Genomic DNA, 118,961 nt, shown 5'->3' on the forward strand with positions numbered 1-118,961 from the left:
ATGTTACAGCTACATACAGTAGCAACCATGCAATGACTAGTAGAACAATATCTGTTCAAAGTTGATCATGACCTTCAGCACAGAAAAATATTTACACGGTTTTAGTGGTTTCAATTAAAAAAGTATGTTTCCTAAAAGCTTGAAAGGAGACCGGTCTTTGAAAACATGTGGCTATTTTATACAAGCTGTAATTGTTTTGATCTGCATTTCACACATATAATGGGCACCTTTTATATACAATATATTATGACTTTGTTTTGTAGGAATGATACAGTCCATGGGAAAATCAAACCAAGCTAACTCAAGCACATTTGCAGCTATTTAAGTCATTAGTACAACAACGTTAAATCAGTTTTATATGTATAGCCCGATATCACAGATCTGACAGGCCCAGCCATTAGCCCTCAATTTAGACAAATGGAAAATGGAGATATCCTTAGGAAGAGAAACAGAGAAGGAAACCAAATTATTAAAGTAATCTTGGACACACTTTAAAAAACATTTTTTTGACCAATCGGGTTCTTTGGTTGGAATAAAAAAGAGCAGTGCGCCTCTCTTCCTGGCATCTCTCTGACCCCAGCTGTGCAGGTGTGATGGGGTCAAGTGAGGTCCAGCGTCTGGGCCAGGTGGTCCGAGACATGGATGGTCAGTTCGGCTCAGGTGTCTATTATAGAACAGGACAGAAGGAAGTGCTCATTTCCTGTCTTCCCTCCAGGGCACGATGGGAAAATAACACCAGCCCCCGGCAGTATCACCGGTCACCTGCTGGCAAACCTCGGCACACGCTGGACGGTTGAATCTACCAGGAGCTCTTGCTTGTTAAGAGAGCATCATTATTTCAAGCTTTTGGTACAAGAGATGGATGGTGAGGTAGCTTGGGAACGTCCATTAATGTGTCCACGTCTTAGGCATCTGTTGAAGTGTTCTCAAGCAAGACGCTGACTCCTGCTCAACTCCACGCGTGATGTTTTGAAACACTTACATAACACTTAAATCAATTTGATTTTACACTTACATGTAAAAGAAGGAAGAAATGCAAAGAAATAAAACAAAAACATCAACAAAGATTTAAAGCATGAGGGAAGGGAATATATAAGTTAAGGATGTTAAGCTTACATCCACAGAGGGTCAAGACAACGGACACAACGAAAAAAGTGACACGTTTGGGACACGGTTGTTAAGTCAGCAGCTAGATTCTTATTTATTTGACACTTTTATGTTTCAGTCTAGCTAAAAATGTAAAATGCTGTAATTTACAGATGTTTTAGAAGTTTGTAAATGTAACTTTCGGCCCACTCCTTTTTAAATAGGCGTGTAACCTAATTAACCCCTGCATGCCTTCAGTTTGGCCTTAAATTAGTGCTACAGCTCTCCTCCTGAAGGTCCCAAATAAAGTTAGCCACTTGATCATCAGTTGATTAGTCAAACCATCAACTGTTTTCAAAAGCTCATTAGTTTTAGCACTTTCCTGTATAATTAAATCTCCCTCTTTCATCTTTTTAACTGCACGTCCCTCCTTTCATCCAGTCCTCCTCCTCTCTGCAGTTTTCCTCTCTTTATCCCTCCGTGTTTACCTTTCTGATGCCATTAACTCTTTTCAGACCGTCTCATTCCCTCACACAGTCCTGCCCAGCCTCGTGTGACCAACCTTAGTTTGGGTTTGTGTGTATGTGTCTCGCAGGATGCATCGAGGTGTTTGTAGAAGTGCTTGCAAGGGTGAGAGGAGAGCCCTCTGTGGGTCACGGCCCCCCTGCTGCCCCCAGCCACAGTGATACAGTAACAAAAGGGGACCCCCCGATAGTCCTTTATACCCCCTCAGCAAGGTCAGACACAAAGACCTGGCCGGCCTGTTCTCAGCTCTCCGCTCCCACAGGAACATGTAGTTACTAAACCAGCAGCAAGATGGGCAGCAATTATATATAATTGTATTTCTGATTTGTTTGACTGATATATTGGAATCATTTGTTCGTCCGGCACACTGTACTTTGGTTTTTGAGCCTGTACTGGTACCCCAAAGAACATTTTTCTAATCTTCTATTTAGGGCTTGTACTGTTATTTGACACATTATTTTCATTTCATTGACTATTTTGATTATCCATTGACAATTCCAGTTGTTTTTTTCTGCACAAATGCCAGAAAAGTACTGGTTCCAGTTTCTCAAACCTGTGTCTTGCTTTTTTGACCATATCTTGATATTATCATTTAAGTAGACTAAGTATCTTTGGGTGTAGACTGTAAGTCGAATGATAGAGTATATTTGAATACACCTCAGGCTCCTGGAAATAACATTTGGCAATGTTTCACAGTTTCTGCTAAATATTTCTTATTACTTTTTAAGAATCTTAAAAATTGCAGATTTGTCTTTAGTGAAAAAAATAGTTGCTAACCTAATTCCAATTACTGATGCATACCTAAAATACTTAACTGCTTCTGTTATTGTCAAATGTTTGATGTTACTAATACATTTTGCGTAAAAATATCCAGATGTATTTTTCTTTTAGAACCATTACTTTATAATACAATTGCTCTAATTTCACACCTCACATTTAAATTGACTGTGTAATATCAGAGTTTATGCACCAAGTCTCTCCATAATTCCTGAGGTCATATCTCCTGTCAATACTCATCTTTAACAGCAGAGCTTCTCCTAAACGAGAGCTGTATCTGGTTTCTTGCTCAAGTGTAGTTGCTCTAAAAAAGAGGTCCATCTCATCCTCCTATGAATAATCATTTTGCTCCATTTAAACCCTCTCAGGCCTCCTGCCATAACCATTTATCTGAAAATGATCCATCACTCCCTCCCAGGCTGCATTACACAGTCACAGGTTTAATGGCAGCCAGCAGCGAACTGGCAGGGTTCATGTTTCGGCCATCGCCCCCGCTCCCGCTCTCAGTGGGCGCAGACTAGCGGACTAGTTTTTTGTGTGTATTCTGTGTCTCAATGTCAAAGCCATTGCACACGTTCATGGTGGTAAATGTAAAGTGTGTGTGTGTGTGTGGGAGTGTGTTCTGTAGGCGGAGAGACGGTACCTGGAATGTCCGTTGGGTCACAGTGAGTGGTGTTGCCGAGGTTCTCGTGTTTGTTCTATAAGGCGGTACGCTCCAATGAAGTGCTACATAAAAACACACAGCTCCCCCCAAAAAGGCGCCGGAAACAGGCCCGACCCTTGCCCCCTTCGATGTACACATATGTACATGTTACAAAGCAGACGACTAGAAGTGAATGAGGGGAGCGGCCATTGGAGTGTATCCACCATAACGGGACGGAGTAGAAATGGAAGTCAATCAGGTGGAAGAGTCGCGGTCACTTGAGGAATTATTTGCATCTGCGTGTTTGTTTTCAAGCTGTGAGTGTGTGAGAAACTTCGTTAAAGAGTCAAGGTTATGTTTGGTGACTTATAGGAAACAAGTCTCCTACAAGTCCTCAATCCAGTTTGCATTCTACTTCCTGTTACCTAAGCTAAGAAAAAGTAAGATTTTAACAGAGTTGGGGAATTATAGAATACAAACTGTGAGATGATTACACTTAGGTAGCTATCCCTTTAATATGTGTGGTTGTATGAGGCCACTGAGGGCACTACTGTAAATGAGAAAGTTGTTTTACGACAATATTGGATTTACAATATTTTTGCATAAATGTGATGAATAACTTTCATTTGTTTTTAATTCACTAGAGTCACCAAAAACGGGAGACCCTCTGATACTTCATCTATAAACTGTTTTCTTAATAGGATTCCCAGAACATGTGCTATATATATTGTAGATAAAACAGTATAAATGTACATATTTTGGGATAGAAGATTCTATCCATATTGCCGTCCCATAGACCTGATTACATCTTTGCTGTAAAGGCCGAGTCATTACTGAGGAAGGGCTTGGTCTGTGTTCATGTGTGCAGAGATATATAACACACGATGTAGGCAGGATAATTACTCGGTTTAAATGTGTGTCGTTGTCTTTTGTTGTGTGTTTTAGTGTGGTGAAGGTTCTGCTCGCAGCCGGTGCCGACCCAAACGCAGGAGATGATTTCAACAACGTTTACGACACCTCGAGGGAGAAAGGCATCCACTCACTGGAAGGTAAAAAAAAAAACACATTTCACCTCTGCGCATCCATCACGTGTGTGTGTGTGTGTGTGTGTGTGTGGTTGCTATATTACAGATATGAATCCCAAAGTGTTGAACTAGATATTATGAGACATTGTAATTTGCATACACATTTGCATATATGTACATGCTTCATTTCTTCTGTATTATTTATTTTTATATGTTCTGTGACAAGTAGCTGTGTGTTTTATTTGTTTTTCCTCCACACACAGGCGATAGCACACACACACTATACCCCCCCCAGTCTGTGTTGGGTTTCTGCAGACATATTTATATGGGATATGTATATTGCAGACATTTATATGGCTGTCAGGTTTGGGTCCACGTGGGGCCGGCGTAGCGTGGGGAAGCGTTTCCCAGACGCAGGCTGATGGATGGGCTAGGGGGGCCTGTGCGACGCTTTATTGGGTTAGCTATGATTATCCCGCCCTGTCTCTCTCTCTCACACACACACACACACACACACGCAGAGACACTGCAGAGAGAGACCGTCGTAGAGATGGAGAAAAAGAGTGGGATGGATGGAGGAAGGGAAAGACTGATGAAGGAAGGAAAAAAGAAAGGAGGGAAGGCAGGGGAAAGAGGGTGAGGGAAGATGGTAGGGAGCAGCTGGAGACAGATGGAGTGAGGGAGAGGTTGAAGGAAATGGGTGGCATGAAGAGGAAGGGAGAGGCGAGGAAGTCAGGAAATGGATGAGACAAAGTTATTGGGATAGAAGGAGTGGGGAGGGAGGAAGAGGGTGCGAGTGATGAAAGGAATTGATGAGGAAGATGGCGGAAAAAATAAGAATGGATGATGGAGTAGTGGCACGAGATGAGTGCTCTTATGAAAAAGAGAAGTAAGGAGAGAATGATAGACTATCTCTATTATTTGTAAGGAGCGCAGCAAACGAGACCCTAAAACACAACTCACATTATTCCTATCATGTCGGACAGCTGAGCTTAAATCTGTGAAAATGAACAACTCCTCCAAAGCTGGAAACAGGAAAGACAATTTTGTGTGCTGCGGTGTTATCACTGACACACTTTCTGGAGCATCACCAATCACCATTGACTGTGAATGGATTAAAGAAGGTTATTACAGATTTAAGGGCTAACACATTTCCAGTTAAGGTTGTTAGTAAATTCATCATACTAATCTCTCCAGCTTCACAAAGTTTCCTGGTTGCATCTCATATGGGAATTGTGCCTATTCTATTTCCGTCTTTGAGAAACTAGTGTTTATTCAAATGCATTTTGTAACCCAACGTGCTTGAAATGTAGTTAAAAAACAAACCTACAAATGTTCCTAGCAGGCTCTTTGTGTCTTTAATCGGTCCACCAGTGCTCGTTCTGCAGAACAACAAGCAGTCCTTACTTCTAATATTTCTCGTGTCTCCTTCATGTATCGTTCTCTGTCTCTCTCCACAGTGCTGGTGTCCAGAGAGGATGAGTTCAGCAGCAGGCTCAGCAGCAGGGCGGGTTTCCGTGGCTGCACAGCGCTTCACTACGCCACGCTGACAGATGACCCCCGCACCGTCCGCATGCTGCTGGAGTCTGGTACGTAAAACCTTACCGACCCATCACTCACCCAACTTTAGAGTCAATGGATGACCTCTGTGGGTTTGGATATATCTTAGGAACACATAATCTGCAGTTTTACCTCATGTTGGTATGAAGTGCTTCTCTAATATTGATCCTAAAATCCCCTCACAAAACCAAAATAGTGAAAATCTATAGCCGAGTTATAAAAGTGTTCTTGACTATGTCTCTGATTCATGTTACTCATTCAGTTGTATTCCTGTATTTTATCTAGTGTGCAAACATTTAAAACACGCATCTGTCCAGCACCTAGTATATATTGCCTAGATGTGTGTGCTTTTGTATAAAAACTAGTAAAACTATTTTTTTCCACTCCTCAGTCCTCATTAAGGCCTCTTGGTTTTCATATGGTTTTATTTAGATGTTGGCCTTTACACTGGTTTGTGTCTTCTTAACTGCTTTTAAGGGATAACATTGTTCCTGTATTGTGAATCAATGTCCAAGAATTACTTATTTTTCGGGGCAATTTATTAATTTAAGGAAACAAATGACTAATTCAAGGGCACCTGTTTTATCACGACACATGCCATACTCCTTACCTTGATCTTTTCTATACAAAGTAAATGGTTTTCATCTGCCCTTAAGAGCTGTAGGCAGTATCGTCTCCTTCAGCTTTAAGAAGCGTTCCATGTATCATCATCTTTAACGCTTCCACCCCCGAGTAATATAAACAGTATTACAAAGCTCATTTGAAATTGATCACTCGTTCATACCCCCTCTCCATTCACCCCCATTACACTCGCACCTGTCGTTGACTCAGCTCCACACACACACACACACACACACACACACACACACACACACACACACACACACACACACACACACACACACACACACACACACACACACACACACACTGTTACACCCTCAGGGCAGAGTATCCCCCTCAGTTTCCAGGCGAGCAGCTCTTAAACAAGCCAGGCCTAGTTGAACTGTGACCTGCGCTCAGAACATGCCCTTGGGGTAACTCCACAATCACAGGATGTGTGTGTGTCTTTGTGAGTGTGTATATGTCTTCAGTGAGTTCATATGTGTGCTTGTGCACTCAAGTGTCCATCTTATTTATTAAAATATTCATATATTCATGTATGCTTTTATCCTTTTGATATGTTTGATATGTTTTTGAATCACAAATTGGGGATACATTTGTAGTTTTAGGTTGTTAGGCTGATATCTTTTTAATCTAAAAGCATTTTTCCATTTCTTTTGGATCAAACATCCCAACCACCATTACTACGCACACAAACACACACACACACACACAGTATTAATGTCTTGTTTATGTTTATGATGGATGGTGCGTCCAAAGGCTCTGTCTGCCCGTCTCACCCCTGCGTCAGTAAGCACTCCGTACGCTTAAACAAATCACTTGGCCTAACTCGATCAAATGTTCTGCAGACGCATTTTTGAATTAAAAAGGTAAGAAATTTCACAAAGCAGAGGCATTTGTTTTAAGCCAATCTGATTAAAGACAGGGCGGGCTTTTGTTCGCCAGGCTGGGCTTTTTGCCTGTTTGGCGCCACCATCACGGGGAATAACAATCATGACATCACCAACGCATCGCTGTCCATGTGTGATTCTGTGGGATTGGGTGCATAATAATAGACTTTAATACAAGTTTTTAATGTATTGGACTATTCTTGACAAAACTGAATTTGTATGGTCTTTCATCTTAAATTCCCTCCTCTTTGAGGCCCCCTATCAATCTTGTTAAACATCATAACAAAAAATCGTGTAAACTGCCACAGCTCCAGGACATTATGTGGATTTAGGTGTGTCTCATTGTGGCTTCATGTATGTGCAAAATGTGTGTGTCTGTATGGAGTTGTGTGTATCCTTTATCTTGTTATTTCCCTTGTGCTTGCATGCGACCATGTTACTCCACCAGCCCTGGGTTTGCTCTTTTGGCCTTAGCCGGCCCTCGACTCACATCTCCATCCATCACAGTCTCCAGGTCCCCCCTCGGGCCCCTCCTCGCCCCACAGTCCCTCGCGCTACCTGCCGAGGGTCTCTAGACTCTCCCCAGGCCCCGCATCAGGCCCGTGGCCACAGGCACTCAGTAATGGACGGCTCTGTAGGTGGTAGGAGGCCAGAGGAGACACACAGGCTCACAGACACACACACTACCGATATAAAGACACACACACACACACACAAAGACCAGCAGGGGCTCTCTCCCACCAGCTGCAGTGAAAGAGAGGGAGGAGGAAATAGGAAAGAGGAGGGGACTCCTAATAGGCATAACTAAAGCACTCCTAATGAAGGGATCCTGTGTATGCGAGGGTTAGTGTGTGTGTGTGTGTGTGTCTGTGTGTGTGTGTGTTGGTGTGAATGTTCAGCTGGTGTGTGTGTCCGTTTGTGTGAGTGTCATTAGTGTTGATCCTGTTATAAAGTGCCATGGCCCAGAGGGGTGGCCTGATATTAAAGCCCTAAATGATGCTATTTATTATGTCCAGTGAGTGTGTGTGTGTGTGTGTATTTTATTGCTTTCCTCCCTCTTGTTTTTGTTGGGGGGTGGGGGGCTAGTGGTGTATTGTTGGCGGGATCGATAGCGTTGTGAGCAGGTAACACATTTTAGGCGTTTATCGATAATCATCACAGTGATTATCTTTGCGGTTGGTGCTCAGAACAACAGGAACAACTGGCATCTGCAATGATCACATACACTGTTACAGTTGACCTAAAAGTAGCTGTGGAACCCCAGGTGGCTCATCTGATTCTCAATGCACCATATAACAATCATTTCGTTTTCGGATGGGTCAGACTTTTGGACCAATTACAGGAAGTTATGGCCTGCTATTGTCAGAACAAGAAGATACAAAAAGAACGAAACAAAATTAGCCGCAGGAGCACACAGCAACCGGGGGATACCGAATGTTAAATTGACTTTCGGTCTGGCAACTTCACAAAACGCTCACGAAAATCACACACTTTCCAATATCCAACAATGCCTACAAACCAGTCAACTGCAACCACAACAAGCCAAATCAAATGTATACCATGTAAGACAAACTCAATCCACAGTAGGTGTTATTCTAAGGCCTCGCACTAGTTTCTTTGAGTGTGACTTTTAAAAAACATTGATAGCTGATGCTATTTTGGTTGCTACCAGAAAAGTATTAAAGTCACAGGATTGCAGATGGGTACGTGTGGGCTGTCAATAATCTACTGTCGACCGCCAATACACATTTGTATTAAGTTACAGTTGGTTACAAAAATACTGCTTTCCTAAAAAAAATCGTTTTCATTGTTATTGCATAGCTGATGCGATGGAAACAGTCACTTGTTCGTGTGTGTGTGTGTGTGTGTGTGTGTGTGTGTGTGTGTGTGTGTGTGTGTGTGTGTGTGTGTGTGTGTGTGTGTGTGTGTGTGTGTGTGTGTGTGTGTGTGTGTGTGTGTGTGTGTGTGTGTGTGTGTGTGTGTGTGTGTGTGTGTGTGTGTGTGTGTGTGTGTGTGTGTGTGTGTGTGTGTGTGTGTGTGTGTGTGTGTGTGTGTGTGTGTGTGTGTGTGTGTGTGTGTGTGTGTGTGTGTGTGTGTGTGTGTGTGTGTGTGTTGGGAGTGGTGGCACAGGTCAGGGCAGAAGGCACTGCTAACCACGCTCACTGACAAGTCCTGGCACACTTCACACGTGCCCCTGTGACATGGTTCTTCCTCATATATACTCCGACGCTTTAAAGATCCATTTAACACCATTTTGCACCGTTTGACCCCTCCTGCTGTGTAAAGTGTGTGTTGTGTGTGTGAGTGAGTCAATGGCCCCCCACCTGCAACAACCTGCAGTGTGTATAGATTGTATAACAACCCAATGGGTGGAGGTGTGCGGATGTAGGGGTCAAAGTGTGTGTTAAAGGCACGCGTTGCAGATATGAAGCCCCCTGCAGTGTCATTGCATCGCCCTCCCGCTTCACTGCAGTTAGTCTCAGTGACCCCTGAACCCATGTGACCTCTCACCCCTAACCTCACTCTCTCCATCGACGTTTTGACCCTCCTGCTGAGGTGATGTGTATAGTCTTATAGTACTAACAAAGTAAGGGCGTTATTTATTTATTTTTTCTTTAAAATGCCCTTCTGTTAGTTTGAACCTTTTTGATGAGTAGATATTAATAATTTGATTATTTGTTCTCATTTATGACCTGTGTGTGTTGTTTGCTTGCATACAGGTGCCAACCCCCTGCAGACCAATGGTTTGGGACACACAGCGCGGGCCTATGCCAAGGATGGAGAAGTGAGCACAGTACTGACGGAGTTTGAGGGGAAGGTATGACACACTCGTACGCACACACACTCTTCATTTTGTTCTTCCGTACAAGCTGTGCAGAATGAGCAAGCAATTAAAACAACATTAGTTTCCATGCACACCAATGTTTTGATACTGTACTTGTTTCCTGTCCCTGAATGACTCGGCACTATTCACCCAGAAGACATCTGGGTCATTTACTTGCCTTCATGCACACAGACACACACTCCTCAGGAGGTCTGTGTCACTGCGCTGACTGAGTGGCAGGTGCTATTGAGGATCACATTTGTGAAAGCTGGTAAAGGTTAACTGAGGTTAAAAACATAGACTAAGCAGTAAAGTGAGATTATAAATCAACTCTATATGTATTGATATATAACCTGTAGTTCAACGCACAAACAAGCTACATTTTATATATCTTCTAGTGTCTAAATTGGTCTCCAAAATAGTTATTGATCTCAAAATATCTGGTCATAAATATAGTAATAAAATAACCTGAGATGGATGGAGATCTGATTGCACATATTATCGCATTAACATCCTCAATGCTTTACCAATACACTTGAGAAAATTGTTTTAAAAAAAGCTCTTATGTATTATTTTTGGGGTGTTTTTCCGATAGTTAAATTGCGATTGAAATGTAATTGAGTGTGATCTTCAGGCTTTAGGTTTAAACTAAACTATGCTATAGAATCAGCTGACTGCAGGGACTCCTCTCAGCTCAGCTCTTAGTATTTTACAGGTGTATCGCAGCAGAGGTGGGGTCAGCTGTTTTTCTTAAATAAAACTGGAGTTACCCGAAGTTATCTAGCAGCGTGACAGCAGGCCAGAGCTAAGCAAGATGGAGCGAGAGAATAAACAGCCTGCCTCCACTGCAGGGTGCAAACCTGGAGTCTGAGGACACAAAGAGGAGAGGATGAATGAGTCAGGGGGCTGCAAGACAGAATACTGAGGGGGGAGTTTACAGGCAAATAAAGGGAAGATCTGAGCAGAGGAGGAGAGGCAGAAAGAGATCAAATCAGCAGAAAAGAGGGCATTTGTTTTAGAGAAATGAAGGCACTGTGATTAGGAAAAGGGAGAGACGGCTTAACTGTTGCATTAAGAAGGGTTTCTAAATGAGATGTTTTCAGTGATAGCTTTGCACCAAAGTCTAAGGGTGTGTTTTTCCATTCAGATGTTCTTGTTTATGTGTCCTTTGTAGTGGCAAAAAGGACAAGATGATGATAAACAGAGGGAAGAGTGAAGAGGGACATCCTCCAAAACACTTTAATGTCCTCGTGTTTTTTCCCTTTAGTGAATGTCCTTACATGTCTCCCTTTCCTTTTCTTCATTGAGTGTCTCATCTGTTTTCCCAATGTCCGTCTTCTTGTCTCCGTGCAGTTCCAGGAGGTGCAGGCTCGGCGGGAGGCGGCGGAGAGGCGGAGGTTCCCCCTGGAGAGGAGGCTGAAGGAGTACATCATCGGACAGGAGGGGGCCATCAATACTGTGGCCTCAGGTAAACTCTCACACTCGCACACACGCCTCAAAATATTATAAATACATGCTTTTAAGCCACAGCCGCGCTTCCACGCCTTTCTGTTTTCCTTTCTATCTTTTCTGTCTCCCATGTTTCTGTTTTGCACGCCCCTCGTTTTCCTCCCTCTCCCTTCCTTCCCACAGTAGGCGGGCTCAGACAGACCGGCGGAGGCTGTAATTGGTTAATTGTGATGAATGAGCTGTCTGTCAGGCATACACAGGTGCTGTGTGCATGTGTGTGTGTGTTTGTGCGTGTGACAGCTGAGGAGGCCAGGCTTGGAGCCGCCAGTTAACACGATTACAGAGAGAGGAGACATACTACAGACCCCCTCCTCCTCTCTTCTCTCCCTCTTTCTGCCCCCACTCTCCCCCTCTCCTCAGTTTCTCCCTCCATCTCTCTCTCATTACCCCCTAGATCTTCATCACACCCACTATTCCTCCTTCACCTTTCCGTCCTTTTCCTACTTCCACTTTCCATCATCGTTCGTCCATGCTGTGCCCGCCATTTCCCTTCCTCAAAACGCTCAGGGATGGAGAGGCGGAAGGCAATGAGATGGAGACAGGAAGTGGAAAACAGATGAGACCCAGGGTAAAACAAATGGAGGGAGACAAAAAAAAAATTGATGATGGGAGGAGGTAGCAGAGATGTGCCGAGAAGCACAAAGCATCGATGGAGAGACGAAGAGAGCGAGTGTAGAGAAGAGGAGGGAGGATGAGTTAGAGCACAATAACCCAGCAGACAGTAAAGAGCTGATATTACACCAGGCATCCACGGAGGCCATGTATTGATCTCTGTGTGTGTGTGTGTGTGTGTGTGTGTGTGTGTGTGTGTGTGTGTGTGTGTGTGTGTGTGTGTGTGTGTGTGTGTGTGTGTGTGTGTGTGTGTGTGTGTGGTGTGTGTGTGTGTGTGTGTGTGTGTGTGTGTGTGTGTGTGTGTGTGTGTGTGTGTGTGTGTGTGTGTGTGTGTGTGTGGTGTGTGTGTGTGTGTGTGTGTGTGTGTGTGTGTGTGTGTGTGTGTGTGTGTGTGTGTGTGTGTGTGTGTGTGTGTGTGTGTGTGTGTGTGTGTGTGTGTGTGTGTGTGTGTGTGTAGAAAGGGCTCTGCAGCAAAGTATGAGGCTGTGCGTTATTTTTATGATCCTTGGACAGATTTGTGAAAATAATCAACTCACTCCCAAAGCTACAAGCGGATATTATAATCTCTAAAAAAGATTCCGTGCGAGTAAATACTGCAGAGTTTATAGCCAACAGGAGAACAACTTGGATCTTATCCTCCAAAATGTGTATACATAACTACAATTATTAACATCCAAACTAAAGCTTCTGAAAATACAAACTATGATGCTATTTGAGCAATAGTTACGTTAGGTGCTTGGAAGAGGGAATCGTGGGAATTCTAGTCTTTGGCAAGGTGATGAATGATTGTTGTTATGGTGGCAAATTGTCTTGAAAGCCATAGAAGACGTCGCCGCAGTGATAAAGGAACAGCTTATTGATCTCTGGGAAGTATTACAGTGAATATATCTCTCTCACACACACACACACACACATTGAACGCAAGGAGAGGGATGCCTTAAAGAGGCCAGAAGCAGATGGAGAATTAATCTACAAATAATTTGTACATGTTGTGTTATGTGCTATTTTGTCAGTTTATGAAAGATGAGCCGAGCAGGAATGAGTCAGAGAGAGGAAGTAGAGATTTAGAGATGAGGAGATGGACCAGGATGAGCGGAAGGGATATACTGAGACAACAAATGAGAAAGAGATGCACAGATAACGAGAGCTGCACAGGACCAGAGTATGTCAATGAAGAAGCAACCTATACAACAATGTGTTTTATTATAAATATTGAATGATAAGAGTGATACAATTAGTGAAAAGCTCCTCTTATGCCACCCATCATTCTGTAAAAGTAACAAAAAAAAGATACCAATGAGAGGTTTTGAAATTGCAAATATTAAATTAACAATTATATAATTTAGTTTAAAAAAAAGAAGAAAATCACATATAATGGAAAAAACTATTAATTGTTAAAAGTTCTTGATGCTTTGATTTATGATGAACTATCGACCATGACTTATACACTAATTGTTTTTATATCTAAATTTATCCATTTAGCAAACCACGTTGGGAAGAAATTGTTTTTTTTTTCATATCTGGTATTTGGTGTGTTGTCATGGCTCCAAAACTGCTGTTTCCTCCTGAACTCCTCATGACGAACAGCTGGCCTGAAGCAAGATACACACACACTCACACACACACACTCACACACACACACACACACACACACAGGAAGGAGGTTAGATTGATCCAGGTTTAGCTCTCAGGGCTAAGAGTTATTGAGGAGAATCATCCCTCTGTAATCATGTTAGAGCCAACCAGACCTGCCCAACACACACGTGTGTGTGTGTGTGTGTGTGTGTGTGTGTGTGTGTGTGTGTGTGTGTGTGTGTGTGTGTGTGTGTGTGTGTGTGTGTGTGTGTGTGTGTGTGTGTGTGTGTGTGTGTGTGTGTGTGTGGTGTGTGTGGTGTGTGTGTGTGTGTGTGTGTGTGTGTGTGTGTGTGTGTGTGTGTGTGTGTGTGTGTGTGTGTGTGTGTGTGTGTGTGTGTGTGTGTGTGTGTGTGTGTGAGCGTGTGTGAGCGCAAGCGCAAGCTTTCATTTGTTTTTGTGTCTCCTTCCTTTCCTTGTTGTTGTCGTGAGGGTCCTCTGAGAAATGTCAATGTGCCCTTCTGTCAAAGTCGGTCTCAATCAGCTAAAATACACACATGCTCTCACACACACACACACACACACACACACACACACACACACACACACACACACAGAAGGTTATGCTGTCATTCACACAGTCATTGATAAAGCAGACGGAGCTTTGGAGCCCCTCTTGTCACTATTCATCTCTGTGTCCATCTCTGACACACTCGTTTGTTTCTCTGTCTCCTTATCTCCATCACTTCTCTCTCTTTCCTCTCTTTATCTCCTACATCCTTACTCCTCTCTCCTCTCCTTATCTTCGCTCCTCATGCTGCTCCCCTCTCTCCCATCGTCTTTCTACCTCCCTCTCCTTCTCCCCTCGTGCCAAGAATCTGCTCTTAATGATTATCAGCTATTAGAAGCTACTTTAACACTCACAACTGGTGTCTGTCGTGAAGTATTTGAGCTTCACTGCATCACACACGGCCTCTTGGATTTCAAAATGTGAGCAGGAAAGTTCTCATCGTCTTGGAAAAGATGCTCTTTGACAGGACATAATACTGTGGCTGTTGAAGTGTCATTCAAGTTGTGGTTCCTCTGTTCTCTTTAGCAACTTGGCCACAGCGTTCTCCTGCCACTTATGTTCTGGCTGCACTCGATAACTTGCCAAGAAATCGACACCTCTCAGATGCAATATTCGAGCTTGTTATCTTCAACTGAGATGCTAACTGTACGATATTTATGTTGAGAACAGATGCCAGTAGTTGTTAAGGCAACAACAAGTTAGGAAGAATGCATGATGGGTGTATGAAGACTTGTCGAAGGGCAGACAAATAAGGACAAATGTTGAATAATTTGACCAGGCAGTTAAATCTCCACCAGTGTTTTTGGGTTAAGACTTGAACAAGATTGTGTTGTCACTTGTTAGATTCAAACAGATCAGGATTCGAGATGGAAAGACTTGTAGGACCTTTTTTTTTAAATGCTAACATTTATAATCAGAGGTAAAACTGTTATATTAAAAACCATACTATATCTGTACTGTACTTTTAGATCATTTGGCTTTTTTAATGAACACAGGTTTGATGGATAGGGCTGGGGGTTCATGTACAGCATTGATATAGTTTTATATATTTTTTTTAAATATTATAAATGTCTAAAGCCAAACAAAGTTTGCACTATGGAGGGGTTTTAAAGACTGGAAAAGCGCTATGAACGCAGTCCATTTACCGTTTGAACTCCATTTGATGTACCTTGAGCCTTTTGAGTTCAATTTAATTTCAGTTTAAATGTATTGGTACACGAAATATAAAAGGTTCTCTGGACTATAAGAATAATCATAGACCACCATCAAGTGCTAAATAAAGTAAATACCAGCTCTGCAGCAGCAGTTGTACTCAGAGGTGTTTAGGTGGATTCACAGATCATACTGTGGACATTTTAACTTACCCAGTGGCACAATCAGGACACATCCAACAATATTTTGTATCCCTGCTCATCAGTTTGGGGGTTAAAGCGCCCTGAACAGATGGAGAGTCTCTTTCAAGGCAAACACAGTCAGACGTCCATACCTATGAGCAATTTAGAGTTTCCAATGATGTGTGTTTGGACTGTGCGAGGCCTCAGCCTGCCAGAGGATTCAAACCTTGAGCCTTTTAGCTCAACGCCACCAATAAACTACGGACCTGCTATCATCCAAACCCTGCCCGTATACGGCTCTGCTTTTGGCCCGGACCTCTCAACAGCTTCAGGTTTGGATGAGTTTCTGCTTGTGTCTGCTTCTCCGTGGAGAGGCTGAAACAACGGGCCAAATACACTCTTTACTCGCCTCGGATCCACCTCATCATCTCGTCTTTGTGCATGTGTGTGAGTGTGGTTGCTGGGGTGATGGCAGGGTTGGGTAGGCACTCCTCTTTAAGCAAGCGTGTGTGTCTGTGTGTGTGTGAGGCTGCGATCCATGCTAAACTGATTTCACCATGGCCGCGCCAGGGAGGCTAACACAATTACTGCTGGCTAATGGCCCCACTGACTGAGGGGGGAAGAGAGGCAGCGTGGGTAGCTTTCTGGAGGTCTCTCATCTTGCTCTCCTGCTCTGTTTTCTCTCTTCTGTCTCCCTTTTTTTGTCTCTCGCTCAAATGTCTTGACCCTTTTCTCATCCCTGCTCTCTCACTCTTTTATCATAGTTTCTGGGATACCCGTCGCCCTCGGGTCAACTCGGTTCAGTCTGGAGAAACTCAGAATGCTGAGTGCAAAAGCAAAGGCAAATAAATGAGATAATAGTGTTCTGCCTCTCTGTGTTTCTGCAGCCATCAGGAGGAAGGAGAATGGTTGGTACGACGAAGAGCATCCTCTCGTATTCCTCTTCCTCGGCTCATCAGGAATCGGTAAATCACTCTCATCTTTCACACCAAGCACTTCCTCTCTGTCGTTTTATCTCATGAAAAAAAAGCACTCTCTTGAAAGTAGCTGCCAAAATAAACAGAACACTCGAGCAAGTTGAGTTTCTGAAGTTTGTTGAATGCTCGCGGAGTGTATTTTCCTCCTGACAGACTACTGATTTCAATAGAAACAGAATACACAAGACTACAAAAGCACATGTGGCACACTGTGCAATGTTAACACAAATTAGAGAAACTGTCAAGCGTTCAGTGAAGAGGGTTGTTTTCGAAGAATCCTATTTACTCAGTGAAACAAAATAAGAATTTTAAGCAACATTTTTGACTGTTTATTAAATATTCATTTTTAATGAATGAATTGCAAATATCTTCATGTTTCGAAAAAGAAGGGCCTCATTTGAGTTAACTAAAACAATACATTTTTCAAAGATCGTTCCTTCTCGATCTATGTGCTGAACTATTCCTATAGTCAACACACTAAGAGGTTTTATTACATTCAACAGGCCATTTATGCGTTCAACAGTTTGGATAGGAAAGTAATGACATCATGAATAAGTTAAATGTATTCTATTGTTAGATGTCATCTACATTAGCAGTTGGTAACAAAAGCGACTATACACTGGCAGTGTCACCTGATTTAGTCCCGCCCACACGTCTGTGATTGGCTCCCTTGTTTCTCAACCAATTTCCCTTAAGGGGTAATAAAGCTGATCATCAATCAATTTCCAACTGCAGAAACTACAGAGCATCTTGAATCACTGAAAAACATTGATGGGCAGCAATTCTGAGGTCATGAACCTGGCTTTATCTGGTGCTCAGTAAGCAGAGCTGCTGCTAATGTGCATATTACTACACACACAACACCCAATCTACAAAGATTGACATAGCTTAGCAGTGGAACAGAAGTCAATATAGTAAAAAGAAAAGCATTAAATAAAGCAGTTGCTTGTGAATAATTGTTTACATGTGTGTATGATTTTGACTGATCAACGCATTTTCTGATTGATCAGTATTGGCTTTATAAAATGCCATCCTTTTCTAATATTGAGTTTATTGCAGCCCATTGAGCTCTAGGTGTCATAAACAGCTGATTGCACTTTAAAACACTGCCAGACTCTTTTTCTGATGCGCAGAGAGAGAACAAATCTCAGAGCAACTCTACAGCCGTTTCAATTAAAGAAATCCACTGGGATGGGGGGGATGAATTGAGACTGTCCAAACTCTGTGTTGACCTTTCTGCTACAACAGATTCACACCACACTCCTCTGTCCATGCATCTGTTTCTCACACTGTCAGAAATAAGACAACAATGCCTCAAAAAGAATTAAAAAAGAAAAGAGAACCATTAAAGGTAGGGTAGGTAAGTTTGAGAAACCGGCTCGAGATCGCTAGAATTTGAAAATACACAACAGGAGAAAATCTGCCACTTCCTTACAGAGCCCCTCCTCCAACACACACGAACGCGCACATGACCAATGAGGGCACGAGATAAGTTTGTGCACGAGATGGAAGGCTGACAGGCAGGTAGGCCATCCAGTTATTTTAGCCGGGCCGGCTAAATTGATTGGTCGTGCTTTTTACAGTACTACGGCTTCCAGAGATTACATTTTTTTATGGATTTTTTGTCAAAGCACTTAAGATATTCATTGCTATCGGGATGTTAAGAGCATTCCATGGAATATAACAAAAAGTGTATCTCAAGCCGGTTTCTCAAACTTACCTACCCCACCTTTAATGGAGGGCTGTCCAAAATACCAGTGTTAGCTTTAAAGCTGTGTGTACTATGGAGAAGTGTAAAGGGCTAGGTATATGAAAGAAAATACAAATATCACAATATAGATACTGCAGAGATATTGTGGGTTACAGAATAAAGGTTTTGATAAATTATGATTAGTTTTGTGGATATAATCGTTAAGTGGCTAAAGGCAAATAATAAAACGGATAGAAAAGTCTGGTATATTCATAAAATGACATAATGTTACTGTAATGCAGCCTTTCAAGACCAGAAAAAGACAACACTTTTTCAATATAACGATATTGAAACATTCACACCCTGTCTAGTCTCATATCAAAATATCAATATAGTGCCGAGTCCTAATTGTGTAGGAAAACAAGTTTTGGATTAATTCTGTCATTAGATTTTCAGTAGTAAAGGACAAAACTTGACATGTCTAGTACAGAGAAAAGTTTAAATGTTCTCACACAGCAGCAGGATGAAGAAGTGTGTGTGTGTTTGGGAGAGGGAGAGAGGAAGACGGAGGGATATTAAGGGCCAGATAGATGGCTAAAAAAGACAGAGATGGTGAGATGACAGGCCAGAGAGATAGATGAAGGAGAGGCGGTGTTCATATTCTCTGTTGCCTTCAGCGACAAACTGTGGCCATAAGACATCAATATTAAACACAGCAACAAGACACACAGCTTTCACACACACACACACACACACACACACACACACACACACACACACACACACACACAATCATCATCCCCATACCAAACACAAGACATCAATATCATATATGAGCATTTATATGCAGAATATTTTAGCGACAAACATAATGTGTGCTTCTGGAGAGCGGCAGATGATTGAAAGCTTAGTCGTCGGAGGCACTGGGATTTAGGCCAGCACTTAGAGAAGGAGAGACATCGTCTTTCTGTCGGAAATGAGTAAGCTTGTTTTCCTGAAATCTCTGCATACTGATGTATTCAAAAAAAAATAAGAAGGGGTTGTGTTTTTTATATTAAAAACAAAATTATGAAATGGAGGGTGCGGGTTGTTCCTTTATTGAGGATTAATAATTAAACAACGTCTCTGATCTGTCTGATGTCACAGGAAAGACAGAGTTGGCCAAACAGGTGGCTCGCTACATGCACAAGGACCTCAAAAAGGTATGTGCACACACACACACACACACACACACACACACACACACACACACACACAGTATACACAGCGGTGATGTAACATTCAGTCAATAGGTTGAAAAGAAATGTTCTCATAGATAAAAAACACAGACATTTAATTTAGCGACCTATTCCCGCTGTGAAGAAATGACAGAGAATTCAATTTGTTTTGGTTTCCATGGTAACTATTAGTACTAGATGTTCAACAAGATGATAGACACTGATACAGCAGAGCATGGAGGTTAACCCATCGTGTGATTGCAGGGGTTCATCCGTATGGACATGTCCGAGTTCCAGGAAAAACACGAGGTAAGACCCTTGATTACTTCTGTATGTACTCATAATGGATGCATAAACAAAAATGTCATATTTGTTCCTTGTTTGTGAAGCTTTGTTGATACATTTAATCAGTAAATCTGAGTATTTTGTTTTGACATTCAAGTACCAAATCTCATCATTTCACACCAGAATTGTTTTGTGGTTTTCGGCATTATATGTCAAGTGTGATTATTACAATTTACTTTGTGTGTTACATAGTTTAAAACGTGCCTCTGTTCCTCGTCTCCCAGGTGGCGAAGTTCATTGGCTCCCCGCCGGGGTACGTGGGACACGAGGAAGGCGGTCAGCTGACCAAGCTGTTGAAGGCGTGTCCCAACGCTGTGGTCCTGTTCGATGAAGTAGACAAGGCCCACCCTGATGTCCTCACCATCATGCTGCAGCTCTTTGATGAGGTATGTACACACACACACACACACACACACACACACACACACACACACACACACACACACACACACACACACACACACACACACACACACACACACACACACACACACACACACAACAAAAGAGCACAGAAATATCTGTTAGTCACATTTATAAGACATTTGCAAACTGTAACGAGTCCCTTTTGCTCTCTCAGGGTCGCCTCACAGACGGTAAGGGGAAAACCATTGAATGTAAAGACGCCATCTTCATCATGACCTCTAACATTGCAAGTGATGAAATTGCCCAGCATGCACTGCAGCTTCGTCAGGAAGCAGAAGAGGCCAGCCGCAGGAAGCTGGCGGACAAACTCGGTGAGAGACACAAAGCTAAATACAAATGCATACACGAGGATGACTTGCATCACACTGACTTGCATTTGTTTCGTAACATTTGTCATCTTACTACAGCGTCAAAATTATTTGTACGTTGTGATTTTATTTGTTCCTACATCGAGAACGCTTATAATCCCATTCTGACATTACTTTTTCATTTGTTGCTGTGATATAATAATGTGAAGTATGGTCAAATAGTTTCCCTACAAAATCATTGTATAAATGTTTAAGAAAAATGAACACATTCACTCCAACTATAGTGATTTTGAGTGACACGGTAAAGACATACAGAGCCCTCAGATAAACAAAATCAGAATTGAAATGGATGTTGTGCTTTTCCCCAGAGGACGTACAGAAAGGGGATGACGTCAAAATCTCCCGACAGTTTAAAGAAAGTGTGATTCGACCGATCCTAAAGGTAAGTAGGGAAAAAGAAAAATGCAGCAGTGTCCTGTATTTGGCCTGAGAGACATCGGTAGTCACTTCTTTGGTTCCTCCACAGGCTCATTACCGGAGAGACGAGTTTCTGGGTCGGATCAATGAGATCGTATACTTCCTGCCGTTCTGTCACTCAGAGCTGCTGCAGCTGGTCACCAAAGAGCTCAACTTCTGGGCCAAGAAGGTACGCAACACCGTGATATCACAGCACCCGACATTTATAACCTGGGTGTCCTGCAGTGGGGCTGTAGGCCCCGCCCACTTCTTCCTGCAGCCGCTGAGCTGTGCAGGAACACACCAGATCAATATGATGTGCCACTACTACTCACTATAATGTGATTAGAGTGTTTAACATGTGGAGCCTTCATCAATATTTAATTATTAATATTACAGCGGGTCTCCTGAGAGCCAGCAGGACCCTGCAGGCAGCTGATAGGACCCTGACTCATGACTCACTCACACTGTGTGTGTGTGTGTGCTTCTTTTTGTTATTTAATGTTTTAGGTGTCTCGTAATAACTAGCTTCTGTCTGCATGTGGCTGCGAACATGCAGCATAAATCTCATTATGACAGCATCCTCAGGAGACATTTGTTTGTCACTCACTTATATTAAATCAATTAAATGTTCAGTGCTATCATAATTTGCCTTTAATACGGTATTTAAATGTTGTGATATTAGTGTTTGCATCTCTGGAGTAAAACATGGCGTAGGACGTATTGAATGGAGTGTTAACATGAGAAGCTAAATGAGCAGCTCTGCTTGCTGCTATTGACTGATGTTTGATTAAAACGCATTAAGGGCCTGTTGATTAGCGCTGGCAGACATGCTGCGTGACACTATCTGCTCTCTGTGTCCGTCTCCTGCATCCACCATCAGCTCCGTCTGATCTGACTGTGTATGGTACTGTGTTATACTTAAGGCCTCACAATTTTAAGCTCACCCATTTAACACTTTTTTCTTTAAGGATTAAGGAGGAACTCTTTTTTTGTCATATGCACTAAAGCCACAGTGTAGTTGTTGGTAATTGGTTCTTAATCGGAGACAACAGTGCAACATACGATAAGCTAGAGACATAAAGAAATATGAAATGAAATAGTGCAATTAGAAATAGTGCTAGTGATACAATAGTGCAAGTAAAATGCAGGAATAAGTAAGCTGTGTTCAGGTACAATAGATTAAGATAAAACAGAATGTGAAATTAAATTCTGCACAGTAGAATAAATACTGTATACTGTGATGGTATATACATCTGTGGATATTTGGAACAAACAGATGTACAGACGAACAGTGTTTTATAGACATATGTGTGTGGGGACCTCAGCAGCCTTATTCTCTTCTCTCTCCGTCATTAGGCCAAGCAGCGCCATGACATCACTCTTCAGTGGGAGCGCCCGGTTCTGGACCTGTTGGCAGGGGGGTACAACATGCACTATGGAGCACGCTCCATCAAACATGAGGTATGAGCTGCAACTGGGTTAGGATAGTTCGATTAAACTCTGGTTATGTGTGTGATTTGCACGTGATGTGTAACTTGTATGAGTGTTGGCAATAAGCTTGTGCTTGGAGAAAGAAGGGTTTTTAGGGGTTTTTCTAATATGTTATAGCCCTAACAATTAGTCAAATAACCAAAGGGTCTCCTTTCAGCAGAGAAAAATGACAGATTTTCAGAAGTTAAAGGTTAAATACAATAATATTAAATGACTGCAATTTATTTTTATTTCATGAATTATGAGACTGTGGTTTTTTTCTAGATTAATGTCTGGTCTATAAAATCTCAGAAAATAATATGATATAAAACAGAAAAGCGAGATATTTAGGATGCTGAAAAAAGTGCATTTTTGTAGGATACAATAATTTGTTATTAATTGATGATCAGAGTAGTTGGTACAGGCGGTGGTGGTGAAGTCGATAGGGACTTGGCTTGGCAACTGGAAGGTCACCAGTTCGAGTACCGGCAAGACCAAGTGCTACCGAGATGTCCCTGAGCAAGGCACCGTTCCCTACACTGCTCCCCGGGCGCCGTCCACGGCAGCACACTGCTCCTAACACTAGGATGGGTCAAATGCAGAGGAGCAATTTCGTTACATAGTACCTGTACTGTGAAATGACAATAAGAGCAATTTATTTATTTACATATTTTTCTGTCTATTCATAGCTTCTATAAACAATGCAGTTATGGTTAGTTAATCCTTGACTGTTATATAAATAAACATAAGTAATACAATATTCTAATTGCAAATAAGGAAATGGGAATAATCTGATGCTATGGGCCAAACAACCTGCACAACTCATTAGACAACACAGCCTGTATACCACTTTAAATATAATTTTCTGATCTCTTCTTCCCCACCAACCCGGCGGCTGATCCCTCAGGTTGAGCGGCGGGTCGTCAACCAGTTAGCCGCGGCGTACGAGCAGGAGCTGCTGCCCAAAGGCTGCACGCTGCGTATCACCGTCCAATCAGAGGACCAGGAGGATCCGAGCACGCCCAGCCTGCGCCTGGAGGTGGTCGGAGAGGACAGCACATCGAGAACGCTGGACATCCGTCCGCCACTCAGCCCTGAACACTAACACAGAGAGTATATCCAGATATTTATGCACACATGTACACTTTCCACACTCACAGCCTCATCATAGTGTCAGGAGCATGGATAGTTCTTGATGGATGTTACCAATAAAAGTACCTCTGATAAACACATCACTGCCTCTCTGTTTCAGTAATCACATGCCAACTTTTCGCAATATTGCAGTATAATATCTGCCAACTATGTGTGCTGTAAGCAGTATATAAAGTCATCCTACGTGACCATTAAAGTGTATCATATAACAGACTTTCATATCAGCTGGGTGCTGATATCCAGAGCTGTGCACACAGTTGTTAGATATCAAATCTTAAGTGCAGGGGGAGTAAATGTTGCAGGTTGTAAACGAAGCAAAGAGGCTTCAGTGCCTGTGCATCTTCATGAACATCAAACATCCCATCGGTGGATGGAAGCCATCATATAAGCTAAACTAAACTTCATATCATTACGTATGTAGTAGCCTATTGTTAATGAACCTAGTTGTGACGTAGTGATGAAGTTAATGTCCACTTTATAGTGTAGAGCACTGAAAACAGCCAAATTATTGAATATTTATTCAAAGCTATATTTAAGTTAATGGCAATGAACAGTGGCATATCCCACATTAAAAGGCTGAGTGGTAGATTTGTTGTTGCATGATTTAGCAGAGAAAAATATCGTCAAATGGGAAAAATCCTAACAGATTTGTTGACAAATAGCAACACTTACATTCCTTTAATACGTACAAAATTATCTGATTTAAAAATGATTATGTGTGGATGAATAACATCTACGAGTTGTCTGTGTACGTTTGCTTTGAAGGAAGGGGACATTTGAATGACCAAAGAGAGTTTGGCATTGCCTCAGATTGTTGCCTGTGTGTTCACTTTGATGCTCACTTCATTTAGAAAATCCTCACCAGCAGAGCTTCACTGATAAATGTTTGCAAACACAACTTGATAATTCATTTCATTTCAGTGTTTAATATGTTAGTGGAGAAATACCAAGCAGAAATGTATAGCAGCCCGTTTGAATGATGGGTAATAAAACTGCCTTGTGAATTGTTTCTGTTGATGCATGCGAGTGTAAAGAAGTCTCTTCTGTCACAACGATGTGCTCCATGCTGTACACTGACATTAAGAGAAATTTAGAGACATAAAGAAATAATATTCAAAGTGTTGTTTCATAAATGTTTTAACAGCATCTCGACAAGGCGCCAAATATAATGGAGCGACATTTTTCATTCTTGTATCCCAACCTCCACCGTGTAAATAAAGTCATCACAACAAAAAGGGGATTCCTCTTTTTTTTGTTCTGTTTGTGTAGCACTGACACTCCTGATGGATGGGTGTGTGTGTGTGTGTGTGTGTGTGTGTGTGTATATAAGTGAGACCCAGTGCCTGGGTGGGAATTCTGCAACAATAACGCTTGTCCACCTTGTAAAATAACATGACAGAGGAATTTCCCTGGAATTCTGCTCTGTGTGGGGGTCTGTGTTTGACGCTGGGAGGGAATGCAGCGCGCCAAATGTCACAGAAACATAGAAGACCTCTCACACACACACACACCCTGCAGGAATGTCTCCCCTATAGGGACAAATTAGCATGCAGGAAAAGGACACATTCACTCTTACTGTGCTCCGCCTGGACCCCCCAACAACACACACACATTCAGCCTGTTTTACAGCCTGAGTCACAGTGGTCATTCCCTGTTGATATGGGAAAGTCAAAAACTATAATCATATTCTTTAGCGTTAAAATAATTGGTAGTCAATTTGTCATCATGAAATAAATTGCTATCAATCAATTACATTATATAGAAGAAATGCCATGAATTAATTTGTCCAGCATCTTTACACCGTCTTCTATTAAATTAAATGAATTGTTTGTATGTTCTCAGATACACCTTTTTTGAAGATTTTATTCTGGTAACCTACGAATCGCGGTTTTTCAATATTTTCTGACATTTAAGTATCCAAACGATTTATCAAAAAATAACAGATAAATCAATAATGAAAATAACAACATAAGCAGTTTCCTCCAACAAGATTTTTAAGGCAATTCTACACTGTCTAAAAACTAAAAAATGATTGAAAACTGAAAGTTGTATCCATTTATTCTCCATCTCCTCCATGATTAGTATAGTTTTAGTAATGGATATTGAAAAACGACTGTCGCTTTTATCAAGACCCTCCTCATCAGCGTACCTCAGCAGAATAATACATTTTATTTTGTGCATTCATAACGACTACTGTTTGCTCCCTTTCAATGTTTCCTGGTGATTCGTTGTACGGTAACTGAAACGATGGTAAGTACAGATTTTAAAAGGTTTCTGACAACTACTCTTGAACCTAACCCTACACTGTGGCTAAATTACTAGTAGTCTGCACTGTAAACTAATTGTATTTATTTATAAAATGTTATCTGCATGTTGTGAAGTGGATCAAATGAGCCACAGACCTGCATGCATTTTCAAAAGTGGGACTCTTGAAGTAGCTGCATCTGGTCAGTAGATCAGGTTTTGCTATGATACCTCAAGGCTTTTTTCCAATCTCTTATAACCCTCAAACACATCTACACGTTATGGTTTTAGGAAGTCAAGCTGGCGTGCGTGTGCGTGTGTGTGTGTGTGTGTGTGTGTGTGTGTGTGTGTGTGTATCCATTTACCCTCCCCAAGGATGAAGACAAGAATAAGAGGAGGAGGGGAGAGAGAAGAGGCTCTTAGTCTGTCCGTCAGGCTATTTCTGACTGCTGCCATTTCTCTGATTAGATTATGGAGAAACAGAAACCTGGCCCTCCATCGTCCTAACCTCCCTCTCACTCTATCTCCATACATTTTGCTCTCTCCATCCCCCCATCTTCCCTCCGCCTCATGCTCAGCTTCTGCCTCTCATCCACCTTTTTCGCCTTCCCTCCTGTACTGCTGTCCATCTGTCTGTCTTTCTGTCTCTCTCTCTGTGTCTCCTCCACGTTCAGCTGGGGGTACAGATGGAGGAGAGTTTAAGGTGCAAGAGAGAAGCAAAACAGAGAAGTAAAGGTAAAACGTCAAATATGACAGAAGGATGGGAGAAATAAAACATGTATCAAAAGCAAAACAATCTCTATTAGTTAAGACATTCCTTTTGGTATTGTTTTCCTTGATCAAAGACCAGGACTCAAGCTGCACACAGAGCCACTAGAGTCAGTAATAATGCATGGCCTTAGTTTATATTGGTGTACATTATATAAACAAGCTCTAATCAACTCAATTACAGATAACATTTGGGGTAACCTCTTGTGTTCGAGGTGCTAAACATCCCTGGTTCCTTGTTCTCTGTTGCTGTCCTTCCCCATCTCTCCCCTCTCATTTCCTCTCACTTCTGTCCTTTAATTCTTACAATAATCAATAAAAACATTTCACATAAAACACTCCTTTTAGTCAGGAGCAGAGTGGCCCATTGTGTCCAGTCAGTTACAAGAGGGTTTATTGAGTAAAAAAAGCACTAGATTTGAGATGGTACTTGTGTGTGTCTAACTGTTGTGAACATGCACAATGCTGATGAATATGTGAGATCTGGCTCATGACCTCTACTGCTTATGATTACTAATGTCTGTTTTGATAAGAAAAAGATAGCTGAAGAAGTGTGGGTGTGTTTGATTTCAGAGCAGTTTCTGTGCAGCAGCAGCAGCAGCAGCAGCAGCAGGTGGAGGTGGTGAATGATGAACGACTATAGGCTCTCCCATTATCATATCTGTCGCTGCTCTTAACGGGGGATTTTCATCCGTGTCCCTCCGCACTCCTCTCCTCTCTCCCTCCCCTCTTTATTGTGCTCCCCCAGGAAAGCGATCGATTCCACCTCCATTACCTCAGTCCTCTCAGCTCTAGAGATGCTCCTCATCCATGCAGCTGTGAAGCCGCGGTTATCTCAGCCTCTGTACATGTTGGACTCTTGAGTTAACGTCGGGCTTTCAGTGGCTTTGTTGTGGCTCGGGCCGGACCGACGGACAGGGGTTGCACACACCGGATGCCGTCCGGTTACCGCAAGGCAATCACGTGACAGTCCCCTGGGAGAATTAGCATAAAAGACAAATAAAGGACCCCACCAAAAACACACCAGTCTGCCCTCCTTTCTTTTAAAGAAAAGGAAAGAATCCATTCCGCCTAATTCGAACCTTGCTCAGGGACAGCTCGCGTGGCAGATTGCAGCCTAATTAGTTTAGAGGGAATTTAATTCAATTAACTTTCCACAGCTCCGCGCGCCCCGCCGCTGGGCTGCTTTCAGAGCGCGGGGCCAGAGCTGGAGATCTAATTAGCGTGTTTGGAGAAGCTCTCCTGCGCGCGGCCATCCCTCGCTGCTCCAGCTGTGGTGTGTGTGTGTGTGTGTGTGTGTGTGTGTGTGTGTGTGTGTGTGTGTGTGTGTGTGTGTGTGTGTGTGTGTGTGTGTGTGTGTGTGTGTGTGTGTGTGTGTGTGTGTGTGTGTGTGTGTCTCTCCCGGGACCTGTTTTTTTTATCCTAAAAAGCTTCTTTTTTAAGTAACATGCCGTTATCCATTAGGATAATACAGATCTGGTGCCGCAGTGGAGAGATGTACGCAGCATGTGAATAACCGCAGCTGCTCTGCGTCATATTCCGGCTGATGAATGCATGTTGAATTGATGTAAGAGTGGACTTAAATTAGTGTGAGTGTAATTTGATGGGTTAAAATGTATGACCACATTTGTGGAAATTGACAAAACTTCAGCCTGTGAGCCTTTGTGCTGTACAATGATTTTATTCTCATTAAACTGTAATTCACTTCAAGTTTTCCATTCCAATCTTATTATAATTTCGGGATTGTTTACAATATGTACGTTTAGTCAAGCATATACAAGCAACTGATGCTCTTCACTGCAACCAGTGGCTGTTTAAATGTCCCAATTATGATATTTCTAACATTTGAATTTGATGCAATAAGATCATATTTTACATGAAGCATAAAAGAGACATTTGATTCAAGACATTTAGTCTGAATGTTCTTGTGATAAGGTGATTTGCCTTTTTGCTCTTTGACCAGGCTTTTTTTTACGAGTATCATTCATGTCTTTATAAACTTCCCTTAAGTGATGCACCTTGGCCCAGATTAAAGCATTGACCTTCATAAAGGGCACAATATTGCAAAAGAAAAATCTGATTAACGGTATTAAATAAAATAAACAGTATGATATCCTATTTGTATCAGTATTTTATTTTCCTCTTGAGGGGTAGGCTAGGACCCACGCTGATTTTGATCACGTGTATCAACACTACCTGAGTGGAGAGTGCAGGTGCTGCTGTAACCCGGTTAGACTCGCGCAGTCGTCTCGAGCCGGAGCGTCACGGCACATTCCGGTAATTGGGGATTGAAATGCGGGGACAGGAGCACCGACGGGACCCCCCGGCCCCTGGCCAAACACCCCCTCCCTCCTGCACCGTCTCTCATCCATCACCGGGCAAATCAAATGCACCGCCAGCCTCTGCTGCTGTAAAGACGCAGGCTCATGTTAACGGCAGGTTCTGTGATTTTGTATTTATTTTATGTGCGATCAAATGCACCTCTGAGGGAAGGGGAGCTTAAGAGAGGCGATGACACGACACATTTTAGTGACACTGCAGGTGCACACAGCCAGCTGCTCACACTGACCTGGTGGGTTTAACACAGGCAGCTGAGGGAGGAAGAACATGTAGCAAATGAGAGAGAAGTTTGGTTCCTAATATTTAATTATACAAATTATTAGCCAAGAGTATAGGATTTGTCACAATTATTGACATCCAGGATATTTAAAATAAAATCTCAGGTAGCTACATTATGGACTCATGCTAAACGGAAAATGTTACACAGATGAAGGAAATACCTATTATATACCGTGTGTTTATGTGGTAAAAAGAGATAGTGAGTGAATTCAATCAACCATGTTTTGCTTTTGCGTAAAATACGCACAGGTTACAATCAAATCAGCATTAAGGGACTCATTTATAACGGTTTACAGTGCAACGAAAACAGACTCCCACACGATGTCCACCGTGATTCACTATGGGCCTAATAATTAAATATGCACCACCGCAAAATGCAAGAACGAGAGAAAATGTATGCATGTAGGAAAATGAGTTTAACATTCAATCATTTTTGACCTATACTATTATTATTAGTTACGTTATCAAGGTCAAATCATCAAAAAATAATTAACAGCTTTATATACATAAAACATGTATTATAATAATCTAAACTCTCACTGTAGTATATTGTAGGGGTTTTAAAAAGCATAAATGTGGCTATTTGTTAAAATGTTCACAGCTATTTTAGTTTTTTCTTATTATACACTATTATCATATTAATTCAAATGTAATCTCAGAGTGAATCAAGCAGCATGAGGGTTATTTTTGCGTTTCTGCAATATTATCAAAACGAACAACATTAATATCTGTTTTTGTCTCCAGTTGCATTTTATAGCAACAGTTGCAGCAATGATCAGTTATGCTCCCATCATGCATCGTAAAATCAGTTTGCCTTGCGTGTGATTGGAGCAGTGGCCCTGACTTTATTTTACTCTTACTAAAATATTCTAAGGTGTGTGTTTTGCAAATCTTGACATAAAGGAGGTTTCTACCAGACCTGAGGATCAATAGCTGTCTCAGTCTGAATCAGGAAAACAGCTTTCGGCGCACAGGACATGTTCTGTTTTGAGCTTTCATGATGGATGGAGCTGGCAGGCCCTCTCTCTGACTGACAGCTTCACTTGGTGTTCAGACCACCACCGCGTGTCACGAGACAGATATCGGACTGGGGCCTCCCGCGTGGCTTTTCTTTAAACCAGTGTTCCATCTTTCACTCATCCCTTATCCCCTGTCTCTATCCATACACCTCTCCATCTCTCCATCAAGACCATCCATCCAGTCATCCATCATGGGGACCAGTCTCTGCGCCCTGACACACACACGTTGTCCTGCTGCTTGCGTCGTTAAGGCCGATCTGCATGCAGCGCAGCGCCACAGATCTGCAGCCGGTGGAGACAATCACAAACAATTACAGTGACATGAAAGATGGGGAGGACACATGTTGGGAATTTGATTAGGATTTCCCTACAGATCATGCCCCTTTCGTGTTCAAGATAAGATAGACAAAGTATCGGGTATGAATATAAGGGCTAGTGATATCTTTATTGTATTTTTGAAAAAAAAAATATATAGTGTTCCCAGCACAGAGAAGAGTCCATGCATATAAGCCATTTGTAGGCCAAGGCTTCACCCCTGGTATAGTATATTTGAACAGGACGCCTTAATTCACCATCAAGGGAAAAATAACCAAAAATTACAGTTAAATCCGATTATTATTACAAATGCATAAAAACCTACTCAATTATTATGTCTGCGTATAGTTCTGTAGACCTATATTTTCTCCTTCATAGCCTAAATGGTCTTTATCGTTGAATTATTATTTTTGTGTCTCCTGCCAATACAACATGTTTTTTTTAGATCAGGAAAGAGTTTTATATCATCGAGCTACAATGGTCACTGGAAAAAATCAATTGATCCTTTGATGATAACACAATCATAACCCTCATTAGAAACGGACAGCCTATGTTAAGTGCGTCCATAAAATATCCCCTAATAACAGTCCTCCATGGGCCTATAATCCCTATAGTCGGGGTTCCTCTCTCAGGGGCCCTCAGGAGCCTCTAGGGGACCTTTGTGTCCCTCTCTGTTGACTCAGACGTCATGAATGCCAAAGATCCCCGTTACTGTTTCCGTCAAATCGCCCCCATGAATGTAAAAGTCCAAAGTTAAAGCCTCCGCAGAGGAGAAGTCTCCCCCTGCGCTGCAGCACTATAGGGCGGATTAGTGGCCTGGAAGAGACCGGTCCCCTCTTTGAAGGGATTAAAGTTTAAATGCATAAAGCGGGAGAGCTAGGGTCGCTCCTGGCTGCTCTTTTTTTGGAATCTAGAAATGTAGAGTTTAACTTTGAAACAGTTTAAGTTTCTCGGTAAACTCACCTCTGAACCCAGCAGACGGGACAAGGACACAACAGACGGCACGTCCTGGGAGCTGACTGGTTAACCTGCAAGGCCAAAAATCACCAGGCTTAAAAAATGTGTATATATTTTAAGTGGCTAAAAGAATATTGGAAGTAAGTGGATCACATAAACTCAAATATTTTTAAAAGCCTATATGAGTTTATATGTTTAGGAAAACAAAACTGTTTATGACTAAAACTTGTTGTGTCTTAAAAGTCCATGTGGGTTGGACACGTGTGCGTATCACATAAGGAATAAGTTATAAGGCTGTTTAACGAGACCTTAATTAAGGATCTAAAGCATTTGAAATTTGATAATAATAAGAATGGCCTGGTATGTCGTGATTACGCACACATCTTAAAATGGTATGTTATTGTATTTAAGTGCGATATATCTTTAGAAATAATTACGTGAAAAGACTAGGGCTCAGGTTTGCCCTCTTAAACCCAGAGCTCTTGTGTCTGGCCTGGACTTGGACACAGCGACAGACATCAGTGACGTTCATCCAGAACTGTGAGCCAACATCAGCACCAACAACTCTACCAACAGCAGCTCCGCGTGCCGCCCCGCCCCAAACATCCACAGCTCTCACCAACCACACAATAAACGCTTTAAACAAATCTTATTATTTATACTTATTGGTAGTTTAAGTGAGTGCAACGCGGCAAATGCACGCATGCGCGTGTTTGGTGGGTTAATGACATTAAGGAGCATCATCATGCAGCCTCTGGTCAAGAAGAGATAAGAGACACACACACACAATCCAAACTTAATTAATTTATCGCATTCACGGAAAACGTAATTTTGGTTTGTGGGTTATGTTATTTGTTGAAATGTATCCTCTAATAAAACGCCTGTTAATTTCATGAACAGAGCCTGAAATGTCGTGTTTTCGAATTGCATCAGATTTGAAAACTGCATAGAGCCGGTTTCAAGTGTGTGTGCGTGCGTGTGCGTGTGCGTGTGCGTGTGTGCGTGTGTGTGTGTGTGTGTGTGTGTGTGTGTGTGTGTGTGTGTGTGTGTTGGGGGCCGTGTGGGATATGACTTATCACATTGTATGACACCGAACAATAAACTTAAACCAATTTATGGAGCGTCAATGCGTTTATGGTTAGCCTGTCGTGGATGCTCAGTTGTCTCCGCAGCCACTTCCCTCTCTAGTCCTATACATCAAAGTGACGCTCACTCTGGTGACATCTCCGTAAAAAGTGATCGGAATCAAATCAAAGCTTTTAATCTCACCAATCACCGTCACATCTGGACGTGTTCCCCTACATAAAGACTTCTGTGGCTGAGCTTCACTTGTTTCCACGAGCCGTTTGAGGGGCAGTGAAACTATGATCAGCAATGGAGCATTATTCGATCCATTTCCTCAGCCTGTAACAGATACAATTTAGTCACATGTTAATAGGTTAAATATACTGTTTTAGCATACACTAATCGTTAGCACTTATAATAGGCTAGGTTTTTGCACAAATAAACCAGAAATTAGGCTCCCAGAACAGCAAAATGGTGTCTAGCCTGAGTGTTTTCTAATAGATGCATCCAATATCGGACACATTTCAATCCCAAACCGATGGAATATTGCTTCTTTCATTTAAAATCTCTACAGGCTCATAATCTTGTGATATTTTAACAAACACATTCATATTCTGGACTTCAAAATCCGCAAATCTTATTGAGTCCAAGTCTGCATCCTGAATTCAAAGATAGGCTGTTAAAAATAAATACAATTCCACAAATGAACAATACTTCACAGACCGGACGTGGTTTATGGGCTCTTCAAGAGGCTGTTAGGCAAGGCTGCTTTCCTTGAATTAAAGCATCTCATCAAAATAGTGGAAAAAGAGGGGATGTATAGTAGACTAAATTCAGGAGAAGACAAAAGTATTTGCCTATCTTGGATGGCTGAACATTGTGAGAGTTTGTGAGCTGATGAAACTGAGATTAACGCTTGATTTCAGTCCAATATTGACTTGAATCGTCAAAATTAGAAACGTCCGATAAAGGAAACACATGTAAAACTTTTTTAAATAAGAAGCATTTCGTTTTTTAGCCCTACGATTTAACTCTGCTGACACCTGCGAGCTCGCGATACTCTGGAGCGCGTGGGCGGTGCAGTGAGTGGTGGGAGGAGTGGGGGGGGGCATTGTCATGGAAACTAGACCACCGCCTCGCTATTGTCTCGCGCTCTGCCAAGTTTATTATAAACACTGCGCGAGCTGCAGCGCGCTGTCAAACGGAGAGAGACAGCAGCGCGAGGAGCAGTCCAGAGAGGAGAGCCGAACAGAGACAACAGGAGAAAGTGAACAAGAAGAGTGAAGAGAAAAACATCTGGATTATTAACCGAGAAATATAAAAAACAGTCCCGTCACAGTGAGATATAAAACTGACAGGAGTTCAGTCCTGGGAGATACTGGAGAGACATACCGAACAATATTCCCTGCAACTCCTCACTTGAAGACGGCTGCAGACACACCCGAGCCCCTCTGCTCACAGTTATTTGCTTTTTTGTTGGCAAACCGGTAGTTTGCACCGGTTCTTCTCCATGTATAAAATGGATTACTCCTACCTGAACTCATATGATTCCTGCATGGCGGCCATGGAAGCTTCGGCCTACGCGGACTTCAGCTCCTGCAGCCAGGCCAGCTCCTTCCAGTACAACCCGATCCGGAGCGGACCCTTCTCCAACCCGGGCTGCACCCCCCTCAGCACGGCCAGCTGCACCCTGGGAGCCCTGCGCGAGCACCAGCCCACACCCTACTCCTCAGGTAGGAGCCCCCTCTCCTGAGGGTCTGCGGGGATATACACAATGTTAGAGCAATGATATAAATGTTTATGTTATTCTGTCGTCTCCATAATTTTTCTGGCTTGATGCTGAGCTGTGACACATTTTAGACGTTAAGCAAACAGAGGGGGGAAAAGAAAATATGGAACTGTGATTTTCTTTTTCGTTATTATCCAAATTGTCTATATCGTTAAAAGCCTAAATGGTTTTACATGGATTTTATCTTAATGCACTTAATTTGTCGTTTAGAATAAATTACGGCAAATGAATTAATGGAGAAAGGCAGTTTAATGGTAATTCCGTTAAATGCTTTATTTATTTTATATGATGACTTAAAATATATATATTGTTTAAGGTGAAACATCGTCTATTAATGTGAGAAATGGCATTGATATGCATGTATGCGCCAATTTATAAAGAAAATAACGTATATGCTGATAATAATAATGACAATTATAATAATAATAATAATAATAATAATAATAATAATAATAATAATATACATTTTCTAAGAGAATAATCGAAAATAGCTTCGAATCCCACACACTTGCCAGAGGCCCGCCTAACGGACACATTATTTGGGTGGGAAAATGTTAATTTGCCTGAATCATAATTGTGTCCAATTCTTACATTTTAACTATTTATTATTTTAAACTCATTATGCAAATGTTTTTATTATTTTTGCAGTTTGCAAATCGCATGCATTGATTTAATTCCGTAAAGAACTGCAAACATTTGTCACCCTGTTCTCACTCCCATCAAAACAAACCTATCGATGATTTCTTTCTCAGAGCAGTGAGGTTCTTTTCTGATCGAGTTAATGTGACATTTAACAAGCTTACAAATACACGGAAATTCTCGTTTTATGTTTCTTGATATTTCCATTATCCGTGACCTTACTCCATAATAACCTACATAGATTTGAATTGCAAACTGACATTTATACTGTCGGATTTTAATTCAAAACATTTTATAAATCCGATCAACAGGCCTAAATTATAGTTGTTTATAGCCTGTAATTAATTTGAGACAACATTTGGCTACATTATTCTGTATAAGGCTACACAATTTAACCAGCGATCAGCGTTTTCTTTATTGTTTTATAAATGTGGTCTGTAAAGGGCATTCAGCCTATTATATATTCTCATTGGCTTTGAAAACAACCCTGCAAACAATTAGTCAATAAAATAAACCGGCATCCACAAACCAGTAACTAAAGCATAATTTGACTTTATATATAAAAAAAAAAATGTTGACGAGTTATACGGGTTCTCCATCATTTACGCAGGCCCTCTGCGCTTGGTGAACGTTCAAATGTTACTATTCCATTAACGGATATCATTTTTCCCGTACAGTCCCTTACAAGTTTTTCTCGGACCCCTCCGGCCTGAACGAGAAGAGGAAGCAGCGGCGCATCAGGACCACCTTCACCAGCTCCCAGCTGAAGGAGCTGGAGAGGGTCTTTGCCGAGACGCACTACCCGGACATCTACACCCGGGAGGAGCTGGCGCTAAAGATAGACCTGACCGAGGCAAGGGTTCAGGTGAGAGTAGCAGCCTTTATTCTTCTGCTTTCTTAAACATGAAGAGAGTTTCAGGTAGAATAAATTAAACACAACTTAAGCAAAGGAAAACTTTAGAGCTATCTATCTATCTATCTATCCATCTATCTATCTATCTATCTATCTATCCATCTATCTATCTATCTATATCTATCTATCTATCTATCCATCTATCTATCTATCTATCTATCTATCTTTCTATATCTATCTATCTATCTATCCATCTATCCATCTATATATTTATATTTCTATATCTATCTATCTATCTATCTATCTATCTATCTATCTATCTATCTATCTATCTATCTATCCATCTATCTATATCCATCCATCTATCTTGTGTAGTTTCTTACACATGTTAACTGTATATCTGTCTTTTTTTTACAGGTGTGGTTTCAGAACAGGCGTGCTAAGTTTCGTAAGCAGGAGCGTGCAGCCAACTCAAAGGCCAACAACTCAAACGGCACCACGGGCAGCAGCTCCAGCAGCAGCTCAGGAGGGAAGAAGGGCGGAGAGCTGAGATCTTCATCCGATGATGACGAGTCCAAAGAGTCTACCTGCAGCCCCACGCCTGACAGCACGGCCTCCCTGCCGGGCTCGGCAAATGGGAACATGGGCAGCCCTGCCAGCCTGAGCCCCAGCCCGGCTCCTGCCAACAGCGGCTACATCAACGCCTCCAACTCTCCGGTGCTGCAGGGGCTGAAGCCGCCCAGCTGGTCCAACCTCGGGCCCTCCAACCCAGCCGTGGCCCAGCCCGCCGCCCAGACTCAGGAGATTCTGAAGGCCTGGCAGCCGGCAGACAGTATGACCGGGCCCTTTGCCGGAGTCCTGTCCTCCTTCCACAGAAAACCCAACCCCAACATCAAGACGAACCTGTTCTGAAGCCCAGAGGAAGAGGAAATGAGAAACAAACATTATGCTGTCCACTGGAACAGTGATGAGTTTCTAGCTTTTGTTGAGAGTCAGGACTTACCCACATTATAACGCTGAATTCACAGGTGTAGTCTGCTATAGTTCAGAAAGGCCCTTGGTTCTTTTCTATAAAACTATCCCGTCAAATTCAAAGCTCACATAGTAAAGTCAAAGGTCAGGTCACCATCTCTAAACATATTATGCAACTGCTACTTCAAAACTCGGGACATGGTCCATTTCCTTCCTTCTATAACTTCCTTCAATCATTTTTAATTTCATCCACAAATCCATTCATACGTCCTCAGATAACCCTAAAAGACACGATTTAATGATGGAACGCTCTTTATGTACAGGCTCTGAAACAGCGCAAACGTTCCTACACAGTCTCGTTTCCTCTTCGTCTTTTCAGTCACACATAAACCCACATTCCCACACTCTCTGCATTGCAGCAGAGCCTTGGACAGCCTGAGCAGCGGCTCAGGAAACAAAACAAACAAACTTTCACCCTCAAGCACAACTCGACACAGTCTCCCAGCAGAAGGGAACAGGGTCCCCTTAAATCTCTTTGCCGAGCAGAGCAAAGCACCCCACAAATCCAATTAGAGCAGCAGGCTCCTAATACAACACCTCCCCAGTTCACCCCTTCCTCTTTACTGTATCAAGTCCTGACTCTCCCTCTACCATCCTCAATGTGAAGCCCCTCACTGGTCCCTTCCCTTCACTCCGGCCTTTCTCTATCAGACAGTGGGCACTTTGTTTAAATTAATCAAGCGAATGTTGAGGGAGAACTTAAGGCACGGTGCCGTTTCCTGCCTGTCCTCTTGGTGGAGAGGGGTGAACGATGTGATAATACACAGAGCAGAGTTTACCCACAATCTAATTCAAACTGACTACAACTGGTTTCTCACTTTCATCGCTGACTGAAGAGTTTTCTCCTGCTGGAGATTGGAAAGCACTGAGTTTGTTGAGTCTGTTTTACGAACTCAAACAGACCTAAAACCCCTCACTGACTTTGACTCTCTCATGAGTTTTCCATTAACTCTACAAAGGCTGACAAATATGGGACGATTTTCTCCGTAATGCAAAGCAAGCCGGTCTAATGTTGGCAATATAAAGAGAGATGCAGACGGTTACGGGACTTTTCTACTGTGTATCCATTGATTCCTCGATTTTGTTCCCGTTTACGTCCATCCTTTTTTGCAAAAAAGCAGCTGTTTGTTCTTTCTCTCACCTTGCGAAATTGCTTGTGTATCACCTATCTTTCTTGTTGTAGCTAATCACTGAAACAAGACTGATTTCAGAGCGGACCTTTTTGAAGAAAGACTCCAGAAATCTACTTAAAAAGGGGGAAAAAAACATGTATTTATTAATATTCTTTATTATGTCAGTGAGGAAACCCACACATTTCTTTGAACTGCTCCATGACATTTTGTGACTGTAAATTAGTAATATAATAAATATTAGGTAGCTTTTTGTTGATTTCTCTCATGTTGCTTTAAAGAGTTATTTCATTGCGGAGCATCAGACCGACACGTCCATGAAAACTATGAATCAACAGAAGCTCTAGTGAATGAGAAGTTATAGCACTACTCTGAATATTCTAATAAACATTATGGAAGCACTACGTGACGCATTTATGATCTGGTTTCTTGTGTGTAACAAAGTGATGAGAGTGTTGTGTGTTATGTGCAGACCACAGAAACTAACAAATCTGTTTTCATGAACACTGGAAGGACATGCCCCTGAAATCATGATTAAATAAAAACTGAAATGACTGTCATTTATTTACCGTACACTCTTTCCCTTTCCTGCTATGAGGCACGTCTACAGCTCACAAACCATTACTGTCACATCCTCTCAGCTTTCCCTGCAGACAACAAAAAGAAGAAAAATTAGCAAATGTAGGAAAAAAGTTAAGATATTAGATTTTAATTGAAAAAAAAAAAGACATGGGCAAACAAAACATTAACTTAACATTACAAAAAAGAGGTGACTACATGAAATAACAAGAAAAAGTAAGTCAAAGAAAACAATGGGGCGTCTTTTTCACTCATACGCAAATACAAACACACACACACACACACACACACCCTCACACATAACAGAGAACACTGAGAAGCCAAGGGGCTTGAAAAGACATCAGATTTAACAAGACTAAACCACATTCTCTGCATTACGGTTGTTTGACTGTTAGAAAATTAGACAAGGTGTGCAACACATAACACCCGTGGCTGAGACTTGTAAGGCTGTATGTGGGCAACATAATTAAAGGATGTCGTTGGGTCACAAAGAAATAGGAGAAACAGACATGAATACAAACTGCTACAATCACATATTTAGTCCAAATTAGGAAAAAGAGTTTAGAGTTCTCAGCATCTCTTAAAACAAACTGGCTTCACAGGAAGAAAAGAGGCAGGATTTAAATTAAGAACAAAACAAGGCAACGTGAACACTAACTGGTATGTTAGCTCTATGATTGTAACTGCACAGGAAACATTTATAAACAAACAAACGAACCATTCACTGAAGATGACTTAGTTCTGTCCTATTTTCCCAGTTTCCACAGTAAGCATCAGACCTACTGATGGTGTTTATAGAGTAGCAGCACCACCTGCTGGGCACATCAGGGAACAACAGCCACCTGCGTCCTGCAGAAATCTGACATTTCAGTTTTTAACGTATTATGAGGTGAAATCTCCGAAGAGTAGAAACATATCTAATGACCCTACATTAGTCTGTGTCTGTAGTAATGTAACAAAAGAGCCAAATTAAATCAGCAAAAGACAAATATATTTAGACTGTTTTACAGGCAATTATGTTTCATGACAAATATCTTCCTTTTTAGAAATGGAAATATGATTGCTTAGTACATTATTTGTATAGTAATCATTAGTAGTTAGAAGTAATCTATTTGGCTAAGGTAACCAATTCCCTGAAAACTGCTTCATTTAAAAAAATTAGTGAAATATGTGACATTTAGCCCATCAAACCTGGGTCCTTAGTTTCCAAAATGTCTTCTTCTGTAAATTGAAATGTACAGACAATTAAAGTGTGAGCTAGGTCAAGCATTTTCAAGGATATTTCATTTTGGTACAACATTTGTTACCTTATGTACACTTTTGTAGCCTAAGTAGATTTTTTAGATGATCAAACAAACACTGTTTCTAAACTTGTCAAAATCTGCAAAATTCAGATAAAAAATATGAAATGTCAGTGTTGAGTGTGAACAAATCACACACTGGGGTGGCTAATGGCTAACACAGGCACTTAAATGTTGTACCCTGGGGAAAAATAACCTTTTAGCTCTCCCAGGACCGGTTTGGTTGGTTTGCTCCATATTCCCTTTATCATTAAACAAAAAAAAAACATAAAACCATAAATACATGCAGAGACACTGAGACAATAAATGCCATTATTTAAACAACAATGGCCCAAACGTTAACACAAAAGTACAACATTTGAGAAATGCAAGTTGAGCGAGCTTTAGTCTGACATGAGTGAAGGCTAGCTCCTCTTTTGTCACCACTTCCTGTCCCAAGTGTTCCTCTACGCGAGCTAAACGCCAACATTACCCTTGAGTGCTATCTCACAATTTCCCACATATGACCGTTTGTGGGGAAAAAAGCTCTGGTTTTCCTCCAAAAAGCCCTATTTTCATTTCCCATATCAAGGAGTCTTAAACTCAGCAGACTCTGTAAATGAACGTTTCTCAGGGCAACACAAACAAGCTTTAACGCCAGCTTCAGCTGCAGGTTAGAAGTGATGGCACAACATCAAGGCAGCAGCTGCTTTAAACATGAGTCACTAACAAATTATATTTCTCACCCTGCATCTTCTCACGAGGTTTCAAGAAGAGGGTTATGTAGTGACGCTGGAAGGACTGAAATGATTCTCATTAAATAAGGCCACCTCTACGACGACACACATACAGTACAAGTGGAAAATAAAGATGGTAACTCTACAAGTGTTTTTTTGAAATTTCAAATGGGAGTGCAATTTCTCTCAGAAGGCACAGTCTGGCATTAATTGGCACGTTCCAGCTCAGTTCAGTTCAGTTCAGTTCAGTTCAGTTTAGTTCAGTTTAGTTCAGTTCAGCTGAGCCTCCTGGGACCCGGTGAAACAGGCCGGTTTGAAACAGTTTATTTCGGAGGCTGCTGCTGCCTCAGGCTCTCCAGCAGGATCCTCTTGTGGGCAGGGTCGAGCACTCCCGCCTCCTCAAGGTCCTCCTCAGTGATATCACTGTAAAAACAATTACTATTACTCAACAGTAATGATTTACTAAAAATAACAGTAGATATTTATTTCTAAATCCCACACAGGTTTCTGCACTTAGATGGTTTTTCTGTGAACTATCTTCCATCTACATCAACAGGACTAAAGCATGCAGCAAAACATGAAATTCAACATGTCTGAGTGTATGTACCTGAGGAACTCCAGGTCGTCCCAGCCGTTGTGTAGGAGGCCCTTCTCATACCTCTCTAGTCCCAGTCTCTGCAGCCACTCTGCCACGGAGGATTCCCCGACAGACAGAGACGAGCTACTGCTGCCCCAAAGTGCCTTCGCAGGGGAAATTAAATACAGGATTTACTCAAAACTGCTGTAGGAACATTGCAGCTCTTCCACAAAACATTAGTCAGCAATGTCGAAAGTCAGTTAAAGATAACATATATCGCTTGGGAAGGGCTACATTTTCTTCAGTCTGAGAAAGATGCACTAAAACTTAAAGGGGACCTATCATGCAAAATGCACTTTTGTACGTCTTTTATACATGAATATGTGTCCCCGGTGTTCCAGGGAACTCACCAAGTGTCAGAAAACACAACCCTCTCTATTTTCCTCCATACCCAAATCTCTAAAAAAGGGGCTGCAACGGATCTGATAAAAACTGATCCAGATTTGAACACTGTCCTGACGTCAGGACAGTGGCGCTACGGCTATTGGGCCAACTCCACCAATCAGGAGGAGACAGCCACGGCCATTGCCGTTCGAAAGCGCTGGAGACGCTGTAGTACATATGCCAGGCCTGTAAGTGGTGCTGTTCTCACAGAATCAGCCCTTGCAAAAACAGAGCCAACATTTTTCAAATTGAGCGAAATGAGGCATGGCTAAAATGCATGATCTGTTTGGTATTTTGAAAAAAAAAAAGTATAAATATGCCTTATATAGGTATGGTCCTACACTATATTATTCAAATATAGCATGATAGGTCCACTTTAAATTAAAGTAGAAGAGGAAAGGGATCCAGTTCCTGTAGTATAATCGTAGAAATGACTGTATGACTGTATAGAGGCGTTTACATAACATTCTAGAAAATATGTAGCTGGGTTATTCCCAAATTGAAGAGATTGGTGTTTTTTGTACACAAAATGGGATAGCTTGGAAGAAATGACTCATGACAACCCAAACAAGACACATTTTAATCCCATCATCTGCCAAAGCATTAATGGTTGCGTTACATTTAAAATAAATAAATAAAGTGCTCACCTCCTCTGGCATATCCTCTGCGATACTCTCTGTGATGGCATTCCTGGGCGGGAAAGTTCTGCAGGCGTCCAGATTTAATCCCATCGGATGCCCTCTGAGCGGCGGCGCAGACGGAGCGCGTGGAGGGTGCCCAGAAAACTCACTCTCACTCAGTGTCTTTGCCATCTGGAGCACCGAACACGACTGGTCGTCCAACGCCCCCGAACCTCCCCCTCCCCCTCCTCCTCCCCCTCCTCGTCTGAAACCCTCCCCGAGTGCCAGCGGGGCTGCAGGACTGGCTGCTGGGATCCTGACCTCGGCTAGATCTGGGTAAAGAGCGCGATGTATGGAGAAGGGGGTCTCTGCCACCATCTCCACGGCCCCCTTAGGAAGAGGAGGAGGGGGGAAGTCAGGAGGGGGGCGGTTCAGCGTGCTTCCAACTGTTGTCCCGACATTCACCCCCTGCGCTGCTGCTACACAGGCCCCCCCATCGTCCTCTGATGACCCCTCCTCGCTTATAGCGCGGACCGGGTGCCCTGTGGTGGGTCTGCGTGTGTGAGAGGGCCCCGAGGCCACAAAGGGGGGCTTGGTTCGAGCTCCAGCTGAGGGAATAGGGGCTTTAGTCACCTGGGGGTTTGAGGAGGTAGGAGATGGAAGAAGCTCGGCTGAAAGAGCGGCGGCCGACTGATTAGGAACGCCCTCCAGGATGTAGTAGGCGGGGTTATTGTAGCTGTTCTTGCAGACGGATGGATCCCCGTCGGTTCCTTCCTGTTTAGGCCTTTTAATACAAACAAGAACAAAACAGGTGGTTGATGGCTTATATCTTTGATGTTTTATGGGTTTCACGTTCTGTCAGTGTGTGTAAACGACATAAATGTGCATCAGTACCTAGCAGCAGTTTCCTCCTTGATGCTCCTTTCTCCCTCCTCACTGACTTTTCCCAGCTCTCCTAGCTGTTTACGGACCGCAGACGGCCTGCATCGAGAGCACATCGTAACAAGTCAGCATCAGAGACAAAACCGATGATTTAGAACAATAAGCAGGAAAAGCTAATGGAGATTATCTAAACACTTAAAGGTGGGGTAGGTAATTTTGGAGAAACCAGCTCGAGTGCGCTAGAATTTGAAAATACACAGCCGGAAAAAATCTGCCACTTCCTTACAGAGCTCCTCCTCCAACACACACGAACGCGCACATGACCAATGAGGGCACGAGATAAGTTTGTGCACAGATGGAAGGCTGACAGGCAGGTAGGCCATCCAGTTATTTTAGCCGGGCCGGCTAAAATGATTGGTCGTACTTTTTACAGTATTACGGCTTCCACAGATGACATTTTTTAATGGATTTTTTGTCAAAGCACTTAAGATATTCATTGCTATCGGGATGTTAAGAGCATTCCATGGAATATAACAAAAAGTGTATCTCGAGCCGGTTTCTCAAACTTACCTACCCCACCTTTAATTAAAGCTCCCAAAATGGGACCATTTCAGCATGCTTGGGCACATCAGGAAAATGGCGAACATGATCAATAAAGTTTCCTCCTTCCAATATAATGATTATTCTTTACAAAATAACATAATGATGATAATGACGGTATTTCTGCATTGATTAACTGTATTAATATTGATGGATAGTTAGGCGAAAAAATGGCTGTTTCTTCAATACTATTGTAAATGTTAAAGCGAATCAGTCAAAATACATTGCCATTTTATCTTGTATTATTGGTATATCTTCTATAGTGTCATTATGTACAGGCAGGAAAACATGGTGTGTACAATAATGTGAAGTATTCCAAAGGATAATAATTGTAATAAAACAGCTTTTTTGCAGTTCCCTATAAATCCACATCACATATCAAATTAAAAGAGTACAGCGTACTGACTTTATGTATTCATGTCCCACTCTGGATGCCAAAGTGGATTTCCCTTTGGGTGCACCCGTCTCATCCTTGTCCACACTGATCCACTCTGAAATACGACCATAACAAAATTGTAGGATTAAAAAAAGAGTCAAACTGCATCATTTCTCATTCATGTTTTCAAACTCCTGAAGCTTCGAAGTCCTTTCATTTGTCTCAACTGCTTCCTTTAAATATTCCTTTTCACTGAATAGAAGTAAGATTCATTTTAATTATCGTCTGTTAAATTCTCCTACTCAAGTTTTCTGTTCTTTTCATCACAGTGACATATACAGCAGATTACCATAGAGTCTCTCCCTGGTTCCCATCCTTTCAGAGGGGACTCTGACCCGCATTAACCCCCTGATGTTTCCTGTTTCCTCTCCACGGTGGGACAGGTAGGTGTGGAACTGCTGTGGTGTGCTGCCAATCATAGACTTCAGAGCCAACACACACTCTCCTAGCAGGGGAAAAAACCACAGACATGCTTGTTTTGTCAGACTAAAGTCAAGTTTAAAGAACTTCACAGCAACAACAAAAACGTTCTCTTTATACCGTAGGACTCGTATCCGTCCAGGGATTTCACAGTGAGCAGCAGGTGTTGGTCCTGCAGGTACTCCACCTCTGAGAGAAGAGGTTTGAGCGTCGTCAGCTGCTTGTTGGACCAGCCCACACGCAGGAAGTTGACGTTGTCGCTGCTCTGACTGTCGTTCTCATAACTCTTCTTAAACTCTACAGATGAGAGACAGAGAGAGGGATGCAGGGCAGAGGGGAAGGGGGAGACAACAAAGGGAATAAGGAGGGAAGGAGAGAAGGAAGATGATTCTTTCAAAGGTACATGGTTAAGAGGAGGTGGGGATGCAGCACAGGTCAAAAATGGATTCGAGCTTAAAGGTATACTGACTGCCTGAGATAGGAGAGGAAGGGAGACATACGAAAAGAAAAAACAGACACTTTTTAATTACATCCACTTGGGGTTACAGAAAGTTCCTGCAAACACGTGTTTTTCTCACCTTCCAGACAAGTGGAGTAGAATTCGATGAAAAACTTGGTTCTGCTCGCCGTTTTCACTATGGCCTCGATGCTCTCAAACTCAATGTAGGCCTGCTCTGAAGACTTTGGTAGACCTACAAAGAAACAAGATGGAAGGAAGGGATGGGGGGAGATCTTAGCCAGTGGCGCAAATAGCATGTATAAATGAGAATAACTAAATTAAAAGACTTATGCAGAAGGAGTTAGCCAAAAACATTTAGCATATCGTACATTTTAATCAGTAACAATATACTAACGGCATGCACATCCCTAATCCGGTGAAAACAAAAGCTGTGATGCTACATCTGCCAACCTTAGAGAACAAAGTATGAATAAACATGCAGAATGAGTAACAGGGTGCTGTTTGATTTTCCTTTCTGTTCTGCCAAACTCATTGCTTTCTGGTCTCTGTTCAGCTGTGAGTCATTGACCCGACTACAGAAATACATCACATACTGTCTAGATTTGAGCTGGAAAACAAGAAATCATCATTACATTTCTAAGACGTGCACACTCTATTTTAAAAATACGCTGATATGGTTATGTTCAAATCATGTATTTACAGCCTGAGGAAGAGCAAGAACAGAAGTATTTCACCAGTACCTTTCTTGGAGACAAACTGGGACGTCACCCCCACCTCGAAGGTGCCGAACACAGGGGAATGATCACTGGTCACTATATCATCCGTACATCCTGACAAACAAAGCAGAATATAGTTCAGTAGGTCTCCTTGTTGATCAATCATATAACCTTTCCGTAAAGCCCATATAAACAATGTCTAGACGGAAATTGCTTAAAAGATTAAGAAAAAAAAGGGACATCTGATACAATCAATTACAATGTGCTTAATTATTTTTTTGCTGATGGTCTCACCATAGGAGTTGCAGACAATGTGTGTTTCTGGGTAAGACTTCCACAGGATCCTGTCACACCAGGATGGAACATTAGTCCTCATCTGTGACAGACAGTAATAAGGAAGATGCAGCAGGGTTATCAGTTGTCAGAAAAGGCTAAGAGGAAGTCTATCTGTGATGTTGATCAGTAAGTAAACAAACCCCAGTGGCCTTCTGCTTCTGCCACACATACGTGTCCCTTGAGCCACGTTCGTAACGGTAGGTGGGCGGGAACGAGATCTCTTCTTCCCCTGCAAGCCAGGAGACACACACACACTTGTTAGGACTCGAAGCAAGTGAGTGGAAAGGCCCAAACCATTTAAAAAAGATCAATAAATATGATAAACACATTGAATTGAGAATAAACAAACGGACAATTGCTGAAACAAAACACAACCCCTCTCTCTTTCCCACACTAAGTGGGAGTTGCATTTGTGCCGTAGAAAGAAGCCACTTCTTTTGTAGGAAAAGCTGACTGATTGTATTTTTTAAAACATGAACACAGATAGTCACAGACTTCTTTTTGCCGCTTGATTTGACACATTTACATTATTTGTGAGTATTTGTTTCTTACGAAGAACTGACAGATGTTTAATCTTTGAGACACTTGCGATATCAATTCCATTATGCACAGGGAGAGGGGGTAAACAGCACTGGAAGACAGATAGAAAGACTGTCTGGTAGAAACACAGGCATACTCACCAAAGCGTAAAAATACTTTGTTCTTCTCCCTCTCCAGGTTGAGCTGGTCCACCTTCAGCAGGGGCTCAAACTCCTTCCTGTTAATGTAGTTTAAAATCTCCTGCACAGACACAATAGACGCGGAGCCACAAAATTAAGCTTCATCAAAACCTGCTCCATTCAATCAGCAGCATGTGCGTGTGTGCGTGTGCGTGTGCGTGTGCGTGTGTGTGTGTGCGTGCGTGCGTGTGTGTGTTCTGCTTCACCTGTATGTCCATATCCAGCCTGTAGTTGAGGTCTCCCAGCCAGAAGAGGTGTGTAAAGCGCAGTGAGATATCGAAGGAGCTCAGCTGTTTGTCTCCTAGCGACAGCAGGCGTAGGATATCTAGGTAGTTCTGGTTCCTCCTGTATGGGTCAAAGGTCACATGTGTCACAGATAATAAGAGGTAAAAGAGTAATGTGTGATGTTTTCTGGCACACAGTAAAAGTGTGTCAAAAGTCATTTGTGTCACAGGTAAAGAAGTAATGACTGTTGTTTGGGAGGTTTACTGAGGCACTGTCAAAGTATCAACCACAAAGTAAGTGTCCAAATGTAAGGGTTAATAAGTCAAATACCCTGAAATGAAAAAAAACATAAATAATGTGTGTGCAGGACTGTGGGAGGTACCTGGCAATCTTCTCATTCCCTGATGTCAGGTGACAGTTCACAAAGCCAAAAGATGTCCCATTGAACATAAAGGACACGCCCACAGCTCCTTTGTTCCCTAAAACAAACATACAAACATTTATTACAGCAATCAACTGTAATTGCTTGAATGACAAGAACATAAAATCATTTTGATCCTGTTGAATAAATTGCCCGTCAATAAAATGTAAAATAAAACACTGCTATCAGAATCTTTAGTTAACTCCTTTGCGAGTACATTTTTACAGAGTTTATATTATAGTAATTGCATTTACTCAATGAGATACCATGTGTTTTCTTTTAAATCCAATTCACATTGTTAGTGAGTAAGAGATGAAGTAATTAAATCCATTATAACCCTTTAACTTGCCCTTTGTTAACAGAAAAAAAGTCAGAGTTTGATCATGCTGTTATTCCATTGTTGTTATTTTCCTCTGGATTTTGTTCAGAAGGTAAAACATATAGAATAAATACTGAATATAGAGAACTGTTGTTACCCAATGTGTTGGCGATGCCGGTCTTGACACTGGACATTCCCACGTGGCTGATCCGGTTCTCGTGTTCCGGTTTCACCAACACAGCAATTTTTATGTTCCACAGAGTTTGCACTGCGATCTACAACCAATAAAAACAACAACAGTGAAGAAGCTGTATAGTCAACATTGGTATTTCTGTCTTTGTCTCAACTTAGCCTCAGGACCTAAATACATACAGTACATTCGATCAAGCTCAAATAATTTGACATCTTGTAAAATCTTTGTTTCCTCACCGGTTTATAATCCAGTTCCGTCTGTTCTTTCAATAAGGCACGCAGCGACTCCACCCACTCCCGATCACACACAGAGTTTTCTTGGCTTCCAAACACATAAAGGTCATGAGGGATGGTGACCGTCATCTCGTCTAGAGTCTTCCCGAGGCCGCGACACAACACCCACGAGGCCTGAGACTTCGGAGCGGGCACTGAGCCTACACACAAAGACAAAATGTTACTTTGTCTTCCAAAGATACTAGTCATGCCCTGGAAATTCATATATTTGTGTTCTTTTTTAAGCAACTTGTGAACATATGTAAGCCAGTGTGTTTTGCTATTAACATTATGTTGAAAATAACAACTAATGTGAAGACATAATAAATGTGTCTGCATGTGTCTGACCCATATTCCAGGTGCCAATGAAGATGGAAATCATGTCTGGCTCGTCTTGGTTGGAATGTTTGTTCTTCATCAGCTGCAGCAGCTGGCAAAATGCCTCCCGCTTCTGAAACACACACACACACACACACACACACACACACACACACACACACACACACACACACACACACACACACACACACACACACACACACACACACACACACACACACACACACACACACACACACACACACACACACACACACACACACACACACACACACACACACACACACACACACACACACACACACACACACACACACACCACACACACACACACACACACACACCACACACACACACACACACACACACACACACACACACACACACACACACACACACACACACACACACCAACACACACATCACACACACACACACACACACCAACACACACACACACACAGTGACATCAGTCAGAGGAAGTTGCCACAAAAGGGCACCTTGTTTTTAAGTAGCATTGAAGTTTCATGTGCTTTCACTAAACTATTTAACATTGAAATACATGATATGGTTTATTCCTTAGCAGCTCTCTCATTTAAAGCAGGCAGACAACTCTCTTTGGCTTTTTTATTATCATATTGTCATTTGAAGCTGAATTAATTGCTAAGATTTGTTTGTTGGTCTGTGCTAAATCTTGGCTCTGTTAGTATCCTCAACTTTATTACATTTAAGAAATAAAAATGTGAGAGTGTGTTTGAATGAATAAAACATTATACTTTCTGACATCCACAAATGTATGTGTGAGGCAGTGTGCGACTGTGTGTGTGCAGACCTTGGCACTGGCAAAGATGAAGTCTTTCCTCTGGCTCTTGTCCTTCTCCTTCTCAAAAACAATGCCCAGTTTATTCTGCACACGCTGAGACTTGATCAGCTGACGGACTGAGACAGACAAATACACAGACAGAAGGTCAGAGATAGGAGGAAAGAAAAGCAAGGTCAGGGAGTAGAAGGAATGGAGTTCAAGTTGGTTAAAATGAAGTTAATAGACTATACAAATTGTACAAAAAAAGCGTGTTTATTTTCCATTTAATCCTCATATATAATTGTTATGATACCATGAGGAAAACTATATTGAAACAGGCTTGGATCCATTAATACATTACATCAATTACACTGGATCCCACAGACATAAAACAGAGACATTTAAACCTATTTATTTAGCTAAAACTGACATCAGGGTTTCACACAGCATAGCACCATCAGGCATCGCGCTCAAAAAATATAGACTAACTCTAAAGACATCACATTTGATGAATGCGGCTATTGTTTAGGCTTTCTAAAAACAAAATTGATCACAAGACGACATACTTTACTAACTGAGCTGCTTACTCTGTTAAACAGAATTCTGAGGGGTGGGAAACGTATTGATTACTTATATGGAGTGTTTGTGTAATTCTTACTTTTGTCATGTGTGAAGGTGGTCCAGTCCTCCTGGCTGTCCTTCACCTTCTTCATCACTACCAGCCGTCCTCCCTCCACGTCCACAGACAGAGTGTACTTCTGACTCTTTCCTATCTTTGTCAGCTCCGCCAGGTAGACATCCAGCTTTACCTGAAGAGGATCAGAGGAGGAGGATTTAAAAACACACATTCTGGAGGTGCTTTTTGCAAAAGTGTCCACAGAGCTCTCTACTTTCTTATAATCTTAAATCCTTCACACCACCAGGGGTCTCCAAAATCAAAGTAGATGGCTCATTTCTCCTCTCTTCTTTTACTGTTATCACATACAAAACAAGCTTGCCGCTTCTGAGGAATTAACAGAGTCTTACATTTAAGTTATAAAAAGTCAGAAAGATAAGAATTCTTAAAAAAAAAGCAGGGATTTTTCATAATCGCTCACAATAACCTGATTCTCTAGATGGTCGTTTTTTTTTTTTTACACACAACTCTCAGCTCTCTACATTTAAAGAGAGAATACATTCAGACTTTGAGTCATATCATGTGAAGCCTTAACGCGGTTTGTTTGTGTCAGTGGGTGAATTCAGGTGCCACATCTTAAACCTATCACCTCATTGTAACAACCCTTCTGTTCCTGTGCAACAGGAAGCTGCTGAAAGGAGGTCACCACAGAGGATGCAGACTTGGCTGACAGCTAATATTTTAAACCCTTAACCTCCTCTCCCTTCTTTGTCTTACACTTTTCCCCATTTCTTCTTACTGATCATTATCATCTTTTTTCTCTTAACCTCTTCCATCATACTATGAATTCTGGTTTTGTCTTTTAGCTATTATTTCTGCACACTTTCAAAACAAAGACAATCTTATGACAAATAGACACAATTTCAGTCATCCACATTTACTTGAATACCAATTGTGCGAGTGAGTGCATAAAACCAAAAGGGACAAATGTCATATTCTCCGATAAAGCCACTGATGATGCCTCAGGATGTGCATTACAAACATTCCTGTGGTCTGCTGATAAACTTCCTGCAGTGTGTTGAGGAATATATGACTTCATAGTCCGTTTACTGTAATTCAGGTTCAGTCCGTTCTCTCTGAAACGAAACCACCAATCCTCAAAAGTATCTTTAAATAAATGAGAACAAGCTTCAGAGAGATCTCATGTTTGCCTTAGTCTTAAATCTACTCAAGATTTTATAGAATAAGATTTTCTGCAGCCTTTTATTCTTGTAATATAAACAAATATGAACTATTTTAATTAAAACATGAACTGAAATTGACAATAGGGTGGAAAAAGCTTTGATGTCTCATACGGGGAAATTTGAGATAATTTAGTATCTTATATGTAAGTATTTACTTTGATACTTCATATATTGATAGCGTCACATTTCCCTGATAAGATAAAAGGTGAAAAACAGTTTCAGTTTTAAGGTGATGCACATCCTAGAAATGTCAAATGATAAGAACAAATGACATTAACTACCGCCTTAATACCAATTACTAACAAGTAACAAGTAACAAGTAACATGTAATGATGTCACCCAGAGAGAGAACAATGAATAAAACGTTTGTAGCTGGTGTGTGCCGACGTACCTCGAAAGCCTGCACAGGGATGGCTTTGCTGTGACGCATGGAGAGAGGAGGAAGGGAGCATGGAGAGGACAGACTCATGTCCTGCAGAGCTTTCAGAGCCTAAGGCGACAAAGAGAGAGAAGGAAAGCACCGAGAGTTATACAAAAATAAAGAACAAATAGAAAAGAAACACAGAAAACAAACTGATAAACTGTAAAGTGTTCAGCTTCAGTGTCTGTGTCAACAAGGAAACACATTCCCATTTCCTGAATGTTATTTAACAGGAGCAAAAAAGGTGGAGCCAGTGACATCACATGATTCATGACATGCAGCCACTTCCTTCCCTGGCAGCTTAAAGCCTCCTTATAAATGAAGTAGGAATGGTGTCACCCATTAACAGGGCAGAGCTGGTCAAACTTCCAAGTCGGGGGAAAAAGCAAAAGGTCTAATGGGTGTGGTACACTTTGCCAAAAAACGAAATCACAGTTTAGCATGACAAAATAAAAATAGCCTTTCGGTTATGACCCACGTGTTACACCCTGTCCATCTGGCTTTCTGAATGTTACAGATTATGAATGGAATTTTAGAAGGCTTGCAACAACAAATGGCAGCTTGATCTAGAAATGTCACAAATCAGTCATCCTTTTCACTCCATAGATGTGCCTTGACTTCCATGTGTTCAAAGGCCTCAAGTGGAGAAAATAAGTTCTCCCTTACTTTGTCACACACACACACACACACACACACACACACACACACACACACACACACACACACACACACACACACACACACACACACACACACACACACACACACACACACACACACACACACACACACACACACACACACACACACACACACACACACACACACACACACACACACACACACACACACACACACACACACACACACACACACACACACACACACACACACACACACACACACACACACACCACACACACACACACACACACACACACACACACACACACACACACACACACACACACACACACACCACACACACACACAACACACACACACACACACACACACACACACACACACACACACACCACACACACAACACACACACACACACACACACACACACACACACACACACACACACACACACACACACCGGCCTGGAGTCGTCATGCGGGGCTAGACATACAGCCAGCAGGGCAGATGATCCATCATATGGGGAGGGTTATCTAAACTTACCACTACCAACAAGCAACAGCTGTGTGTGTGTGTGTGTGTGTGTGTGCGCGTGTGCGTGTGTGTGCGTATGTGTGTGTGTGTGTGTGTGTGTGTGTGGTGGTGGGGACTTCTGGTGTACCTTCTTCTCTATGGATGACAGCAGGTCTTTGAGGATTGCTAGCTTGGTCACAAGGTTCTCCAACTCCTGGTCTCCACCCTGATTCACCGACTGATGGAGGAGATAAAACAAAGGCAGAGCAACGGGTCATAGGTTAGATAAAAAAGAAGGAGGTGTTGTGTTTTGATGGTCTTGTTATTTAGCTTTTAACATGAGTGATGCAACAATGAGGCCTTGACATAGAAAGAGTCTGATTCTGAGTTAGTAAATCGCACGCCTAAATTATGTATTTTGTTAAGACTTTAAATACTGGTCCATAATGTGAAATTGCAAAGCTAACCCATGTATACATACATCTCATCTCATTTTTAAACATAAAACTAAATGTTTTTGCTTGATGATTAAAGGTAATACAAAACGTATGCCACTAGTCAATTTATCATGTAACTTAAGTGATAACCGTTAACCATTTAAAAATGTATTTCAACCCTAACACAAGCAAACACAATTATTGGAAAACATTGTAAACAAGAAGTTTCAACATTTCCTACACAGACAAACACAAACTACTTAGTGCTAGATTTGCCCTGTGAAATATTGTTTTGAAAACATGTGTATGACTGAAGTGTGACTAAGGCCACCTCAGCTGTCCCCAGAAGACCCTGGAGAAAAATGACATCCACTAGTGTGTGTGTGTGTGTGTGTGTGTGTGTGTGTGTGTGTGTGTGTGTGTGTGTGTGTGTGTGTGTGTGTGTGTGTGTGTGTGTGTGTGTGTGTGTGTGTGTGTGTGTGTGTGTGTGTCAGCTTCATATTAGTTCTCTTTGCATGTATAGGTCACAATATGTGTTTTCATGAGCTTGTTAATGTCATGTAACTCAATAAATGTTTGCGGTGAGAAACAAAACGTTAAAGTGAGAAATGCAGGATACATTTAAGAGCGAACAGAGAAGTGGATGTTTGGGAAGTGGGGTGGCTGTATTCTGAGGGAAGCATGCTATTTTTTGTTTAAAAATCATCAAATGTCCATACATACTCTTAACTGCTCGAATAAAAACGCAGACCACTTGACATGCTTGGTTTCAACATACTATACATACTGTACATAGTATACTGTGTAAAGCAGGGCTTAAATACACTGCCACAAACATGGTGTTAGACAAAGGAAGCAGGAGGACGGCTTGCATTCTAATTAAGCTACACATACACAGATATACAGAGGGGCAAACATGTGTACCTGCTGGATCATCTTGGACACCATGAAAGCACTCTGCTGATCAAACACTTTAGACAGGATCTCCAGGCCAGACAGAACCTTATCCACCTCCCTGGTTCGGGACACAAAGAGAGATTTATAGTTACTCATTTAGATCTGTCTAAAGGAAATGTATAAAGTATATGTATGCAAGCATGATGGGGGCTGCACATGTAACATGTTTTAATCCTAGCCTGTTTAATGTAGTATATTTCCTGTGTATTATCACAATGTTTGAATGTAACACGTGTGCCATTGTGACCAAAACAAGACTTAAGGTGATGTTTTACAATTCCGAAAAGCATAAAAAGAACAGCCTTGTATACAATATGCATAGACAAGAATATGTGTGCATACAGATGTGCTGGTGTGTCCTTCTTACCCATTAAGGCGTTTGCATGAGGAAACTAGAGTCTTGTTGAGGTGAGGCAGAGAGGAGGCTCCCTGTTTGACTGCCTCCAGGTCCAGAGCATAGCTGCCTTTCAGGTACTCGTGGGAAATGGTGCTCAGGCCATTAGCTGCTGGAGTGCTAAAACAAATTAAGTCCATAAGTCATTATGTATAACCATCTTCAATACGTGCACATACTTAACCTGCTGTATAATATGCATGTTATACTACTTTGATGTTATTACTGCCATATGTCCTAAATATATCTTTAAACTTGCATCTGGTCACTTTTGTAAAAAAATATACTGCTAAGTCGTTTTTTTTACCATGGTGTACTAATCTGGTATTTGTTTTTATTATTAATAACAGGTGCTTACTTGTTTATTTAATATGTAATTCTCTTTTCTTTATCTGCACTATACTTCTGCTGTTGCAATACCATTAATTCCTCCGTTGCGGGAAAAATAAAGGAACTCTGATTCTGATACTTAAAACAATTGATAAAAAATGTGTATTAATTACATTTCTTTTATCATAACACAGAGAACTTGAATGGACTTTATCGTGGTCATACCTTGAAGCTAAGTGTTAGAATCTGAAAGCAATTCAATCTGCACAGTCAGGGTTTTTAAATCACACACTTCCTCTAACACAGAGAGCTGACTTATGTCTAACCTGCCACCCACAGTCACAGCTGCACAAAAACACACACTTGCAAACACCAACTGAGCCAGCAGAATGCCCCCAGCCTCCCACACACTGTAAACTATACCTCTTCAACTATCTTAAGAGTTTGTATCTGTGGTTTTAAACGCAAAGCCAGTTCTATCTGAGCTGAACATTAAGGTCTAGCCAAGAAAGGATAGCAGCTTCCCTTTTTTTGTTTTACTCAAATAGCTCCTGCTGTGCTCTTTCCTTAGTAGGAACACTGAGGTTCTCTTTATTTTGACAGCCCGTATGCCACTTTTAATATGGGAAAATAAAACACTAGCTATTCGCCCATACTCTTTTATGATTAAGATCACATTGTGGCTTTCAAATAAGCTTGGCAAATCTTCCTGCACCAAGCCTTATTTTTAACTTGTCTGCAAATCAGCAAAATAGTGTAAAAGTGTAAATGAAATCATGTTTTTTAGCTTCACTCATCTATGATGTTTTGTGCTCTTGATTGAAGATTTGAATGAATCATACATCACGACTGATTTCCAGGGCTGATTTTAAAATTCCTTCAGCAACACACTTTTTGGTACTTCTTTCATCTCTTCGGAAAAATATTACCTGTAGTCATATATAGTAGTATTTAACTTTAAGTTGCAACAGAAACATCATAATGATACATGCAGCGAACTCACTCCGCTCTAGTCACAGTGATTGTCCTAATATTTGTTCATCAATATACACAGATCTGAGAAACACACACATGTACACACACAAACACTTAATCAAAGCTTTGCATCATCTGGGACCAACATGGCTTCCAACAGGATGTGGCTTTCCTTCTTTAGGCACACAGGCAGAGCGGAGGTTATTAATGCATGCAGAGCACAAACCCAGCACCATTTACCAGGCAAATACTGGTCACATATGCAAGTGGCTAGTAGAATTGCATCATTCACTAGCCAAACACACAATGATAACGTATTGAGTGACTGGTAACTTGTGAAAATTCCCAACAAAGTACATTTTGCAACCTGTGTGTGTGTGTGACAGTGATTTTATGTTTGATACTAATATTTTACAGTGTTTAATGAATGATGTGTGCGTGCCCTGGGGCAGAAACAGTGAACGTGAATGAGAAACAGTGTGTATCTGTGTGTACATGTGTTTATTGTTCATATAATCATTGACACTAGGGCTGCTCGATTATGGCAAAAATCATAATCTCGATTATTTGGGTCAATAATTGATATCACGATTATTAAAAACGATTATCCATTTACTTTGAAAACATAAATTTATTTATTTTTAACAGTATGTTTTGAACAGTTGATTACAACTGAAAAAACAATATATTTTTTTAAATAAATCAATAAGAAATTAAATAAAAATAATAATCGTTTTATTTCGATTATGTTGTTTTCATAATCGTTGCAAGCCAAAATCGTAATTGCGATTAAAATACGATTAATTGAGCAGCCCTAATTGACACCTCTGTTTACTATCACTGTGAGCAAAGTTGACATGGCCTCAGTTACAGGGAAGCAGCATCCTTCCTTTGTGTGTGTGTGTGTTAGAGTTGAATACTTGTGTGTTTCTTAACTAGATGTATTAAACATGTTGGTTTGAGAAGCCCTCAGAATAGTTTATGATTTGATTCTCAGTGCTTACATATCATTACGGACAGCCGAACACAATCAACACAGTCGTCTTCATATAAAGACTTTGTACCTCTCTGTGGGTGTGTCTGGACCAGGGGGAGTGGAGGTGGAGGCAGAGCGAGGGGGGAGGGGTGGCTTCTCATCCTCCCCATCTACCAATCACAGAAGAGGAGAGTTAACATGTGAAAAAAAGGAGACAATCACGTCATTTGCAAGTGTGCTTGTGTGGGCTCTGCAGATACCTGAGTAGTCCCTGTCGTCGCTGACAGCTGTTTCCTCTCTGTCCACAGTGTATAGCAGCGTGGTGACCAGACCCTGGCTGGGCTGCAGGTACAACGACACCAAATCTGGTAACGTCTTAAACCGCTTAGGCTGCACACCCTGAGACGTCTGAGAGGAGCATCAACAGACAGAGGAAGAGAAGGGAAGCTTTTGAGGATGACAATAACATCCAAACTCCTTGGCTACAAGTCGTGTTATTGAAATCTCCTGTGGCCCCTATACTATTGTTCCATGTTTTATGTTCTGTAAGCAAATATGAACAACGGCTCTAAATATAATTTGAACCAGGAAGAACCGCTTTGGTAAACATCGTTCCCAAACAAATTCAATTCCAGGAAGCAATATTTGACTTTTAGACTCTCTTCAGTGTCGCAGCTCCCATAAATGATACAGCAGAGTGTGTGTGTGTGTGTGTGTGTGTGTGTGTGTGTGTGTGTGTGTGTGTGTGTGTGTGTGTGTGGCTGGTGGTGGGGACTTCACAGCTGTTGGGCACTACGCACAAAGAGGCTGCTGTTGTCGTGTGTGTGTGTGTGTGTGTATGTGAGAGTGAGAGAGCCTGAAGCCAACAAAAGCATCTATGCCTGCCAGCTGCTACTGCAGCAGATACAGTTTATGCTGCACACTTGCACACACACTTGACCTCAGTGGAGTGTGTGTGTTTTCTCTGTACCTGAACAGCCAGAAATCCTTCATCGTCTGGGAGGACTCTGTATGTGTGGACGTGCTTCTGAAACCTACAGAGAAGGAAACACCAAAGAAGTTTGTCAAAAAGTTGGAGATAAAAACAGACGGAGAGAGAGTGAGAGAAGAAGAACTTTTGGATGACTGTTTGATTCAACAAAAAAAAATGTCAAGTCTGACATGTGGACATACTCTCTTGTTCTCAGTGCATAGGGGTGTGTGTATCATGTATGAGTGTGAGGGGGGTTTACAGAGCTTCAACCTGTTGCTGTCCGTCACAGTTGTGAGAGGGCTTTATCCTTACGGTAGCATGATACAGTAAAGCAGAACAGAGGTCAGCCCAATGTTTATACAATGTAAAAGTGAATGTACAAAGGAAAGACCAAAAACACCCTCCTTTGTGAGACAGGACACAGAGCGATCCTGTTTTCTTTCAGTCAACAACTATGTTTAAACCTTCAGAGTCCGAATTGCATTACTGATTGAACCACAACCTTTTTAACCAATCGCAGATCAATGCTCTGACATTGTGTTTGCACAGCCGTGACTACACGCCTGCAGCCTCGTGCTGGAGTTTAATGATTTTTATGTCTGCATGTCACGTCTGCTCGGTGGACCGTATGCAAAATGTTCAATTTGCCAAACAAATGTTGTGTTATGGTGGTGCGTCTGTTTGGATGTGTGGGTGTTAGCCCTGCAGCCAATGCAAAACACTTGAGGAACTATTTTACTGCTGCTTGTGCTCTGCTTATTGACAGTGTGTGTGTGTGTGTGTGTGTGTGTGTGTGTGTGTGTGTGTGTGTGTGTGTGTGTGTGTGTGTGTGTGTGTGTGTGTGTGTGTGTGTGTGTGTGTGTGTGTGTGTGTGTGTGTGTGTGTGTGTGTGTGTGTGTGTGTGTGTGTGTGTGTGTGTGTGTGTGTGTTATAGACTGAGGGAGGGATAAATCCATGTTGGGAATTCATCCTGCTCTGCCCCTCAGCTGTTTTTCCGGTCTTTCCAGGTCAGTGTCCCACAGATAAACAATCAACCAAAACATGGACTGGATTAAAATATACGAATAAAGTAACTTTATTAGAAGCTGAGTAAGTTTGTTAGATTTAAGCAAATAGTAACTTGTTCAAAATCAAAGAATGGCTCACTACCAAGATGGATTATTATTGTAAAAGCAATAGGGCTGGCACAGGTTTAAAATGTCTTTATGCTGCAACGCCATAAGTATTTAAAAATACCAACGTGCTGAGACTGACATGGGTCTGTCTCATATGATACATATTGCCAAAAGGCAATTTGGATGACTATTTTTGAACAAATCTTGCACTGCAACATGTTTCTGAGACCATAATCCATCCATGCAATGAGCCCTGGTACAATTAGAGAACACCTGAAGGATGCGGAGAACACCTGTATGCAATCTCAAGAAAGTGCTGCCTCAACATTTTTGGAAATTCAACAGGGAGTTTCAAAATGCCAAACGTTGTGCCAGCGTCTGGCTGACAACATAAAACTGTTTCCTGTCCATCTGGAAATAAAATATAATGCGTTTTAAATTTGCTCTCACTGTGTTTTAACCTTTGGACAACTTCCCTACTGTGGCCAATATTGTTTTTACAGGCTGCTTACCGGCCATCCCCGCTGTAGTAAATACCCCAAAAAGTTGTTTTTTTTGGTATTCTTGCATTTATCTACAGCACACAGTGAAGAGGGGGGAAGACAATAAAACAAAGGCACAGATGTATACCAACGCCATCAGAGTTCATTCAAATGAGACTTAGCTAGCTAAACTACATGGAAAGAGTGTCCATGTTGAAATGATTTATAAACAGGATATATCCTGTTTATATAACCCTATCTATCAGATTGTAGCCCAAAAATAGTTCCATATGTTCTTTCCCCAGCAGTTAATCAAATACACAGTGAAAACTTGGTAAATATTTGCTCCTGGTTAAAGGCCCAGCATTTAACGCGGTCAGTGAGATGTCCTGTTTCTGTTGTCTGTGCGGCCTCTGGAAACCATATCCATATTTAATCCTGTCAAATTATAAACACAATGCACTTTAGGTCCAGTGGCACAGAATACATACACAGGAATCACTGCAGTGTACAGTGGTGTGTTTGTACGTATGTATGTATGTATGCGTGTGTGTGTGTGTTGGGGGGAAGGGGTGTTTGTCTTCCTGCTGGCAGCTGATGAGATTCTCTGTGGAGTAAATACTATTGTTTCAGTGGCAGCAAAGTTCTAGCAGGGGGAGGGACAATATGAGAAAGAGAGGGAGGTTTATTATGGGATGGACATAGACCCAAAGCATACAATGTGTTTGTGTTTGTGTGTGTGTGTGTGTGTGTGTGTGTGTGTGTGTGTGTGTGTGTGTGTGTGTGTGTGTGTGTGTGTGTGTGTGTGATCAACAATAGCCTTTCTTAAAGATAATGACTGCCCTGACTCCCCTGTCCTTTTGTCTGAGAGAGCCACCTCCTCTTCCTCTGTGTCATCCAACCTCAATTGCAGCAGTTTAGTCCCTGCTCTGTAGACCGTATGTGTTTCAAAAACACTCCAATGACCAGGTCAAACTAATTAATAAGAATATGCTAAATCATTCTTATACTAGTATTTATAATTCAAAATGTAACAGCTCATCTATTCATACAGAGAAAATATTTTCAAAGCAAAAAAAATGGGGGAAATGTTACTATTTTCAAACACTTCAGTACTGAGCTAAAAGCCACTATTCACAAATGATTACACTTATTTATATTAAATCCATCACAACAAAAATAAATCTGTATCACAGGTTTCTGCACCTTCACACAAAAAAGGACCGTAAAAAAAGGACCGTCTGTAGCTGTAAAAAACACTATAAATATATATACACACCTACCTGGAATCGAGATATTTAAAGAAAAAGTATACATTAAACCACCCACTAACTCCACAAGGCAATATTATAACACCCACTGAAATGAGGAATGTCTTCTACGAAACATCTAGGTTTCAAACACACACAGAAACACAGAAGGCCATGCCTGAACCGTGACATGTTTAGACGCGCTGTGCTGATAATAAAGATCGCCTTCCTGACAGGAAAAATACGAAACAGTTCAATATCTCTGCAGTTTTCACACTGATGCATACACAATGCTTAAATTAAAAATATGGCCTAACAATATGGTCGGAATCTCTCTTGTTGGAATCAAAAGTGTGGCACTGCAGCTGGAAACATTGGAGAAATGACTTACTTAGAAATGTTATCAAATATTTTATATTTAAGAACAAACTGGGGAAGTAAATGATAAAACTCGAACATACTACACAATATTGAAGATACTTGATCTGAAACACCCCTTGCAGACAAATACTTAACACAATCAGTGGTACTGTATCAGTACAGGTCAAAATGGTCACTTCCCAGTAAAGTCTGCATACAGACAAACAAAACCCAAATTCTGCAGAGTTGTATGTAAACTAAGAGGAAGTGAAAGGTAAACTGGCCAAAAGTCACCAACACAAACACTGTTCCCACCATTCTATTCTCAGACAACAGCAGAGTGCAAACACTTCCTGAACACACCGCTCTCTCTCTAAATCCCTAGGAATTAGTACACATGTCAGTGTGCAGTATGTAAGGCTCAAGGGTTAGGTCAACCCATGTCTTACCCAGGTCAACCCATGTCTTACCCAGGTCAACCCATGTCTTACCCAGGTCAACCCATGTCTTACCCAGGTGAAGCCATGTCTAGTAGTCATGTTCAGGTCAAAAGAATAACATTTGGCATTTACATGTATAAGTCACCTGGTAAGCAGTTGAAAGGACTTGACGAAATATGTCTAAAATCAGATTCTCTTATGTTTCTTAAAAATAGTGACACCTTGACCACCCACTACATTAAAATGTTCACATATAAATGCATTTATAATAATAATCTAAGAATAATAGACATAATATTATCACACTTTGAAATAGGATATTGCTCATTATGATTACTACAACTTTTAAAACTTGTAGTACTGTACATTCTTCTTCCAATAATACTACTTGTATGATGGTAAGACTAAATACAAATGATTATTTCAGCGCTTTAAAAAAACAACGTATTTGTTTACACTTCGAGAGGGCATGCTTGGAACTAAGGTTGCAAATTAATCAAAATGTTATCGGAATCGTACTATGTACTGGAGTACTATCCAAATTGCAGTAAGCACAATAATTGGTAATATGTCAAAATACCATTCTGAATAAGTATTGTGGCGCTGCAGAGAAGACCCAGTATTCTACACACTTAATACAACAATCCTCGTTTGGTACAGATCCTCTTAAAAAACAAATCCCACCATAATCACTTTATGATATTTTTCAATGATAATGGCAATTAGTTATCGTGCAGCCCTACTTAAAACTAGCAACTTATTTGGCTTAAATGTGAGAATGTGAAGCAGAAGAGAAAGGGCAAGATATTCAACATCAAGAGAACCCGCCTTGTGTAGACATCAGGCCTGAGCCTCCAGTACACCGCACTAGTGGCTATGACTAACATCGTTTGTGTGCCATTCAGTAGTCTGGAAGCTTTTCACACGCCTGGTGATTCATAAGCACACAGACCATGACATCATTTCCTCCACGGGTTCAGGGGTTGTGCAAAAATACTGGGGCATCGCTGTTCTCAAAGATATAATTGATGGAGTTGTTTGTTTCACAACACTAGACCATATAACGTGTTACTTTGTCAAAATACAGTTTTTTCGTATGTGTAGGCAAAACTTCTCGATAAAAGCATCAACACTGTTCATAAAGCAAAGTTTGACTAAAGCCTTTCTATGACAAACTTAAGGTATCATAAAATAAACTTTCTGAGATGAAACAATGTCCGTGATACGAAAGGTGAAAGGGGAGAGGAAGGGAGAGGCGGGAAAAAAAAAATCCGGAAATGGATGATGCATGGTCGTGAGGAATGTTGTTGGCCAAAGAGTGACCCACTGAATTACTAGTGCATCCAGCAAAGAATGGGAACATGGATATTTGCCACCAGTATTTATTTTAATAAGCCAGGAGCCAAAAGGTGATGCAAGCTTATTGTTTTTCTGGTTTTATTTATGACATGGGGTGTAATGTGTTTACATCAGAGTAGCCCGTCCTCCTAGAATAATACAATATGGTGAGGAAATAGATAAATGATTGAATGAATCATGAAAACAAATTATTTCTGTTTTAGTGTCATCAATTGTATATGAGTGCATTTGTGTACTTATACACTTGAACATATGGTGCTTATGTATATTTTGTGTATTTGTGAACATATGAATGTAAAAAAAGTAACTTGAAAATAAGTGTTCACAATGTTTATATGCATATATTATTATTATTATTATTATTATTATTATTAATTTGCCAAGTACATGTGTACATATGTATATATAGTATTATCCTTTTCAAAAAAGATAGTTGAAACTGCTATTGACATGTGCAGAAAATGACCCTATATCTAGTTTTCTTATATATATATATATATATATATATGCATTTATTTTTTTCTTGCCCTAACTTTTTTTTTCTTCTCCAGTTTTCTTTATTTCTTTGTACTCCTTAATGTCTATACGTTTTTGACGCAATAATGCCAATGTTGTATTAGGATGATTCACAGGAGGGCTACTTCCCATAGCTATGCTTCAGCCCTCCCGCTTCTACTAATTTTGTTCATCTTTGTGTGTATGAATTATGAAAAAAACAAAACAATACTTACCTATACTTGTAATTGTTTTTTTGTTTTGTTTTTCCAGGAGCAGAACATATTTTTCCAGGAGCAGAACATACTGTACAGTATATACAGTATGTTCTGCTCCTGGTGTGCGTGTATACACACACACAATAAACTCAGCATGGGGTAAACTATCAGATAGGGGATGTAGGTCAAGTCAATGTCGGAGTACCAGAGTAGGCCTTTTATTTCCTGCATCTATCTGCAGTCAGTTTGAATAGTTTAACTTTGTGTGGGCTGGCTGGGGGGTAATGCGAGTCATTTTTTCAAAGTTTAACATCCCTTTTCCACAGTTCATTTGCCTTGCCTGAGTCATTGTCAAGTGATCAAAATGCTGATGGTATTGTGTAAGTTTGGAAGCTTGTCTGTCTGTTCATCAGGTGCACAGAGCAGGAATACAGTTACGTTTTCCTCTAGTCAGCAGGTGGTGAGGTCGTTTAGATGCTGGCTGAGCATTGAGGTAGTTGGTGACAAAATCTCCCTTGTGTAATAAATATGGGTAGGCCTTTCATCATTTAGTTTAGGAAAGACTCGAGCAGGCCCTTTAAAGCTCTGACATATGGATTAATATTACATTTTTGTATATAATGTGTCAGAAGCAGAGGTGGAAGAAGTACTCAGATCTTGTACTTAAAGGTAGGGTATAGGTAATTCACTTCAGAAACACTTGTTATATTCCATGGAATGCTCTTAACATCCTGATAGCAATGAATAAATTAAATGCTTTGACAATAAATATATACAAATATTTCATCTGTGGAAGCAGTGGCGCCGTAAAAAGCAAGTCCAATTAACTGCCTCGGCCCGTGGCAGATAATTGGATGGCCTACCTGCCTGTCAGCCTTCCATCTCGTGTACAAACTTATCTCGTGCCCTCATTGGTCATGTGTGCGTTCGTGTGTGTTGGAGGAGGGGCTCTGTAAGGAAGTCTGAAGGAAGGGGCAGATTTTTTTCGGTTGTGTACTTTCAAATTCTAGCTTACTCGAGCTGGTTTTTCCATTCTTACCTACCCTACCTTTAAGTGAAAGTAGAAGTACCAGGGTGTAGAAATACTATGAAAGCCCTGCAATCAAATCGTTACTCAAGTAAAAGTACAAAAGTATTAACATCAAAATATACTTAAAGCACAACAGTACTTTCTATGCAGATTGGCCCCTTTCAGTATTATAGAAAGTACATGTTTTAATTATAATTATTGATGTATTAAAGTGTAATTTGTATGCTGCAGGGTATTTTACTCCAAGTGTTGCTAAAGTCATTTGAAGTGTTGATTATTTTCACATCATTAAACAATATCCGCAAAGTAACAAAAGGCACTAAATAAATGTAGTGTAACGATTTACCTCTGAGTTGAAGTAGGATAGAGGAACAAAGTAGTAAAAACTGTAAATACTCAAGTACAAGTCCCTCAAAATTGTACTTAAGTACAGTAGTTACTTTACACCACTGGTCAGAAGATAGTACGTATAAATAGCTGCTTCACCACTGCACTGATCTTATATGAGCCTTAAATTAAAACATCTGCAAGGCTCCAACAGCCCTTTAGTTGCTCTTTATATTTCCTCCACCACATTGAGTTTCAGAGCCCTGTAAAAACGGCGCTCCAGGCGGCCACATCAGACAGAGAGGGACAGCCTGGAGCTGTGTGCCATGCTGGAGTCTCACTGCCTTGCAGACAGACAGTCTCTCTGCCACTCACTGACTTCCAGGAGAAAGTAAACAAATGAGTTTGGCTGTTGATCACTGGTTTACCAAAGCTTCAAAGAGCTTTTCAGTTTGATCAAACAGTTCAGGAAAGTGTGTGTACAGGTACAGTTTATTTATGTTGGTATAAAGACAGACCAGATGGGGATTCCCTAAAGGCATGTGCTCGGTTAAATGAATTAGAGATGGTAAGAAGTACTCAGATCTTGAATTACTCAGTACTTAAAAGTAGATACTACAGAGTTGGAAAACTATGTTACAGGTAAAAGTCATGCATTCAAAATGTTACTGAAGTAAAAGTACAAAAATATTAGCATCAAAATATACTTAAATTACCAAAATAAAAAGTATTCATTATGCTGGTGTAATTGTGAAAGTTACTCCAGGTGTAACTAAACGTGTTGTTCAATTTCACATCATTGCATAGTAACTACAGATATTAAATACATTTAGTGGAGTAAAAGTACACTATTTACCTCTGAATGGTAGTTGGGGAGAAGTACAAAGTAGCAGAAAATTGAAGTAAAGTACAGTAGGCCTACTTGGGTAAATCTACTTTACACCACTGCTTACAATACAATAAAGCAAACATAGGCACGGCTCCTAACTTTTCCTAGTAAATAAAGCCAAACACAGGCCGCACACACGAGTTCAGAGTTCATACAAGCTTCTCTTTTCTTCAATAAAGTTACTTACAGTACACACAAAGCGTAAGCCCCGTTGACACTCTCACTGTCCCGCACCAGGAAGCTGCCGTCCCTCCCGGCCCGGGCCAGCAGCTCCTCGGCCGCCGCGCGACTCAGGTCCCGGTGATACCACATCGGCGGTGCTGGCCCCAATGGAGAAACCCCTCCGCCTCCTCCACCTCCACCACCCCCGGCCATGGCCACAGCCCTTCAAACCTCAAACTGCTTCCAGGCTTCTCCGAAAAACTCGTAGCCCTCCTCCAGACTTTAGGGAAATAATCCAGCGAGAGCACCGTGGAGATCCAAAACAAGCACAGAAAAGTAGCGTGAACCTTATTCCGACGATTTTAAGGGTCGCCAACGTGTCTATAAAGTTGTGAATTTGTTAAATAACCCTGCTTGTGCTTGTTTCCTCAGTTCCTGAAAGACCCAGCACCCTCCTCTTTCGCTTCCCAGTCCCACGGAAATCAGGGTATGTAAATCCACAGTGAGACCGGGGAGCAACAGCAGGGACGTCCCGCGTCAAAATCTATATATTGTCAATATACATTACTTCCGGTTAGGGTTTTCAAAATAAAACAGGTGGATGACGAATTTATATTGAGACATTTTATTTTAGTGGAATATCCACGCACAGTGTATTGCCTGTTAATTGTATCTCTAGCTAGCTTGACGTGCTCTCTGAAAAAGGAGGGATGGAGGGATAAGGGGACACTGGGATGAAGAGAGGTGGAAGGGAGGGATAGAAAACTACATTTACTCATCTGTACAATTATGGGATACATTTATAAAGTGATGGATAAAGTATTCAGATGTTATACTGAAGTAAGCTAAAAGTAGCACATCTGCAGTTTAGAAATACTTGGTGGTTACAACTAAATGAACTGAATTCAAAACCGTAGGCTACTCAAGTTCAGGTAAAAAAAAAGTATATTATTTTTATATATTATAATATGTAATATGTATATATTATAATATGTAATAATAATATATATATAATATGTAATAATAATATATATTTTAATTAATATATATATATATATTGTTAAATGTATACATGACTTATGAATTATGATTCATGTGGCGTTCATGCATTTGTCACTTCAGTGTTAGAGTTTATAGGTGATTGCAAAATGCATTAGTTCATTTATGTTTCTTAAACATAGGGACACCTTGACCACCCACTACATTAAAATGTTCACACATAAATGCATTTATAATAATAATCTAAGAATAATAGACATAATATCTATCACACTTTGAAATAGGATATTGCTCATTATGATTACTCAAACTTTTAACACTTGTAGTACTGTACATTCTTCTTCCAATAATACTACTTTTATGTTGGTAAAACATGTTTTAAATCAGGACTTTTACAAGTTGCTGTGTACAAAGTTTAAAGGAAAAGGATGCAAGTACTTCTTCCTGGGGGGGAAGAGGGGAAATAAAGTTCAGTTCTCCCCTTTGTTTTTAAGTGCTACCCATTCCTTTATCCTGTCTGTTTTTGGCATTTGCTTAAGTTTCTGTAATCGTATACAGCAGCTTTAAGTAGTTTTACATTGTTTAAAATAAACCAAAGATTTTCTAGGAAATTAAATCGTTCTTTAACCCATGTGGATAAAATCTAAAAGAAAAAAAGCTATGTTGTTAAAGGTCCCATGTCTTGCTTTTCCGGTTATTACCCGTCCCCTTGTGTATTATGTAGCTTTTTATGCATGTAAACGGTCTGCAAAGTCACAAACCCTCAAAGTACACCCGCGAGTACAACTCTAACACAGAAAATACCTATCTATGCTGCCCCAGAACGCCTCGTTGGAGATTTTTCTTTTTCCATTTTTTTCTTCCTGAGTATGGTGACGTAACCATGCCAAGGTCCAAATGGACAAATCCGTGGAGCTCCTCACACACACACACTCACTCAGCCTTATCTTATCTCAGCCGCGCTACTCCGCGGAGTTTCGCCGGCACACACCTTATCTTTTCTCAGCCTCTGCTCCGTGGATCTCCACTCACAGTTCGCCACACACTCACGTGTGTGTGCTCAGGCTGAGTTCCTCTGTGTCTCACTGTCTTGCAGACCCCACGCAGCAACCAGGAAACAACACCAGTAATCCAGCTCACACGGTCCGCTCCTCAAGCCTCAAAGGGCGGAGCAGCGAGCCCCGCAACGTCCCGTCAACACGGCACCCAGACCCCACGCAGCATTCTCATCTGTTTGTCATTACTGGTGTCATTTTCTGGTTGCTAACAAACGCCATTGTAACACATAAACACACATCAGAGCACAGTGGGCTCATAGGGAGGGGGGGGGGGGGGGGGGGGGCAGGAGCTCCAACAAGGCATGTAGGACAGAGAGTGAATACACATACTATACAGAGATGCTGTATGAGAAAACCAATGTGATTTTGGAACATTGAACAATGTAAATATATTAGTAGACCTCAACAATGGAATTATGATCAGTAGAAATGGCCATGACATGGGAGCTTTAACTTATAACAATTTTGTTTGGTTTTTCTCTACTCTTGTATCATGCTTCAAGTTGTTACTTTCGTGGTGAAGGGAAATTAAAGCCAAAGGGCTTTCCTCTTAGAATATCAGTGTGACCTGCAGCCACTGAGGAGGCCAGACTGCTGCCCTTTCTCAAGCTCAAATCCACTTATGCAATATGCAGTCTTTTCACTTGTTCAGACCACATGGTCCTACAAGGTGCAATTGTCCACCTACAGGCCAGACTGGCAAAACACAGGAAGCAGCTTGCACATTATATATTTTACTCTCGCCCACAAAAAGTCTGACTGCTAAACTGTGGTATGGACACACGCACACACAAACACACACACACACACACACACACAACACACACACACACACACACACACACACACACACACACACACACACACACACACACACACAGCTTGAGTTAGAGTAAAAGTGAGAAGGGAGGGTGAGTGTTGGGCAGGGTGGTGTGTGTGTGTGTGTGTGTGTGTGTGTGTGTGTGTGTGTGTGTGTGTGTGTGTGTGTGTGTGTGTGTGTGTGTGTGTGTGTGTGTGTTTGTGTGTGTGTGTGTGTGTGTGTGTGTGTTTCTGTGTGAGTGTGAGAGTTGCCAATGACCTCAGAAAAGCTGTGTATTAATAGCCAAAGGGACAGCAGCCATCCCAATCCTATTTCTGACTATGGCATCACACTGTGCAGACGCCTGTGTGTGTATGTGTGTTTATATGAGTGAGTTGACTGTAAAATACTGTAGAAATATGTGGCTTAACAAAATGTCTGCATTCAGGGATCGTAAAAGCGTGTTGCAAGATGTCACATCGTAATAAAACTACTTTGTCAGCAATTCATCTTAAATATAACCAATTAGCAAATGTTTTGTTTTTGCGTTTTACCATACTGGTCTGGTAACTCTGAAACACCAGTTTAAGTCTAGCCATGTTAAGTGCTTTTGAAAGGTTTTGCCTGACGCTCAGGCCAGAAAACATTCCATTCTGTTACTTATACAGACCTTTTCTATCATTTTTCCATTACAGTGGCTAGTTTTTGGTTAGATAGATCTCTTTAAGCCACTGGGGGTCAGATTCAGCTTTTCAGACTCTGCTTTGCAAACAATTAGACTCTGCAATGCATAAAATATTCTTAGCTATTAGGTCAAGATGTTAGCATAGCTTTTAGGAACTTAAGTCACATACTGTAAAAGTAACATTTATTTTTCCAGTTTCTGACCTGTAAAAATTGTAGATTAATAGATTGATTACATCAGAACTTGAATATAAAAGTACAGAGTGCATGACAGTTACTTTTCCCAATTCAGACGTGGCACTGATTCACATCTCATGCCAGTTATACCCACACAGAGACATTAAAACACTCTTAAACATAGAGGAGGCAATAGACACACACACACACACACACACACACACACACACACACACACACACACACACACACACACACACACACACACACTCGAAGGACTGGAACATAATTACCAAGCAGTGGAGCCCTCTAACCACTGGCTGGTTCAGAGTGGTGGTGTGATCAATGTGGCCCAGTGTGGAGAAACATTTTCCATCAATGCAGATCCTGGGTCAGTTGTACATTTATTGAACTAGTGTTTGAGGATGTGAATGGGTTAATACATTGATCCATAGTTTGCACAGATATATCCTACAGCTGTGCAGAGATACTGAATGAGGGATGTCGCTAAAGTCACTGTTTTAAAAAAAGAAATCTATCATACTTTACAAGACAGATGCATGCTGCCTTGATTGTGGGCTACTTTTCCAAAACAAAAATCTTTTTTGTGTTTATATACTGCATTTTTGTTCATGTTTTGATCTTTATGACTGGATGTGTCAGAACTTTCTCCAATTAAACAAAGATAAAACTGAGGTAATTGTTTTTGGAGCCAAGGCAGAACGTATAAAAGTTAGCGCTGAGCTTCAGTCTGCAATGTTCAAAACAACAGATAAAGCCAGAAATCTAAGTGTAGTCATGGACTCTGACCTGAGTTTCAACAGTCACATTAAAACAATTACTAAATCAGCCTACTATCACCTAAAGAACATATCTAGGATTAAAAGACTAATGTCACAGCAGGATTTGGAAAGACTTGTCCATGCTTTTATCTTCAGTAGACTCGACTACTGTAATGGTGTCTTTACAGGTCTCACTAACAAATCTATTAGAAAGCTGCAGCTAATTCAGAACGCTGCTACTCGAGTCCTCACTAACACTAAGAAAGTGGATCACATCACTCCTGTTCTGAAGTCTTTACACTGGCTTCCTGTGTGTCAGATAATTGATTTCAAAATATTGTTGCTGGTCTATAAAGCTTTGAATGGTTTAGGCCCAAAATACATGTCTGACCTACTGCTAAATTATGAACCATCCAGAACTCTCAGGTCTTCAGGGACCGGTCTGCTTTCTGTCCCCAGAGTCAGAACTAAACATGGAGAAGCAGCATTCAGTTATTATGCTCCAAATATCTGGAACAAACTCCCAGAAACCTGCAGGTCCGCTGCAACTCTTACTACTTTTAAATCCAGGCTGAAGACTTATCTTTTTGTCGCTGCTTTTAATTGAACTATTCACATCTTAAACTGCACTGTAACTTTGATCCATGTATTTTTTTTTGTAATGTTTATTTTATTATCTTTGCTTTTTAATGACTGTTTTTTTTAAATGCCATTTTCTTAATGTCTTTCATTTTTGTAAAGCACTTTGAATTGCCTTGTGTTGAAAGGTGCTATATAAATAAACTTGCCTTGCCTTGCCTTGCCTTTAATCCTGAAAGAGAAGTCAATCTGTTAAACTAAATGTTACAATCGAACACTGTTATGTATTTGTTCAGGTTGAATTGTAATGGCGATTACTCTAACTCTAAGGACATTTTCCAATGGCCATTTAGAAAATTAATCACAGCTTAATTGACATAATGGTGATTACAATGAAAATAATAAACTAATAAGGATATGCGGAATAGCACTTGGAAATGCAAAACACAGAAAACATGCATGTGGCAGGTTCACAGGCTCATTGACATCAAGAAAGTAACAGGAAGGCATTTGCAATCAGTTTTATTGATCCCTCCGAGGCGATACAGGATAAGTCATTTTATTACATCATTACAGAGAGAAATGCACCAGCCATGAGAAGAAGTGTTGTCAAGGCAAAGCTCTGATGCTGCTGTGCGTTGTTAAGGTAATACTCAGCCACCTTCTTGTTTGGGTTTGTCCCTGTGAACCAGAGCTGCATGCAGCGGCCCGAGGTGTTGGGTAGGGTGGTATAAAGGTAGGATTTGGACCAGATTTGTTCACACATGGACTTGGCTGTAGGGTAAACCTCCGTCCACTTTCTGCACATGCTGCCTTCAGGGCATTTGTTAATACCTGTAGGGGCAAATGAGACAACAAAATATAGATTTAGTAGAAAAAGTAATTGAAGAAATTTGATTTTTGTAAAGTTCTAGCCAGAAAGCCATACAAAAATGTAATGGAAGATCTCTATAGGTGTTTATGAGTAAGTGGGTTCATGGTACTGTGTATAGATAGTCATAAGTGTTTGATTTGTATGTAAGTTTTTATTTTATTTAATATGAGCAGGTCTGTGCTCTGAGTTTGTGTGAGTGTGTGTGTTTGTGTGTGTGTGTCTCTCTGTGTGTGTGTGTGTGTGTGTGTGTGTCTGTGTGTGTGTGTCTCTCTCTGTGTGTGTGTGTGTGTGTGTGTGTGTGTGTGTGTGTGTGTGTGTGTGTGTGTGTGTGTGTGTGTGTGTGTGTGTGTGTGTGTGTGTGTGTGTGTGTGTGTGTGTGTGTGTGTGTGTGTGTATGTGTGTGCTTACCTGAGCTCCAGTCCCATCCCATGTGCCAGTCAGTCTTACAGGTGAAATCGTCCTTGCAATCTTCAAACCATCTGTGGCAGTCCTCCTTACACAGAGGCACATCCAAAATACGCTGCTTACGCCAGCTCTCATCCGCCTGCACACATTTTATTTATTTATTTATTGCGTTTTTTTATATATTTAACCAGTAAAAGCCTCATTGAGATTAAAACTCAAGAGTATACAAATACAAATATAACACTAAGAGTTGTACAAGAGTAAACAAATATAGCACACAAGATGTGATATATTTATAGAATTAAACGTAATGCTTTCAAAGTACCAATACTGTGATATGCCAGGGGAGTAACCAAAGGTGTCCACATATTAGCTGGTTATCTTTTTATTACTTTAATGGAAGCATACTGATTATGGATTAACTATCCTGAGAAGCCCTTTCAGTCCTTTCTTCTTCTTCTTCTTTTGCTGCCACCTAGTGTTGCAAGTACACACATACAAATTAGACTTTCAGCAAAATACTCACGTCCTGTATCCAGGGTCCCAAGTGTGGTGAGCACTCATAGAAACAGGTGTCCTGGGTGAAGTGTTTCTTGCACTTATCGCTCATGACACCACAGTGATCCCAGTTGAAGTTGTACAGGTAGGAGCTATCGTTATGGGCTGCTGTGCTGGTGTTGGCAGTACAACAGGCATTGTCACGCCAGGGAGCACACTGGAAAGAGGGAGAGGAAAGGGGGGTTACTTTATGCTGTTGAACAGCATTGTTTTAATTAAAGTAAAACGCCCTGCATTCAAAATGATACTTTAGCAAAAAGGTGTAAGCATCAAAATATACTTAATTGCCAAATCTAAAAGTACTCATTATCCAAAGTGGCCTTTTATAAAAGAATACATATGATATCACTGGTTTATAGTTAGTTATGCATTAATGGGTCTATAATTTTAATTTAGCAGCTGGTAAAGGATGAGATAACGTTAATAATTTGCCAGGTATCTCCCTCATTAACAGAACATCATAATGTATTAGTTGATTTCGTTTTTGTATTTATAATATAACCCTGCAATACTTCATATTCAAGTATTAATGTTGTTAAATACAAGTACAAATTAAAATATTTGCTGCCAAAAGGTAGTGGAATTATAAAGAAGCATAAAATGGAAAGACTCAAGGAAAGTATACTAAAAAATGTTACTTTCTGGGGACATTTCAGTGTTCATCACCTGAGAGTAAAGATCTCCCTCAGGGCCAGGTTTTTCTTTGTGGTGTTTGGCATCCATACACACGTTGAGTTTGTCCTGCGACATGACACCACTGGAGAGGGCTAACAGCAAGACCAGGATAACCCACATGGCTCTGCAGCAGGAAGGCATACATCAATCGATAAATAGGTAAATAACGGTACCACTAAAACGTTTAAATCAATGTCAATAAGATTTTCCAACCGGCAGGTGTTTGGATTGTTTGCGTAAAGGTAACATTTGAAAACATGAACACATTGTGATCAGAGTAGATGGTTAGTTACAGAGAATATCATATTGTTTACTAAATGTATAGCATATCCCTCCTAAAGATGGTCATATACTTGACTGATGATTTCAAATTTATTGTAAACTCCGAAAGCCAACGTAAGAGCTATACAAAGACACAAAACAACAAATACATGTAAGCTGCATCCATATTAGCATTACTATAACATACCATGAAACACGTGCACTTCAAATACTTAGAAAAGTAATAATACGCTACATAAGCCGCGTTCACACCAAGTACTTTCCTGTACTTAGTTCCGGCACTAAGAGCCCTGGCGCTTTTAACCCCAGGGTACTTAGTACAGATCGCGTTCACACCGGAGTACTTTTCCCTGAGGGAAGATTACAAGTACAGTAGGTGGCGGTAAGCACCTTAAAGTTGTTTGCAACCCGCTACAAAACAAGAGAAGAAGAAAAACTGATACAGGATCTGTTTAATCGCCATGTCGGTTTTCTTTATTGCACTCTCAAGACATAACATTAAATAGAAATATTTTAAATGTAACTAAAGTGTCAGTTGTACATGTCAGTAAACATTGTCAATATAAAATAAAGTGTCAGTTGTACTATATAATAACAGTAATAACAATATAAAATAAACTCCCAGGTGTAGGGAGTCTCAGCAGCAAACCCACCTTTATTATATATCTTCCTGAGACCCACTGCATCCGTCTGCCATAAACACTATGCAAACATACATGTTAGTTTTGGCCCATAGTGGACTCCATGTTGTGTTGTGTGAAATGGGGGGGAATTAAAAGTTTAGGTCAAATAATATTTAAAATGATATAAATTGTCATATTTGTGTATGTGCCCCTGCCATTCCCCCACAAGGTTGCAACATTGATGATAAATAAATGACAAATAAAGCTTTGCCAGTTTATAACCGATGAAACATGATGGTATCAGAATAATCACTTACATGTGATGTATAGGATGCTACACAGGTCACAAAAGATAAAGTGTCAGGAGAAATAAGCTTAATCGCCATGTCGGTTTTCTTTATTGCACTCTCAAGACATAACATTAAATAGAACAATTTTAAATGTAAATAAAGTGTCAGTTGTACATGTCAGTAAACATTATATATAAAATAAAGTCATAACAGTAATAACAATATAAAATAAACTGTCCCAGGTGTAGGGATATTCTCAGCAGCATGCACACCTTAGTGCAACGTTGTGTGTCGTGTGTCATTATTTACAAAAACTATACCAAATAAACTGTTATTAAATGCAGTTTGTCGCTCATCCTGCCGCTGCGCCGACGCTTCCTCATGGCGCAGCGCCCACACTTCATCCTGGTGCTGCTGGCGCTCCATCTGCTGCTTGAACACTTCTGCCTGGCGCTCCATCGAGGTGAGCATCTTGTCCTCCGTTTCCTGGGCCTTGGTGAACAGCACCATCTGATCTCCACGCAGCGACTCATTCACCACGGCACGCCGGTCCTCCAACGCCTGGGCGGTGTCAAAGAAATTCGCATCCCGTGTCCGCTTTCCTAAGAGGGGAAAATAAGCAATATACAATATACAAGTTTAGTCGCCATGTAGTTTTACAACATACTAGGAATGTGTTTTTTGTATTTTCACAAATAGAATTAAGGTTTCACAAATCTGAAACTGTGTTATAAAGAATGTTTGGCCTCTCTGGGATAATCCAGTCCAAATAAATCGGCTATGCAGCGATTTAAGAGGTTCAAACACGGAGGATTGTTCCTTTTTGAAGAGTGCTTCATGTATGCTTGAACTTTGTTTAATGTTGTTGAGGCAAGTTAAACATAAAATATGATGAATATTATGAAATAAACATGATTGTGAACATCAGTTCGATGCGTAACGTTCTTTCAAGACAAAGTTACAGTGTGTGTGTACTGTGTGCTCGGGGCCGGTGTTAGCCTATTATGGCTAGCATGGCTAGCTTGATCTACTGAGCAAATAAAAGTACATCTGAGACCATTATTGTGCAGATTAAAACCCCAGTGCATGTAGTTGATTTTACCTTCGTCGTGGTCGTCGGCCACTGAATCCGCCGTTTGTAGTCCTGCCCGAGTTTCTTTATTTTTAGCCGGTGTGCCGTGGGGCTGTGCACATTCCCAGGTCGAGTGAAAGCTACTGAACTGGCTTCAGTGCATTCCCTGGGTCGCGTCCTCTGCGTAGATCTCCAGAAGCGCCGACACCTCCTCATCATTTCTTGATGCTTGCCATAACTGCTTTCAAAAACAAACACAACGCACGGAGCGTTGTGTTTTTGTAGCGAGGAAAAACAATGGCGTCTTCACACAACATTTTCAGAGTTGTACGGGCGTGGTTTGCAATTCGCCCAGCCAATCAGCACTGGGGCACTTTTGGAGCTCTTTTCACCCACAGAAAAGTACGCTCTCTGAGCTGGCTCTAAAAATGGGGGTAAAAGTACCCGAGATTAAGTACGATTTTTGGTGTGAACGCGACATAAGGGGTACTCACGGAACTAAAACGCGAAAAGTACGGTAAAAGTACTCCGGTGTGAACGCGGCTATAAATGAATTAAGACAGAAACCACATTTATGTATTACAGTTAACACCAACATTGTGACTCTTCGGGGGGTGCTAATACTTAAATGTTTAACTTTACGTTTTGATTTCGCCGTATTTAAATGTTGATATTGAGCCATCTAAACATATTTTGACATGATACACACTGATGCCTTACTCATTAATGTCTATGTAAAATTTAAAAAAAAACAATTTCATTTGAATACTCACTTTCTTTCTTTTTTTCATTACTGGGTGACAAATGTATAAGTATTAAAACAAATGTGATGACTATTGCACAGACACATGTAGTCAAAAATAAAATATAGCTGAATCCAACCTAAAAAACACAATGGAAAGCAAGACCTGTGAATGTAACAGAAAGTGTAGAAAAAAACCTTTAAACCTTCTTATTGAATTCAGCCAAACAACCAATGCATTTTTGTAATCATTTTACTGTAAGAAGAATAAGAAGAATTCTACAAGCAAATGTGAAGAAATGTGTTTTACCTTGTCAGATTTTGTGATGATTCCTTCCTGAAGGGATGATCCTCAAAACCAGTGTCTCTAGACACCACTTACACGCTTCTCAAGACCAAACAGGAGTTAAAAAACACACATCCATCTGGGTATGTGTGAACATGTCTCCAAAGTCCAAAGTCTGCACCAGGGCTTCTTGTGTGTGTGTGTGTGTGTGTGTGTGTGTGTGTGTGTGTGTGTGTGTGTGTGTGTGTGTGTGTGTGTGTGTGTGTGTGTGTGTGTGTGTGTGTGTGTGTGTGTGTGTGTGTGTGTGTGTGTGTGTGTGTGTGTGCGCTTGCGTGTGTTCAAGATAGAAAGAAAGAATGAGAATGATGTAGCTCATGTGCCAATCTGGACTTTATCTTATTTTACTGTGAGGAAGGTTTGGCTTATCTCAAGGTCTACCCTGCTCGTTTTCCCGCACACACACACATGCACTTGGTTGACATGTGTAGTGTGACCTGGGAAAGCAATAATAAAAGTAAAAAAGGGGGAAGTTAAGATAAGTTTCTGCTGCATCTGTGTTGGTGATCCCAATGATGGTTAATTTGTGTGTGTGTGTGTGTGTGTCAGCAGTTACAGTAGCTAAAGTTCAAGGGGGACGCCCTCAGGTGACGCTTTTAAAGAAGAGAAGATGTCACACATATCAATCATTTCTGCATTCCTATTGTTGAATAGGAGATTTTGTCAATGTACAGTTTGATTTTATTTATGAGAAGCCTAATAAAACCAAGGGGTTTGAATGTCTGTACTTTGTGCTAGCAGCTTTTTTCCCATGTGTGACCGTGACGGTAAGGCAAGGCCAGGCAAGTTATTTATATAGCACCTTTCAACACAAGGCTATTCAAAGTGCTTTACAAAAATGAAAGACATTAAGAAAATGGCATTTAAAAACAGTCATTAAAAAGCAAAGATAACAAAAATAAACATTAAAAGAAAAAATACATGGATAAAAGTTACAGTGCAGTTTAAGATATGAATAGTTAAATTAAAAGCAGCGGCAAAAAGAAAAGTCTTCAACCTGGATTTAAAAGTATTGAGAGTTGCAGCGGACCGGCAGGTTTCTGGGAGTTTGTTCCAGATATTTGGAGCATAATAACTGAATGCTGCTTCTCCATGTTTAGTTCTGACTATAGGGACAGAAAGCTGACCAGTCCCTGAAGACCTGAGAGTTCTGGATGGTTCATAATTTAGCAGTAGGTCAGACATATATTTTGGGCCTAAACCATTCAAAGCTTTATAAACCAGCAACAATATTTTGAAATCAATTCTTTGACACACAGGAAGCCAGTGTAAAGACTTCAGAACAGGAGTGATGTGATCCACTTTCTTAGTGTTAGTGAGGACTCGGGCAGCAGCGTTCTGAATCAGCTGCAGCTTTCTAATAGATTTTTTAGTGAGACCTGCAAAGACACCATCACAGTAGTCGAGTCTACTGAAGATAAAGTCATGGGCAGGTTTTTCCAGTTCCTGCTGTGACATTAGTCTTTTAATCCTAGATCTAAATCAAAAAATGAAATGAGACTAAACAAGTTATTTTAGTTTTGTCTTTTGTTATTACTTACTTAGCTGTACAACTAATTGGCTATTATCATTTAAGTAAAGGTAATACTACCACAGTGTGGTTATCTGTTATACAAAAGGTGCAGTCAACATTATATTTAAATGAAAGTATAACATTATTAGAATCAAAATGTAGGCTAATTAAAGTACCACAATAAATAAGAGTAATTCTTCAAAAATAAAGTAGCTGGAAATGGAGATTCTCAAAGAAGGTACCTACACATTGTAATTTAGTTACTATCCAACTACAAAACATTAAGCATTTAAACTTCCTAAATTCCTTAATTCCCTATTATCTAGCAAAATACATCAGGGAATAATTGTATTGGTATATAAACTGCTCACAAACACCCATATTAACACAATAACAAACGTAAATCTATGTTTTTGCTTCACCTCTGTAATGTTACAGCTGCCACCGCAACTGACACCAAAGCGGAACCATTGCGAAGGGACACTGGAGTAGAGGACATCGGAAACATTGAGATGTGAACACCAGGCGTTTCCGGTTTAATGTGTTTTTAAATTTTTGAAAGCTTGGGCGACGGATTGGCAGGTACTTACACTTTTTATAATTTCGCTCTGAATTACGGGCAAAAACCTCATAATACTGCGTTATTTTTTACCTAGAATATTAGCGGGGACATGTTTTATTTTGCACGTCATGAGACATAAAGACTTTAAATCGTACGTTAGGTTTTTGTTACGTTAACGTACCATGTCCATCCACATCCTATGTATACTTCATCATGACTTAATTCTTTTAGAAACGTGATTTAACTCTTTGTTTTTGTGTAAATTCGCCAACTATTATCCCAAAACCCATGCTAAACACTTGCTGATTGACACAGTGTTTATTGTTGTCCCTGTGTGACAGACATGTCCACGCTGTTCCCCTCTCTCTTCCCCCGGATAACCGAGACCCTTTGGTTCAACCTCGACCGGCCCTGTGTGGACGAGACCGAGCTGCACCAGCAGGAGCAGCAGCACCAGACCTGGGTAAACACCTCTGCTCAACTGGGGTGGAAGAAGTGTTCAGATCATTTAGAAAAAGTGCTAACAACTACTGAAAATACTTTAAGTAAAAGCCCTGCATTTACAACCCAGCATAATTTACTTATGTAGGACCTGTAAGTGTTTTACTATTATATGTGTTAACTTTGATTTAATATTACAATTGCATTAATGGGTTTGTTGCATTTCACTGCTCTAAATGTTTTAAGATTGTGCTAATTCTAAAGTCTTTTATAAACCTATAAAGAAACACTTCTGAAATTGCACCAGAGCACATGGACGTCCAATGCGACAGACGTATTGTTGAAGAAAAAGATCAATCTTGCCTAAATTATTCATTGTATGATTTACATTTATACATATTATTCATGTCCTTCATCCTTCAGTTTATCACACACATTCAAAATCAACACATTTAGTGGACATGTTTTTTTATTAGACTGAAAGAGGAGAAAAAACTGTAATTAAAGTGACTCAAACTGTAATATTGTATTGTGCTCTTTGTCTCTCTCAGCTGCAGAGCATTGCTGAGAAAGACAACAACCTCATGCCCATTGGGAAACCTGTTTTTGAGGTAATGTATTGGTATTTAACATATTATCAGCAGGGGCATTTTTAATTAAAATGCTGCTCTGGACTTTCACCAGGCCACTGTATGAAAACAGTGTTAAGATGTTCTCCTTGCTTTACTGTGTCGCAGGCAGGATATGAAGACGAGGAAGAGGAGGATGACGAGGATGAAGAGGACAGCGAGGAAGACTCTGAAGATGAAGAGGACATGCAGGACATGGATGAGATGAATGACTACAATGAGTCACCTGATGACGGAGAGATCAATGAGGTGCTTTGATTTATGATTTTCAGAAAGTCTTGTCCTTACTTGGCAGTCAAGAAAGCAGTACAGTAAATGACTGAGGATGACTGTGGGTAACATTTGGTCTCAGGAAAGAACATTCAATCTCTCTTATAACCCCTCTTAATTGTATTGTTAAAGAAAACATAGGAAAACCATAGCATTGTATGTTCTGAAGTTGTGTTCACACATAAAGGTGCAGGTCCTGTTTGAAACCAATGCAAGTATGATGCGTAGAACATTCACAGGGGTTCCCATTGAGGTCATACCACTTTTTTAAAGCATTGCATACTTTGTACTTTACATATATATATTTTATGGTAAAAAAAACTCCCATCATTAGGTCCTAAGGTTATAAGATGCTTTTCAAACTGAAACAAGACTTGTGTACAGGGCAATTGCAATAAGTGTTATTTTAGTTGTTCTGCTACTTTTCCTCTCCTTGAACCGAGAAATACTTGTCTTTAATCTGACTGTTTTTATTTCAATCAGGTGGACATGGAAGGACCAGATCAAGACCAAGGACAATGGATGATTTAAGACGGCGATGTCTGGCACTGGATTTTTACTCCCATTTTTACTCCCACAGCAGCTGCACAGTCTGTGTCACAGATGTCTTTTTATTTCTTTGAGCAAACAAGACAAAAATATAGTTGAGTCAAAGGATGTTGGGTGAATCCAGCAAAAAGTACTTTTGAAGCTGCCAACTGCCTTTGAAGGCTCTGAACGCCGTTGAACTAGATGTGAGTGTTGCCACCCTGTGCACACACACACACACACACACACACACACACACACACACACACACACACACACACACACACACACACACACACACACACACACACACACACACACACACACACACACACACACACACACACACACACACACACACACACACACACACACAAGGTCCTGCTGGTTTGTGATCAGTCGGGGACACACCCATGCTGTGGCAGCAGTATAATTAAGCCAGGTGATCTCTCATTAAAACTTTGACCTTGTCTTCAGTCATGTGTTACTTCTCCAAACAGCTGACTGAGCACAATCAACAGTTTAGTCAGCTACATAATTTGTTACCTATGAAGAAGACTCACAGATACTTTACCACCATATTATATGATGCTGTTTTATAGTGTTGAGAATGCTGCTAATGTTTTGTTTCTGGTATCATATTCTGATTGGCATCCTACGAAAAGCTTGTTAAATAGTATTATTTTCATACAATGCAATATTGCAATTCATCTTCATATTTCTTCACTATGTCAAGGGTAAGGGCTGGCATTACTTTGGAAGAATGTCAGTTGTATAAAATGTCCATCCAAATATTCTCATTTTTATGTTCACTGGTGGCTTACTAAGACTTTTTTATTTGTATTGAAATGAACAGAAGCCTTAATATTTTGTATTAAATTAACTAATTTTGATGAAACCATGTTTTTTCTGTTGTCTACACTTGAATTATTTTGTTGTTTTAAACACCAAAAATGTAACCTGGTTCTATCGAGTGTGGTTTGACTTGATTCCAGTACTGATAAAGGGGTAGGTGAATTTAAGATGTGCCGCTCTCTCTACAAATTGACTTTACTTCATCAACAATTCATATTTGAACATGTAATGGTTGATTTTTTAAATATGTGGGGGTTATGTTAACACAATATGTTGAGACAAAGATCCTAAGCAGGTATAATGGTTTTTATTTCTGTATAAAGACAAGAGTTGCAATGGGGTTATACAAGTGTTACATAACAGTTTCTTTCACTAATCATTCTCCTTTTTAGCCAGGAGGGGGTGCTGGCAGGAAATTACTTAGGAAATAACAGATACAATGCAACTCCATAATATAACACACTGACATGCCACAATGTTATGGTGAATTTAACTCTTTCGGGGATCTTTCAACTGTCTTTACCATTACAATTTAGTTTAATAAATGTTTTTACCGTAATGAATTCATCCTTTGCTAGCTACTCTATAGTAGTATATCTGACTTGTAGTGTGGGATGATGTCCCAGTCTGCATGATCTACTTGATTCCCTGGAACACCAGCTCAGCCATCCCGTCCCTGATGCCTCGGCTGTACTCTAGTGTGGCCCGGTGGACCTTCCACTCGTACAGGCCGCACTTCCGAATGTATCTGAGGAACTTTGGCGCCCCAGGGAACAGCACGTTGTCGGCCACGATCATAGACCCTTTTCCCAGCAGACCAGTACCCTCCAACATCTGTAACACACACACACAGGCAGTATCATGTGATCAAGGCAGTTGACCAGGTAACAATGGAAAGGATTATAGCTATTACAAACTATTTAAGTAGCTTTCAATTGTAAGTAAACATTCAGCTTAACTCATATTTAAATACCCTTATTATTTGTTCTAGTTACCTGCAGATCAGGGAGGTAGCATTTCTTCCAGTGGTCCATGAAGACAAAATCCAGCCTTTCCAAACCATATTCAGACCGCAGCCGAGGGATCACTTCATCGGATGGATTCACGATGAGCTCCACCTGGAAAACATACATCGTGAATATCTCAATAGGTATAACACATATAATATAATACTTAAGAAATATAAATGTCCCAGATATAACTTTAATCAAATTATGGTGATGGCCTGTAGATAGGTCATTTGGGGCTTTTATCAAAAGGCAGACGGTTCAAAGATTCAGGAGTCAAAGGCTTTATTGTCATATGCACATTAGCCACAGTGTAAATGTCTGCAATTCAAGTATTTAGTCTCAGGCCAGGCCAACAGTGCAACATACAATATACTTAAGACATCAAATAAATAATAAATTAAAGTAACCAAATGGTTCAAGAAATGACCGATATACAGTATGTTAACTATGTAAAATAGAATAAGATAAAACAGAATGCGAAATGAAATACTGTACTGTGGAATAAAATACTGCTTATTGAAATAATATATAAATAAGTGGACTGTAAACAGTAGACCTATGGCCATGGAGAGCAATGGATACCATAAAGTGTTTAAATGTTCCTGCTCTCTCACCGTGTCATCGTCAAACCCTGCCAAGCGGATGATTTTCTCGGCGATAGCAGCATTTCTCTGGTCCATCTCCACGCTGTAGAGCCTGGCACCCAAGGGCAGAGAGCGGGCGATGCGCACTGTGGTGTACCCGCAGTGGGAGCCCAGCTCCAGCACCGTCAGAGGGCTCTGCTCCATCAGCATCCGGTCCAGGACCTTCCCTACACACCAAAACACATCATGTAAAATCATACTTGTGACCAGATAAATTGTTGTTTAATGTGAATGATCTCCTCACCCTTTTTAGGCCCAATGGTGCTGATGAACTCCACCTTGCTGCACCAGACATCGAAGGCTTCCAGGATGCTGTCGGGGTCTCCGGGGGTGGCGTGAGTGAGAACGTACTGGTAGGCACGCTCCTCTCGACTCAGGCCGGTAACACAGTCCCTCCAGATCCTGACCAGGACCGCCCGATAGAACAGCACAAAGTAGAAGCGGCACCTGATGAGCACTGTCAGCAGGAGGGGGATGAAGGCCAGAGCAATAGCAGGGGACACCATCCTGTACAAAGAAAAACACACAGGTACATTCACAAGACACTCAGTTGTGATCAGAACATTAGGTAGAAAGTTGTTATTTTAACTTATAATATGAATTTATACTATGGGTGGGTGAAATGTATTCATGTGCTTTTACAAGTTTGGCAGCAGGACTTTTCTCCTTCTATTGCCCTACTCTTTGTTTTACTTCCATGGATTTATCTAATTCTGCTGCCCTGCTTCTGCTGTGAGGAAGTAAGGCAACACGGACAAAAACGACTTTATCAATCAACAAATCACCCTAATTTTTTAGTATAAATACAACAATTATGATAATTATCACCTTGCCATTTTTCCCTCTGATATTAATAGTCAAGTGGAGTAGGAGCCTTTGTATTTATCACCAGTATTTATTGCCAAACAATGCTATAACCTCCCATAACTGCTGCATGATACATCCTGATAGTCATCAACGCTTTTATGATAATCTGACGCACAAACAGTTAGTGCCAGTATGTATTGAAGGTTTGAAAAACTGTCTGTAGTTATAGTGTCAATGGAAGTGAGGTCATTTGTCTTTTCAGGTTATCAACATTTATGGAGGCACGATGCTGATTCCTGCGTGCAGATCTTTATGAATATGGACAATTAGGCCTACTTTCTGTGATATCAGGACTCTAAAGCTAATGTGGTTCTTCTCTAATCTCCCATGTGTTAAATTATCCAACTATTAATTTGTTACGACAAAACTACTGAAAGATCGTACATAAATAACAAACAAATGTCTTGTTAATGTGAAGAAAAAGGGGATATCATTGTAAGGTACATGTGAGAATACTGGAAACTGGTATTGTAAGACCATTAAGATACTGAAAACTAATTTGTGAATTAAAGTAAATAAATGTTTTTGTTAAGTGACAACATTTCAAATAGATGACCACATTTTGAGAAAAACTTTTGGAGATTTTAATGTATGCAAGATTATATCTACACAGGAACAAACTTCATGCTGAGTCCGGTGGTATATGTGAGATTAAGCGCTGTGCCTGTCTTGATGTTTCTACTTATGCAGGTAATCGTTGACTCCGCAGGCTTTCTGCACCACGTAGAACAGACTCTTTAACAAGTATTTAAATCCAAATACTGTCTCACTTAATGCTCAATGGAAAAAAAGAAGACAAACTCACCTATTTTCTGAGAAATTAGCCTTAAGCAGAGTAACCGTGCAGATGATAAAGATGAAAGTGGCCCTTCAGTGACTGAAGACAGAGGTTTGTGTGTGTGTGTGTGTGTGTGTGTGTGTTAGAGAAGGTAAGAGACCTGGGGGTTTAAATAATTCATGTGTCACGTGTATGACACTACATATCCTGTAATTATTTCCAATTGATAGACTTTTAACAGGGACATAACTGACCATGTAGCTGGTAAACTAGTGTCTTTGTCATTTTTGATCAGACAAACAGATAGCATCTTGTCCAGATATTTGAAAAATGGACAATACTTTAGATCAGAGCAGAGACGGTGAGACAAAGAGACAATGTGAGACACTTGATATACCAAGTAAACAGCAACAGGTGTGGGACTGTGTGGAATCAAATTTCTTTCTTCACTGAGTCATGATAAAAAGGTCAAGCAGAACACAAAATTAAAATATCAATACAAAAAGATGAATTCTTAAAATATCACTACATTTTCTGAATGAAAGTTTTTATACAAAAAAACATTTGTTGACAGAGCAGACCAGATCAGGAAAAAATGAATGCAAAAATAGAGACAGGAAAAGATCTACATGATTTATTGTTCACAACCAACTTACTTTTTTTCTTCCGTGCTTCTTTTTTGATGTCCCTTGAGATTAAACCTTCCTAACATGTGATTTAACTCAATTAAATACTGAGACCTGGCTACTGTGAAAAAAAAGATAAAATACCAACAAAAACTTGCATGTCTATTATTTGTGTGGTGTATAATTAACGTGGATAGTAACAACGTTGTTATAGGTAGTACTAGAAAACATTGTTATCATTACAGGAATTACAACAATTACACTGCTCCACCCTTAAAGGTAGGGTAGGTAAGAAAGGAGAAACAAGCTTGAGTGCGCTAGAATTTGAAACTACGCAGCCGAAAAAAATCTGCCCCTTCCTTCAGACTTCCTTACAGAGCCCCTCCTCCAACACACACGAACGCACACATGTGCACAGATGAAAGGCTGACAGGCAGGTAGGCCATCCAGTTATTTTAGCCGGGCCGGCTAAAATGATTGGTCGTGCTTTTTACAGTACTACGGCTTCCACAGATGACATTTTGTTATGGATTTTTTGTCAAAGCACTTAAGATATTCATTGCTATCGGGATGTTAAGAGCATTCCATGGAATATAACAAAAAGTGTATCTCGAGCCGGTTTCTCAAACTTACCTACCCCACCTTTAATAAGTATCAAAAGGAAATATGCGATGAGATCAGCCTAAACCCCTGCAATCATTACCAAACCCTTTAACCTTGATTAAAAGGTAACCCTTTGTGATCTCTTATATATACAAATATACACAAAATACAAAAGAAAATACACAAATATTGCCCAATTTGGAATTAAATCAACCTTTACACTTTTTGGCAGTAGTAACGTTTGCAACATTGCCTAACTATCGCTATGTGCTTAATATTTCCACAATAATGAGGTCACTACAAAAAGTATAAAAACTAGCTATCTGTCTAATAATTGTTCACTGTAAAAAAAACTCTTGCTTGTCAGTTTGTTAAAACTATACTCTATTTCACTTGTGGAGTAAAGTAATACAAAATATATGTACTAATGAATGAAGACTCAATTGTTATCGAGTGTGTGGCATTTAGCACCTTAATCCCTTAATCAGGAACAATTCATCAACAAAGACACTAGCAAACAGATTAAGATAACTACTGAATAATTGGTTAATTTACATCTAACGATTTGCAAACAAGGGATTTAGTCAGTGTTATGCGTTAACTATTTGTCAGCTGTTCATTGTATAAAAGTGTTGCAGTGAACAGCACACAGTAACACACTGCACCACAAAGCTATGTTCATACTGTAGGAAGGACTGCAATGGTTAAAAACACTCTGTCTACATCTCCGAACAGGACTGTTTGAGCATTGCTCTGATGAACTTCTTCAGATCTTTGTCCCCTCTGGTCCACCTCACCAGTCGAGTCAGCACTAGTCTTCCCTCCTCAGCTTGAGCCAGGGCCAGGTACCATCCACTCTGGACCCCTTTCATCTCCTTTTCTCCTTCTTTTGCTTTTGTCTTATCCTTCTGTCCCTCCTCTAACCCTCCGTCTTCATTTGTCACTGCAGAGTCTAAACCAGGACAAGTACAGGTGCCTCCTTCTTGCAGCCACAAAGCGCTGTGGGCCATTGCGCCTCCAATCCCTTCTGCCCTCTCTGCACCTCCCCCTGCCCACCTCAGGATGCGGCTGCGGGCCGTAGGCACCAGCTGACGGTCTCCTCCCACCATCGTCACACTGCCCAGACGCATCTTAAAAGCTGAAACAGAGACAGAGACAATGCTATTCAACAGGTGCCACTTCAGACACATTGTAAAACAATCTCTCCATCTCAATGATTAGATGTGATGTGGCCTGCTTTGTGATGTAAGTCTAGTTTAATTTGATTTCTAATCAAAGCAATAATGCAGATTGGTATGCCGTGTTCTAATCTGTTCATTAAAATAAGTAGTTTTTTCTCACCATATGGACTTTGGCAGAAGTTTTCCTGGATGTCAGATTCTCCTTCAGCAGCCAGACTGCAGGCATCACAGATAACACTCCCTGTGGGGGAGGAAAAGAGAGAGTATTCAATGACTGTGAGCGTCTGTGGTGGGGATGTTAAAGAGCAGAAACTCCAGGATCAAGGCATGCAATACAACTTAAAGATAACATTGGATAAAATAAGAATTCATTGATCTCCGGAAGGGACATTTCAGTTGTTACAGCACTCAAAGAATCAAAGATTCAACACAGTTAGCAACATATTAACTTTTTGATGAGGTAGGTAGGTAGGTAGGTAGGTAAAATATTAAATATAAATATTGATTAAAGGCCAAATAGTGTCTCTTAAAAGAAAAAAGAAACAACATGACACAAACAAACATTTTTGCCAAGGACCCTTAAATTGGACAATCTATATAATAGAGACACTTTCCAAATCAGCTCAAAAATGTCTTTAACATAGCCTATTGTCAATTCATTTTACTATTAGCTAATAAGTGATGACATATTGGATTTTGAAAATCTGCAGTGCTGGACACTTTTATCAATATCTGACCTTTTATGAACCAACCGATTAATCTATAAATCAATTTAAATGAGCTCCACCTTTACCATGCTGCAACAAAAAAGTGATGAACACATTAATGAATACAATAATATTGTTGTGGTATGTATTATTTTGAAATGGGCCACTGCAAAATAAGTAGGCTAGCCTACTTTTACTTTTGATAGTTAAAAATACTATAGCCTATACATATTTTGACACTAATATAAAACAGTTTTACCTACATCACCTACAAAGTTGACTCGGCCTACTTTAAACTATGGTTTACACGTAACTCGAGTAAAATATGCTTATTTCACCTCTGAAACAACCGTTTTTTAAAGGGTAGGTCTACAGATCCGTCCACTGACCTTTAAGCGCCTCCTCGTGCCTGACCTCCTCCGCCGTCCGCCCTTCGTGCTCTCCGGTTGCCGGTATACACAACTCGGTCCCGCGCGGAAACCGGGTGCAGTTAAACATCTGCGGCCACGGGAATCCGAAAGCGCTCATAACGGGCACGCAGCCGTCCCGTACGGCCTCGCACAGGCTCCGGCACGGGCTGACCGGCCCGCCGAGCTCCGGCAGGCACACCGGAGCGAACAGCGAGCACAGGAACTTCTTGGTGTCCCGGTGGCACAGCTTGGAGATGAGGGGCAGCCAGGCCGCCGACTGCTGCTGGGCCTCTCTCAGGGTGTCATGGCCGAGCAAGTTGGGGATCCGCATTTGCCTGTAGCCGATCCCGTGACACAGAGACAGGGTGCTCGGGATGGGTTTACACACCGAGCGGACCGAGGAACTGAACCCCAGCGACGGCGGCCCGAGCTGGGCAGGAGCCGCGGTGTCAGAGGCATGGGTGACTCCTCCAAACAGAATAAAGCAGAGCACAGAAACTAACATTGTTGTTTTTTGTTCCACCGGAGAATAGAATGAAGTCTGCAGAGCTGCTGCTCTTCTGTCTGGACTTGAAGGTGTAAACAAAGAGGTGTGGAGGAAACGGGGGGTTAATGAAAGGGCAGGCGCCTCCCAGTTATCATCCCACCCCATCAGACTGCTGCCTGTCTCCACATTTAATAGTTTCAGGCTGCAAACGGTTTGTTTCTTTAGTTTGGCATGCATGTTATAAACTCCAAACGTAACAAAGAAAATAGGCTACAATTATGCAGTAAAGTAGCCTATCATCGTCAGGCACTTTGACTCAAAGTTTTTCAAAGCACATTTTTACACGTCATAACTTTTATTTTCAAATTAGATAATCGCTTTTCATGTTGTTTGTAAAAATTGTGGACATTAAATAATGTTTTGATAAGGATTACACATCAAGCTGAACAATGCCATTTTGATTGAGAGATTGCTATAGCGTACTTGTCTTTTATTTATATATTTCTTAGTGGCATGAAAATTAAGACCAATAAGGTTACACAGTGTGCTGTATATTTGTTGTATTTAACTATTTGTTTTAATCAGGCCTAATATATTTGTTTGTACAGAGTAAATTACAGATTACGCCTATTTTAAGCCATTTTACAAATCAGAAATTGTAATCGGGAATAGTATCTATTTGAATCATCATGATTTCTGTATAAAGTTTAAAATAAACTAAACAGCTATACATGTTTTAAGGATTTATACAAAGACTAACATTAAATGCATTTTTAGAACAGAACGCTGGTTTGATGAAAAGATTTGCAAAACATTACTGTCAGTATTGTAAAATTGGTTAGTGGAAATAAAAATGTATTGGGAGAAGAACTATGTTTGGTACCCTGTCATCATACTCTGCCAGAGGGTAGGAGAGACCCTTTCATCTTTTTCCAGGGAGACTGACACATGGCACCAACATGCCTCGTCCTGTTCCCTTCTCCTTCTGCTGTCTATTTGATTCTGTTTAGTAGTAGTAGTAGTAGTCATAGTAGAAGTAGTAGTATAGTTGTAGCAGTAGTATAGACAGCTCACAGTTGATTACACATTTGCAATGTTTTTCAATTGACTAAATGTGCTACCGTCTATATAGCTACAAAATAGAAAACATGAATTGGTGCCATTAAAGTGGGGTTGGCGCTTTACTCAACCACAGGGTAGTGCATTACCACAACTGAAGCTGGCGACTTTGCAGAGTAATTTTAAGATCATAAAAATATGGAGGTTAAATAGCAAATACATAGAGTTGAGCAATATCAAAAATATTTAGCAGGTTAATTTATCCAATATATACTTCCAATGCGTGCATGCACATCAGATTACACATAGCAGTCATTACATGCACAGAGGTCAACCAGTAGGCTACTTCTATAATAAAATAATATATATTTAAAGTATTAGCAGGTAAATATGCTACACAGTCTTTGATTATCATAAATGTGAACATTTGTATTTGTGAGTGTGTATTTGTAAGTTGCTTTGGACACAAGTGGCAGCTTAATGCAATGTAATGTATTGAGTTTTAATAATCAGAACATGCAAAGTATTAAAAGCTATGAAATGAATGTTGTAAAGAATACGTTTAGAGTATAATAGAATGGAAATGATCAAATCAAGTACAACCGCAGAACTGTAGCCTTTGGTTTGTTGTAGTGTGGTAATAAAGACTGTAATTATTATAGAGTTCAGTAACAAACTACAAGTCTGCATCTAAAGGGATTCTCTCTCCTAAATTGCCAAAACCACTGGCATACATTCTGGGACTTTAAAGTATTATTAAATGTAAGATTTGATCGTTTTACTTTTTTTTTTTTAAATATGGTTTTCCTGATGCTCCGTCTTCACGTTTGGCATAACTCTCCTTTTGAAAAAAAATCCTCCATCACGTGACGGAGTCCACAGCTGCTTCTTTTATACCGGAAGTGGTCGTTGTGTTGTTGCACCAGAGCCGCTGTCATGTGATAGCTCTTCCGAGGAGCTGCTGTTGACAGTAGCTTCCTACCTTTACATGAAGCTACATTAAAACTACGCAGGAGAACAGTTTTATGTTGGAGAAGATAAACACGGCTCGTTTCTGACGGAGAAGCCGGGCTTGTGTAGTTTCGCCCCTCGGACGCTGACATGGGGTGCTGTTACAGCAGCGAGAACGAGACCCAAGAGCAGGTAGTTAGCTGCTAGCCGGCTACATCTGTCCCGATGCATGTTACATTGTATAAAGAAACAACTTATGTGATTAAATTGTTTTTTTATCGAGAATGTATTTTACGGGAAATGTATTTGAGTAATGTGTGAGAAGGTTATCAACCGGCCATTCATTTAATAGTTATAGTGATATGACACCTTTTAGCATGCTAGTTAAAGCCTTCGGTAAAGGCCTGACCCAGGCTGTGAAGTTGGCACATAGATGAGAAACCATCATAGATTAAAAGATAATTGACAGATCTGAAGGCAAACGCAGAAGAAAAGCAGACATATGGCAACCTATTAACTGTCATTTTTACTATTATCAGGACATTATGGTTTAGCTAGTTAAATCAGTGTTACTTCCTTAAATGCATTTTTTTTTTAAAGCAATCTGTTAACACCATATTTACCAGCAGATTAATATATGCCTAATTCCTCCCGACTACTACCATTAATGGTTTATGTTCTGGATACCATGTACTTGATGTGATTTGTGTCATATGACCCTAGCTATTTTTAGTTTACGGAAACTAGTCCGTGCTGCCTTCATGCAGTATCTTCCATCGTATGCAGTTATTAATGTTATCTTAATAACTGCATTAATAGTACAATAGAAGAACTTTTATGATTTGTAAAGTTAACCTACGATTTTTACTGCAATTTAGGGGAATATGTATGTAAAAAAAGGAAAGGGAAACGACTACAATTCAGGAAAAATGTTTCTGAGAAATGGGTTGTCTTGGTTTAAACACATTTATTTTGGTTACAAAAAAACTAAAACCCTTGTATAACAATTTTTGTATGAATATTGTGTACAGCAGGGCTATTCAATTAGTTTGGAATGGGGGCCGGTTGATGAAAATGATCCAAAGCAAGGGGCCGGGAAAAAGATGGCTTGAAATATGAGCAATCATATTTAAGAGCTTCAGATACAGTAAATACTACAACAGCATAGTGGAGTGCATATATTGTGTTTAATTCAATCAAACAACATAGCCCCAAGGCCTTTATAGATCTAAATGGCAAGTTCAGAACTCAGTAGGCCTACATGTTTCATTTGATTTCATTTAGGTGAAATGATCTAATCATTCACGCAGAGATGCAATCAATGACAGGAGTTGTCACTACAGTATAGTAGGTGGGTTCGAAACCCGAGCCCGTCGAAGTTTTCAGGCATTGTCTACCCCTCTATCTCTCAATGTAACACCCTCTCTGGAATAAAGGCACTATGGCACAAAAAAAAAAAAAAAAAAAATTGATTACTTTTTAACATTATACTCAAAAGGCCAGTAAATATCACCCCGGGGCCGGATTTGGCCCGCGGGCCGCCAATTGAATAGCCCTGGTGTACAGCCTAAACCTAATAGTGAAAGGGTTGCCTATTTCAATATGCTATGTACAAAGGGCCTACATCTTTCTCAAGCTTTACTTAATGTACTAACAACATAAGTGTTGTGTTGTTGACAAATGCATTGCTAGTGCTGTTGATAAATCAAGCCTTTGACACCACATCTAATTGTAACATTTTGACAGTAATCTTTAATTATAAAGTATCTAATGAGGGAAATAATTGTAATGGGTCAAACGGTACTTTATTATTCCTTATCAATCATTGATCATGTTTAATGTCATGCTGCATAAAACTAAAGTTAGGTAATGAATGTTCTGTGGCACTTATTTCTGTACATTTTAATTGCTACACAGTTCATTAAAATGTCATGAGCTGAACCTTTTTACCTATTCCTTTTCTGATCATCCCTTCTAGCGTAATGAACGTAAGCCGCTGATCCCCCACCCGGACCCTGTCAGTAAACCGCCAAATGGGACCGACTGGATCACTACCGTCCCCTCCGCAAGGACAGATGAGCAGGCCCTCCTTACATCCATCCTCACTAAGACGGCACAGTAAGACAGTCCTTCGTGCACACACAGACGAGCCAGATTCAGCATGTTTCCTAATAATAAAGCAGTTATTCATACAGTCCTTTATTGAAACTGCCATTTGTTCCTCTCTGTCAGGAACATCATTGATGTCTCAGCAGCTGACTCTGTCATGATGGAGCAGCATGAATACATGGACAAAGCTAGACAATACAGGTATGTGACTGAGCAGTAGGCAGTATTTGTTGGTTTCTGCAGTTTTCCATTTTGTTTTCCTTGTATGGGTATGGGATGGGCGTAATCAGCCGTCCAACTGTGGAGGAAATTGCAGAAAAGAAGAAAGCCCTGAAAGAGGGGAAGTTACTAAAACGTGCCTGCCATGAGTCTCTCTTTCAGTCCTACTGGCAGCTAATAAACTATTAAAAGAGCTTGTATTTTTGTTATGAGAGCCATTTAATGATAACCTTCTTAGTTTGTAAGATTTTGAGCCTACCTTGTGCTGTACATCCTGCCTTGTGCTGTACATCCTGCATGGACACTGTTTAGAGCATTACTGGGTTGTGTTGTCTGGTTATACTAGATCTCACAAATGTCTATCTAATGGGAAAGAGAGATCAGCCTTAAACTACTGAGGCATGAGCCAGCTTTATATCCAAAAGACATGTAATGGTTTGTGTTGTCATAGAGGAAGGGGATGAGAATGAAACTGAAAACAATGTTTTAAAATTCCAACACCCACCCAAGGACTTGAGATTGAAATGGAGGAAGTGATTACATAAAAACAAAACCATGAAAAAGCGTAGGCATATGCCCTCAAACTTTATCTTAAACCTCAGGTACAATGATATCTAGTGGCTAGAATTCTGCCAAACACAGCAGCTGTGTTTAGTCTAAAATACAGGTGCAGATTAAACTGGAGGTTCTGAGGACACAACAATCCGGTTTAAGCTTCAAGGTGACAAACTGTGTTTTAACCAAACCTCTTTCCTACAGCTTTGATAATACAGCTTTTGTTTTGTTTCAGTACTAAGCTGGCTGTGTTGAGTAACAGTCTGCCCCAGAGGAAAGCTCTCGCTCTCCCCTCCCTCACCAGCCAGCCCCACCAAGTGCTTGCAAGTGACCTGGTGCCATACTCAGATGTTCAACAGGTAATCAAACACTAGCACACGGGAGAAATGTTGGCATGTCTTTCTACCCCCCACATTGCTTCTTGTCGTGTGCTTCCTTGTTGGCTAGATTTAACATCAGAGGGACATTTGGCATTCAACATGTAGCTGTTAGGTATTTCAGTGTGTTGGAGTGGGACTTGTGTGCGGCTGAAAATAGATTTGAAGGATATCTAATACTTTTCTGTTATAACGGTTTGTGTCCAAGACATTCTGTTGGTCCAGTAGTCTAGTCTTTTTTTTTTTACACATGGAAACTGTGAATTGTATCTTTTTTCACACTCGACATAAACGCTGTCTCTCTTTTTCTTTGCAGATATCCAAGATAGCAGCGTACGCTTACAGTGCAATTTCACAAATCAAAGTGGATGCTAAAGAAGAACTGGTGGTCCAGTTTGCCATTCCCTGATTCTGCTACCATGGCCTGCATACTGTTTCTCCCATCACGCTCTCTTTTATGTCACTTCTGCATCAACACCCACAAGCCCACCATTTATTAAAGCATCTCAGTCCTTTCTGCTTGTTAGCTATGCCTCTAACTGCTATAAAGACAGAGACGATGTAGGATTGCACCCTATGGCCGTCTTAATTTAGTGTACATAATTATGGGTCAGTGACAAATCAGCATGGGCAAGGGAAGATGGTCTACTATAGAAGGGCCATTGGGGTGTGCTCTATTATTTACAACAATTACTCCTCTGTAGGCAATGCGTGGATCACAGACTCAGTCAGAACCAGCTGGAAAATCATAATTTATCCTACTTGTTGATCTCCCTAATTTTATTCACAGTATAATTTAGTTTGTTCCCTTAGCCTGTACACTCAGGCAAACAGACTGTTATAAAGGCATGGAAGGATGTACAGTGTATTCACCTGGGAATAGAGTTGAAGGATTTCTGGCACAATGCATTAGCTATCGGTGTGTATACAATCTCCACTGGAACATGGAGAAATAAGAAATCTCTGTGTCATGGAAGAATTAAAATGATCACAGTGCCGTAGGTGCAAGTACAATGGTATGGTATTTTAGCCATTCACCAGGATAAAAACTTGCAATATGGTATAAAGTTAGCACTAAATATGCCTTTAGCTCTGTTGTCTGTTGGGAAAACATTCAGAAATAGTCAAGTAAAGAAAATATGTCAGCAAGATGTCACTATAATTAAGAAGGTTTACTACTACAGTCCTGATGTGTGCTGCAGAGACTTAGGCATAAAACATCCTAGTTATCTGGTGTCACACGTCACCAACCATGTCTCCCTACCACCCAAACTTAATCAGTAAATAGTTGGTTATTTGTTGTCCAGTGGGTAATCTGTTGTTCCATTTGAGGCTAAATTGACCTGTTTATGGTTGTTGTACTCTGGAGGGTGAGGATGCGAACATAAGCAGGGGTAAGCTGGGTGGGCTTAATGTCACTGGTTTTGAGTTTACAGACAGTAATGTGTCCTCTGCTTTTTTTGAATAGCACTGAGAAAATGTATCTGGCAAACTCTTTAAATCGAATCCCAGAACTTCACATATTTAATAGCAGACGAGGCATACAGCGATGAGAGGGCGGGCAGGTGGAGGGTGCACGGAGATTAATCATGTATTCATGCCGCCTTTGTACAGAATTTTCTGATTGATCATAAAAACATGAGTTGTATGAAGTTCCTCTTTTTGTAGAGAGTTCATTGGTCAGGATTGGCTAAGATTTGAGTAGTGATAACAAATGTTTTTATGAAACAGAAGAACCCTTTTAAGGCCTGCAATTGTTAGCTTTTAAACAAAGCTTTTCGCTGCAGACTATAATATGATTGAGTTGTTCATATTAATCAGAAACTAACCATTGTAGCAGTTTGGGGGAGCGCTAACAACCTGTACCACAACAGATAAAATTATCCGAGACCTTTTGTGATTATTTATTTGTGTTTTTCAAATGTTTATTTGCTCTTTGGAGGAGAGCACATGACTGTATGCGTGTGCAGGGAGCAGTCTCTAAAGGGATGGTCTGCAAGGCTGTGATTACTTCAACCACGCAATTGATTTGAGCTTTTTGCAATGGGTTCTTGGCATTTGTTTCTGTTACTCAAATGTGTTTTACTACCTGACATATGTTTGATATATCTTAGGCTAGCACCAAAAAGTTTTAAGAATTGGTTGTTTTTGTTTGTTTTTTGGTTTAATTATCTCATTAAAGATTTTCAACATAAGCACTCTTGTCTTATTGCTTATACCCGTGAAGTGGCTGCACATCAGCAGTATGTTAATGCACAAACTATTAATTCCATCAAAGAAATTGGACAAAAGCATTGAAAAAAGTGCTGATTTAACCATAAATATTCAAGGAAACAATGTTTTAGAAATGATTATTTCATTTCAATCTTTATTTCAAACAGATTTAAAAAAATAACAAATAAAAAAAATAACATGTGAAAAACAGAATACCGTATTGTTAAAATACAGTATTTATCCACATTCATGATAATATTTATATATTCAACAAAAAACTAAAAGTCTTCATATTAATAATAATAATAAATCATATGTGTCCGAAAGGGGAGTAGGAGGAAGCAAATGCTTATTAATTCCCACCCCTTACTTGATCAATGATTGTCCTTTAATTATAGCAATGGATTTGGGGCACAGGACATTTGGGTGAAACTATGATTTTAACAACTTGTTGCTTCTGATGCGGCTGTTGCTCTGATGCCAAATCTCTGCCATGACTCGCTCCTGTCGGGTCACAGCACTGAAGTCCATCGTCTTCAACTGAGGCAGAGCAGAAATCCCATGATTCCTAAAGGGACAAAAACAAGTATTGATGCACACGCACTAAATCGTTTTAATACATTTTGCTTGCAACAATTGAATGTTGAAATCCAACCTTATTTCCCCTTTCTGGTGTTACACATTTAAATACAAATGATTCAAAAACGTACAGGATTTATGAGAACCTGGTTCATTAGAATAGACCTTTGACCAGCAGCCCCTCTCTCTTTCTGTGTGTGCTTGTGGTGTTGCTATGCAGACTGGAATATGAACTGTAACATGAGCTTGATGTGCATTTAAGCACCTGTTACAATGCTGAGCACCTACAGGCTTGCCAAGTATTTGAGTCTCACTCAGCAAACCACCAGCAGTTGTATATTGTTAAATCAGATTCAGAATAAGGTTTATTGCCAGGTGGGTTTTCACTTACAAGGAATTTGCCTTGGTGTTTTGGTGCATCCCATAAAAATCAAGTGTATACAAATAAAATACAATGACAGGAAAGTACTGCTTAATCAAAAATATAAATATAGACTATGACAGTAAAAATAAAATAAAAATGAAAAAGATACTATAAAAATTGTACAAGAAATATGTTCAAAATGAAAGTTCAGTGCAAGATTTGGAAAAATATGTCTTTGCACATTCATTCACACTCAGTTTTTTAAATAAATAACCACACAACAATGACTGATCATTAAAAGTATCATCATACAGCTAAGCAGAATGTGTTTGGGGTACATTTAAAAGAAACTCTCCACCTGTAAGCCTTGTTGGTTTCTATGAGATTTCCATGCAGAGTGATGCTGTGTAGATGTGGTAGTGCTCCCAGCCGGTCCACCTCTGAGAGAATGAAAATGCTGTTGCCGTGAAGATACAACACACGCAGCTCACGCAGCTCGCACAAAACCTGGAACACAAGCACACACATGTACATGCATATTGCAGATGTACTGTGGGAGAAAGAAGACATGCTAATCCAAGGAAAGAGGAAGTTTACTTTATCTATGTGTGAGATGCTGTTGAAGGAGAGGTCCAGCCAGGCGAGCTGTGAAGGCTCGGCCAGGAAGTAGCTAACCGTCTTCTGGAGGTCATGGAGGTCGAGGATGTTGTTATTATTGAGACGTAGAGAGCAGCTTGGGTACTTCATCTCTGAATTTCTCTTTAAAGGCCGCAGACCCCTGCTGGGTTCTTCAGTCCATGCGTCTGAGACCAAAGAAAAGGGAAAAATATACTTTGAATTGAATAGTTTCTTGCGTGACATTTTTTTTATATGGTGAACATAGTTTCCAAGGCATCAACTGTATATGTATTGTGTCTATGTCAATGTCCATTGAACTTAAAATATGTTACGTTTTTAAACTATATACATAGATATATGTATAGATAACTATATAAAACAGTATATAGAATATATAAACATAGATATTGTGTCTTTAGGTGTGGGTTGTTAACCCTGCTTAATTTAACATGTATATGCCTTTTTATGTATTACTGTCTTCCACATGAAGTAGCTATCTTATAGGCTTTTTCATTTTTTGCTAGCAAAGTACATTAGACCATTCGTATTTTTGGATCCATTGATATGCTGATTTTGTTCCCCTGATGTTTAGATAACTTAATGGTAATCCACTGTAATGTTCAGCCATTTAAGCAAAGGTAAAATTAGCAGAGGTCATAATATAGTTTAGGTAGGAATCACACAATAGTATTGGCTACAAGGCAAGGCAAGGCAAGTTTATTTGTATAGCACCTTTCAACACAAGGCAATTCAAAGTGCTTTACACAAATGAAAGACATTAAGAATATGGCATTTAAAAACAGTCATTAAAAAGCAAAGATAATACAAATAAACATAATACAGTAAAAGTATAAACCTGTGTATAAGTGTATACCTTCCAAACTGCAGATGTTTTTGAAAGATAAATCCACTGGAGCTCCATACATAATCACACCTCTATAGATTCAGTCACCTGTTGAAGGACAGTGACTTCATCGTAAATAAGAAGATCATACGCAATTCATTTGAAAAACAAAAAGCCTCATATTTTTAACATCGTATAGGGCCTATCACGAATATTCAAACACATGATATAGCTTTGCTGTCATAACCCAGTAATTACGGAGCGGCCACAAACTATTACGTTGCAGACAACTTGCAGTTCTTATATTTTGTATAGAAACACAATTGAATACTCTGTTCCCTTTTACATCCGGTTATGAACCTACCTTGATTTAATGTTGGCCTATTAAAAAAATGACCGACAAACTCAGCAACACGCTATTTAACTGAGGGTAATAATGAGCAACCCGTGTTTCCACTTTACCTGCCTGTGGAGATCATAGACTGTATATATAAAGGTGGAGATACAACACGGCGTTTCCACGGCAACCAACAGGTAGGCCTACATGGGATTTGTAGTTAGGGTTTATTTGTTATCGATCAAGATAACCTTTAAATTGCATTTGCCCAAAGTAATGTCCAAAGACCTCTAATCCTATAGGCTACACACTGTATAACATTTGATAATTACAGAGTTATAAGCCGATAAGGAGCACACATGCTGCCTATCAATGATTAACTGTGCATGTATAGTTACTCGCTTGCTAGAAACACCTTACAATACAAAATAATAATTTCGTATGCAGTTATCAAGTATTGTAATATCCATCCATCGTCAACCACTTATCCGGAGTCGGGTAGTAAGTAATTAACACATTAATGACCAGACAGTAATTTAAAAACTACAATTACATTAAATTAACATAAATGGAAACATTAAACGCCTTGCTGCTGCAAAGCGGGAGCAATGCTTTTTTATTTTTTATATTTTCTATGTGTTTGGCCCGCGTGTAACGTAATGATTCGGACACGGAAGAAAATTGAGCCAAACAACATTTTAATGTCCACTGTGAATATTACCCATTTGGTTTTTAAACGTCAGTTGTCTCCGCCTACTTTAGACTGAAACGCTCCGGCGTCAAAAACAAGCGCAACTTTAAAGACGTCATGCATTTCAACCAATCAGATTCGCTTAATTTCAGACGCGTCAATATATGAAACCTGATTGGCTGATTCGATCTTAAGCTACCCTTTTTGAATTGTGTGTGGTTTTTGCACTGGACTCGACTGTTTATTTTTAGGCAGGTAGTCGGGCGGCTGCGTCCCTTTTCAGAGAAAGAATAAATACGATACAGAAAAAAAGGACAACGTCTTTCAAGGTAAGTCACTGCTTGTAAGCCACATCTTTATCATCGTTGGTCTTTAAATATAAACTCACTCGATAGGTTACAGTTAGCGTTACAGTAACGCATATATGTTGGCAGTTGCAATAACTTTGCTAACATGCAAACCAGAAGTTTAGCAAGGTGTATCGTTAACTTTAACTACTTATCGTTAACTAACATAGTTTTGGATGAAAACTTGTGAACGTCAATAATCAAAGTCAATGCTTATATTTGCTAATTCGTTAGCTGATAAGGCTTGTTTGTTTCCACGTTTTCAGGTTGAAATCCCTTTGGGGAAAAAGGGTCAGCCAAGATGGCGATGAATCTTGGGTTAACGGCTCTTCTGAGCTGGGTAAGTTGAAATTAAACTTGGTCATATAGTGCCAATATGTTGACTGTAGCTACCATTTACCCAACTTTTCAAACTAACGTCATGTGTTTGCAGGTCAACAGCTTAAAACTGTCTGAGCGCGATATGACTGTCGACGATTTACAAGATGGGACAGTCTTACTGAAAGTTGTTTATATGCTGTAAGTAGTAGCTATCAGGGAGCATCATGTGATCACATGTTTGTTCTGTGTAAATAAGTGATGGCCAATGACTGTTGAACTACATTTTCAAAATGCTTTTCTTGTAAGTGGGTTCTTTTGAAGTATAGAGATGATCATTTCTCTAAACCTCCACTTTATTCCTATTTCCTTCTGTCCTCTCAGGAAAAAGGAACCCAACTCCTGTGTCAGTAATACTATCAAGGATCGATTCCAGTTCATTGCAGACTTTGTGGAAAGTGAGTTTCTATACCTTAAAAAATATATATTTTCAGATATTGCTTTAATCAGGGTGCGTACGGGTGCTGGAAATCCTTGAAAATGCTTGAAATTGTACGAGGTGTTTTCAAGGTTTGAAAAGTGCTTGAATTTTGGGAATGGTGCTTAAATTTGTGATAAAGTGCTTGAAATTGTAAATGCTTTACTTCGCTTTTTAGATTAAAAGAAAATAAAGAAGTCTGAGCGCGCTTAATTGCTTCGCTTTTACATAAAACAGCTCCGCTCCGGCCTTCCCGCGCAATGCGCGTGACCGGCAAGTGTTTTTGTTACATGTGTGACCTGGGCATTCTGATGAGAGTGATAGATGACAGTATGCCAGGAGGTTGCCGTTTCAACGAGCGTTGGCTAGCAGAAGACAAATACAAGCCATGGCTAAGACGAGGGTCAAGCGAAGCCCAAGAGTAGCCTCCTGCAAAGTGTGCAACAATAACGATGCGAGAGTCTGCGCTGACGAGCCACACACCACACGAAAGGTACGCCATAGTAGAGCATGTTAGATTAGGCTATCGTTGCATGTAAAATACATGACACTTTTCTCTGCGCGGCAAAACAAGCTCGCCAAAATGGTTTCACTAGTCTGGCAGTATTTTAAGTGTCCGAAAATGACAATAAAATTGCGGTATGCAACGTGTGTGTGAAGCAGAAATCCTGCAGCTCCACCCGCTGTGACGGACCGGTGAGCGGAGCAGAACACACATTAAGAGTTAGACCTAACACACTTAGCTATTTTATCTACCTCTGGAACAAGCTAAACTAGTTATAAATATATTTATTCTTCACTGTCGGGTCACTCATTACTGGGTCAGTGAGCTGCAGGAGATACTGACGGGCTGTCAGGAGAGAGAGAGGGGGAGAGAGGAAAAGAGAGCGCTTCCGCTAATTTCTCCCGTGTCATTATCCCAAGATAATGTAAACTTGAATAATGTACTTCATTTGAATGTAATAATTATTTTGGTTGGTTTGTGGAAGCGCCAGTGAATGAGCCCCATTAACTGAGTTTTAAACATCACTTTAAATGGAAGATCCCCATAGCCCACTCGATCGGATCGGCGATCGGTATCGGCCGATACTGATTCCGGCGATCGGCCCCAAAATTGGCGATCGGAGCATCCCTAATAATTGTATATGTTTTATAATGATTGATCATGAAAGTGTTATCAAAGCTGGTAAAGGTGCAGCTAGTTTGAATGACTTTGTATACTGCAGGGTAGCTTGTGAATTTACTCCAGGTGGAACTAAAGTCTGATTTAACACTTGATTATATTTCACATCGTTAATCCACATCTGTAAAGTAACTAAAGGTATTAAATACATGTAGTGGAGTCAAAGTACACCATTTACCTCTGACTTGTGTTTACTGCCAACCTAAAAGTACCTCAAAAATAGTAATCAATAATGTATTGAAAAGTTATTTGGCTGATTGTTTTATATTGGCTCAGCCAGGTTATATGGGATGCCCAGTCTACGTACAGATGGGTCACTCATTTTGAAATATTAAACTTAGTTTTCTTTTCTAAAATTTTTAATTTTTCATCCTCATGTAGAATGCTATTATGAAACACACATTTGGTTGTTTATAGCATAAAGAACATCTGATTTAATGTGAGGTAGGGAAATAATCATTTGAGTATAAGTATGTGTATATAAATATGTAATTTACAACAGCTGTAAGATGCTTGAAAATGCACCTTGAAAATGCTTGAAATGTGCTTGAATTTGACTTTGGAAAAGGTGTAAGAACCCTGTTTAATGTGATTTAAGTCTAGCTTGCTTCCAGTTTTGTGCTAAGAAGGCTTACCATGTTCTAGACCTGTCACTGTACTGATTGCATGCAGAAGACTCATGAATTGTCATCTGACAGTGCTTGACACAGCAAAAATCATTAAGAATTTCTTGAATTGTGTAAAGTAGCTCAGAGTAGGCATTGATTATTCTAACGTCTTCTGGTTAAACATTTCAAATGTGCTACTCCAGACCACTCCCCGTGACATTGTTGGGCGTGGTCTGAAGTTTACACTTTGGCACCTTCAAACATGCCAGACATATGTGACATATTGCTTTTTTTTCTTCCATCTATTCTATTGATTTTGCTATTAGGGGATTGCAGATTTAATGCAGCCAAAGGCACTTCATTATCTTGGGACAACATAAAAGATGGGATGCATCTCACAGTAGAAATTTCAAAGGTATGAAACAAACACAATACAAAGACAAACATAAACAGAGGACCATAATCTCACTTATTCTTTGTGATGCCACCAGGTGCTTTTGTTGCTTGTGTACTACGATATGATGAATGACCGCTGCACTCTGAACATGATGGAATGTGAATCGGAGGTAAGCAGAAAGCTTTTTTTCTGATTTGCTACTAAGTGCATGCGTTCACCACTTAGATGCATCACATTTCATTTATCATGTGTTGTGCTACTATTTTATTCTGTGCCTATTCTCTTATCTGTAGCGAGAGATAGCAAACCTAACTGGTTGCTATGTAATGGAGAGTGACGGCTGCGTTTATCTGAACAAAGAACTTGATGCCTATTTAGGAAGAAGATGTAAGTCACACATTTTTTCAATCCTCCATTTCTTTATAATATGCCATACTGACAGACAGTAGTGTCACATATGCAATTCTGCTTTATAACACCATTTGTCTAGATTGTATTCAAAATGCAAGATGTAAAATAAGTCAAAATGTATTTCTCCATGAATTACAGTTATTTTTGTTCCCTGTAAAGTTGAGCGACGACGACCATTGTACTCGTCCAGTGACGACTCCCCTGTCGTGCACCGCAGACAGAAAGTCTCATTTATGGACATGCAAACTGTGGCTTCTTCTTCAACCAGGTAACAGTGTGAATTTGAATTGATATGACAGTCTGAATCTGAATACGTAACTTTAAGGGCAACGTTAATCCAAACCTTTAATTTGGGTACTTGTCTATCAAACCCTTTTTCCTAACGATATTCAATTTATATAGTTTTGTCCATTAAAAGGCTGTCGGCTCCAGGCAGTTGTGCATCTATTTTTTGTTATAAAAAGTTTTGGACGAACATGGAAGCAGGTTTATCTACTATACCTTGCTAAACTTGTTTTTTTATTTCACACAATCAGAATATGGCTGACTCTGAAGGGTTGGATATTACTGAAACATAACATGAAGCAGTCTAATATACATGTTATCTGATAGTTGTATATATCTCTTTGTGTACGTAAATCCATGAGCAGCTGTCTTGATTTGATTGTATTTCTTTTGCTTCTGCTTTGGTTTCCACAGCAAGTCTCCTCTGCAGGATATCATGAACACACCTACATTTCAGCTGAGGAAGATGCAACGAGAGATGATCAAGGAGAGAGACTACAAAGATGGGTTGGTGCGGGAGCTGGCCAGCAATCTTGCACTCCTTTCACAAAGAGGTAACCCATTTAAATGATGGATAAATAATAATATTAGTTACACTTTTTATCCTTTTTTTTTGCCGTTTCTATTCCCAGTAATGTTTATTAACATTTGAGTTATCTGTCAAAGTGCCACTGAAAGCGTGAATAATAATGTCAGTCTATTCATTTACTCTTTATTCTTTTCTATCCAAATTAAACTATGTTCTACTTGTTTTTTTTTCTTCAGACTCCCATATTAGACAGTTGCAGTACCGCCTGGAAAAGCTGAAAGCATCTCATGGTGATCGTGAAAATGTTATCGGGCAACAAATCAATGAGCTTCAGACCAAGAAAAACACGTAAGTACCCAGGATGAAGACATTTGGAAAAATATACCAATATATAAATGTTGGAATTATTACAATTTATTTATTCCTGAAGGACTTAATTAAACATTCTAAATCCAAGATATGTTTTTATCTTAAGGTTTGTGAATAACTATTTGGAATATATTTTTATATGGATGTGCCAGTAGCTTTGCGATTACAAATGATATTAAGTTCATGTTACAGCAAAGTATTACTCATTTATAAATGGCAAGTGGAGTTAGAGTGAATGCTGCTCCGTGTTGTTATATCAAATATCTCACAAATGTTTAACTCGGCAATATGATAATGTGTAACCAGTCAGATATTTTGCTCAAGAAAGTGCTTGTTTTATACCTTAACCTGAACATGAAACAATTGTATTGAAATGGATATGAGAAACTGTTTTCCTTCTTTTTCTGTCTTAGGTTACAAATGCGTCTTAATGAGATGTTAAAGGAAAATAAAGACCTCAAGGGTAACACCTCACTTATGGAACGCAAAGTTGATGAGCTGGCGGATGAAAATGGTGTACTGTCATCCCAGGTAAAAACATGCAAGTTTTTCTGTGAAATGTAAGCTCTTTGTCTTATCACTAATGAGGGGATTGGAAAATAATAGCAGTCATGTGCAATTTGTATGTCTTGGAAAGATGCAATACCAACCGACTTTTCTTGAAACTCAGTTTTGTGAACATGCTGTTGCATATGGTGAATATGCAAATCTGAGTCGGGTAATCGCTTATAGCAACCCTTTTACATGATAATGAGATTTTAAGACTTAGTCAAGCCTTTGAAAAATAAAAAAAGTTTGATGGATTGTAAATAGTTGTGCAAAATCCCCTATAACACTTTTGTTGTTGATTATTGAAATTAAATATGAGCATCTTTTTAATTAAGCCTCTTACAACTTGATTATTATCAACAACCACAAGTTGATGTGGGGATTTTCTCTGTAACTTGTTTCACAATGCAGAGGGGGAATATAACTTCCAAAAAATCAGTCAGGAAGTTCTTATTTGCTTGAATCCTGAATGCAGATTGTGAATGTTTCCATTCATATTTTTGCAGGTGAGAACCGCGCGTTCACAGCTTGCCTACTTTGAGACAGAAGTTGGCAGGCTGAATGAAACCCAAGCATCTTCAAAGAAGGAGTGGACCAGTGAAACAGGCCAACTGCAGTCTGAACTTAAGCAAGCTACCGCTCAAAAGGTACACTCTAATAGAATTTGTGTTGGAAAATCTTTAAATGATTCTGGTAGTAAATATAAGATCTAAACTTTTTTGCAACAAAAAAAGCAATGCTATGATGTTTGTGAATGATTACTATTGAAAAGTGTTAATATATTGTGCCTTGTTTTGTTTCCCAGGAGCTTCTGGGTGAACAACTTCAGATTCTGCAGGGAAAGATTTCCTGTTTGGAGGATGACATAAACATGGCCACTAAGGAAGAAGTAGGAGAGAATATGGGACCTATAATGGAGGTGAGGTCAATGATTTAATGTTAAAGCTGAATTGAGTTTATCAAATATAAAGTCTGCTTTTTTCAATATTTGTTGTAATTGTTTGTATCAGATGGTCATGAATGTTCTTATTTTCTTCAATTTATTTATTTCTTCAACAGAAAGATCTCCTTAACACGCTCAGAGAAGAAATTGACATTCTTACACATGAAACCATGAACAACAAAAATGAAATTCAAGCCAAAGAGGAAAAGCTTGCCAAATTACTTCTTGAGAAGTCTAATGAGCAAAACATTTTTCAAAAAGAAATCCAGGCCCTTAACGTCCGAGTGGAAGACCTTAGTTCATCTCTCAAACGGGCTGAACAGGAAATTAGACTTAAGCAGGAGCTACTGGCTAAAACCCAACATGAAAATGTACAACACATTTTGCAGATTGAGGCACTTGGAAAGCAAAGAGCAGTTCTTGAGGAGGAGGTCAATTGGCTTAGGGAGGAGACAACAACTAAAGAAAGCAAGTTGGAACTGTTAAAGGTTGAGAACGGCAAGGAGTCAGAAATGCTGCAGAACGAAATCCAAACTCTTAGGGACCAAGTCCAAAGGTTGACCGATTCCCTAAAGACTACAGTAGAGCAGGCTCAGGCTAAAGAAAACCTTCTGACTCTGAAAGAAATTGAGATTTCTCAGGAAAATGATAAATTTCAAGACATGATGACAAACTCTGCAAAGGAGATACAAGGTCTTAGGGAGCAGATCCAGGCTAAAGAGGAACATATGGTCAAGCTAGAGCAAGAGGGCTCCACACAGTCGGACATGCTACAGCAGGAGATCAAATGTCTCAAAAACCAACTCGCTGATATGGGTGACTCTCTCACAGAAGCTCAAGAGAAGGTTCAGACTCAGCTAGTCATGCTCACCAAGCAGGAGCAGGAGAGCGCTGATCAGAAGGAGCTTATGCAGCATCAACTATCAGCTTCTGAGGAAGAGGTGAGGAAGATGAAGGAGGAGATCCAAGCAACCGAGGAACAGGTAATACTTCTAAAAAGTGACGGCTCAGAGCAGTCCGATTTGCTACATCAAGAGATCACAATCCTAAAAATGCAAGTTGAGACTCTTGGCTCCTCGCTGAGGAAGGCTGAGGAAGATGTGCACTCAAAGGAAGATCTGTTGGCTCAAAAAGAGCAAGACAATATTCAACAGGGGGAGACTCTCCAAAGCCTACAGGAGAAAGTCAAACAAGTGGAGATTCTACAAGAACAGATTTCCTCACGCGAAGATGAGATTCAAAACTTAAAAGAATCTCAGAGTGAGAAAGAGAGCCATATCCTCAAGGCTGAGGAGAAGCTTCAGATCCTCCAGACAGAGTTGTGTGCATTCAACCAACTCTTGACGGACAAAGACCAACATCTGAACACTCTCAGAGAGGAGGTCACTGCCCAAGCTAATTTGATTCAAAAAACAAGAGAGGAAGCTGAAGCCAAAGAGAAAATGCTGACCGATATAAAGGAGGCGTGTTCCAACCAGACGGATGACCTTCAACACGAGATACAGGTTCTGAAAGAGAACGTTGAAACCACATCTCAGGGTCTTCTTGATAAAGAGCAGATGTTACTTGAAGCTCAGAAGGAGTCTTCTGAGCAGACGGGGCTCCTTCAGCAGCAGCTGGCGTCAGTAAATGCAGAGCTGGACCAATACAAAGAGACACAAGCTGTAGAAATCCGAGTGAAAGAGACTGAACAGGCTGCCACTTTCAGAGAAAAGGAGGCTCTGGTTCAGGAAAAAGAAGTACTCATGGCCAGGATACTGCAGACGGAAAACAATCAGAAAGCTCTGGAGAAACAACATGAAGCTGTGGTGTTTGAGAAGGATAGACTCGCTCAAGCCACGCAGGCCATGGAGAGAGACGACAAGGAAGATGAGATTCAAAAATTAAAAGAATCTCAGAGTGAGAAAGAGAGCCATATCCTCAAGGCTGAGGAGAAGCTTCAGATCCTCCAGACAGAGTTGTCTGCATTCAACCAACTCTTGACGGACAAAGACCAACATCTGAACACTCTTAGAGAGGAGGTCACTGCCCAAGCTAATTTGATTCAAAAAACAAAAGAGGAAGCTGAAGCCAAAGAGAAAATGCTGACCGATATAAAGGAGGCGTGTTCCAACCAGACGGATGACCTTCAACACAAGATACAGGTTCTGAAAGAGAACGTTGAAACCACATCTCAGGGTCTTCTTGATAAAGAGCAGATGTTACTTGAAGCTCAGCAGAAGTCTTCTGAGCAGACGGGGCTCCTTCAGCAGCAGCTGGACCAATACAAAGAGACACAAGCTGTAGAAATCCGAGTGAAAGAGACTGAACAGGCTGCCACTTTCAGAGAAAAGGAGGCTCTGGTTCAGGAAAAAGAAGTACTCATGGCCAGGATACTGCAGACGGAAAACAATCAGAAAGCTCTGGAGAAACAACATGAGGCTGTGGTGTTTGAGAAGGATAGACTCGCTCAAGCCACGCAGGCCACGGAGAGAGACGACAAGGAAGATGAGATTCAAAAATTAAAAGAATCTCAGAGTGAGAAAGAGAGCCATATCCTCAAGGCTGAGAAGAAGCTTCAGATCCTCCAGACAGAGTTGTCTACATTCAACCAACTCTTGACGGACAAAGACCAACATCTGAACACTCTTAGAGAGGAGGTCACTGCCCAAGCTAATTTGATTCAAAAAACAAGAGAGGAAGCTGAAGCCAAAGAGAAAATGCTGACCGATATAAAGGAGGCGTGTTCCAACCAGACAGATAACCTTCAACATGAGATACAGGTTCTGAAAGAGAAAGTTGAAACCACATCTCAGGGTCTTCTTGATAAAGAGCAGATGTTACTTGAAGCTCAGCAGGAGTCTTCTGAGCAGACGGGGCTCCTTCAGCAGCAGCTGGCGTCAGTAAATGCAGAGCTGGACCAATACAAAGAGACACAAGCTGTAGAAATCCGAGTGAAAGAGACTGAACAGGCTGCCACTTTCAGAGAAAAGGAGGCTCTGGTTCAGGAAAAAGAAGTACTCATGGCCAGGATACTGCAGACGGAAAACAATCAGAAAGCTCTGGAGAAACAACATGAGGCTGTGGTGTTTGAGAAGGATAGACTCGCTCAAGCCACGCAGGCCACGGAGAGAGACGACAAGGAAGATGAGATTCAAAAATTAAAAGAATCTCAGAGTGAGAAAGAGAGCCATATCCTCAAGGCTGAGAAGAAGCTTCAGATCCTCCAGACAGAGTTGTCTACATTCAACCAACTCTTGACGGACAAAGACCAACATCTGAACACTCTTAGAGAGGAGGTCACTGCCCAAGCTAATTTGATTCAAAAAACAAGAGAGGAAGCTGAAGCCAAAGAGAAAATGCTGACCGATATAAAGGAGGCGTGTTCCAACCAGACGGATGACCTTCAACATGAGATACGGGTTCTGAAAGAGAAAGTTGAAACCACATCTCAGGGTCTTCTTGATAAAGAGCAGATGTTACTTGAAGCTCAGCAGGAGTCTTCTGAGCAGACGGGGCTCCTTCAGCAGCAGCTGGCGTCAGTAAATGCAGAGCTGGACCAATACAAAGAGACACAAGCTGTAGAAATCCGAGTGAAAGAGACTGAACAGGCTGCCACTTTCAGAGAAAAGGAGGCTCTGGTTCAGGAAAAAGAAGTACTCATGGCCAGGATACTGCAGACGGAGAACAATCGGAAAGCTCTGGAGAAACAACATGAAGCTGTGGTGTTTGAGAAGGATAGACTCGCTCAAGCCACGCAGGCCATGGAGAGAGACGACAAGGAAGATGAGATTCAAAAATTAAAAGAATCTCAGAGTGAGAAAGAGAGCCATATCCTCAAGGCTGAGAAGAAGCTTCAGATCCTCCAGACAGAGTTGTCTACATTCAACCAACTCTTGACGGACAAAGACCAACATCTGAACACTCTTAGAGAGGAGGTCACTGCCCAAGCTAATTTGATTCAAAAAACAAGAGAGGAAGCTGAAGCCAAAGAGAAAATGCTGACCGATATAAAGGAGGCGTGTTCCAACCAGACAGATAACCTTCAACATGAGATACAGGTTCTGAAAGAGAAAGTTGAAACCACATCTCAGGGTCTTCTTGATAAAGAGCAGATGTTACTTGAAGCTCAGCAGGAGTCTTCTGAGCAGACGGGGCTCCTTCAGCAGCAGCTGGCGTCAGTAAATGCAGAGCTGGACCAATACAAAGAGACACAAGCTGTAGAAATCCGAGTGAAAGAGACTGAACAGGCTGCCACTTTCAGAGAAAAGGAGGCTCTGGTTCAGGAAAAAGAAGTACTCATGGCCAGGATACTGCAGACGGAAAACAATCAGAAAGCTCTGGAGAAACAACATGAGGCTGTGGTGTTTGAGAAGGATAGACTCGCTCAAGCCACGCAGGCCACGGAGAGAGACGACAAGGAAGATGAGATTCAAAAATTAAAAGAATCTCAGAGTGAGAAAGAGAGCCATATCCTCAAGGCTGAGAAGAAGCTTCAGATCCTCCAGACAGAGTTGTCTACATTCAACCAACTCTTGACGGACAAAGACCAACATCTGAACACTCTTAGAGAGGAGGTCACTGCCCAAGCTAATTTGATTCAAAAAACAAGAGAGGAAGCTGAAGCCAAAGAGAAAATGCTGACCGATATAAAGGAGGCGTGTTCCAACCAGACGGATGACCTTCAACATGAGATACGGGTTCTGAAAGAGAAAGTTGAAACCACATCTCAGGGTCTTCTTGATAAAGAGCAGATGTTACTTGAAGCTCAGCAGGAGTCTTCTGAGCAGACGGGGCTCCTTCAGCAGCAGCTGGCGTCAGTAAATGCAGAGCTGGACCAATACAAAGAGACACAAGCTGTAGAAATCCGAGTGAAAGAGACTGAACAGGCTGCCACTTTCAGAGAAAAGGAGGCTCTGGTTCAGGAAAAAGAAGTACTCATGGCCAGGATACTGCAGACGGAGAACAATCGGAAAGCTCTGGAGAAACAACATGAAGCTGTGGTGTTTGAGAAGGATAGACTCGCTCAAGCCACGCAGGCCATGGAGAGAGACGACAAGGAAGATGAGATTCAAAAATTAAAAGAATCTCAGAGTGAGAAAGAGAGCCATATCCTCAAGGCTGAGAAGAAGCTTCAGATCCTCCAGACAGAGTTGTGTGCATTCAACCAACTCTTGACGGACAAAGACCAACATCTGAACACTCTTAGAGAGGAGGTCACTGCCCAAGCTAATTTGATTCAAAAAACAAAAGAGGAAGCTGAAGCCAAAGAGAAAATGCTGACCGATATAAAGGAGGCGTGTTCCAACCAGACGGATGACCTTCAACATGAGATACGGGTTCTGAAAGAGAACGTTGAAACCACGTCTCAGAGTCGTCTTGATAAAGAGCAGATGTTACTTGAAGCTCAGAAGGAGTCTTCTGAGCAGACGGGGCTCCTTCAGCAGCAGCTGGACCAATACAAAGAGACACAAGCTGTAGAAATCCGAGTGAAAGAGACTGAACAGGCTGCCACTTTCAGAGAAAAGGAGGCTCTGGTTCAGGAAAAAGAAGTACTCATGGCCAGGATACTGCAGACGGAGAACAATCAGAAAGCTCTGGAGAAACAACATGAAGCTGTGGTGTTTGAGAAGGATAGACTCGCTCAAGCCACGCAGGCCATGGAGAGAGACAACAAGGCCTCTCATAAACTGGAATCTTTGCTACAGCATGAGATGGAGATATTGAAAAAGGAGAAGGAGATACTCTTGAAAGAGAAAGAAAAAGCAGACGAAACCCAAACACTAAAGAAAGACCTACAAGAACAGCTGTCGGCTAAATCTGAGGCTGCAGAACACTACAAAGCACAGGTTGGTGTAAAACAAATCCTCCAAGGACATAACACTATTCACTACTTTTATTTCTACCTACCTAATAAGCTTGTTAAGAGTCCAAAATTATCAATTTAGATTAATCTACAGTTTCATGTGCAAAGTGAGTTACTGTTTGGTGTGATTCATTCTAACATTTGTTTTATTATCACAATGCCACAGATGGAGAAGGCCATGAGCCATTACAATGGCAAAAAGCAGCTTCTCCAGGAAAGCCAAGAGGAGGCGATTAAACTCAAGCAATCCTTGGAGGTGAAAGAGCATGAAGTAAATGATACTACCATGGGAAATCATCTGCTTCAACTTGATTTGGATAAGGCCCACACCAACGAGAAAGCACTTTTGAACAAGGTGGCCAGTTTAGAGGCACAGGTTGGTATTTTGACTCATGGGGAGAATGAAAAACTATTTATTTAAATAATAAAAAAAGAAATGTTTTGCTGCTGACCTTCATCACTATATTTTATTTTATAATTTGCACCTTTTAGCTGGCGTTTGCTGACCGTAACCTGCGTGCACAGAACAAGTTTCATGGTAATGAAGGAAGCTCGCTGACGTCCCTTAACATGGAGGTTCCCAATACACACTCAAGTGTAAACACTAAAGCAAAGGAGAAGAAAGCCATAAGCTCTGACAGCCTGGACTACAGCTCCATGGAAGACTCTCTAAACAACACAAGGTAAAACACTTCAGATACGTAGCATGAAATCTTTTTGGGCTACATCTATCAAAACATGTGCAACTGTTCGATAAAGTGATTAGGAAAAAAAAGAATATATGTGCTTCGTTCCAAATGGTTTCTGATTATTTCTTTGGTCATATTTGGTTAAAGTTGGTCAAAGGAAATAAGATTTACTATTAAAACTTTTAGTAATACATTTAATTAAGATAATCAATTTTAGCCAACCAACTCCTGCTTTTCACCTGTTACATACAGTATATAACATTGAATTGACATTGTTCACCGTTAAATTAGTTCCCATTATTTTAATGACATGTCTGATTCAAGTAAGAAGATATAAGGCTTGAGAGAAACGCATGAAATCTAACATTAATGGCATTGTGGAGTTTATTTTTATTTTACTCACACAATACTCTTGTTCTTACCTTTGCAGAAAACTTTTAGCGCCTGATGAATCAAGCACACCGCTTGTTCGCAGTTCAGAGCGCTTGGCAGCCAAACACAGAGGTCTACAGGCGGAGTCCCTGGAGACCCTGTACTTTACACCTATAAACAGCAGACAGATCAACAGGTACTATAGACACTTGAGACAACTGTGGTATTTCACAGAACAGCCACATATTAGGCCCAGCCCATATAGGAGGCATATATTCTCATTTAGTGAATGAAAGTGGTGGGGGTTTTATAGTTCTCTAAATGCTTTTTTCAGTATAGTGTAGTAAATGTAGATGTTGAACCATTTATTTCAGTAATTTTTTGGAAGTATTTTTTTTCAAATTATTCTTAAAGGTAGGGTAGGTAAGTTTGAGAAACCGGCTCGAGATACACTTTTTGTTAAGAATGCTCTTAACATCCCGATAGCAATGAATATCTTAAGTGCTTTGACAAAAAATCCATAAAAAAATGTCATCTGTGGAAGCCGTAGTACTGTAAAAAGCACGACCAATCATTTTAGCCGGCCCGGCTAAAATAACTGGATGGCCTACCTGCCTGTCAGCCTTCCATCGGGGCACAAACTTATCTCGTGCCCTCATTGGTCATGTGCACGTTCGTGTGTGTTGGAGGAGGGGCTCTGTAAGGAAGTGGCAGATTTTCTCCGGTTGTGTATTTTCAAATTCTAGCGATCTCGAGCCGGTTTCTCAAATGTACCTACCCTACCTTTAAGTTTCCCTTCCCTATATACATACTTTTCTGAAGTGAAACCAATATCACTGCTCTTACTACATAAGATTCTTGTTTTCTTTTTCGCCTAGAATCAATGCGGAGCACACACACAAGCTGGATTCAACACGGAAAAATCCAACTTCCTCTGTGAAGCGACGAAGGACCACACAGGTTATTAACATCACCCTGACCAAGGTGGAGGAAACTCACTTGCACACTCATTGCATGTTTTGCATGTTCAAAATAAGGCACACTGTGAATAAACTACATTTATATAGTCCCTTAACAGTTATATAATCATACTGGCTTCTCTATCACTATTCCTCAAATATATTAATTACGAGGACATTTTGCTTATTTGGTTTTCTTAAGGTTTAGCTGGTTCTTTCACTCTCATTGTTCAATAATGCTATTATATTATGATGTATCTTTAGCATTGCTGTGCTTGTTTTGACCATCATAATATAAAAATGTGCAACTAAAGAGCTGTGTTTGCTCTTCAGGTTGTTGGTTGCTGTCTGTTCACTTGCATTCAAACGGCTGAACCAAAATGTTCTAACTTGCCCTCTTGAAATTCCTAACCCTTAAACCTGTAGAAAACCCCAGGCGGCGGTGAGCATGATGACACTTTCTACAGTCTGGCCTCGGCTCGCTCCCATCCAAACATCTCCAGTGCCCACTCTGCACGCCCCGTATCTATGACGCTGTTCGACACGCCTGCCAGATTGACCGGCGCTGCCAGCGACCAGCTCATCGGTCTTCCAGGCTACAGGCGGAGCACCATGCATTCACAGCGTAAGTTGACACCTGGCTAACTCACAGGAGCCTGTAGTTAAGGAGAAATTAAGAAAGAGGTCTGTCTGGTAAATGCATAGCTGGGACCAACAAAACTGCCTGTGGATAAAATGGCCCCAAATGAACTTCAGATTATTCTGCCAACTATTTTCACAAATGATCTTTTATGTTTTAATCATAGAATATCAAAAACAGTAAAAAAGTGGTAATCCCATTGTCAGTGCAAAGTAACAACATCCAATATATTTTTCTGTCCGACATACAGTCTAAATCCCCCAAATCCATACTTTATTATAATCTAAGACCAAGAAAAACTGGCAAACTTTAATGTTTAATAACTACATCATTGTAACAGTTTTTTTTATAGTTTAGTAATTTGGAGACAAGACTCTATTTGAAAGTTTAAAATAGGCGTGCCTTTCTATCTCCGTCTGTGTGTCAATTTTTTTCAATGGTGGGTATAAAAAATATGTTTTTTCTACATCTGTTCCCTCTTCAGCTGCATTCTGTGCGGGGGATGAGAACGAGTCTGACAGTGGTACTGATGATTGGATGAGGATTGCCGAGCTCCAGGCCAGGAACAAGGCCGTCCTTCCTCATCTGAAGAGCAGCTACCCCGTGGAGTCTGACGTTAGTAGAAGATGACACTCGATGCACTGAACACCATAGACATACTTTTGCTGGGGAAAAATATTGAGATATAATGCACAGGGAATTATTGTGGCAATAAATCAGCAAAACAAACAAACATGATAATGTTGGCTGAAAACTATATTATACACTTGGTCTGGTCGTGTACTGCCCACCATCCCAATAAATATTTATAGAGGTTGACCAGTGGTTGTTTTTTTTAAAGACACATTTTGAGAAAAAGATTATACGTTTAGCATATTGTTATGTCAGTGCTCATTAACATTTACTGCCCATGAAAGAACCACAAAAACACATTAACGTGATTTCAAAAATGTGAAAGATAAACAATTGTATTTTAGAAACAGTAACCAACTAAATCAACAAGAGAAAAAGATTCTGCAAAAACAATAATAGAATTAATGTTTTTATCGAATCAAAATGTAAAATTAAATACACAGAAAAGGTACACATCTCAGGTTAACTTCCCTTCCCTAAGAAATGGTACCAAACAAGGTTACATTTTTTGTTTATTTCTATGCCCTTAATCCTTTTCTATCAGTTTGATAAATCCCTCTCTCTCTGTTCTCTCAGCCATGCCGTGGCGCGACATTCCTCTTCACAGACGAAGAGCTCCGTACGGGCGACCCGTCTGACACCATCCGCCGGGGGTCCACCATGCCGGGCCAGCTGCAAGATTCTCTCGCCTCCCATCGGCACTCTCTCATGGTGGGACACTCGGCTGCCGCTGCCAATACTCGTTCTCACCGTCTGTCCTTGATGCCCGAGCTGCCATCAAAAACCGTCAGCTCCTCTCAGCTGAGAAGCCCGAAAGGCACCAAGCGGTCTTCATCTACGCTGTCCGTACACCAAACTTCGCCTGAGGTTGGTTTGCGTCCTGCAGGACATGAGTATTCGTTACATTTTGTGTTGCTTAATGTGAGAGCCTGACTGAAGTGCAAATTATGAATGTTTCATAGGCCAACTTTAATGTTTTACTGAGGTTTCCTTACATTAAAAGGTTATTCATAATGTAATTAGTATTGAAAATGTACCTTTTCCCTATGCTATCTCTGACAATTAACTGTAAAGTATCTTATCATATTACATGTCTTTGCCACTTGCCTGAACACCACATTTGCCTATTGGCTGACATGAACAGACATTTTGAGCATTATTCTCAAAGAATAGTTGTCAGGCTTTTGTGTTGTTTGCTTATTTAATTTGTTAAGCTTACTCTTAACATAAAGTTACTCTTAAATGTAACTTTCTGAAATCCTCTTTGTCTTTCCACGTTTCCATCTGACAGAAAAAGGTGAGGGCCAGCTGTTTCCCCCGACCACTCACTCCCAAAGCCAAGAACGTGATGAGTGAGCCTTTCAACTCTCAGATTCGAACCGCCCTCAGTCCAGTGAGTGAAATATTTCACACTAACACACACACAGAATATATTACATATATGTCATTTTAGGGAACAAAAGGATACATACAATGTTTTGCATGTTTTTCTAACAGTTACCCTTGTATTATTCTCTAGGTTGATCGGAGGCAGTCAATGATGTTCAGTATTGACAACACCCCTCAAAAAACCAGCAACTTCCTTACAAAAAACATAAACAAACTACGCAGCTCCACTCGGAAATCCCCAGGAAAAACTTCAAAGAAGTCGCCTGCTCAGAAGTCTGTGCATAAAAATGAAAACAACCCTGCGGCAGATTCCCGTGCTGGAGTGGCACGGACAGGAAAAATTGGCAGCTCTAAATCCCCTCAGGTTGCCACTAAAGGACAGAAAGCCACCAGCAGGTCTGCAAAGTCTCCTGGACTGTCTAGTGCTCGCAAGGTAAACACTCACACAGACAAATCCATTCAGGGTTTTACAGGGTACAGATTATTATTATGTTTTTCTCTCTGCACTTTATTTCCCCGTGCCAGCATGCCTCTTGTGGTAGCTTGTGTAGCCCAAATGGAGTGTAAATGGAGTGCAGGCTGCATATGAGGCTGCAGGCATGACAAAGAATCATCATCTGCTGATAATCAAACAGCAGCACGTAGTGGAGATGCTGACGTAAACTTTTCATTCGATTTCTGTCCCTAGTTTGAGTGTTGTTTATTTTGTCCTTGACTACGAGAGATGGATTATGTTTGAAATCTCTAATCAGGGATCTGATTGATATGACAATGACGCAAAACTTCATGATCATTAACATTTCAGTAACCGTTTTCAGAAGCGTGTCTGTAAATGAAGACAACCTTCGTGGAGGTGTTTAAAGGTCAATAAAAGTAATTGTATTTTGTGGAATAAGGGTTTGTTGACTTACACTGGCTGGTTGGGTTTTTACTTTTGCCATAATAACACACGGTGTGTTCATTTCATATATAAACTTTATGGGTTTTCACCATAGACTGTATATATAAAGGTTTTCACATGTATCTGTCACAAAAACACACTTGGCTTTAGCTTTCAATAAATGAACATATTGTATAAAAACATGCTTCACTGTAATCTCTGGTTTAATCACATGTTTTGTATCCCACAGATGATGAGCAGGATGAAGGTTTGAGGACTGGTTCCCAGTGATGATCGTCTACGGTTTTACTTAAATCATATTTTTTACGCTGAAATCTCTTTTATAATGTTGTCCTTGTATAATTGTTTTTATCTTTTCTTTAAAATTAAATTACTTTTCATTTAATCTGTATTATATTTACATGTTTGTCAATAAAAGTGATAAAATACACTATAAAAAAAGCCTGCTATTTGAACCACTTACCTCAGAGTCGTGTCTGGTGCAGCTTGGTCTAGAAATCTTCTGATAAACTTAAACCTTGTCAAAATCCATCTTTTCTACTGCAATTGCAATTTCTGGAAAATGCATCCTAAAGTGACAACAGTCTAGGCTCGTCTCAATACCCCTCCTCGACTCCTCTCTTCCCCTCCTCCGGGACTTGACCCGGAAATCGATCAAGCCACGCCATGTTGAAGGACGTCCCAATAGCTGAAATGCACACGGAGGAGTCGAGGAGGGGTGAGGGAGGAGGGGTGCGGGAGGAGACGAAAGGGAGGATACACGAGAGCAGACTACGCGGAAGTGTTTTCACTACTCGCGTATAAAAGCCCCGCCCCCACCTTCACAGCTGGTCGATTTCAACTCAGGAAAACGGAGAACTGGAAGAATGAGTGGAAAAGCGTCCCATAAATGTATAAGTGCTCACAGCTCCGTGGGAATTATTATGTGCAATTCATTTCTTAAGGTTATACTAACAATTTAAGTCATGTTTAATGATCTTGAACGCCACTAAAACATAGCTATTAAGAAAGCTATTTCATAAATGGCTAGATCTTGATAAATAACAATTATTTGTTTTGTTTTGTGTTAAAATATTGAGTAGTTAAATTATTTAAAATGCACAGTCCTGAATGTGGGTTTGTGGTGAATGTGGGG

The 118,961-nt window shown here is 40.5% G+C and overlaps 10 protein-coding genes across 13 annotated transcripts in view; 5 read left to right on the plus strand and 5 right to left on the minus strand.

Moving 5' to 3' along the window:
• The window catches only part of clpb (caseinolytic mitochondrial matrix peptidase chaperone subunit B), a 32,768-nt gene extending 7,937 nt beyond the window's left edge, over positions 1–24,831 (plus strand). The window contains exons 4-16 of the mRNA XM_034115154.1: positions 3,977–4,080; positions 5,517–5,645; positions 9,851–9,948; positions 11,308–11,422; positions 16,440–16,517; positions 19,366–19,421; positions 19,701–19,745; positions 20,006–20,167; positions 20,362–20,518; positions 20,884–20,957; positions 21,042–21,161; positions 22,331–22,435; positions 23,352–24,831. Coding sequence (XP_033971045.1) covers positions 3,977–4,080; positions 5,517–5,645; positions 9,851–9,948; positions 11,308–11,422; positions 16,440–16,517; positions 19,366–19,421; positions 19,701–19,745; positions 20,006–20,167; positions 20,362–20,518; positions 20,884–20,957; positions 21,042–21,161; positions 22,331–22,435; positions 23,352–23,549 — 1,441 coding nt within the window. The 3' untranslated portion in view covers positions 23,550–24,831. The remainder of the gene's footprint in view (positions 1–3,976; positions 4,081–5,516; positions 5,646–9,850; positions 9,949–11,307; positions 11,423–16,439; positions 16,518–19,365; positions 19,422–19,700; positions 19,746–20,005; positions 20,168–20,361; positions 20,519–20,883; positions 20,958–21,041; positions 21,162–22,330; positions 22,436–23,351) is intronic.
• Positions 24,832–33,876: 9,045 nt separating this feature from the next.
• Positions 33,877–36,795, plus strand: phox2a (paired like homeobox 2A). The gene is made up of 3 exons (XM_034115306.1): positions 33,877–34,316; positions 35,689–35,876; positions 36,282–36,795. Exons 1-3 carry the CDS (start codon positions 34,094–34,096, stop codon positions 36,774–36,776), a joined length of 906 nt encoding a protein of 301 aa, XP_033971197.1. The 5' UTR covers positions 33,877–34,093; the 3' UTR covers positions 36,777–36,795.
• A 1,924-nt stretch (positions 36,796–38,719) lies between these two features.
• Positions 38,720–66,515, minus strand: inppl1a (inositol polyphosphate phosphatase-like 1a). The gene is made up of 27 exons (XM_034115065.1): positions 66,037–66,515; positions 57,882–57,945; positions 57,172–57,319; positions 57,000–57,081; positions 54,604–54,750; positions 54,204–54,294; positions 52,991–53,080; positions 51,655–51,753; positions 50,062–50,212; positions 49,434–49,540; positions 48,611–48,713; positions 48,227–48,423; positions 47,955–48,072; positions 47,440–47,536; positions 47,039–47,177; positions 46,794–46,893; positions 46,254–46,342; positions 46,072–46,153; positions 45,802–45,891; positions 45,180–45,293; positions 44,722–44,898; positions 44,471–44,626; positions 44,152–44,236; positions 43,158–43,244; positions 42,291–43,047; positions 41,230–41,363; positions 38,720–41,045 (listed from the first exon to the last, which is right to left on the minus strand). Exons 1-27 carry the CDS (start codon positions 66,222–66,224, stop codon positions 40,946–40,948), a joined length of 3,792 nt encoding a protein of 1,263 aa, XP_033970956.1. The 5' UTR covers positions 66,225–66,515; the 3' UTR covers positions 38,720–40,945.
• Positions 66,516–71,595: 5,080 nt separating this feature from the next.
• On the minus strand, positions 71,596–77,076 carry folr (folate receptor). Its single transcript, XM_034115207.1, has 5 exons — positions 76,921–77,076; positions 73,593–73,725; positions 72,895–73,083; positions 72,372–72,507; positions 71,596–71,923 (listed from the first exon to the last, which is right to left on the minus strand). Exons 2-5 carry the CDS (start codon positions 73,719–73,721, stop codon positions 71,652–71,654), a joined length of 726 nt encoding a protein of 241 aa, XP_033971098.1. The 5' UTR covers positions 73,722–73,725; positions 76,921–77,076; the 3' UTR covers positions 71,596–71,651.
• Positions 77,077–78,924: 1,848 nt separating this feature from the next.
• anapc15 (anaphase promoting complex subunit 15) lies at positions 78,925–81,180 on the plus strand. 2 transcript variants are annotated; one of them, XM_034115108.1, is made up of 5 exons: positions 78,925–79,048; positions 79,370–79,491; positions 80,021–80,080; positions 80,207–80,347; positions 80,852–81,180. In XM_034115108.1, the coding sequence occupies exons 2-5, from the start codon at positions 79,372–79,374 to the stop codon at positions 80,897–80,899; spliced, it is 369 nt and encodes a 122-aa protein (XP_033970999.1). In that variant the 5' UTR covers positions 78,925–79,048; positions 79,370–79,371; the 3' UTR covers positions 80,900–81,180. The 2 variants fall into 2 exon arrangements, with proteins under 2 accessions (XP_033970999.1, XP_033971001.1); XM_034115110.1 differs by lacking the exon at positions 78,925–79,048 and adding an exon at positions 79,155–79,179.
• A 1,207-nt stretch (positions 81,181–82,387) lies between these two features.
• tomt (transmembrane O-methyltransferase) lies at positions 82,388–83,911 on the minus strand. The gene is made up of 4 exons (XM_034114981.1): positions 83,650–83,911; positions 83,376–83,572; positions 82,747–82,869; positions 82,388–82,585 (listed from the first exon to the last, which is right to left on the minus strand). Exons 1-4 carry the CDS (start codon positions 83,909–83,911, stop codon positions 82,388–82,390), a joined length of 780 nt encoding a protein of 259 aa, XP_033970872.1.
• Positions 83,912–86,183: 2,272 nt separating this feature from the next.
• Positions 86,184–89,928, minus strand: sfrp2l (secreted frizzled-related protein 2 like). The gene is made up of 3 exons (XM_034114980.1): positions 88,557–89,928; positions 87,621–87,701; positions 86,184–87,417 (listed from the first exon to the last, which is right to left on the minus strand). The coding sequence occupies exons 1-3, from the start codon at positions 89,299–89,301 to the stop codon at positions 86,999–87,001; spliced, it is 1,245 nt and encodes a 414-aa protein (XP_033970871.1). The 5' UTR covers positions 89,302–89,928; the 3' UTR covers positions 86,184–86,998.
• A 1,083-nt stretch (positions 89,929–91,011) lies between these two features.
• Positions 91,012–96,529, plus strand: lamtor1 (late endosomal/lysosomal adaptor, MAPK and MTOR activator 1). The gene is made up of 5 exons (XM_034114975.1): positions 91,012–91,266; positions 93,053–93,192; positions 93,307–93,384; positions 94,193–94,316; positions 94,651–96,529. Exons 1-5 carry the CDS (start codon positions 91,225–91,227, stop codon positions 94,741–94,743), a joined length of 477 nt encoding a protein of 158 aa, XP_033970866.1. The 5' UTR covers positions 91,012–91,224; the 3' UTR covers positions 94,744–96,529.
• Positions 96,530–96,941: 412 nt separating this feature from the next.
• Positions 96,942–104,054, minus strand: lrrc51 (leucine rich repeat containing 51). Its single transcript, XM_034114977.1, has 5 exons — positions 104,038–104,054; positions 98,984–99,045; positions 98,089–98,294; positions 97,850–97,998; positions 96,942–97,116 (listed from the first exon to the last, which is right to left on the minus strand). Exons 2-5 carry the CDS (start codon positions 99,033–99,035, stop codon positions 96,981–96,983), a joined length of 543 nt encoding a protein of 180 aa, XP_033970868.1. The 5' UTR covers positions 99,036–99,045; positions 104,038–104,054; the 3' UTR covers positions 96,942–96,980.
• On the plus strand, positions 100,225–118,261 carry numa1 (nuclear mitotic apparatus protein 1). Of its 3 annotated transcripts, none has more exons than XM_034114973.1 (25): positions 100,225–100,310; positions 100,595–100,668; positions 100,762–100,847; positions 101,031–101,104; positions 103,242–103,330; positions 103,407–103,481; positions 103,606–103,699; positions 103,883–103,991; positions 104,423–104,562; positions 104,774–104,885; positions 105,320–105,437; positions 105,962–106,102; positions 106,261–106,374; positions 106,515–111,416; positions 112,035–112,226; positions 112,410–112,619; positions 112,736–112,926; positions 113,363–113,500; positions 114,183–114,288; positions 114,690–114,888; positions 115,388–115,518; positions 116,113–116,403; positions 116,828–116,929; positions 117,056–117,358; positions 118,056–118,261. In XM_034114973.1, the coding sequence occupies exons 2-25, from the start codon at positions 100,630–100,632 to the stop codon at positions 118,077–118,079; spliced, it is 7,980 nt and encodes a 2,659-aa protein (XP_033970864.1). In that variant the 5' UTR covers positions 100,225–100,310; positions 100,595–100,629; the 3' UTR covers positions 118,080–118,261. The 3 variants fall into 3 exon arrangements, with proteins under 3 accessions (XP_033970864.1, XP_033970862.1, XP_033970861.1); XM_034114971.1 differs by having other exon boundaries at positions 106,515–108,068; positions 108,687–112,226; XM_034114970.1 differs by having other exon boundaries at positions 106,515–112,226.
• Positions 118,262–118,961: the final 700 nt, after the last annotated feature.

This window comes from Trematomus bernacchii, unplaced genomic scaffold (genome assembly GCF_902827165.1).
Source record: "Trematomus bernacchii unplaced genomic scaffold, fTreBer1.1, whole genome shotgun sequence".
NCBI classification, from domain to species: domain Eukaryota; kingdom Metazoa; phylum Chordata; class Actinopteri; order Perciformes; family Nototheniidae; genus Trematomus; species Trematomus bernacchii.

Excerpts from the sequence above, each read along its gene's own strand:
- lamtor1 (XM_034114975.1), top strand. The coding sequence starts at position 91,225 with ATGGGGTGCTGTTACAGCAGCGAGAACGAGACCCAAGAGCAG. Across the intron at positions 91,267-93,052 it reads AGAACGAGACCCAAGAGCAG|CGTAATGAACGTAAGCCGCT; the intron begins GTAGTTAGCTGC and ends CATCCCTTCTAG. Across the intron at positions 93,385-94,192 it reads GACAAAGCTAGACAATACAG|TACTAAGCTGGCTGTGTTGA; the intron begins GTATGTGACTGA and ends GTTTTGTTTCAG.
- anapc15 (XM_034115108.1), top strand. The coding sequence starts at position 79,372 with ATGTCCACGCTGTTCCCCTCTCTCTTCCCCCGGATAACCGAGACCCTT. Across the intron at positions 79,492-80,020 it reads AGCAGCAGCACCAGACCTGG|CTGCAGAGCATTGCTGAGAA; the intron begins GTAAACACCTCT and ends TGTCTCTCTCAG. Across the intron at positions 80,081-80,206 it reads TTGGGAAACCTGTTTTTGAG|GCAGGATATGAAGACGAGGA; the intron begins GTAATGTATTGG and ends ACTGTGTCGCAG.
- folr (XM_034115207.1), bottom strand. The coding sequence starts at position 73,721 with ATGTGGGTTATCCTGGTCTTGCTGTTAGCCCTCTCCAGTGGTGTCATG. Across the intron at positions 73,084-73,592 it reads AGGGAGATCTTTACTCTCAG|TGTGCTCCCTGGCGTGACAA; the intron begins GTGATGAACACT and ends CCCTCTTTCCAG. Across the intron at positions 72,508-72,894 it reads TGGGACCCTGGATACAGGAC|GCGGATGAGAGCTGGCGTAA; the intron begins GTGAGTATTTTG and ends AAATGTGTGCAG.
- numa1 (XM_034114970.1), top strand. The coding sequence starts at position 100,630 with ATGGCGATGAATCTTGGGTTAACGGCTCTTCTGAGCTGG. Across the intron at positions 112,620-112,735 it reads TGGCCAGTTTAGAGGCACAG|CTGGCGTTTGCTGACCGTAA; the intron begins GTTGGTATTTTG and ends TGCACCTTTTAG. Across the intron at positions 113,501-114,182 it reads AACAGCAGACAGATCAACAG|AATCAATGCGGAGCACACAC; the intron begins GTACTATAGACA and ends TTTTTCGCCTAG.
- tomt (XM_034114981.1), bottom strand. The coding sequence starts at position 83,911 with ATGGTGTCCCCTGCTATTGCTCTGGCCTTCATCCCCCTCCTGCTGACA. Across the intron at positions 82,870-83,375 it reads CAGGGTTTGACGATGACACG|GTGGAGCTCATCGTGAATCC; the intron begins GTGAGAGAGCAG and ends TATGTTTTCCAG. Across the intron at positions 82,586-82,746 it reads GCTACCTCCCTGATCTGCAG|ATGTTGGAGGGTACTGGTCT; the intron begins GTAACTAGAACA and ends TGTGTGTTACAG.
- lrrc51 (XM_034114977.1), bottom strand. The coding sequence starts at position 99,035 with ATGTATGGAGCTCCAGTGGATTTATCTTTCAAAAACATCTGCAGTTTG. Across the intron at positions 98,295-98,983 it reads AAACATCTGCAGTTTGGAAG|ACGCATGGACTGAAGAACCC; the intron begins GTATACACTTAT and ends CTTTGGTCTCAG. Across the intron at positions 97,117-97,849 it reads GAAACCAACAAGGCTTACAG|GAATCATGGGATTTCTGCTC; the intron begins GTGGAGAGTTTC and ends TTGTCCCTTTAG.
- sfrp2l (XM_034114980.1), bottom strand. The coding sequence starts at position 89,301 with ATGCATGCCAAACTAAAGAAACAAACCGTTTGCAGCCTGAAACTATTA. Across the intron at positions 87,702-88,556 it reads GCACGAGGAGGCGCTTAAAG|GGAGTGTTATCTGTGATGCC; the intron begins GTCAGTGGACGG and ends CCTCCCCCACAG. Across the intron at positions 87,418-87,620 it reads CTTCTGCCAAAGTCCATATG|CTTTTAAGATGCGTCTGGGC; the intron begins GTGAGAAAAAAC and ends TCTCTGTTTCAG.
- phox2a (XM_034115306.1), top strand. The coding sequence starts at position 34,094 with ATGTATAAAATGGATTACTCCTACCTGAACTCATATGATTCCTGCATG. Across the intron at positions 34,317-35,688 it reads GCCCACACCCTACTCCTCAG|TCCCTTACAAGTTTTTCTCG; the intron begins GTAGGAGCCCCC and ends TTTCCCGTACAG. Across the intron at positions 35,877-36,281 it reads TGACCGAGGCAAGGGTTCAG|GTGTGGTTTCAGAACAGGCG; the intron begins GTGAGAGTAGCA and ends TTTTTTTTACAG.
- inppl1a (XM_034115065.1), bottom strand. The coding sequence starts at position 66,224 with ATGGCCGGGGGTGGTGGAGGTGGAGGAGGCGGAGGGGTTTCTCCATTG. Across the intron at positions 57,320-57,881 it reads AAGGATTTCTGGCTGTTCAG|ACGTCTCAGGGTGTGCAGCC; the intron begins GTACAGAGAAAA and ends TGCTCCTCTCAG. Across the intron at positions 48,424-48,610 it reads CATTGGCACCTGGAATATGG|GCTCAGTGCCCGCTCCGAAG; the intron begins GTCAGACACATG and ends CTTTGTGTGTAG.